The 144,179-nt window shown below is 36.0% G+C and overlaps 1 protein-coding gene across 1 annotated transcript; it reads left to right on the top strand.

Moving 5' to 3' along the window:
- Window positions 1-49,429: 49,429 nt before the first annotated feature.
- Window positions 49,430-95,538, top strand: Gsc (goosecoid homeobox). Its single transcript, XM_073971124.1, has 3 exons — window positions 49,430-50,394; window positions 59,662-60,032; window positions 94,857-95,538. The coding sequence occupies exons 1-3, from the start codon at window positions 49,620-49,622 to the stop codon at window positions 95,091-95,093; spliced, it is 1,383 nt and encodes a 460-aa protein (XP_073827225.1). The 5' UTR covers window positions 49,430-49,619; the 3' UTR covers window positions 95,094-95,538.
- The last annotated feature ends 48,641 nt before the right edge of the window (window positions 95,539-144,179 follow it).

A 144,179-nucleotide genomic window follows, 5' to 3' on the forward strand; every position in this document is an offset into this window, starting at 1 on the left:
AAATTATAAATGGTGGCAAAATTAAACTGCAAGCGTTTTATTTGAGAGATTCCATCATGAGAAAGAATATATTTATTGAGGCTAAGCGACAAATCATTTCCTAGTTTTAAGTGCATTTATAAATAAAACACTGAAACTTAATTTTTTTTAAATTATGTTTTATTTGAATAATACATTGTATAATAATTTCGGAATGAAGTAGTGCTTAGAAAATTATCTATGTTTACAAAACCTTTTTGACATTGTTGTAACAGATTGCTTATACATCTACCTTAATAGTTCTCTCAAAATAAATGAGAGAGAGTTTGGTAGGTTTTTTGTTTAGCCTCAATGAGAGAGTCTTTCCTTTGGTAAACATCGGCGGATGTATTGTATTAAATGTTGTTCACCTATAAAATATAAAAACGGCTATTAATATTATTTTTTTGCGGAAATGCTTACTTTTTTAAATTATTTTTAAAGACTGCAAACAGTAAATTTTGACTAATGAATTATAATTCTAATTTTATTACTATTTCTTAAACAAGTGCAAAGGACTTTTCTCATTTTTTTTAAATGCTCAGACCTTTTTGCTAATTTTATTTTTCTTCTACAAATCGACAACAAACAACAATTTTTATATTTTTACAAAAATACATTAAGAAGTCTTTCATTTTGTTGGTTTACTATAGGCAATTTAGCTACGAGTAATTTCTCGCAAATTTATGCTCAATAACTTGATAATTTTACTCGAATACGAATGTTGTCATCAACTTTGAGTACTCGGTACGAAACAACTCGATATCGAATCACATAATTAGGCCCCAGAATATCACTTACCGACATATATCGCTAACTATCGACATTTTTCGTTAATTCCATCGGTAGAAAGTTACAGAATCGCACTACTGATATCAGTTCCTATGCTATAAGTCCTATGTCAGTTCATCTTATGCTTCGCAGTAACTATGTAAGAACACCCGCTATAACATTTAAGACTATAAAAGAAACGTGAGTGGGGTTGGATATTCCTTTGTCTTTCAATGGTTTTCAATTAGCTTCAAAATTAGTTTCCGACAAAGGCAGCACACAGTTCCTACTTTAAATGCTTCTATTATAACTTCTCAGTTCAGAATTGTTTAAGGAACAAAATTGCTCATTTTCGGATTCACACATACAACATAAATTCCCAGCTTAAAGCAGACTATTTTTAATCTCTACTAGTGTCACTACTACAAAACAATTTCGAAGCTGGAAAAGGTTTAAAAGAAAATGCTTGTTCATGCCAACGCAAAGAAACTGCTACTGCAGTTTCTTCGCTGTGAGATTCTATTGTTTTCAACCCATTTCTTAACTAATTGAAAGTCTGTGAAAAGTAATTAGATCCTCCCGCTCTTCAAGAAAAAAGTAACACACCACAAAACAAAACCAAAAAAGGCTGTCATGAAACCCTTTATTATATCTTTGCATTCAGTACTCCTACTGTGGCTAAATATGGACTAAATTGTTGATCCGTACTCACATACATATCTACTTACAACGTACTTCGACTGACATTCTATTCATCGAGAGAAAAAACTACACAGGAATTGGTTGAACCTTTTGAAACCAAAATTCATAAATCTTAGTTGTGAAAGTGACCCAGACTTTAAAGATGGACTAATATTGAGCCACATTTTTATCCATGGCTTAACGCTGAACCGTGTCATAAAGTGGCTGCTTCCAATTTAGGATAATTGAAATCGATCTGAATGTAATTGCACCCACCCTTTAAGTAAATAGGAAGCAACCACTTTATGACCTGATTTATTTTTAGGACATGGATAAAAACTATGGATTAATGTTAGTCCAGTTTTAGTTTTAGTCTAGCTCTAGTTAGAAGTCTGCAAAAGAGTTCAATAGACTTGTGCAAGGGTTTCATTGCTCATTCGTAGCATTTATTTTGTAGATGTTTGTACTTGTACTAGTTAGCTGGTAGGGGTTTTATTACCTTTAGTACTTAATCCAGGATCATATTTAGTCCATATTTGGTTTTGGTTTATTTTGCTTTGTGGCGGATTTACATGATGAGCGGGAGGATCTCATTACTTTTCATAGGATTTCAATTAGTAAAGTAATGAACGAAAGATAAAAGTACAAATACGTCCTTGCTTGTCTGTCAAGCCTTTTTCATTTAAAATGTTTCAAAATGCTCTTGCATTTGTAAGTTGTACTGGGATCACTAGTACACCTCTTTAAATCTGGTTTTAATCTTGCTGGCTTAAAATGTGAACAAAAAAGAACAAACCCTCAGAATGAAGTAAAACATCAATGCTGTGTAGACTTGAAAGTGGCACACAGTGTGTTGGCTTTGTCACAGACTAATTTAGAAACTAATTGAAAGCCATTAAAAGGCAAAAGGACTATTCTCAAAAGTGGTAGACAGCTGTAAGGAAATTGTTTTAGAACTAAAAGAAAGCAAAAGGAACTAATTTTATAGTTATGGCCGCTTTCATTGCTTCCATCCCTAAAACCAGAGCTCCGAAATAGTCGCTCGAATTCTACTCGCAAGTGAAACTCGAGCGAGTTCCAGCGGGAGTAATTGCGCGAATATTTTTAATCGTCACTCGCGAAGCATAATTCAGACTTGCTCGATTTTACTCGCGAGTGAAAAGTGTTTGCGAGTAAGAGTACTTGAAGAGTACGAGTTTTGCAAGAAAAAACGAGTGGGAGTGAAAATGCTCTAAATAGAGTACGAGTTTATTTGAAGAGTAAAATCGAGTAGAACAAGTAAAAAAGTATCAGTCGTATTGGCCGACAGAGAAATACCCTCAGCCTCAGACCCAAAAAAAAAGTAACACACAATACTTTTGACGTCTATATAATACTATGTACTATGTACGATGTTTGGACCAAATCGGTTTCTCCCTTCGACGGTTATCTTACGTACTACCCTGTTCAGTTGTTGCCGCCTCGCTTTTTGAGCGTTTGGACCATTACCTCAAGAAGTAAAGACCTGCCCCCGAAGAAACATGTATCGTCGTAATGGGGAAAGCGAATACAAGTTGTTATACAAAAATCAAAGGAATTCGAAGCCCAAAGTTTAAACCGACTCAGCTAATCCGTTAGAGAGTTGTCGTGCGCTCCAGCCGCTACACATGACGCCATAGGGTTTCTTTACAGCTTTCGGACCATTTTTTCAGAAAGAATGAACTTTCCCCTGAAAAAATGTGTACTGTCGTAATGGGTGCAGCGAATACAAGTTGTTACAAAACGAAGAAAAACGATTCGAGGGCAGGTCCCAAACTGCACTTTTCTCAAATTTTGTATGGGAGGTACTCGAAGGAGGGAACCTATATAGTCCAAATTCAAACCTGATCTATGTCCTGTAGAGATATTACGATATGAAAAGTATGGATCAAATCGGTTACTGCCTTTCAGAATTATCGTGCTCACCATTTATGCGGAAAGTTTTGTATGGGATGTACCTGAAGGAGTGGACCGATATGGTCTATTTTCGAACTTATATTAAGATTGGACAACATTTTATGAACGCCAAATTTTGGATCGTATCGGCCGATCCGTTTGAGAGTTATCGAGTTTTACAGCTTTCGGCATCCTTTCTCAGGAAGTATGGACTTGCTCCTGATGAAACTTGTGTTGTCGTAATGGGGACAGCGAATACAAGTTGCTACAACAAAAATCAAATAGATCCGAGAGCAGGGCCCTATTCCTCGAAACAACTTATCGCTTTTCATTTTGCACTTATCAAAAAGTAGTTATTTTGAAAAGTGATAACCTTTTTTGTTCCACAAAATTACTTTTCAATTTCCCTTGCACTTAGCAAATTTGTCTTTCACTGTTCTTTTAGCACAGTTGTCGTGCTCTCTTGCTCAACTTTTCCGCCATATTGGTAAGTCTCTCAGTTCTCTTGCAAAGTGTGAATGATATTTGTTCCACAGAATGTTTTATCAATAAACAACAATAAATAAGACATGTAAAATTGAGACGAGCGAAAAAATGAAAAGAAACTGATATTATTAAAAGTAAATAAAATAAAATTAAATAAATTAAATTAAACTGAAATAAAATGAAATAAAATATAATAAAATAAAATAAAATAAAATAAAATAAAATAAAATAAAATAAAATAAAATAAAATAAAATAAAATAAAATAAAATAAAATAAAATAAAATAAAATAAAATAAAATAAAATAAAATAAAATAAAATAAAATAAAATAAAATAAAATAAAATAAAATAAAATAAAATAAAATAAAATAAAATAAAATAAAATAAAATAAAATAAAATAAAATAAAATAAAATGAAATGAAATGAAATGAAATGAAATGAAATGAAATGAAATAAAATAAAATAAAATAAAATAAAAAAAAAATAAAATAAAATAAAACAAAATAAATTAATATGAAATAAAAATAAAATAAAATAATTTTAATAAAGATTATATAGTAATTAAATGAAACAAATTGAAATTAGATCAAAATAAATCAAATAAATTAAAATAAAATAAAAATAAAATGATATAAAAAATAAATAAAAATAAAACAATATAAAATGAAGTGAAATAAAATAAAATTAAGTGAAATAAAGTAAAGTAAATTGAAATAACTTAAAGTTAAAAAATAAATAAAATAAAGTAAAATAAAACAAAATAAAATTAAGTGAAAAAAAAATAATCTAAAATAAAATGAAGGGAAATACAAATACAATAAAATTAAGCGAAATAAAACAAGTAAAAAGCGTTATGTTCGGCATATAGTAATTAGTTTTCTTTCTCCACAAAGTGGAGAAGTTACTTGCCAAATTATAACTAATTCGTTCTAGAAATGTATCTAAAAACCTTAAAATAGCTGAAATCAGACGGTACTGCTATATGGGGGCTATAAAAAACGTAGACCTATATCCATAATTTTTTGTGGAGACGTTTCTTGGTGATTGACTGAATTATACCTAATTCGGCCTGGAAATGTAGCTGATAACACCAAAGTAGCTGAAATTGGGCGGTATAATAAAAGATGGGCCTATGTCGGTAAGTTTTGGAAGCGTATTATAACTAATTCGTTCTGAAAATGTAGCTAAAAACCTTAAAATAGCTGAAATCGACGACACTGCTTATGGGGGCTATAACAAAGCTCAACTTCCAACTTGATTTAAGACACGTGTGAACAGCATTTCATCCCCCTATCTCAACTCGTTCGGAAGATATCGTGATTACAACAGACTGACGGACGGATGTGGTTAAATCAACTTAGAATTTTACGCTGATCAAAAATATATGTATATACCTTATAGGGTCGCAAATGATTATTTCGATGCGTTATAAATGAAATGACAAACCTAATATACCCTCCATATTATGGTGGAGGGTATAGTAATAAATAAAAATAGTCTCTCAAATAGAGTTTAGTCTAAATGTAAAATCGAGAAACATCGATTTGTGAGGTTGTTCGCAGGGTGGAAGTTCGGAATGGGGTTGTTCGTAGGGTGGAATTTCGGATAGTGAGAGTTCGAAGTAGGATGGTTGATTCAGAGGGTAGAAGTTCGGAAAAATCTTACAATTTCTTGTCATAACCGTGTTTTCACTATTTCCGAACAAAATCTCGCTTTAATAATGTACATTGGCAAAGACAACGTTTATTTATTTATTTATTTATTTATTTATTTATTCATTTATTGCGATTAAAGCTTTTAAGCCAATAAACATCGCAATGCGCAAAACTACTACAAAATCATATTCTGCATAACAAAAAATCTTAAAACTATTATTAAGTAATTAAAAAATTAAGTTATTAACAATTTTTAAGCAAAAACAAAATATAGTATAGGCTCCCCAGCCATAAATAAATAAATAAGTATAAAAATTACATCTATTGCTGATGGTTCAAAATCAAATCAAATCAATGCCAGAGAAAGCAGAATCTACTCAGCAACATCAGCCGACGCACAGTGGAAAAAACTACAGATTTAGCGCGTCAAAAGTAAAAGTCTATGTTTTATTGTATGTTTGTCCATAAATTCGATATGAACAGCTATAGATTGACAATTTTACTTCATTTATTAATATATTTGGTAAATTTGTATTTTTACCGTAGAATGGTACCTATCGATTTTCGATATTTTAAAGATTTCTACCACATTATTCAAACGAAACGTCTAGGATTTGGTATTTAGTCTCCGTAGGGGTTATGCATACACTCCTATAAATATTTTCGGTGCAGGACCACGTTTTCATATAGCCCCCATAGACCGGTACCACCGATTTCGGTAATTTTGGAGGTTTTAGCCTTATTATCCAACCGATATAACTGAAAGTTGACATTTAGTCTTCGTTGGTGGTATTAAATATACCGACGGAGAATTTTGGGCACAGGTACACGCATTGATATGGCCCCCATAGAAAGGTTCCGCTCTAATTTCAGCATTTTTACATAAAAAATGATATTAATAAAAATAGTAATAAAATAAAATGTTGCAGTTTGTTGCAGCTAAAATTTTACAAACTAGTTAAGAACTATATGTACTAAAAATAAAATAAAAAATCTACGCGCCATCCCGCGACACTCCTTAGTAATAGCTTTAACAAAGTGCTCAATTTGGAAAAAAATCGGATGTCACATGTTTTAAGTGTAAAATCTGAGTTGCAATTAATAACATCTTATATTCAACATTTTTTAAATCACCTGCTTCACGAAATGTTAAATTCTATAAAGCTTTAAAATTACTTTGTAGGAAGAGAGCATGCGACGATCACAAATTTACTACTAAACTATATTATGAAAACTAGTTAAAAAAATTTCAACCAAAAACGGACCGTTATTCCGCTTAGACTGACGCAAAACAAATTATTTTAAATGCCGTTGCAATCTGTGGACACCTTATATTAATACTGCAACAATAATTTTTAAATTGGCGTATGTGATTTTTTTGACTTTTGGCGCGCTAGATCGGTATTTTTTCCACTGTGCGACGCTGCTATAAAAAATCATTAACATACATATATGTATGGGTCATGTCGAACCTACTATGGTGCAGCTGGTCTGAGAGCAAAGCTTTCAAACTTGTTACGAAATACTCTTCGGGAAAAAGAAAATTGACGTAGCTCATTGGGAAGTCCGTTCCACAAATGCGCAGAGCGAACAATAAATGATCTTTCGTAAACGGATGAATAAAATCGTGGATAACGTAATTGTGTATTCCTAGTAGATCTGAAAAAACACAGTCTTTCTCGTAGAACAATAGGTAGGTCCAAAAGCACAGATTTGTAAAGAAATGATATAACACGTTCTTTAACATATATTTTAAAGGGAACTCCAAGAAAGTTACAGGCATGAGCAGAAACATGTTGAGATCTACGCAAATTGTAGACAAATCTAATTATCATATTGAAAAGTCTTTCAAATTTAAGGCAAACTTATCAAAATTTGATCTGCAAAATCAAAATGCAGAGAAAAACTCTGTGGAACGAAAGAGCAAATTTTTTTGTAAAATCTTAGCAAAATACGCTTTGCCGTTACAACTTTTTACTTAGCAGAAATAACGTTTGTGGAACAGAAATAAAAAAAAGAGCTAATTTTTTGAAAAGTAAGCAAACTCACTTTATAATTAGCAACTTATCACTTATCAAAAATAATGGTTCTGTGGAACACTTAACTTTGAGAATTGTCAAAAATATTGATAAGTGCAAAATGAAAAGTTGATAAGTTGTTTCGTGGAATAGGGTCCAGGTCCCAAACTGAACTTTTCAGAAATTTTGTGTGGAAGTTCCGAGCAAATCGGACTTTTAGCCAAAAATATTTCTATTCGAGTTAACGCCTCGAAATTTTAAACATAGTTTTATAACGAGCCCAAAAGGGAGAAAAAGAAATTTAATAGATGTAGGTCAACATTTGGGTGTAGGCCCCATATAAAGGTATCCCCAGATTTTTTTTTATATTTTGACGATTTTAGCCAACTTTTCCAGTCGATTTGGCTGTAATTTTGCATTTTGTGTTCTGAGATACCAACATACCACCTTGCAAGAAATATTCAATATAGGTCCACGTTTAGGTATAGCTCCCATATAAACGTATCTCCATATATTTGGTATTTTGACGATTTTAGTCAGATTTTCTAACCGAGTTGGCTGTAATTACACGCAGAAAAATTTATGTTAGAAATATGTTTGGATCCAAACAAATATATGTTTGGGACCGGTTGCAAACAAATATATGTTTGGATCCAAACATAATATGTTTGGGTCCAAACAAATATATGTTTGCAACATTTTGTAACATATCTCAATTTGATATGTTTGGGTAAAACATATTTTTTATGTTACAACATTTTTTTCATGGGCGGAGAGAGGATGTTTGTCAACGAGAGTAATAACAGTGCTCTCGCGGCTGTGGAATGCTGTTTTATAATAAAGAGTTGTGTGTATTGTATAATAGAAGACGTAGAAGCGACGAAGGGGGCTTTGGTGGCATGTATGCGTCAAACTCGTGTGTTTCTTGTTTTGTTGTTGTTAACCAACTTAGCAGCAGACGAAGAAGAAAAGAAGAAATAATATGAATTATATTTTTTTCTTTCTTCAGTGTTTTACATAATCATTTGATTCTAGATGCTGATTCCCCGCTGATGATTTCAACTATGAGGACAATTTGTTTTATTTCACAACTAAGGAGAAGCGTTCAACTACGTTTCTATATATTTTTCCTTTTTAAAAGTGTGACTATTTACAAATTATTTCAATCAGTATTTCTTTTATTAAAGTGTGTTATGTATTTCTTTGGAATTTTGTATGTACCTATGTGTTTGTTGTTCTTTTGCCTTTCAATAAAAAACCACAACATTTGTGAGTATACTATAGAGATAGCCAGTGAGTTCTTACTGAGAGCAAGTGAGCACACATTTTAAAGTGTTTTACATTGAATTTTACGCTCCCTTGCTCTCAGTAAGCGCCCACTGGTGCATGTGTTTGTTTTTTTGTGCCTTTTAGGTTTGTATTTTTTTGCACCCAAACATAAAATTGTTTCCACCCAAACATATCTTTGTTTGCACCCAAACATGTATATCTTTGCACCCAAACATAAATATCTTTGCACCCAAACATATATATGTTTCCACCCAAATATATATTTGTTTGCAGACCCAAACATATATTATGTTTGGGACTGTTGCAAACATATATATGTTTGCTGCAAAATATGTTTGGGACATATGTTAGAGAGGCCGTTTTTTTTGCGTGTATGTATTTTGACTTTGGATTGAAGATCATACGTCCGTGCAAAAAATGTTCAATATAGGTCCAAGTTTAGGTATAGCTGCCATATAAACGTACCTCCCGATATTCGGTATTTTGACGATTTTCGCCAAATTTTTCAACCGATTTGGCTGTAATTTTGCATTTTAAGTTCTGAGGGAACACCATCAGTGTTGCCGAATTTGCTGATTTATCGTCATTTTGACGATTTTTTGGCCCAAAATTGAAAAATGACGATTTGAAGATTTTATGGTCCAAAATGACGATTTTTCACCTAAGCCAGAAATGCATGAAACAAAAGACGATAACTACATTCTGACCAAAGTTTCACGAAAGATTTTAAGGAAAGCAATGTTCCAAACTCGATTTTTGAGCTTTTTAATGTTTTATAGCAATTTCCAGACGGATTGGCTATATTTAGGCACATATCTGGCATATCTAGGCACAGGTATTTCATATTTTTTGCCCAGCATTCAAATTACATGAGCTGAAAATTTTCGTTTAATGAAAATCTTTCTTAAAAAGTTTTCGAGATAAAATATTACTTATGTATATTTTGTTATAAAAAATATGAGTCCAGCTTTATTAACTTCCTACAAATGTCCTCTTTTAGCTGTCAGCCAGTTTTGAATGAACATTTTTATCAATTTTCGACTGCCCAACAACCAAAATGTACGTGTACGGACAAATATGGACAGTCACACTGTCAAGCAAGCGATATTTGAGCTAAGCTACCATTTAAAATGACAATGTGTACCCAGCTTTACCATACTGCATTGCTTCAAACTCGATAACCATAGGAACACTATCATTTTCTGAAAGCTGTTTTTATAGCAGTATTTAAGTGATATTGGGTTAGATTTATTGCTGTGGATTGTATATCTTATGTTGTCAGTCTCATTCACAAAAATAGCTGCGAAATATCGCATTAAACGGTAACCAAACCGAGTTTTGAACCATGTTGACGATTTTTCAAACATTGTTGACGATTTGACGATTTCTGATCAAAAACTGTCGGCAACGCTGAACACCATACCTCCTTGCAAAAAATGTTGAATATAGGTCCACGTTTCAGAATTTTGGCGATTTTACAGGCGTGGTATAAGGGGAATAACTTACAGGCAGATGGTGGTAGCTGGATTTCTTCTTATCGTAAACTAGAGACTTTCCCCTGTATTAAAAAAAATATGGACTTGTCCTTACGGGGCCAAACTCAACATAAATTTATAGCAATGATATTGAAAATAGCACAAAAAGTCATTTACAAAGAATTTATTTTTAAGGAACTTAGAAAACGAATTTTGAATTTGGTTTTTCGTAAGAATATTGTCAATGCCATCAACTATAAGTTTCATTTTGGAAATTGTACATTTACCTCTTAATTTTTTATAATTTCACTCATAAGCTTTGAATGTTTGGCGATCTTTTTTCGTTTTTAAGGTACAACATACAAATCTCAACTTCTTCGAATTAACTTCGCATATTACCGCTGTAAATTGGCAAAAATAATACTGGATAATAAAAAATTAATGTGTTTAGAGAATATTTATTTCAATCGTAATCAAAATTGTCGACATACATTTTTCGATTTTCGTTCACGGCCGGAACCACCGCCTGAGGGGAGGAACGCCACTTGCCTCGACAAATCAGAGTAGTTTTGGCTCAGATACGCTCTGGATGGTGCAAAACATCTGTCAAGCATGCGAAGCAGGCGCGCAAGACACACTGCACCTTTTCAACTGTTCTGCCAAACCTACTTAACCAACTTCCATGGAAGCAGCCATATTCCTAGAACTGGAGATAGAGCCAGAGACGTATTAGGCAGTAAAACGAACACACAAAAATATCTAATACTGTTACAACAACAACGAGAATGTGCAAACCAGGAACAAAGTCTTAAAAGCATTAGCTGGCAACTTCTTCAGTGAGTCTGAACTTTCTTCCTGCCGCCACTTCCTGAGCGGCCTTCAATGGTGAATCCTGCAAACATCCCAAAATAATGTATTCCTATCTGTTTCAGGTTACGTCCAGAAAGAATAGGCTGCTCATATTCCAATTATGTGATATGTGTTCCTCCAGCGGACAAATCCGGAGTTGAATACATTCAGATCCTGCGACTTATTATTCCTCAGTTGGCTTACTAAAGTCTTGACATCATTCCACATCATCTACTGTCATTGGACCTGTGTCGTCATCGCCATAACTTCTATGGGATACAAACAACTTGCAAAAGTGGCACTTGCGTAATACTAGCACGATATTTATATCTGTTGCCCGATATACATTATCATCTCCACAGGATGTACCTGCTCCAATTCCACCAAACAGATCTTTAACTTTCTGATGCAATTTTCAGACTTTATTCAGACTGCTACTCCTACAACCTACGGTCAAACCAAAGGAGAAGGAGACCAAGAAACTCAGCAGCATTTCAATCTTGACCCAATCATCAGGGATCGGGAGTCACTTCACTCGGAGACACAAAGAGGATGTTCACAAGAACATCACAAATCTCACATCAAATAAGAAACAACTCTCAAACAGAACCAATAGACGATTTTAAGGGATTTCAAGGACTTACAATCTGATATCAATTCACATCACTTGTACGATTTACCAGCACAAAATCTCTTTCGAAATAACTGAGTACACTCACGCTTAAACTATTTAAAACGTGAAGAGGTAGGATAGTCCTTTGCCTTTTAATGGCTTTCAATTAGCTTCAAAATTAGTCTCCGCCAAAGGTAGCACACTGTGCCTCACTATAAATGCTTCTATTATAACTTCTCAGTTCAGGATTCTTCAAAGGAAAACATTTGCTCATTTTCGGATTCACACATACGACATTAAATCCCAGCTTAGAATCAGACTATTTTTAATCTCTACAAGTGTCACTACCACAAAACCATTCAAAAAAAGTTCGTACCTAAAAAAAGGCTTAAGATAAGACGTTGAATTGTTCATGTTATCGGAAAGACACTGTAACTACTACAGTTTGTTTGCTCGCTGTAGGTTGCTATTGTTCGCTTCCCATTTCTTAACTAATTGAAAACCTTTGAAAAGTAATGAGATCCTCCCGCTCTTCAAGAAAAAAAGAAATACACAACAAAAGAAAGCAGGACGACTGCTCTATAATTTTTCATTTAGTATTGCTACTTTGACTAAATATGGAGTACATTTTTGATCTAGGCTTATACACATACATATGTAACTACATACAAGGTATTTATACTAACCCACTATTCATCAAGAAAAACTACCCAGAAATGTGAACAATCTTTTGAAAGTCTTCTTGTACTTCGTAGTTGTGAAAGGGACCCAAACATTGAAGCAGGACTAATATTGATGCATATTTTAAACCATGGCTTACAACTGAACCCTGTCATAAAGTGGTTGCTTCCAATTTAGAATAATTGAAATCGATCTGAATGTAATTGCACCCACCCTTTAAGTAAATTGAAAGCAACCACTTTATGACCTGGTCATGGATAAAATTATGGATTAATGTTAGTCCACTTTTAGTCTGGACCGATATTCTCAAAAAAAAACAAGTAAAAGAGTTTCAAAAGGCAAGGGCAAGGGTTTTATTGCACCCATGTACTAGCTAGCTGAAACTCTTTGTACATTCATACATATCTTAAGCTGTCTACATAAGCCAGGATCATATTTAGTCCAGATTCATAAAAACCGAATATAAACGTTTTAGTTTATTTTGTGGTGGATTTACATGATGAGCGGGAGGATCTCATTACTTTTCATTGGATTTTAATTAGTAAAATAATGAACAAAAGATAAAGAAAGCCTTTTAAAAAGGTCTGTAACATTTAAAAATGGAATCCTTGCTTGTCTTTCAAGCCTTTTTCTTTGAAAATGATACAAAATGTTCTTGCATTTATGGATTGTACCGGGATCACGAGGTTTATCTTCCTTGCTTAAAATGTGAACAAAACAAAAACAAACTCTCAGAATGAAGTAAAACATCAATGCTGTGTAGACTTGAAAGTGGCACACAGTGTGTTGGCTTTGTCACAGACTAATTTAGAAACTAATTGAAAGCCACTAAAAGGCAAAGAGGCAGCCTCTACACAGAAAAAAAAATTGTAGCCATTTGATAAAGAAATTCAAAGATTCAACCAAAAATTTATCGATTTTCCGGCAATAAAAAAAATTGTCATATTGACAAAATTCGATAAAAATTTTTGATCACAAAGTAAAAATACATGTTGATAAAATAAAATTGTAATATTGATTAAAATATTTATCGATTTTTTTTATTTTGAACTGATAAAACATTTCACATATTGACAAAAATATTTATCAAAATATTTCACATTTTGCTTGACAAAAACAAAATATTTTCTTGATTAAAAAAATTGTTGAATGCATTTTTTCCAATCAATAAAAAAATATTCATATTTACAATTATTTTGTCGTTTTTTGTTAAATACAAACCCAAACGCCACAGAAAAAGATACATACACACATTTATAAATGGTCGTGGTTATTTATTTATTTGAAATGCCAAGTACAAAAGCAACACCAGACGCATAGGTACATAAAAAATAACAGATGAAAGAAAGAAAAACGGAATGGAATAATTAATAACAGAAGTACATAATTATTTAGTGCCACACATTAATTTTAATATAAGAAAACAAATAAATCACTTTTAAATATAAAATACAGGGAACATTATTGAACGTTGTGAAATAAAACACATTCTTCTGCCACCTTGAAAATCATCAGCGGAAAATGGGTATCTGTAATGTGAGAAATAGTACATCCATATACATTTCAAATATATAAAATGTTTTGATGTTATTACCAATATCACATGCGGTTGCTTCTTTGTCCAATAAAATATTATTATTATCCTTTTTCATATTCGTGAATTCAATTATAAAATGTATTGGGCATTTAATTTACTAGAAAGGCACCTTTACTTTAAGAAAACACACAAACATTGATTTGTTTCTGCACTACCGATCCACACAGAACGACTGATTTAAAGAGACTGCCAAAAATACCAAACTGACGGTTAAAAAATGTTATCTGCCTTTCATAACCACAAACAGAACAAAACATGAGAACTCGTACCGTTTTTTTTCTTTCCCTCTTCGTTTGTTAGGTTCATAAAAATCAGCAACAAAAACAGTAACAAACTTACATACAAGCCTTCACCCGAGCACAAATAAATAAACAAGCCAAATGCCACACAAACGCTCCATCCCTTCATTCCATGACCATGCTTTGAAATATACATAGCAACGATACTCACATCTCAAGAAAAAAACACATCACATTGTTGTAGCGCTCTCTTTATGCCCTAATGTTGTTGTTTCTCTCGCTCTTGAGAGCGAAAACATGCGACAAACGTTGAAAACCATTTTAACTACAGAAATTTATTAATAACCATAAACAAATTTCAATAAATTATTTGTTTGAAATCGTTTATTGATCGCTTTCTAGTAACATTTTCATGTTTGATAAACATTTTGCCTATATATTCGTAATATTTTATCGCCATTCGACAAAAATATGGTGATAAAGCTTTTAATCAAAATTTTCAGGGTGGATTTTTTTTCTGTGTACCTCTTCATTTAGCCTTTTAGTGTTTCTACTATCCTCCTTCAGAAGAGATCAACAGCTGCAAAGGACTTGTTTAAGAAAAATGAAAGGAAATAAAAAGCATAGCGCGTGAAGAGAGAAGAGCTCAGTTGTCCGGAAGAGGGACTACATTTAAAGTGATGTTATGTTTGCATGGCTCTGGGTCTATCTCCAGTTCTAGGAAAGTGGCTACTTCGATGGGTTGTAAACACAAAGCTACTGAAGCTACAAAGCTAGTTACGTTAGTAGGTTTGTCAGGGCAGTACAAATATGCATCTGCGACTGCATATTTGCTATTTAAACCTGCCTGCTAGACTTGTTCATCAAGGGGTTCTCTCTTGTAATATTGGACCTCCCTTTATAGATGATGAAGATCCTTCCTTATATGCCTGGGTGGAAAGTTCAATCCGCCATGTGGTGATTAGGATGGATCTCACGGTAACAGCCGAGCAGGTACTACAACGAGAGCATGTTATTGCGCCGCTGTACTTAAAGATTATTTGTCGCCTCATTTAGTAGTCCTCTGAAGAGATGAAGAGGCACCCTGTTGCAGGGCGGACTACTGATTGGTTTGTACTTATACTCGCGGACCACACCAGCGCAGCTTAAATAATATTTGTCGCCTCATTTAGATGGTCCTCTAAAGAGATGAAGAGGCACCCTGTTGCAGGGCGGACTACTGATTGGTTTGTGCTTATATTCGCGGGCCACACCAGCGCTGCATAATTTACCACAGACCGACATATCACATTATATGTGGTCAACAAAGTTTCTTTATCTGCCCCCCCAAGTGCTGTCAGCTAAGAACTAGTTGACCTTGTTCCTACATCTCAGCCAATCGCAGATAGCAGTGGCATGCGCGGACTAAGGATAGTTCTGTTACCATTTACCATGAGTTTCAACTCAGTTCTCACCTCTGCAGTCCATGTGATGAACTGAGTGGCTTTAGATCAGCGTCAGGCACCATTCACTTCTATTGCATACTTTAGGGCAGCATCCGGCAAAAAGGGGGCACACGTGCCCTTGATGAGAATAACAGCAGAACAACCACCATTCAGTCTTCGTTCAGAAGTCAAAGAAGAAGGTTCTGCTGTCGCTTGTTTCAATGATTTTTAATTTTAGCAATGCATTAACGCACACGCTGTTTGTGGAGAGAGTCGTATGCGTGAGACCGCAAACAATGCGTTTGTGTTAGTGCCGATACCTGCTTTAGGAGGTGTCATTGTGTGAGTGCATGCTTTTTCAATTGGTTGAATTGTGTGTGTGGAGAGAGCAACGTTCAATGAGCGCACGTGGGCGCTCTCTCGCCTGACGCTGCTTTAGATTTAGTGGCAGATATTTGCATATTCCTCGCCTGGAAAAACACTTAAACAGGAGTTCAGCCTTTGAGCAAATGTCATCAGGAAGATACCTGACGCCAAGATCGTATAAGAATAGGCATACGTTACGATCTCAATTATTTCTAGAGGGGCGGAATACAGGAGAGGTAGAGGTTAAACAGTTCCGGAGATATCACCTACCCTTGTGGAACTTCCTGTTTCACTCCAGGGATCTTGGACGTCTTGTTCCTGAAATCCACGTATGACTGGCATCCACACATAAAATTGATTATCCAATGTTTTAAAATTGCCAATTGAGCAGACTACCGAATTTCCTCAAACAGCGTGGAGTGCTTGACAGTATCAAAGGTTTTTGAAAAGTCGAGCGCCACCATCACTTTTCTATAGCGTGGATTGCTCTGGTTGAGTCCTCGATTAATATGTGTGAAGATGGTGTGCAGCGCTGTTGTCGTGCTGTGCTGCCTACGGAACTCATGTTGGTAATCGGCACCTGGATAGCTATTTCTGACGCTTTTAAAGAGAAAAACCTCAACCGTGTTTCTACGGGCAACTAACACGAAATCGGTCTGTACGATTCGCCTTTGGTAGTATCCTTGTCTGGCTTCATTATCCACATTTCGGGAACTGGTGGCTAGCTACAGGTTGAGAAGTTTGGTGAGATACTTGACTTCCGGCTCATCCAGCTATTTCAGCATTACCATGGGAATTCCATCAGGTCCCAACGCTTTGGATCACTAAGCATTACTGATGGCATTCGCAACATCATCCATTGCAAATTTTTGTGGTTCCTCCTCGTCGGGAAAAGATCTAATGTGCTCTCCTCTTCGCCCTGTCACTCCCGGGATTCCCGGGGTGCTCGACAAACTATCGATTGAAATAACTTGCGCACCTCATCGGATCAGTCAGCGTAACGACGAAGCTGAGGTCCTATCGTCCTTCTTTCCAGGTTTCGAGAGTGACTTAACCGATGCCTACAATTCACTTATTCCGGCTCCAATCTCAAATCTTGCAACTCTTCAGATGATTTAACAACTTGTTCCGCTTATGCTCAACGACCAACCTGCTAACTTCTAATGTCAACTCTCTGACTCTGGCGTCACTGGTGTTGGTACGACGAAGCTCATCACACTCACTTGCCAATCCTGTCGCTTCTGCTCGAAAAGTTGGTCTTACCAGCAGGTATATGTCGACCGGCTGCAGCGTGATGAAGTCTCGGAACGTACTTTTTGCTACCCGAACATTAGAAGGGCTCTAAAACGGTGATTAATAAGCTCTTTGCCAATCAGCTTTCCCATGATTAATGAAAGTGCGGCGTTTAGAGGTGATGAAATCGGGTGCTCTGCTGATGGAGACAATTATGGGCAGATGGTCTGAACCAAGAGAAACGACAGGTTGCCAGATGACGTCGTCTGTCAGACAAGGTGACAAGGTTATACAAGTATCTGGCGAACTGTAACACTCTTCGCTACTTCTGGTAGGAGCGTCCTCATTGACCGTGCAATCTGCTCAGCCAGCACTGTACTTATCTGATCATTGCGAGGACCGAATGCCACAACATATGAGGAACATAAAAGTCCCAAACACCAGACGGTTATGACCCTCCGAAAGCTGACTAATGTTACAGACTGGTGCAACAGGAAAGCTAATCCCCCATCTACACTTATGGTGCGATCCTTCGTGTACGTACGTGTGACCACCACAACGCTGTAGGGCGCAGTTGTTGTAACCCCAACAGGTAAAGTTATATCGGCGGTAAAAGAAAAGAGAAAAGAAGAAAATTTGAAATTAGTAAGTATGCATCTATGATTGGATGTGTCCATAGTGACTCCGGTGTCTGGTTCGTCGAATTTGCAGGACATGCGAGGATGTGTCGAGATATGTGCGGAGATTGCCCATATTGTGGACATGTGTCTGTTCTCAGGATTCAGAATGGAGAAATAACTATTGAGGTAGCTAGAGATACGAGGCGGAAGTTGGGATAGTATCGTTCCGGTCTCCCAAGGTAGTGTCCTCTCATCTTCACTTATGGGTGGGCACAATACTGCTTGTGTAAGATGACATATGATCCTCTACCACCCTTGTGTGAGCCTGCCTCAGGTCTATTCGAATGTCATCGTTCGTTTGGTTTTGGAGGATTTGGGGAATGTTTGGTAGCTCCTAACGGAAGTCTTGTCTGATTGGTTCATGCCTTTCAGAGGGAGGTCTGGTGCAACTTGCGCTGTTTGGGTGGTCCCGTTTAGTGCATTTAATTGCATGTTGTCTTTTTTATAGAGTGTAGCGTGGTTGCACCGGGAGAAGCTTAGCTTCGTTGTGTAAATGGTTTTTGGGGCCTTGGAGTGCCATCCGTTAGCGATGCGGAGTTCAGTATTTTGGACCCTTTGAAGATTTCCCTATTATGAATCGCTTAGTCCTGGTGACCATATCGCGGCTGCGTAGTCCATGAGGGGACGCCCTATGGCTATGTAGGTGGTCAGGATGGTCTCTTATCTTTCCCCCAGGTACTACCAGCAAGCGCGTTGGGTATTTTGTTTCTTTTCCCACGTTCCCACCTACTATCTCTGCATGTTTACAAAAGTAGAGGAGGTTGTCGAAGGTTACGTCCAGTATTTTGGAGTTCTTGATCGTCTGGATGACCTGTCCACGGATAAGTATGTTTAACTGGGCGGATAGGACTTATGGGCGGATAACTGCAAATTTCTGTCTTCGAAGATGTCTTTAAGGGAAGGTAGGTAGCTATTTAGGTTAGACTCGATGTCCTGGATGTTTCTGAGCTAACTGTGCAGTCTTCAGTGTAGTAAAATAAATGTACATTATCAGGTGGGTTGGGGACCTTTGATACGGAGAAGTTGAAGAGCAGTGGGTATAGTACGCCCCCTTAAGGTACTCCCTGCTTGTTCTTCCTCGCTGGGAGGGGGGGATTTGTGTCCTCAGAATTCCACATAGGACTGTCTTCTGGCCATGTAGTTCACCAACCATCTCTTGAGGTAGTTAGGGAGAGAGGTTTCCATAACGTCCCTCAGGAGTATTGTGTGGTTTAGCGTATCAAAGGCCTTCTACAGTTCAAAAGCCACTGATATGGTTCTTTTATGTGGTCTCTTGCTATTTGGTTCTTTCGTGATCCTTGTCTTGGCTTCACTGAGGACTGTTGTCGTGCTTTTTCCGGCTCTGAAGCCATGTTGGTGACCAGGTCAGGCGGTAGGAGGATGGACTCGAGGACATCCACGGCAGGGGATAGGACAGTTGTGGGGTGGTAGGAGCTGCCTATGTCGACAGGTTTGCCAGGTTTTCGAACAGGAATTATATTTCCGACCTTCCAGATGTCGGGAAAGGTGTTAAAGCAACGGTTGAAGCATCATGTTGCCCAATGTGCTTCAGTACCTTCGCTGCCAGGCCATCCGGACCAATTACTGTGGAGCTCTTGGGGGCTTTTATGCTTGTAAGCACATTATCCGTTGTGATGGTCTGTATTTGGTCCAGGGCATGGGAAGCTCGGCGTTGTCTTCATCTATCGCGGTTTGGTGTTGGTGGCCATCGATGGGGTTTTGGGTGTGCTGTCGCCAACAGTTATTTTTTAGAGGTTTCGGATCGAAGCTGCAGTTGTTGTTGAGCGACCATGATGTTCTTCCGACTCATGAAGTTCAGTACATCCTCCATCTTACCTCCTAGTCCATTGCAATTAAATTGCAAAATTAATTTTCGGGGATTGGAGCAGGAACGGCTGGTGTTAAGCGGTGCGTGTGCGGATGCTGTAAGGAGGACTGCGGGGAAGTCGCGTTTTCAGATGACTACTACGTACTGCGGGTTATTAAGCGGTGCGTGTGCGGTGTTAAGCGGTGCGTGTGCGGATGCTGTAAGGAGGACTGCGTACTGCGGGTTATTAAGCGGTGCGTGTGCGGATGCTGTAAGGAGGACTGCGGGGAAGTCGCGTTTTCAGATGACTACTACGTACTGCGGGTTATTTTCACGTAGCATGCAGCAACATGGTCCCTGTCGTAGTCCCTCGCATGGACGAGACCAGGATAACCCCAGAGATGAACCCACTGCATCTCACCGAAGCTTGAGTGTGCTGGATGCGGGTATGACAAACTGCACGTACTGCGGGTTACTTTCACGTAGCATGCAGCAACATAGTCCCTGTCGTAGTCCATCGCATGGACGAGTCCAGGATAACCCCAGAGATGAACCCACGGCATCTCACCGATGTTTGAGTGTGCTGGATGCGGATGTGACAAACTGAGCACATACATGTTGGTCTTGGGTTTTCCTACGTCTCGGCACGGACCAAAATAATCAGCGGCCCCTATTACAACGGTACTATTTTTTCGGGTGGAAGTTCTCACTTCCTGAGAAACCCTGCCTGCACGAAGTAAAATGATTGAGGAACACGATTAATTACGAACTGGGTGTCGGACCCTAGGTGATACCAATGTCTCCTTTCAAAAATATTAGCTGCAGCAGTAACTCCAATGAGATCGATTATTGTAGAGGGTAAACAAAGTTAGGCCCCAATGATTGCCACGCAAATAATATCTTGGAAAGACAGAATCATGTTGTCAGCATTGGTTAAGCCTCTCAGGGATATATTGGCTAAATTCCCTGTCCAAATGATGTACTGGTCTCGATCAGACGATATGAAGACTACCCACAAGTTTTTTTCAACTTTAAATTCCATGCTCCATTCCCATTTTTGCCTAGCTTACATCTGCAATGGGTCTCTCGGAAATCCAATCTCTAAACGCCTAATAATTAAATAAAATTATACCAACATTTGTGGGCATATTCAAATATGACTACAAATCGTATTTATTTAATGGAAATGGGAATGACAACAAAGACCTCAACTACCACCACCACCGCCATGCCAACAACAACGACAACAACAACAAAGACACACAGAATACACTTTCCAGCAAATTAAACCTTGTTTGATTTATTTATTTACCATGAAATTTTGATTTGTTTGAGTTTAAGTAAACAACAAATACACAATCATATTACAAATCAAATCCAGCATTCAGAGTCACCCAGTCAGCAGCCATTGAGAGCCAGGCATTTGAACATCAACAGCTATGCAAACGCATAGAACAAGCCAGCCAGCCAGCAAGCAACCAACAAATCATCTATCCATCCCATCCATTTAGCCACCAACCATTATAATTTACTCGGCTTTAACATCCACCATTCAGTATGTTCACCCGATGAGGATGGTTATGATGTTAATGTTGTCTGTCGAACTTTTCCTTTTTCCTCTCTTTATTTGGGTACTATGATGACTTTGTGTGCTGGTGTGAGTGTGCCTTTGTTTATTCTCGAATATGGATTTTTCATAATTTTTTTCAAAAAGGATACTTAGCACCGGCTCTGCTCCGCTCAATAATAATCATAATTATATCACACCACGGAAGCTATGGCATAGAAATCAGTAGTAGTGACAGCCATGGAAGCTCTTTTCGAAAAAAGGAAATGGTATTACAGCTGGCGGCAATGGAAAAAATATGGTCACAAAAAGAACATCAACAGCAACAACAACAACATCCCTGTACATAATTGCAAAAAAACTCCAACAGAACAATAAAATAAATTAAATATTTATATTTGTGGGCAAACAGAGGCAGAGTAGATTCAGCAAGCGAACAAATGCAACGCAACGAAAGAAAAAAGTTAATTAATGGGTTAAATTGTTCGCAAAATGACTTAAATAATAATTTCACTTAATTAACTGGAGATTTTGTTTCGTTGTTCTTTTGCTAACCGATGCTGTTGTCGTTGTTGTTCGCCGGTTAATACGAAATGCTTGGTTGGTTGCCTTGGCAGTCCTTGGCAGTGTTTTTTTTTAACCACACACGCACACCTTCACATAAATAAATGGTTAATTTTACTAAAAGCTTAATAAAGGATTCTCAAGCACGAGGATAAGGAATATACCAAATGTGGGACGGAATGAAATGTTTTTTTAATTAAAATATTATTTGTTTGCAAATACATAAGAAATTGGAACCCTACTTTTCTTCTCTGATGTAATTAAATATGTTTAAATAGAACATTGTAGGAAACCCAATGGTAGTAAGGTAAGTCCCAATTTACATTGTGCGAGTTTACTTGCGGCAATTGTCATTTTGTAGGAGAGGGTGCTGAGAGGCATATGGTAACCCTTTGCCTCTCAGCACCCTCTCTCACCTACAAACTGACAATTGCCGCAAGTAAACTCGCCTAATGCAAATTGGGACTAATATACATAAATATATCTTCTTGTTATCCTGTCTGTTGTGACATTACAAATAAAATAAATAAAATCTGCTCATAAAATAACAAGAAGCAAAACAAATCATTTTTGTGCCTGCTACTAAATGTTTGCAATATGGTAAGGTATGCCCAACAGGGATGGTCTCTATGACGGGTTCTTTAGGTTTTCGAGTGCCAAAAACGTGTAAAGATACCAAGCAATGGCCCTGACCGGTTTTAACATGGCATAGCCCAGCAGTGCAATTTTTGCACTGAAAGAAAATTACGTTGTATCAATGAAATTTGTCATTGATTTTGAATAAGAATTCATTGTATTAATGAAGAAGTTTCATTGAGTTTCATAAAATAACTTTCCTTATTGTTTCATTGTATTAATGTGAAAGTTTCATAGCAACAACATTGTAACTTCTAAATACTTTATTGAATTAATAAAGAAGTATCATTGCATAATTGAGGAAATTTCATTGGAATAGTGAACTCATTATTGTCATATAATGAAACTTTTCATTCATTCAATCAAACTCTACGTTGGTTCAAAAATCAATGAAACCTTTATATTTCAGTGTGAGATATCGACAAAATCGGTAAAATGAGAATGCTTCTAATTTCGGTAATAAGCCATATTTTTCGGCAAGATAGCGGCAAAAAAAGTAGTTTTTATTCAAAATAGGCGTTTTAATTTTACCGATATTTGTCGGTAAATCAAAAAAAGTAGTTAGATACCTCTTAGTCCTTCTATCATCTCAAGTGAACACAGACCTACCCGAGGCGTAACCTGGCAGCTGACTTTAAAATCCGTCAAAGGTCATGAGCTAACATCTCGACATTCATAAGGGCCCCAGGGCTGTCTTCAGATCAAATGAAATCAAATTGATCACGTTGTGATAGATGGAAGGCATTCATCGAGCGTGTTGGATGTACCATCGTTCCGAAGAGCAAACATATGTAGACTCAAACCACCACCTTGTTGCAACAAAGGTTAGTACCCGCGATTAAACGTAGCAAATAAAGTACGAACAAACACAACACGGAAGTTGAACAAATACCTCAAACCCATGGTATGACCAAGAGTGTTGTGCTGCCAACTAAGAGAATAATGCGGCATATAGGGCTACTCTACAATCAGTACCCCATGTCAGGAGAAAAGGAAAGAGAAGAAACGTATTTTCCACAGGAATAAGAGAGAAATCGAAAAACAAGAGTGTGAAAAAAATCGAGATATGTAGGAGTCAGAATGAAGTCCAAAAATTCTACCAAAGCGTGAAATATCAAATGGATGGCTTTGTTACAATGAGGATGAGCCTGTAATCCTCATTGTAGCGACCAGAAAGATAATTTGGTAACTGATACAGGCTGCGTGCTCAGGATATGGAAAGAGCCTATTTCCCAACTCTATCCAATACTAAGAAACGACAGATCCAATCCGGACCAAGATAAGCTAAATATGGCAATAAAACGACTGAAGAATAATAAGTGAGCGTCTGTCTGTCTGTCTGGCTGGTTGGTGCACACGATAACTCTCGAACGGATGAACCGATTTGGTCCAAAATTTGGCCTCCGTAATATTTTGCCCAAACTTAGTTTAAGTTCGAAGATCGGTCCAATCCTACCGGTACCTTCCACACAAAATTTCGGAAAAGTTCAGGTTAGGTCCTGCTCTCGAATCGCTTTGATTTTTGTTGTAACAACTTGTATTTGCTGCACCCATTACGTCAGTACAAGTTTTATCAGGGGCAAGCGCATGCTTCCCGAGAAAACACCCCGAAAGGCTAAAAATTCCCTGTGTTACCATGTGTATTGTTTGGAGCGCACGATAACTTTGTAACGGATGTGCCGATTCGGTGACCATATGAGTCCATTTCTTCAGGTACCTCCCACAAAAGTTCGAAAATGTTCGGAATATTTGTGCGCACGATAACTCTTCGGGTACCTCCCACAAAAAATTTCGGAAGAGTTTTGATTTTTGTTGTAATAACTTGTATTTGCTGCCCTCATTACGACGCTACAAGTTTTATCAGGGACAAGTCCATACTTCCTGGGAAAATAGCCCGAAAGCTGTAAAACCCCTTATGGTACCATGTGTTAGTGACTGGAGCGCACGATAACTCTCGAACGGATCAGTCGATTCGGTCCAAAATTTGGCCTTCGTAATTTTTTTTTTTTTTTAACTTAGTTTGAAGATGACCTCTATCGGTGCGCACCTTCCGGTAACTCCCACCGTCCAAACTTTGGGTCTTCCGTCCAGAATTAGATTTTGTCCAAATGTAATTGTATTTCAGAAATGGTCCACATCGGTCCTTTTCTTAGGGTACCTTCCCCACAAAAGTTCAACATTTTCCTTTGGAAAATTATACCAATGCTACTCCTTGTTGTCCTGTTTAAGCGATATTACGTTTTTCGTAGGCAAGACCATGCTTAATGACATAGTGGTCCAAAACATCTAAATTATACGATGATCAACTGAAACGGTTGGTGGACACAATATCTATTGAAACTAATGACACCAAAATAAGATCCAATTCCAATGGATTATGGATTATGTCGGTTCATTCCTTCAAGTACATCCTCCACAACACTTTAGAGCTTCAAACCATATATCGTCTGCTCCGTCGGAAAAGGTCGTAAGTCCACTTTTTTTGGAAATCGCGTTTTTGTTACAGGATGATAGTACACGTCAAAATACGTCGTATGATACAAAGAAAATGGTAGTATGTCGCGTTTTTCTATATGTTTTGCCCTTGTCGGAAAAGGTCGTAAGTCCACAAAACGTACAAATTTGAGCACGAAAAGGTCGTAAGTCCACAGGAAAATGTATACTTTAAAAGAATACTACAGCTAATGTAGTTCAGATATAATGTTTAACGTCATCCATGGTTGGGGTACAATGTAAAGAACTACCATACACCTTTGGATGATAATCGGATGATATTTGGCGGAGCCTTTGGACCAAACTTTTGAACAAAAATGTGATAATTTCTATATTGCAACGAAACTTTACATTTGAAATCTATTTTCCCCTATAAGCGAACTGATTATGAAAGATGGACTTCTGGCCTTTTCATTGATACAAATTTGGATGCTGTATGTGTTCAAATACCTCATATATTGAAAAAATTGTAAAAAAAAAACAAGATTTTTACTGTTTTACTGTCGTATATCTTACTTAACTTTATTAACTGGCAATTTGTGGTTTCTCTAGGGACATTTATTCACATAACGAGATTAGTTTGTGTTCTGAATTGAATAAAGTAATACCTTCTAACGGACGGGTAAGTGCAATGTTTATATTATTAAATGATTCAAAAATAATAATTGATTGACATGTTATTAAACTAAGAAGACATAATGGTTTTTGCTAACAAAGAGCAGTATGAATTTGGAATGGAATTAGACGATGGTGTCATGGGTCTAGTTTCCTATGGTTTTCACGGTGATTCTGAAAGCTCTGACGATAAACTTCCTAAGCCCAGGAAGACATTACATGCCGAAGATTCTACATGGTTTGCAGACAAAAACAAAAAACCCCAAACGAAGAATAAATACCAAATTTCAGCCATTTCTGAGGAATATTGAGGCCACACCTTCAAAATACCGGAAATCAAAATACCAAATCACGAAGATCTATCTTTAAAATTGCGAGCTGTATCTAAATTTCAAAAGACGGACAAACGGTCATGGTTATACCGACTTAGAATTTTACTCTGATCAAGAATATATATAATTTATAGGGTATCCGCTGAATATATCGATATGTTACAAACTGAATGACAAATTTAATTATACCCTCCATCTTATCGCCATGCCGGCTGTGTCCACCTTCTTAAAATGTATCTTATATACCTGATGAAACTATAGCTATCGATATGTTGCCTTCTAATCTAAACACTTGCTTTCCAATAAGACCAAAGCTTCGTTACGCATAACATCTGGTATATTTAAGAAAGTGGGGGTGGTCGGGTCTTATTGCTAAAATATGTAGCCAGGATTGGGGAAACGGAATCGTTCGTAAGTTTTATGTATGTATATAGCGCATTTAAAAAATAGGGCACAGGTGTAACCCGCTCCTCCGAAATTCAACAAAATATACAGCCTACTTCCACCAAGAGACATCCTTGTGCATAATCTGAAAATTACATGGAATAAGTACTTAAGGTCGGAGATTCAACAACAGTTGCCTCGCAAATTAATATTCCGACCGATATTTTCATAACTTTAGCAAAAAAGCGTTTTTTTTAAATAGGGCCTGCCCCCACCCCCTTCCAAATTCAAAAAAATATAGAGTCTATTTTCACTCCGGTTGTTCCTTGTATTTTCTCTGAAATTTTCAAAAAAATCGGTTCAGCCGTTTTTGAGTCTATGCGGAACATACAAACATACACACATTGACTTTTATATATAAGATTTCACCCAAAAGTTTTGGTCCATTAAATCCGCTAATAATTATCTCATCACCATGTTAAATTGCAAGCTTATTCTTTGTCTTAAACTCAAATCATTTTTAAAATTTCGCTCCGATCGGAATATTACTGCGATCTGCAGGACAGCTACAAAGTCGGGTAAAAGTTGTGTGTTTGGTCCATTTCACACCTTTCGATCATAACCAAAATCTAATGGGGTCACTTCTGGTCGGAACCCGACCTCTCCACAAAATTTAGTGACGATCGGTCCAAAATTGAGACCTGGAGTTTTATTACAATTGTTAATGGATGGACGGACACACATAGCTAGATCGCTTTATCTCGTCAAGATATGAAAAAATGGCAAGGGGAGGGGGTCTACGACGAATACTTCGCGATGTTACACGAATATTGGACAAAACAAACTTATAACACCCTTTCCACATTGTTTTGTAAAGTATACATATTTTATTTTAAAAACGTCCGTAAATTGTAGGAAAAGGTCGTAAGTCCCTACAAAAATACAAAACTGTACAAGGAAAAAGTCGTAAGTCCAAAGGCATCCAATTATCTCCCAAACGCGACGGAACTTTATCAAACAAAGTACAGGTATTGAAGCGGAATAAATAAACGAAGATTACTGCCTTTACCACCATAATAAAATCTTTAATACAGAAAGCGCTGGAATGTTTTTTCTTCCTCCTGAAAAATTTATTGAGAGGGACTTACGACCTTTTCCGACGGAGCAGACGATATATTTTTTGTCGTCAAGTTCATTCTTCCAAAAAGGTCCACAAAATCTGCGTAGCCGGTATAAGATTCATATTGGATCTATCAATAGATGAAAGTTTCAATTCTAACAGGCTGAGGGTATATCTCTGTCGGCAAAGCCGCCTGGTACTTTTGTGGTGTGGTGTCGTAAGACACGCCGTTCTGACTCGATGATAAAAAGTAGGTCCCATACCATTTAACCAATATGATTCGGCGTTCACTTATTGATAAGAGAGAAGTCTTCCTTGTCCCTTCGGGAACGTTGTGGTTGTAGCCACGACTCCTCTTGGCTGTGAACACTTGTTTTCGGTGGTCCAAAAGCTCTAAAAAGCCTGCAGCCACCAACTAAAATAACTGATGACCAAGAGTACTTGCGAAGTGAGTATCCGATTTGGCTGAAACTTTACACAACGTAAAATTTCTTCCAAACGTACATTTATATCGGCCACCTTCGGGCACATCCCTTATAAATGTTTAACATTTGGTATAAAAATTGTTCGAGGATAGTTTTGAAATTTGACCAAAGCCATGCCTTGTTGTGCTGTTAAGAGCGTTATTATTATTTTCGTGAGCACACTTTGCTTTCATAATGACCCAAGAGCTCTAAAAAGCCTACGGTAGGCACAATAGCTATCGAAAAAATAGACCTACATTGGTTCAACCTTTGTACATCTTAATATTTCTCTCAAACTTAAATTAACTTCGAAGCTGGACAAATCCTTCCAGTAGCTCTTTCAAAACTGTCCAAAATTTTCTGTTAAGTACAAGGTCTTACTAAAGCATACATTGAAGACCATGACAACTTCCTGTAGAAGACCAAAGGGACTTTCTATAGAATTAATTCATATGGAAGGCCAGAAGGTTATTTTCTAGAAGATCACAATGATCTTATTCATATAGAAAATCATGAAGTCTAGAGGACCCGAAGTTCTTATTATAGAAAACCAGAATGTCTTCTCAAAGATGACAATAAAGTATTCCTATATAAAAAAACTTCCTACCTCTAGAAGATGTCTTCCTAAAAACCAGAAACTCGTTTTATAGAAGACGCCAAAATCCATTGTAGACAAGAAGGTATTCACATAGAAAACCAGAAGGTCTTCCTATAGACCCAGCAAAAATTCGGATCCGTTAGTCGTTATATAACCCTTACAAAGTAATGTAAACAAAAATAACTGTTTATATTACTCCTTACTAAGAATAACTAGTAATGCAGTGAAACATGCCCTTGTTAAAATAATGAATTCGTAGGGGTTTTTGTAAGTAGTTATGACTAACAAAAAATACTATAAAAACCCATTATTTAGGAAGGATTTTTTTCTGGGAAAACCACAATGTTTTATTATAAAAGACCAAAAGGTCTTTCAAAAGATCTTCCTGTAGAATTTTTTTTTGAAATTTTCATCAAAGGTAGTCTATGTGATTCTGATTACAACGATATGTTTTTTTGTGGGCAAGTCCATGCTTCTTGACATAATTATTACACCGAAAGCAATGACTCCCAAACATAGATTAGGTTTAAGATGTACCAGTACATTGGTCCATTCCTTGAGGTACATACTCTGCTGGTTGGCAAGATAACTATCTAAAGGAATGATACCCAAAATTAGATTTAGTTCCATGATGAACTATGTCGCTCTATTCTTCCAACCTCAAAAGTTCAACACTTTGCGCAGTAATCCACTTTAAAACCACTTCTCAGATTCTGTTCAAATTTAAATAGGGGGTAGTCCTGTGATTGTTGCAATGCAATAATTTTGTTCATAGTACATTTAGGTGCACCTCCTTTGTTATTTTTGTGCAGTCATAGCCTGAGGGCAAGCAGATTAATTCTTTTTTTCTTGTTTAAAATGTAATTGGAACCTATTAAAAGCCAGAATAAAAAGGACTCTAGCCATATCCATAAAATAACCAATTAGACTATGCAACACTGAAAATGCAAACAACTTCTAGTATGAGTGTTATGAAAGTACATATAGAGGCTACAATAAAACTAGTAGGGTGTTGTCCTGTCAGATCCAGTTCGGATTTTATGGTCTGTCTCATTTAAACCGGGCTACAACTACAGTTTTTTTGCATTTATCAGTCCTTTATCTCAGAAACGATTAGGAATTTTGGCTTACTGATTTGATCCATGTAACGTTTTATCTTCCATATAAAGTTTCCAGCAATTCTTCAGAACATTCTGAAACTCTAAAATACGAACTTATCCTTTGAACAGACAGCATAATAAAAACTCCATCTAGGGCATCAAAATAGATCAAATATAGAAAATTTTACATAATTTCAGAAATTCTGGTCAGTATCAGCTAAAGTATAGGGAGTTGATCCATGTAACGTTTTACAAAAATCTTTCAAATAAAGTTCCCAGCAATTCTTTAGAACATTCTGAAACTCTAAAATACTTACATCATGTTGTTTCAGCGGTATTTTGCATCATATCTTTTACATTACGTATTTCAAACACAGTTCACACCAACAGTTTATTCTCGCATTTCGGATATCATCACATTCAAGCTCAAAAATTTACGGGGGATATTGATAGATAGGGCTTTTGTACCATACTAGCCTACGAAAACCATAATATCGGGCCACTAGGAAAATCTTCGGTAAAAATGTCCAAAGGATCCTCGAACAGACCCTTAACTACACAAATATGTTGAACATTTGTATGGGTGGATTGCACCGATAGGGCCCAAATTTGAACATAAACTAAACTTGGACAAAATATTTCGAGATCGAAAATTTGGACCAAATCGTTTGCTACATTTGTGAGATATTGCGCTTATCATTTTAGCGAGTATATTCGAACTTTTGTGGGAGAGGTACCGGAAGCAGTGGACCTATAAGCACTACCTTAGAATTTTATCTAATATTCGAAGAATATTACGATATCCAATGAGTGGACGAACGTAGTATTCGGTTCGAGCTCTACAGTCACTTCATATGGTGTCATAGGGGTTTTTTACTCCTTTCGGGCCGTTTTCTCAAGAAGTATGGACTTGCCCCTGAAAAAAAAACTTGTACTGTCGTTCGAGCAGGTCTTAAAGTGAATTTATCCAACATTTTGGGTGGGAGGTACCCGAAGGAGTGAACAAAACAAATATAGTCCATATTCAAACCTGATCTATATCTGGTAAATATATTAGGATGTATAAAGTTAGTCCATACATCGGTCACTTCCATCCAGAGTTATCGTGTGCACAATTTTTCCGAACATTTTTGGACTTTTTTGGGGAGGTACCTGAAGGAAAGGACCGATATGGCTTATCTTTGGCAAACTTTTTCGAAGGCCACATTTTGGACCGAATCGTTAGATCCGTTCGAGAGTTATCTTGCGCTCCCACTACTACACACGGTGTCATAGGCGTTTTTTGCACCTTTAAGGCTATTTTCTCAGGAAGTATGGACTTGCCCCTCATGAAATTTGTACCGTCGTATGGAGGGCAGTAAATACAAGTTGCTGCAACAAAAATCAAAACGATTCGATTGCAGGTCCTAAACTGAAATTTTCCGATATTTTGTGTGGGAGGTACCCGAAGGAGTGGACCTATTGAGTCCATATTGGAACCTCATCTAAGTCTGGTAGGAATTTCACGATATGCATAGTATGGACCAACTCCGTTACTCCCTTATCGTGCGCACAAATTTTCCGAACATTTCCGAACTTAAACTGAGTTTGGACAAAATGTTACGAAAGCCAAATTCTGTACCGAATCGGTTGATCCGTTCGTGCGCTCCAGCCAGGCAGACAGACGGACATGGCTAAATCAATTTGAAATTATCTGAAACACATTTCGTCCAAACATACTTAGGGTCTAAAACCATTATTTCGAAGAGGCACATTTTGCCCGTATGAAAGTGTATATACCCTCGTTAGCATAAATGCTGAAGGTATAAAAATTGACTGTTTTGGAGATATAGTGGGAAATGGATACAAATTATGGAAATTTTCGATATTTTAAAAAATTTGAGGAAATAAATGTAGTTTTTCGAGTTAATTATTTCTTCAAATATTTTATTCTTGCCCTTATCCACAAATTTGCTTCAGAGGTCAGATGAAGATTCACATAGGTTTCAGAGATATATATATCTTGTGGTGAAGGGTATAACAAGTTCGGCCCGGCCGAACTTAACGCCGTTCTTACTTGTTTTATATATATTTTTTTTGACTTGTATGGAGATTACAAAAAATGAATGATATATATCATTGTTGAGAAGTAACAAAAGAATATATTAAAATATACAAAAAAAATTTGATCAGGTACCATAAATTATTTTCAACAAATTTTTTTTATCAAATTCATTTATCGATAGCTTTTTTCAAAAATTGTTATGAGTGACAAAAAATTTCAAACCAGATCAGTAAAATTTTGTTGAGCCTCGATTAAAAGGCTGTGATAAAGTATTTTATCGACATTTTCGGGGTGGCTTTTTTTCTGTGTAGCCCACAATTTCTTTAAAAAGTCAATATTTAACTTTGTTTTGATGGGGCCATAAAATCCAAGCTGGATCTGACACAACTAAACCCAACTAGGATTTCTGTCGTTTGGGTATGTACTTTCAAAAAATCTTCAGCTCAATTTGATTGCACAAGATTACCTTAAAAATGTTGCATTGTGCTTGTTATACATCCATGTTGCTGTTGGTATCGTGACCAACCTTTAAATTCTCTAGATCATAGATCCGTCTATGTTTTGAATACATTACTTACACTACAAATTTGAAGTTATAATCAATTCAAAATTATTTTGTCTTAATTTTGCTAGTTTATTAGAAGAAGATTCAGATTTACACACAATAGTTAACCAATTTCATACTTAGTTTTCTTTCAACTACGTTCTTAAAAAAAAATTAATCTATAAATTTTATATTTGTTTTATAGTATAAAACCAACATTCAACATTGGGATGTTGCATATGTAGATAAATTCAAGTCTAAGCCATCTAAAATTGTCTAGCATATTGGTATACACACATGCACATTCTCATACTAATGTGTTAGTGGGCATTTCTATTCATGCATATTTAATAATTAAACAATGCCATATTTGTAAGGATATTTTCTGCTTTAATATTTATGCCACTAATTCGTTGATGAAATGTCTACCAATTTCATATCCTGCCACTCGGGCAGCCAACCAACCAACAGCTGCAGCCTAAAACTGCAAATGATGTTGTTTATGTTTTGATTTAAATATTTTAAATCTCTGACAGAGGGCACATTCCATTCCATTCTTCCATTCTCTTCGATGTTGTATAAACACACATTTTTGTACAGAGCAGCAGCACATCTTGGCAAATGCAAATAAAAACTTCTTGAAATAAATGCGAATGATTTTTCGAACAAATTAGTTACGAGTGGATAACATTGTGAGTGCGTGTCCTAGATGTTATAAACGACAGATAGTAATAAAGACATATTGTTGGAAAAGTAGGCAATTATTTTGGGCTGATGCCTATTAGAATAACTAATACAAATTGCCTTATATCCTGTAGGATGTACTGTAGACTATGGGTATGTACAGCTTGCCTGTGTTCTAATCTAAAACCAGTCACAATTTGTCGTGGAGATTTCTCAGGAAGTATGGACTTGCCTCGAAAAAATTGTACCGTCGTAAGAAAGGCCACATGCACAACGTGTTGCAAAAAATTAGAAACAATCCCGGACGATAAACTGTGTTCTTTCCAAACTTTTTGTGGGAAGTACCCGAAAGTGTGGTCGAATGTAGTCAATATTCGGACATATTCCTGTTCTGTAAGAAGTAATATGATGTACAACGTTTGGACCAAATCGGTTTCTCCTTTCGCGGGTTATCTTACATATTACCATTTTAGTTGTTGCAGGCAGGCTTTTTTTAGCCTTTTGTCCATTATCTCTGGAAGTATGGATTTGCCCCCGAATAAATTGGGTCGTAGTAACAGGTACTGCAAAAAGAACTTGTTGCAATAAAATCAAAACATTCCGAGACGAGCTGTTGAACTGTCCTTTTAAAATTTTTGTTTGGTAGGTATACGAAGGAGTATACCGATTTATTCCAACATGATCTACGCCTAGATGTCATATTACTATATGCAAAGTTATGACCATTTTGCTTACTCCCTTCGAGAGTTATCGTACGCACCATTTTAGTGCAAATTTTTGGACTTTTGTGATGGAGGTACTGGGAGGAGTGGACCGATATGGCCTATCGTCGAACTTAAACTAAGTTTGGACAAAGTATTACGATGTTGTGGTGAGCACCGGGCAACCAGACATACGGACGGACATGGCTAAATCAACTCCAAATTTTCTGAAACGGTTTTCTAGGTAACAAAAGACTGACTGATCACAATTTGCTATAGTCGATGGCTGCTGATCGAAATCAGTCTTTCAGATATTGTTATTTAGGACGCTGAGGGGACTTCCAAACATACTCCGTCACAAGGGAGTCACGGTCATGTAAGGACCCTTTGCACTTCCTTAGGCTATATTGGCAACCTTTGTGAATTGAGTCGGCTGACTGTTGTGCATATGAAGGAGATCCCTCTGAACAAGTGTGTCGTCAGCATTTGCCATGCAAAACCCAAACCTCCAGACTAGCACCTTACACTGTCCGAATAATTGTGATTTTGTCATCAGACAACCAAAGACAAAAAACATCCAAGGACAGGATTATCTAAAGGCCTCGGCACATAAGAAGCATGGCATTCTTGCTTAAGTCGTATCTGGTAAATGACTAAAGACCAAGTTCGACGGAATTCAAATGTGATTCTAAACTCTTTTTATTAGGACGAACTTGGTATTTAGTCTTTTATTAGATATGACTTCAGCAAGAATGCCATGTCGATGTCCAACCTCCGCGTTGTGTCTGTTCGTGCTTTATTTGCAACGTTTAGACGGGTACGTACCTTTGCTGCAACAAGGTAGTGGTCCGAATCAATGTTTGCGCCTCGGAACGATCGTATATCCAACACGCTCGATGAATGTCTTCCATCTATCACAACATGATCAATTTGATTACTTGTTCTTTGATGTGGAGACAGCCAGATGCTCTTCTGAATGTCGAGATGATTAAATCTGGTACTGCTAACTACCATTTTTTCCAGCTGCAAAGTCTATCAGCCTCATACCATTGTCAGATGTTTTACTGTGTAGACTGAATTTCACGACTGTTGGGCCAAAGATATTCTCCTTTCACATTTTTGGCATTAAAATCGCCTAGAATTATTTTAATATCATGGGCAGGGCAACGGTCATATGTTTCTTCTGTTAGTCCTTTTCTTCAGTGGGAGCATGAGCGCAAATAAAGCTGATGTTGAAGAATTTAGCTTTTATTCGAATTGGATACCAGATATTTTAGCCTCCGACAACTACGAATCCGCAACCAAACTCATGCTTTACGTCATGGCAGCTATAATACAGTGCGTCACCTTTAGGTGTTGTTGTGACGCCTTTCCCAATCCATCGTATTTCCTGTATGGCAGTAATATCGGCCTTGTACTTTTCAAGTACGTCTGCCAATGCGAAGACTGCACCTTCTCTATAAAGAGTGCGAACATTCCAGGTGCAGATTCGCAGATCATGGTCCTTAAAACGTTTGCGGGGTTCGTCAACTTTAGAGGGGTTTGTTTTTCTTTTCTTTCGTTTTTTCATAGTAGTTTTTTTTCTAGGGGAGGGTTACTAACGCGACGCCCAAACCCAAGTTTTTAACGTTGAGTGAACGCGCGGCACATGTTAGCTCACTACCTTTAACGGGTGTTAACGGCAGTTCCCTAGGTGACACCACGGGGAGGTCAGTGTCTACTTGAGATGAAAGAGGGACCAAGATAAATCCTGGGCTTTGCCATGTTAAAACCGGTCAGGACCGTTCCTTGGTATCTTCCATCCCCTACGTCACCCAATTATTCGAATTACAAAAGGAATAATTGGAATTATAAATAGAATAACTCGAATTACAAATAGAATAATTCAAATTACAAATAGAATAATTCGAATTACAAATAGAACAATTCGAATTACAAATGAAATTATTGGAATTACAATATAAATGTTTCGAATTACAAATGGAATTATTCGAATTACAAATGAAATGTTACAAATTACAACTAAAATGTTTCGAATTACATCTGAAAAAGGTGTATTACCTGCCACACAAAATTCGAAAAAAAAAATCGCTTTGAAACTTTTTTCAGTAGGTGGAACCAGCGGCCCCTTTAATTTTTTAAAATTTAAAATTTTTTTCCGGAGTAAGTCCATGCTTACTACGCACATACTAAAATGGCTGGGGTACAAGATAACTCTCAAACTTTTCCAAAATTGTCTTTCAAACTTAGTTTAACGTAATTTAATATTTCGAATTCTCTATGTATCAAAAGATTGTTTTTTTTTTTTTGTCAGAGGTTGAAGGTACATATATCTCCGTCAGCACAGCTGACTGATACTTTCTTACTTGTATCGTTTAAATTTGTAGCATTTGAAAGGCAATGAGAAGATGCCATTCATTGCATATTTTGAGACTCTGCCTTCCTTATACATTGTGGTTGTGAATATGACCCGAACTATGAATCTGGACTAGTCTTAATCCATGACTTGACCATGAGCCGTGTCATAAAGTAGCTGCTTTCAATTTACCATCACTTAAATCTATCACCTTGTAATTACACCCGCCCATTTAAAGTAAATTGAAAGCAGCCACTTTATGGCCTGGTTTTGTATTTGAGCCATGGATTCAAATTATGGATTTACAATATTTCCTGTTTAGGTCTGTATCGGCATTGAAAAGTAAAACGCATGCGAAAGAGTTCGAAAAGGCATGTGCAAGGGTTTCAGTATATATCAGGAAAAATGTCCAAAATTGTCTTTTCCATTTCAAAAAAATTTAAAAAAATTGTTGATACTACATCAATGATTTTTGGTACACAGATTAAGAAAAAAATCTACATTCCAAATCTGTTTTCGTTACTAACATTGATCGTTGCGCGCAAAAGATATGACCGTTTTAATTATGATAATTAGAAAAAATTCTAAAAAAATCGCGACTTAATATAGTAAGCTGTTATATCCTATTATCGTTAACTGAATTCGTAACCTTTGCAGTGATGCAAAAAATAATCGCAAAGTCTCAATGGATTCGCGAAAAAGTAAATTTGTTAAATAATTTCACGTATTTACAAACATATTTTTGAAACAATAGCGCTCATACTTACGAAAAATATATTACAAAATTATAACAGCATCCAGACATTTTGAGGAATAAAATGAAACCAAAGTTGTGAAGGTTGGAGCTATAGTATTCATGTTATTTGCAAAAATACGAAGAAAATATTAGGAAAAAATTAAAATCATATTATTCTAATTTTATTTTTTTATGGTTTTATAGGAAAAGTTGGAGAAAAAATTTTTGAGTTCTTCGGCATTTTCGTGAAAATTTCACGCAATAATGATGATATTCCGTTGTAACAAATTTTTCGCTTATAGTTTTCCTATTGGATAATATTATTAGAACCTTATATTAAATCACAAGGAATTCCAATTGTGGCATAACGTTAAAATAATGTTATGTTGAATATTATAACATTTGAGACGCATATAAACCGCGTAATTATGAAAATAACATGATGCGCATCCGATTTTCCAACACAGCGAATCAATCCCTTTTATTTGATGTACAGTTTGTCAAATTCTATTTTGCGGCCACGATGTAGCATCTGCTGCATATTAGGGTGCAAAATACTGTAAAATGGTCATAATTTCCGCGAAGTTCATTTACATTTTATGCGCATCCGATTTCAATAATCACCATTAAAAAATACATCATTCTATGCCGTTTCAATCCGATCCATCAAGAACCGTGGATGTAGCATCGCACTAAATTTTTAGAAAAAATCTATTATATCTCTGGATTTACGAGAGTTTTTAAATATCTGTTTTCGCACAGTTTAAACACGCGTATCGATCTATTTATTTAAGTAGAACTGACACATCCAAAACCCGTTTTAATATGCGATATTTTCAAAATAATTTTTTGCAATTTTTCGAAATTTGAGGAGTATCATATCCGCCGATCTAGTGGGTGGATTTTTACGCGTCGTGGTTTGTTAGATTCAGAACGTAAAAAAACTAAATTTACGCGGGTTTCCACGGAAATCGAATGGCGTTTGTAAATTTTAAACCAAAAAAATAGGTTTTTGAGAAAAATTTACGCACAAAAATTTCGTGTTTGGGCGCAGATTACTGTGATCCAGTGAGGGCTACACCCTCATGTTATACATCAAAAAATGCGAAATCGCGAGTACTACAATCAAATAATAAGTTTTTAGGGAAATCCAGCTGCGCGTCCCGATTAGAGCAAAAATTCAAAAAACCCAATTTTTCAGGTTTCAAAATGTCAGCATCCGTTTGAGGTAGATACAGTGGATATATTAAAAAATCATACATCAGAAACTTCAACTCTGAAGTGTACTCTTTAACTTCTCCTTTGAGCATTAAGCTCTACATTGTGTTGTAAAACCACTAATTGGAAAATAACATAATGAAACTCGTTTAATTCAACGATTTTTTCCGATTTTTTTACATTAGTACGACCACAGCTTCCGCTCAAATTATTATTTTAAGAAACCCCTCGGTGAATCGGGCTAAAACAGTTTATTTTACCGAAATGCGGTCAAAAGTTATGGTATAGTAAAACTGATCGCGAGTTACAATACCCCATACCTCAGTTTCAACATAATTAATTTTCTACAAAAAGCTTGATATGTGTCAATGGATTTGAATGCTGGCTAGAACGGCATTATTACCAGAGATGGTCTGTATGACGATTTTTTAGGTTTCCGACTGTAAGAAAGTTGTAAACGTCGAAAACGTCATATACTCGTAGAAAACGTATAAAAAGTAGTAAATGTCATAAACGTCAAAATATTAAGGTTACCATCATATTTTTCACTTAATATTAATTCTGCAAGCCTGTCTTTGTTATTGAAGAGGGTCCGTACCCTTTTTGAAAATAACAGCATATTTTTATTAATATTTTAATTTTTAAAATAACTGAAATAATTGAACAATAAATTGGATTATGCCATCTACAATATATTCCGAACACTACCACTACTTTACGTAGATTCAAAGAATTTGCGGTTGAAGTAATAAACAAACATATGTATAGTGCCCATATAATATAAAAAAATATATATAAAATGTACATTTTAGAGTGAAATCTTTTTATGCCTGTTTTGTAATAAAATAGGATCTAAAAAAATAATAATAAAATTAGTTTTATTATTATGGAAAAACATCGATTTTTAGGATATAAAATTCGTTTGTTTATTCTGTCAAAAACCTTGTTAGTTTGGCTAGGTTTACGACGTTTCCGACGTATGTAATATACGTCAGAAATGTATGTCATTTACGTCATCATTGTAGACAGACCATCTCTGATTATTACTCTTCCAAACCTTTGTATATTGTCAATATTCATATTTAAGGCGAAGTGCTTAAGCCTGGATCAAATGTAGTTCACATGTAATCCATGTCTATTCGTTATTTTGCCAAATATGAACGTTGCATTTTAAGTGTAATGGTCTAGACATAGTTTATTTTGTTTTGTGGTGGATTTAAATGATGAGCGGGAGGATCTCATTACTTTTCTCTGGATTTCAATTAGTTAAGTAATTCACCGAAGATGAAAGTAACCCATAGATAAGTAGTTCTTCTTTCTTCACAAAATTCTTGTAAAACTTCAACATGAAAGAAGAATCCTTTTAACATGCCTTTACCTCCAGTAGTTGTGAATCTTGTCGATGTGAAGATAATCTTTTTCCTGACATTTGAAAGTGGCACACGGTGTGTTGGTTTTGTTACAGACTAATTTAGAAACTAATTGCAAGCCACTAAAAGGCAAGGGACTATTGTGACTTCATCTGTGGTCTTTTAGTTTTGTTGATTAGCCTTTTAATGTGAACGGATGTAAAATACGGGCTGGGGAACTAATTTTCATATTTTCATAAGTTTTTAAGTTCTTCTGGGACTTCTTCTTATAACTAAATTGTTTCTTAGTAATGGCCTATTTTTCTGTTTATAATGACAAATAAAGAAGAATAAGAACAAAAATAGCTTTTGTTGGAACAAAAATATCTATTTTTCTCCCAACTTTTATTTATTTTGTTCAAACATTGTATTTGTAAATCCAAAAATACCATCTTCCCTCCGAACATACAAAAGAAAAACAACCTGCGAAACTCCGGAATATTGTAAAAATCATTATCAATGCCCATGATCTAGAATACTCAGCAAAGTATTGTCATTTAAAAACTGGCTATGGTTGGAGTTTGAAATATTTATTGTTTTGGTTTTTTAATAAGCAACAATAAAATCTCTATTATACGTTCAAACATATAATTGTTATATATTTGACCAAAACTATTATGCATTGCAACAATAGATATTGTTACATCTGTCAACAACAATCGTTATTACTTATTTGGTCCAAACGTAATAGTGTCAAAGTGACAATACATATTCATACCAATAATGATTGTTGAACTGAACATAAATACACAATATATATTTTGCTCTTGCAATATTTTTGTATCAAACATATTTTTCTCTGCGTGCATAACTTGTACATAAACAGCTATAACCGGAACATCATCGCACTATTCTGGATTACTTTAGTCCATATATTACTTCCTGATTCTTAACTGTGGATCAATTATTCGATTGATATAATCTCTCGTCCGCATGATTTGTAAGTGATCAAAACTGAATATGGCAAAGGCGTGTGTATGTGGGTATTAAATCTTGCGTTTTTAAAAGGTGAGTAAGGCTTAGGGCGTGTATTTGTTAAGCCTCATGCTGAGCGGGAGGATAAAATCACCTTTTAAAGGATTTCAATTAAGTTTAATTATAAGCAACCACTTCAAACCCTTCTTTCAAACTTAAAACCCTTCTTGAAACCTTTCTTTACACCATAGATTACATTTACACTACATTTCGTACTGACCGTTGGTTGTATTCGTTTTTAAATAATAAAACATACAGCTCTGTGGGTTACATTTATCTTTCGTGCATTACTTTACTAATTGAAATCCTATGAAAAGTAATGAGATCCTCCCGCTCATCATGTAAATCCACCACAAAACAATATAAACTATGTATGTATGTCTAGACCGTTACATTTCGAAAAAAATATGTTCTGGACTAGATTTTATCCAGGCTTATGTACACAGCTTAAAATATGAATATTTTCAATATACAAAGGTTTGGAAGGTTAATAATGCCCTCCTATCCATTAACCACTGGTACAGTGAAAACCTTGCACATGCCTTTTGAAACTCTTTCGCATGCTGTATACTCGTGAATATGAACCCAGACTAAAAATAAATCCATAATTTGAACCCCTGGCTTAAATACAAAACCAGGTCATAAAGTGGCTGCTTTCAATTTACTTTAAAAGGGCGGGTGTAATTACAAGGTGATAGATTTAAATGATGGTAAATTGAAAGCAGCTACTTTATGACACGACTCATGGTCAAGCTATGGATTAGTATTAAGTATGTATATTCTGCATCATATTCACAACCAATAATTGGTCTGTTCCTTTACTTTTGAAAGTGGTAAAACCGGCAAAAGTAGCAAAAGTTGTAAACTGCTCCCATATGAATTGTATGGTGTCTGAAGTAAAGGAACGCTTTTCGAGTAAAAAGTGGTAAAACTTGAAGATTCATGCACGTAAAGGAACAGAGCTAATATACGAGGTGTAGTGCAGTGGTCGCACTTGTATTTAGTGCCAATATCACTACGAACATTTCAATAAAGATTAGTGTAGCAATACAAATATAAAAAATACAAAAAATCAAGATAGGACAAACTTTAGGCATAGCACCCAAATAGGTACCCCCTGTTTTCTAATATATTTAGGTCTTGGCTAAAATTTGGAAATTGGGTAATTGTAAAAAAGTATCAGTCGGCTTTGCCGACAGAGATATACCCTCAGCATACATATGTGAACTGAAACATTAATCTACGGACAGGTCGAACGTATTTAGGGTCTTTTCAGAATTCTGTGGTCATTTTGGACATTTTAACTTGCCGACAACAATGTGGATTAGGATTAAAGTGTTGCGGAGAGGGTGCTTAAAGGAATAGAGAGTCATATCTTTTTGATATATACTGGGCTCACTAGTCATTTTAGTGGGTCATCCTATAACTTTTGGACCAGTATGCCAGGAAGCATGGACTTCTCCACGGAAAACAGGACCACAACGAGCAGCATCGGTATTCATTTCAAAAGGATCTTCGAACATACCCTAAACTGCATATGGACACAAATGTTGAACTTTTGTGGGGAAGGTACCCTAAAGAGAACATCAATATCGGTCATTTTGGATCAAATCGGTTGGTCAGTTCAAGAGTTTTGGTGCTCTCCAGCGACTACATATGGTGCCATAGGAGTTTCTACACCTATCGGTGTTTCCTCAAGAAGTACGCGCCTGAATAAACATTTACCGTCGTAAATGAGGCAGCGAGTGCAAGTTGATTCAAAGGAAATCAGAGTGTTTCGGGAGCAGGTCTTGATGAGAACTTATCCGAAATTTTGTGTGGAAGGTACCCGAAGGAGTGAACAAATATAGTCCATATTTGAACCCGATCTATATCTGGTAGATATATTAGGACTTGTAAAGTCTGGACCAAATTGGTCACTACCTTCAAGAGTTATCGTGCGGACAATTTTTCCGAACATTTTTGAACATTTGTGGGGTAGGTATCTGAAGGAGTGGACCGATATGGATTACCTTCGAATTTAAACTATGTTTGGACAAAATGTTACGAATTCCAAATTTTGGACCGAATCGCCAGATCAGTTCGTGAGTTATCTTGCGCTCCATCCACTACACACGGTGTTATAGGGTCTTTTTGCATCTTTCAGGCAATTTTCCCAGGAAGTATGGACTTGCCCCTGATTAAACTTGTACCGTCGTATGGGGGGCAATGAATACAAGTTGTTGCAACATAAATCAAAGCGATTCGAGAACTGGTCCTAATCTGAACTTATCCGAAATTTTGTGTGGGAGGTACCCAAAGGGGTGGACGGATTGAGTCCATTTTGAAACCTCATCTAAGTTTAGTAGAAATTTCACGATGTGCAAAGTATCGATCAAATCGGTTACTTCCTTCAAGAGTTATCGTGCGCACAAATTTTCCGAACATTTTCGAGCATCTTCGAACTTAAACAAGTTTGGACAAAATATTACTAAAGCCAAATGTTGGACCTAATCGGTTAATCCGTTCGACAGTTGTCATGCGCTCCAGCCAGACAGACATATACCTCCCCCACAAAAGTTCAAAAATGTTCGAAAATTGTGCGCAGGATAACTCTTGGTGGGAGTGACCGATTTGGTACATACTTCGCACATCGTAATAGAGTATAGTCTCGATAATTCGGACACCACATGTTTCGGCGATGTCCGGATTATCGAATTGTCCGGATTACCGGATTACAAAAACACATAATTTGGAAGTTAAAATCATTAATATCGCATTTTAAGCAATTTTCTTGGTTACCGAACTTATTTCTTAATTTTACTCCTCCAGTTAAATATAGGTGACATTTCCTGTTTTTACAGTGTTTTATTTAACTTGCTTTAGTGTCCGTTTAGGTCAAATCTAGTAACTTATCTTTATCACAGTTGACGAATCGAACTGAAACTTTGCACACTTTTCAGATTTCGATGACGATACATGAAACCAAGAAAATAGTTTGTCGCTTAGCCTCAATATGTATATTCTCCCTCTTCATGGAATCTCTCAAATAAAACGCTTGCATTTAAATTAAAAATGGTTGCAAAATTAAACGGCAAGCGTTCTATTTGAGATTTCATCATGAGGGAGAATATACTTATCGAGGCTAAGCGACAAACTATTTTCTAGTTTTAAGTGCAATTATAAATAAAAAACTGAAATTTATTTTTTTAAATTATTTTTTATTTTGTTTGTTTCTTTTTTTAATTAAAAGCTTTTTTTCAGTACTTATTTTTGGCAACTAAAAAGTAGGCAAATAAGTAGTTACGACTTGAAGTAACCAGAGAGTAACTACTTATTTATCTACGTTTTAGTGCCCAAAAAATAAGTACTGATTCCCTATGACATGCCCTTGTTAAAATAATTAGAAAGTAGGTCAATTTGTAATGACTATTTTTCCTGGGAAGATACAAACTTCGGAACCCATGTACACATATTGATTTTCATCGTCCAAGGGATATGAGCCTCTTAGAATTCAAATGCACTCATATCATTATGGTGAATATATTTTAGCCATTTCTATAAACATCAGCAAGTGACTTTGCATTGTCGTCGAACCATAAAAAGCTATTGTTTTGTATAAATGTTATGGCTTTCGAATAAGACAATGGAATTTAAATCTATTGGTTGTATAATTACAAGAATACAATACAACAATCCGTAGTTACCGGTGATTTTGTATATCAAAAAATGAAAATAAAAGGTGTTCTGCCTGGTTTTAAATAATTTATTGCAATTTCTATACAAGAAGTGCGATTCTCCAACTCATTTGTTGCGTTACCGAAAAAATCGGTAAAATTAAATTGCTTATAATTTCGGTAATTAACGATATTTTTCAGTAATCATCATCATCAAAAAAGTAGTCGTTAAGATCTGCCTATAGCAAGAGTGCTGTCAATTTGTATATACAGTCAACCAAAAAAGTCTACATACACCCTATAAATCTCGAGTTTTAAGGGTAAGGAAGCATTTTTATGAAAATCCAAGTACATAGTTCTATTTCATATCCCTAATAAACAATATTACATAAAACAAAACCATATTCCATAATACGAATAACGGTAAATTCTATAAAAATTAAAAAATTAATAGGGAAAAAGTGTACATGCACCCAATGAAATATTAAGATTACCGTAAAATTTATGGAATAAGCAATACAAATTTTACATTTTATTGCTTTATAGAATTTCTCTGGTTGTCTATGACATATTTTAGACAAAATAGGAACATATTTGTGGATCAGTTGCCGTTATTTAATGTCAAACATGGCGTATAGCTCGTTAAGGCGGACCCTTGCAGATTTCTTTGAGTTTTTCAGTCTACTAGTTTATGAAACCCCAGAAAATACAGCGGGACTAATACTTTTGGGATCCAAGAACGCTATGAAGTTTTTATTGTGGATAATATACGCTCCTGAGCTTCGCTAAATATACGAATTCCGGAGTTTTCTCATAAATTTTATAGTTTTCACAACATTCCAAGGGGCAAATTACATGCAGAAGCCTTCGAATTAACTTGTAATAAGGTATGGTACAATCCTCGAGCATCCATTGAATCAGCAATGTAAAAGTATTCGACATTTATAGCGCTTCAAGTGACCCTCATATCATCTGCAAACATAATCAATTTTCCATGCAACTTCAAATTTGAAATATCATTTACATATAGTGTAAACAGTAATGGACCCAGCACACTGCCTTGAGGCACTCCATACTGAACATTTTCCATTTTACTGCAACATTTATCAATCTAAACAAATTACTTTCTGTTATGAAGATAGCTCTCTATGAGTTTATGAGCATATCCAGAAATTCCATAATACGGAAGCTTATTTAGTAATATTTTATGGTCTACCAAGTCGAACGCTTTCGACAAATCGTAAAAGACTCCTGCAACATCCCCATATCCTTTATCCAAATAACCACATATTGTGTTTACTACATTGACTACTGCTCCTTGCGCTCCTCTGCCTTTTTTAAAGTCAAATTGTAAATTATATAACAAATTATGTTCTTCCAGGAACTTACTTAACTGTTTGTGCAAAATCTTTTCTAAGATTTTGTCAAATGTCGATAGTAATGCTATGGGTCTAAAACTCTGCATATCACATGCCATCTTCAACTTCGGGATTGATATGATTTTTGAAATCTTTAACTTCTCTGGATAAATTGACGAATCAATAATGCGGTTAAATACTTTTTCCAGGTTTGGTACAAAAACATCCTCACACACCTTTAACATCTTCACACTAACATCATCATATCCGGGACTCTTAATAATTTGTAGTGTTGAGATTATCTCCCTAATGTCATCACAATTTATTCTAGTAAACGTAAATACATGTGGAACAGAAGCCAATGTATTGAACATGTTGAAGTTATCTAAGGGAAAATGCTATAGTTGTTCCTTTAAACATTTGGGTATATTTACAGAGAAATCATTTAAAGTATCACACATCTGGCTATCTGTTAAATATTCGCCATTGGCATTCTTTAATTGTATTTTTGAAGACGTCATTTTGCCCAAATGTTCATTTAGAAACTTCCAACATTTTTTCGGATTTTGTTGCAAATTTTCCAAATTAGTCCGATAAAAGAAATTCATACAGATTCTGGATGCATTTTTTATTACTTTACTTAAATTTTTTATTGTGGTGTCAAAACTGGGATTTGTACCTTTCTTTCTTCTCTTGATATTAACTTTTTCTTAAACTGTATAAGAGGCAACAAACGTTCATTTAACCAAGGTGTAATTGCATATCTTGTGCTCACTATTTCTTTCCTGTCTGTGGTAGATGTATTAACGCAGTCAGTAAATGTGTTTATCAGTAGCGTCATGTCTTCATTGGCATTGCCAAAAAACTTTAAATTTTCTATGACATTTTCTGCTAACAAGTCATAATTGCAATGACGTTGGGATCTCTGAATATATTCATGATTTACAAAGTCACAAATTAGTTTACATGATATTATATTGTGATCAGTTAATATACATTCGATGGAGTCTATTATGATCGTATTTTGTATATTACTGAAAATATTGTCGATCGACTTTCCATTAGCATTTCGAGTTACTAGGGAATGACGGCTTTCATAGCAAAACTGATGTAGTATATTGGAAAGGTCACATGATGAAGAATTATCCAAGATTTAAACTTTACAATATCGATGGCGAAGCTGTCACTTTTTACACATTTTGTAAATTCTCCAAAATAATATTTTAAAAACAAAATTTTAAATGTATTTTTAATTTATGTATCAAAACTTATAGTCAAGATATGCTAATATTTGTACCAAAAATAATATTTGAAAAAAACTTTAACGGTGTTGGTATGATAATATTTTGAACAAAAACGTGGCGAAGGCGCCCCATGTTACCATATACATAGTTGCTGGAAAGCTCGAACCGAATGTCGTAATATTTCTTCGAATATTAGATGAAATTCGAAGGTGGTGCTTATAGGTCCACTCCTTCCGGAAAATATTCGCAAAAATGATACGTGCAATATCTCATAAACGCAGCAACAGGTTTGGTCCAAACTTTGGATCTCTAAATATTTTGTCCAAACATAGTTTATGTTCAAATGTGGGCCTCCCTATCGGTCAAATGCTTGGGGTGCCACCCAAACAAATTTTTTAGCTTCAATCCAAGCCACATTTTTGTCAGTTCATAGCCCAAAATTTTGAAACCCCCCTAAATACATTTTTTTGGGAAGAACGTATTTTAATCCACACAACCTGAGGGTATATTTCTGTCGGCAAAGCCGACTGATACTTTTTTACTTGTTTATTTTATAGGTCGCTGTTTCATATCCGGGTCGAAGCACCATTTATATCACAGACCTAACAATAGAATCGGATTCCACTCCCTTCGGAGAAGATCTTAAAAAAAAATATTTTTTTGTTTTTTTTCAGTTATTCCTTAAAAATTTTGATTAAAATGTTTTTTTAAGATATTTTCTTAAAAAACAATATTAAAAACATTTTTCTTAAAAACACACACTTATGTATGTATATACAACTACACCCATTAAAACTTACATTTGAATAATAATTCCCTAGAAAAAATAATATTTTTATGCATAAAATTATTTCGAAATAAAAAAAAACGCATATTATGTGAAACAAAGAAATAAAGCAGAGGAGACAAGAAGTTAACAATGAAGGAAGGCAACCAACGAACGAACAACAACAAAAGATATAAAAGCATTAATTTAGTCATTATCTGCTTAAAGATAAAAATGATTTACCATACTTGCATCAAAAAATTATGTACACATACAGTTACCACCATACATATATGTACATAGTATATAAATAAGAGCTCAAGTACGCACACAAAGGCGGAGATACCACCACAGATATTATGTTAATGATTTTAAGCCATCTTGAATTTGTATAAATCTCCCCCTTCTTTAACATTATCATCATCTCTTTGCCTTTTGCAGCACATTTAATGTGCTAACTTTTTTCTCAGGGGGTCTTTGAAAGTCCATGAAATAAGCAGGGGGGGAGGGGATGGGGGGGTAACTACTTTGGAGTGGTATGTTTTCAAAGAAGTCTGACAGAGATACAAAATAATAACGTTGACTTTGTCTAAATAAGATAATCGCCGTTACTGATGAGAATGGATGGATGCCTTGTTACTGCTGCTGAGGATATGTATCGTCTATATGTATCTACAAGTCTCTGCCGGGAAGTGTGAAAAACTGTGGCAGCCAGCTGCATCGGCTTACTCTCTTAAAAGCAAAAACAGTAGCTTCTGCTATGTACTGGAGATGCATAACTTTACATGGAACTGAGATAATGAGAATGTCCAGTAGTTTTATTTTTTTGTTTGTCACCCAAGGGCAAGTTGTCAGATGTGTGGTAGAAATTTGGTAGATGTCTGTTTGGAGAGCATGAGACTCTTTTAAGCCATAAAACTATTAAAAATATAACGCCTACCCATTACAAATATTGTAATTCCACACTGCAAATCCCTACCACATAGCTTTACACAAACAAAGCAACAACAACAAAAACATACCAAGAAGCCATGAATGGCGATTATTCATGGAGAGTAACTGAGGCCCTGGGATGCGCAATTATCATGTCCACAATAAACACAAGACAACAACAACAAGGCTTTGCATTCCTTTAATGAGCAGCAACATACCACCCATGACAATTTTGTGACATCTTTTTTTTGCTACTTTTCCTAATAAAGCCCTCAATTCATGGTGAATGAATGGCAAAATAACAACAAAACAATTAGGGAGACAACAACCTCATCAACCAATCACAAAACACCCCACACACAACAGACACCAATACAACTCTCCGTTATTTACTTTCGGGCTCTCAGCACAACCTAATGAGAGTGCCTACTCTTGGTATTTCTTACGGTATTTTCAATGGCAACACGAGAGAGATGGAATATAAAGAGAGAATAAATGGAATTATGTCTTGGAAAAGGGTGTGAGAGAGAGGGAGTGAGAGCCATTCATTGAACCGATGTTTGAGGGAATTTCAACATGGCAAAGAAAAAAAATGAAGTGAAAACAACAATGTAAAGAGGAAAAGGCGTGGCCACGGTGTATGCGTGTGACCGACCGACCAACTGAGAGCAGCAGGGGATTAATGAATGCTTCCTTTGACTGCTTTGTTCAGCATTTTGGATGAGGGTAAGTTGGAAAATCGGGTTTTGCAAGTTGTTAAGTTGTTTATTAGCGTGTCAACTGACAGTACAGCATATCATTTTCGGATTTCTAACAAGCAACAAGAGACCGACCGTTGTCAAACGAACAAGAAGAAGCATTAGTAGATTTTTATCTCTCATCAAAGTGACAAATTAAAATATTTTAATAACTTAATAAAGTGTGGAGAAAATTAAGAGAAGCAAAAAAATAAATTATTAAGGCATTAAAGAGGATTAGAGATAATCAAAGAAAATAAATTAAAAAAGTAACAAAAACAACAAGTGCTAAAAATTAACAAATTTATAAAATTTAAATAAAAAAGGAACCCCCAAAAAAATCTTTAAAAATTATTTAAAAAATAAAATAGTAACAAAAAAATCTATTCAAAATTCTGTCCTCATTGTGGCCCGCTCCAGACCAACTTGTTGGTAAATTGGAGCCTAAATTAAACGATCCCAGCAACGGTGCTTCCACCAAATTCAAAATTACCTTGGTACGGAACCACACAAGTGGTGGTGATAGCCACGAACGGGCAACCCCCTCAACAACACCACCGCCTTCGCCGCACAGTAATCTTTACAATATGGTTGAAACCCAATCGTCACCCACAGGATTAACAATTAAAAGGTGTCCATCCTCCAGTCCCCTGGCCGAACAACAACAAATGGCTCCCCACATTATTGCGACGACACAACAACAGCAATTGCATTTACAGCAGCAACATCAACTGCAATTGCAACAATTACAACAGCAACAAAGCGCAAATCGTAACAGCAGATCACCCAACACCGGCGGTAATAACACCAACAACACCACCAACGCCACCACACCCAATGCTGCCTACTTGACCACTGCCATGTTACTGAATTCCCAACAATGTGGTTATTTGGGCCAGAGATTACAATCGGTCTTCCAGCAGCAGCAACATCACATTTCACAATCTCAAACCCCCTCCTCGGATGATGGTTCCCAGTCCGGCAACACTGTCATCCTGGATGATGATCATCCTCAACGCCTAACTCGTGATAATGCAACAGCGGCGGCGGTACAAACTGCTGCCGCAGCCAGCATATTTAGCATTGACAGCATATTGGGCTCAAGATCCATAAATCCACAATCCGCAACTAATCCAACAAATAACAATAATTTAAATCTTAATCACAACAACAACAATCATATCATTAAACGTTCCACCGAATCACCCACCTCACCCAGTTCGAATTCCAGCTCAGCAGCCAGTAGTCCTTTAAGGCCACAACGTGTACCCGCCATGCTACAACATCCTGGCCTACATTTGGGCCATTTGGCTGCAGCAGCGGCAACGGGTTTTGCTGCTGCCTCACCTTCGGATTTTTTGGGTAAGTTGCCGGTAATGTGATATTTTTTTTTATTTGGTTCGCCGGTCCTTTTTCTTGATGAAAGTTTTGCTAAGAAGATTAAACAATTAAAGAGGGAAATTTGTTTGGGGGTTTCATGGGGAAAGTGAAACAATTAAAGAGGGAATTTTGTTTGAGGGATTTCATGACACTTGAAGGTCATCCATCAATCACTCAAAGAGTAATTTTTGCAAAAAAATATTGACAGAGGTAAAGAATATTTCAATGACATGTAAAGGAAATTAAAATTGACATCTTTATTCAATTAAAGTTTCAAGGTTAGGTTATGTTTGAAGGAGCAAGGGATTCCAGCCTTACACCGGTTTTTAAACTTAACCTAACTTTGAAACCTTAAATGAAAAAGGCGTAAATTTCAACATTATCGATTTTAAAGAACTATGTTTCTATAAACAAAAGAAAAATGTTCATCCTTTGTGGCAAACTATATTATGAAAGAATGATAAGGTCTCCCTACACTACCAATGGCTAACTAGGACCAAATGAAGTCGAGGGATTTTACATGATTCTCGCCTTGACGGCTCTACCATGCGTCGGCCAGTGCCCCTTTGCCATTACCCAGAGTACTGTTAGTGGTAGCTCTCCTCCAAGTCTTTTCCGAAGATACCAATTCGAAGATCCACAAATATGGTTTCACTTCCCTCTTGGTGGGGGGTTGAGTACTACCTTACACATCCGCTGCCCTATGGGTCACAGCACACGGTTGAGAATGCAACTAAACACGGAGACGAAGCTCTCCAAACCACAACCACCGCGATGCTACCAATAGGTACCTCTCCATAGTCAGGCTAGATATATGGGCAGTAGGACAAAGTACAAGATTCTCTGATACGACAGAAAGCTTCCCATTGATATGGATTTCCATGTTGCTGGTAATCCTAAGGGTATTATTAACCACCACCAGATTATAAGATGTTCTGGTCCTTTCTTTCATTCATACACAAAATATTGTTGCGTACCGCCTATTTCGGCGCTAAGGTGGGGTTCCAACTACGCTTAATCGAGACAAACAAGTTCAGGGGGTTCTTATCTCTTTCATCGTTAACCCTAGGGGTCGAACAATTAAAAAGGAAATATGCACTCAAATAAACACAAAATAAAACGTTACAACACGACATACAACCATGACAAGGGAACTTGAGGTCCTGCTCCCACACTTTGCCCGCCCAAAAACGTAAATACTCAAAGGTCCCCAATTACCACTCACATTTACCTCGCCGATACCCCCAATTCACTCTCTCACTGCAATACTGAAAATTGTCTAATTGAAAAATTTGTGAAAATAGGGGGTTTTAAATACCGCCGATGCTTTGAAGAAACGATTGACATTTTAAATCTTTGACCATAACTTTTTCCCTGGTCTCCTCCATACCAATTCTATCAACCCCATCCATCACTGGATATTCGCAGTTTTGTGGTTTTTGGTGATTTGTGTTAAGCGCTAGGTTTTGGTTTAGGCGCAGAATGCAGATCTTATCCAGGGGCAGTATGAAAAAGAAGCGAAGATAAATATGGATAAATAATAAAAAATGGATCAGCCAAGCTTCCTGAAAGGAGAACTCTGCAATCACTTCTTTTAAAATTTTTTATAATCAATCGGGTTTTCTTAACTGGTATTGCGCTGGCTTCTGGCACTTCTAATATAAAATACTTCTTACGGCTTACAGCTTTTGTAAATTCGACAAAGGTAATGTGCAGTGTTGTATTGAACTCTACAGAATACGAATAGTGTTGATATGATCTATGGAGCTTCTATGTGGCATGAGAGTGCTGGAGAGATATGTTTGTGCAAAGGATGCATTTCGACCTAGGATAATTTTATTAAAAGGTTTCACCACCGTCGGTGTTCTTAGTACTCCGTGCCAGTTAGGCTTAGATTATAAGCAGCAGGATTTCTTGGTTCAAGTCAATATGAAAACACATCCAACGTTTGAATAAATTTTTGAATCAAAAGAATAATGAAAAATTCCAACTTGGCGGCATTTTGTCTTTTATTCTTCTACCAGAATCGACAGTTTCATTTCTGTTTAAAGAATAAAAGGCAAAGGGCAACCCTGTTCGAATTTGCTTAGGCAGTTCTTTATCCTTTGATTAGAAATGAGTTAAGAAAGCTAAGTATCTCTGTTTTTTGGTTCGTTTTCATCATTTGAAAGCACATTGCCACTTTCCGGAGTCCCCTCTATCTCAAAGAAAGAAAATAAGAAAATCAATGACTTGTATCTTTGTCACTTTCCATTGAAATTGTATGATGGAAGTTTATTCTAATGAAAGAAACGTAGCGTTTATTTCAGATCTCTAAATGGACTAGCTGATTCCTTTAATACATTTGTTTGCATTTCAACATGGTTCAGGCTATTTTTCAACCGATATTGCTTCTATAGGTCCTCGGAAAACTTTTAGAGCCTTGGTAAAACTGAAAGATGAGGACAAAGGTCTCGTTTTCAATTAAAACTCGTTACTGGTTACAGGTGAAGGTCTTTCCACGAATCTTCTGTACAAAAGAAGTTAGTTGAAATCATTTAGGGCCTTCGATAGAATGAAAGCTAAGGTTATATTTTTAATTAAAAATAGTTAGGGAACTTTTCTATATATTTAAAGGTCTTTACTGAAATATTCTGTTCAAAAGAAAGCTTCATCAAAGGAAAATTGGAAAAATCGAAAATTGAGTTTTTGTATGAAATTTTATTCCTTAATAGCGAGACGAAGTTCGCCGGGTCCGCTAGTATAATATATTTAATTTTTTAGAATACAATGAACGTGCAGAACAGAACTCAAATGATGCCTTCACTTAGTCCGTTCTTGAGCCTTCAATGAAGACAAAGGCCTCCGCTAATGTTTCCTAAAAAAACTTAATGTTTTTGCAGAGGTATAATGGGAAATATCAGATCTTCCATAGAATAAAATGCCTTTCCTGATGTCTTCTACATGGTCTTCCCTAAGACTGGCGCTAAACTCTTATTTCAATTTAAAGGCCTTTGTTGAGGTATTTTTGTGGGTTCTGCGCAACGTTTCTTTGACTTGGTTCAAGCTTTTTCAAGAGTATTTTTTATTCAATTCTAGTTACAGATGAGAAGTTTCTAATTAGGTTTTTATTTTGTGAAATATTTTACTTAAATATAACTTAAATATTTTACATTAGTTTTCAATAAATAAGCAATCAAAAATATAAATCACAGTTAAACTTGAGTTAAATCACAGAACCATTTCTAAATAATTGCAATGGAATACTGAAGTTTAGTATTATATATATCGTCGTTTGTATTAATTGATCTGCCGTTTTATCCTTCTAATCATGCATATTAATTAATTTATAAGAATTTGAATTTGTTTTTGAAAACAAAATTCTAGTGAAGTCCCACACCCAACCAATATACTACGATCGTTTCGCTGGTGGTTATTCAGCTCATCAGGCATATAAGATGGCGAGAAGACTTCTAACTAATGAACTTCGCCTATAAAAATAAATTGTAATTCAAGAGTATATTCGTTATTTTACTTCGTTAGCTAGCGGCTTCACAAAACATTTTTCTTTTGTTCCTTTCAGTGAATCATTCAATTGAACTAATGTATGTGAACTAGAGTTGTATAGTTCATGAACGAACTAGTTCTATTGAACGATTCATTGAAAAGAGCGTATGAACTAGATCAATCGATATAGTTCGTTATAGTCAATAGCTTACTGGCCGCCGACCGAAAGACCCACGAAGAACGATCAACGAACGATTCACAATCTAGTTCAGAATGTCATTCACATATGAATAAAATGGAGCCTTCTGTGCTAAGTGATGCCTTCGTAATGTAATGAGCAAGGCGAATTTAACAAGGTGATCCAATAGTTGAAGTTAGGTTGTAGTCTTCATTTGCTGTCAAATTTTTTTTGCGCGAAATATCCACAAAAGTTAGAAGAAAACGTTAAAATATTATTCGCGAAGCTTAAACAAAGATGTTGTACACAGATATTTTTTATAGAAGCGAAATATTTATTATTTATTTTTGATTAAAAATATGTTTTGACAGCAAATGAAGACATAGGTTGCTATTATTGTATCACCTTCTTTCTTACACCATGGTAATGAGGTTTGTTTATGTTTTGGATCAATGGGAAGTGTAATTTCTACATAAAGAACATTTTTGACATAACATATCCTAATACATCGAATCCATTACCTAATCAATGTGCCTTGTTTTGGGCTTTTTTCGCAGTAATTTCTACACACACACAACATAAGATTTTTTTGCCAGTCGCTTAAATTTTTTTCGAAGAACTTTTTTCTAAACTTAATGCAAACTCAATATTTCTTTATGAATGGAATAAGAATATCTAAATGTAATGTTTTCGTAGTTTAATTATACTATTCCAATTTTTTCCTATTGGTGAATGTATGTGTTTTCATCAAACGAACGATTAAGAGCTTCTGATCCGATTGATTGGACTGGATAGTGAACTATGAACTAGGTTGCTGAACTCTCAGTTAAAAGAGCTAAGCTATTGAACTAGATCTTTCAAATGAACTAGATTGTACGACTCTACTGTGAACTTCTTTTAATACCTTAGTTCTTCAGCTAGCCAAGTCAGGTAGTTTATTCGTATAATCTCTTAGTTCTTAATCATCTAATTCAATTTAGTTCATGTCTTACTTTAGCTCCATTGTTTAATGTTTCCAATTAGAGTAGCCGTTCATTTGATCTTTCTAGTTGCTATATTATGTCAACAATGTTTTTAGTGACTCTTGCAGGCAAAACAAACATAATTTCTCGTACATGCATTGGCTATTTAAATTGAATTTAAACTAAAACAAAAAATTTATATTAGCAGGATATGTATTCTTTTAGTTAATTTGCTAGCGGCTTAATAAAAATATGTATATTCCGTTCCGTTCAGAGAATCATCGTTCAATTAAACTAATTCAGGTTTGATCTTCCTAACTACTGAGGGCAAGTAGTTTATAGGTATACTCTCTTAGTTTATAGTTTATTTGGTAAAATCATAATGTATTTTAGCTCCATGTTTTAGAGTTTCTTCATAGAAACAGTTGATCGTCTGAACCCTATAAGTGTTAAGTTATGTCCACAATGAATTTTTCCAGCCAAACTTTCACCATATCTAGGCAATTACTGGTTAATTTTAATTAATTTTAAAATAATTTTTTTCGACCGGATATAGTTCTTTTAGTTCATTTGGTGGCGGTTTTACTAATTTGCCTACTTTTGTTCCTTTTAGTGAATCATTCAAATTTGCCACCGCATCTAGACATAAGCTGTGTCTGGTTACCCTAAAATTTGTAACAATTTGTACCAATTGTTGCTGGAAGTCGTCTGTTAACACAAAAAACCAGCAAAAGAGAGCGATTCGAGAGAGACATTTTGACAGTTCTTTCACTGAGAGCTTGCAAATTCTTGCTGGACAAATTTCTTCTAGCAAGCACTTGCAAGCTCTTCTTCTTCCTGAAAACAATCAATCAGCCGTTTTTAGTTCTTTGTTGATTTATGTTTGTGAACATTAAACACAATTTTATTGTGGAAATAACATGGTCTAATTGTATTGTTTTATGGAGAACAAATTTGTAAAGTGGAAAAATACTTTTTTGTTTCATTTTCTTTTTTATTTTTAATAAAATACAACGTGTTTGCTTCCTTTGTTGGCGGACAAATTGTTCTGTTTTGGCAAGTCAGCTGATTGCTTGCTGGTTTTTGCTGGGAAGGTCTGTTTACTTTTTACAATTTTCTAGCAAAAGAGAATAAAAACCCCTTACTCTCTGAGAAAGTTCTTGCTGGACAATTCTTGCTGGGAAAGTAACCAGACAGACTTATATTAGAAATGTTCTGACGTTTTTCTCCTTACCAATGATGAATCTTAAGAATTCCCCATTCTCCCTACATTTTTTTTTTAAATATTGAAATATAAAACGGCTTATATTATTTGATGGCATAACTTTAGAATAATTCTAAATACTGAAGCGATTAGCAAATGTTTTGTTACAAGACATCCAAAGCAATAAAGCGGAAAAGATGATTTTGCTTAGAGAGTGAAAAAAAGCACTTTACATAGTGGAAATGTTCCACTTCACCTCTTCCCGTTAACGTGAATTACCGCTAATAAAAAACACAAAACACCTGAGGTATTAAAATGTGCCCTGATGCGACTCTACTGCTGACTTGGCTACTGGAGCTTTTTTATTAGATGGAAGAAAAAAATAAAAAGCATTTTCTGCTTAAGCATATTTAGCTGTTTAGAAATATATTTTCCATATTACCCCCCTGAAGTCAATTTCGTTGTTTTTTTCTTTTGCTTTAGCCTGTGATTTTTCCACAGCATCAAATCCTTGACATTTCTGTCTGGGTGGTAATTTTAAACCATAATGTGTTGAAAATGTGAGTGAGGTTATGTTTTGTGAGGGGGTGATGAGTGGATTTTGCATTTCTTTGGTTATGCCCTCAGCAGGGTTGCTGATTAAATAGCATAAAAAGCTTCGGTTTTAAGCATAATGCTGGTTAATTCAACCATGAAAGATGAAAATATTGTTGTATGGAATTGAAATCAACAACGACTCGCCACAGGCTTGCATTTTTGTGTGTTTGTATTCTAATCTTCCCAAGGTATTTGTGGTGTTTTAAAGAGCGACTACTAACAATAAATATTAGGTCATGGCGGTTAGTTTAGGTATAAAGAGGTGTTATTGGGAGTAGCAAGGAAATGCTTAATGGAGAAAGAAGGTGAGAGTAAAATTTTTACAGCAGTTGTCACAAAGGAATCGAAATTAATGGAAATAGTATGTTAAATCTTCATGAAGTTAGCTGTAAAGAAAGAAAATAGAATTAGAAAAATGAAATAATAAAATGAATTCAGTTGTTGTAAACTTACCCGCCAACTATAAAGCCGTAAACACATCCAACGTTTTAGTAAAGTTGGGCGCCATTTCTGATAAAAAGAATAATGAAAAATTCGATCTATGTTGACCTTGCTCTTTTATTATTTTATCAGAAATGACGTCCAATTTTACAGAAACGTTGGATAGGTTTACGACTGACGTGCTGTCCCTTTCTTTGCGATCGGGAAAACCTTTGAGGACTGCAATTGTTAAAGCAGTTGTCACAGAGGCACTTAACGGAAATAGTATGTAAAATCATGGTGAAGTTAGCTGTAAAGAAAGAAAATAAAATTGGGAAAATGAAATAATATATAATAATAAAATGGAATCAGTTGTTGAAAACTTACCCGCCAACTATAAAGCCGTGAAGACAACCAAAGTTTCAGTAAAGTTGGGCGCCATTACTGATAAAAAGAATGAGGAACAATTCGATCTATGTTGACCTTGCTTTATTATTCTTTTATCAGAAATGACGTCCAATTTTACAGAAGCGTTGTATATGTTTACGACTTAAGTGTTGTTCCTTTCTTTGCGATCCGGAAAAACTTTGAGGACCGCAATCGTTAAAGCGGTTGTCACAGAGGCACTTAACGAAAATAGTATGTAAAATCATCATGAAGTTAGCTGTAAAGAAAGAAAATAGAATTAGGAAAATGAAATAATAAAATGGAACCACTTGTTGAAAACTTACCCGCCTAGTATACCGCCGTAAACACAATCAACATTTCAGTAAAGTTGGGCGCAATTTTTGATAAGAAGAATAAAGACAAATTCGATCTGTGTTGACCTTGTTTTTTATTCTTTTATCTGAAATGACGCCCAACTTTATGGAAAGGTTAGATGTGTTTACGACTTAAGTGTTGTTCCTCTCTTTAAGATCCGGAAAATCCTTGACGACTGAAATCTTTAAAACAGTTGTCACAGAGGCACTTAACGAAAATAGTATGTAAAATCATCATGAAGTTTGCTGTAAAGAAAGAAAAGAGAATTAGAAAAATGAAATAATAAAATGAATTCATTTGTTGAAAACTTACCCGCCAACTATAAAGCCGTGAACACAACCAAAGTTTCAGTAAAGTTGGCCGCCATTTCTGATAAAAACAATGAAGAAAAATTCGATCTATGTTGACCTTGCTCTTTTTTTATTTTATCAGAAATGAGCCTAACTTTAATGAAACGTTGTTGTTGTTGTTGTAACAGTGTTTGTTATTATGTTTGTATGTACGTTCTTCTGTCCAATCTGGCTCTGGTTCTATCTCCAGTTCCAGGAAAGTGGCTGCTTCGATGGGATGTAACCACAGATCCACTGGAGTTAGATGAGTAGGTTTGGCTGGGTAGTTGAAAAGGTGTTTTGTGTCATGCGGGCCCATGCCGCATACTGGGCAGATGTCTTGCACGGGACGATGGATTTCCGCCCAATAAGAATTTAGGCGACTGCAATATCCCGAGCGTAGTTGAGCCAAAACTACTCTGGTTGTCGTGGCAGCTGACGCTCCTCAGCTGCGATAGATGGGGGATGTACTCCGAGTACTTTATTCTCACTATAATTGTTTAGGGCCTTGGCAACTGCTTCCGTGTGAATGCTATTCAAACCTGCTTGATATGCTTGTTGATCTAGGGGTTCTCTCCTGTATCGTTGGACCTCTCCCTCTAGAGTATGGATATCCTTCCCGATCTGCCTGAATGTGTCGGGCCTACCCACAAGATGGTGATTAGGATTGCTCACACGGTAACATCCAAGCAGATACTGCAACGAAAGCATCTCATTGTGTTGCTTTACTGGAAGAATCTTTGCCTCCTCATGTAGATGGTCCACTGAAGATTTGAGGAGGCACCCTGTTGATGTTCTAAGGGCGGCATTCTGGCAAGTTTGAATCTTTTTCCAATTCGTATCACATAATCTCGAGGACCAGACTGGCGCCGCATAGCTTACCACAGACCGACCTATCGCGGTATATGTGGTCAACAAGGTTTCTTTATCTGCACCCCAAGTGCTGCAGGCTAGGGACTTGAGGACCTTGTTCCTACTTTTCAGTTTGTCGCAGATAGCTGTGGCGTGCGCGCACGACGTGAAAGTAGTGTCGAATGTGACCCCTAAGATTTTGGGCCAGTTTGTGGTCGGAATTCTGCTACTGTCGACCACGACATTCAATTACAACAGAGTAGCTGTTGATTTTGTTGCGGAAATTAATGAAACGTTGGATGTGTTTACGGCTTAAGTGTTTTTCTTCGATCCTTTCTCTGCCGTCGGGAAATTATTGATAACCTAAAAAAAATTCAGAATCATTTTTTACATTTAACTAAAGGTGAACAATTTTGTAATACAATTTTTTCTTTTCTCTTCCTCCTTCCCTCGTTACAGTTGCCTATCCTAACTTCTATCCTAATTATATGCATGCAGCTGCGGTGGCTCATGTGGCGGCAGCCCAAATGCAAGCCCATGTCACAGGACATGGTACAGCGGCAGGATTGGCAGCAGCGCACAATCATCATGCCGCTGCCCATCATCATCTGCATCATGCTGGACACCACCATGCCGGTCATCACCATCATCATATGGCTGCCCATTTGGGTCATGGACCACCACCAAAACGAAAGCGCCGTCATCGTACAATTTTCACTGAAGAACAATTGGAACAGTTGGAGGCGACTTTTGAAAAGACCCACTATCCTGATGTTGTGCTAAGGGAGCAATTGGCCTTAAAGGTGGATTTGAAAGAAGAAAGAGTTGAGGTAAGTTGAGAATTCAGATTTTTTTTTGGGATTTTAATTTTGATTACAAATTTTGAGGAGGGAAATTAAGTTGCTCGGGAAACCAAAAGAATGATTCCTCAAAAGAATGATTCCTCATGTGAGAACCAAAAAACGAACGAATTTCCGTTGTTTGTTTAGCCGGCGATTGTGAGGTTTCCTTAACAATCGAAAAAAAGTTTCCTAACTGCTGCTGAAACTAAAGATAATCATGTTGTGAATGTTAATTTGTTGTATTTAAGGATCTAAGGACCAAAGCAAATCTGGCAAACAAATACCATGATAGCTGAGATAATGGTTGTTGGTCTCTGGTCACAAGCTTCCACCAAAAGTGAGATATCATTTGTGGTTTCTTCTTTTTTTTATTGGCAATGTAAACAAATGACGACGTTCAACGTTGTTTTGTTTTAGGAAAAATAATACTTTATGCTTCAGTTGCCTGGGAATCCTGTGCCTTCTGGCTTACCACCCCTAATAGAGGCGAGCGTGATGATGATGCTTGATGCCACAAAAGCGTTACCCAAAAGTATTTAAATACACTTAGGACTCATTGAGGATAAAGAAAAAACGAAAACACAAGCGTATAAAATCCCTTAAAAGCATCAAGGGATGGGGAAAGAAGGCAGCACAGGATACCATGAATCCATTACGGAAATTCGTTTATTGTCAAGCAAAAAACAAACAACTTCGTTTGCCCACAATTGACAAATCAATTTGTTAACATTTATTGGTAATTAAATATCTCCCCAACCCTCCCTCAACACAACTCAAATCAACTCGATGCCGAGTTAAGTGTTGAATTTGTAAGGATTTATTGTCAAACAGATGTGTGGTGTTGATAACAACATTTCAACAAATTAATTGTCCTTTGGCATATGTTTCAGGACTACTATTTGCAAAGGGTTGTTGGTTGCGGCAACATTTCTAAGGTTTTAACAAACAAATGTACACACAATTAAATGTCTAATGTCACATTTATCGTAACTCATTTACACTTAGAAATCACCAGCCGCCACCTTCTCTTCATTACAGTTTGCCTTTGGCACACTTTGCCATGATTAATTCTGTGAGAGAAGGAAGGTGTGCTTGAGAGAGGGTGTTGATTATTTATTATTACACATTAGGTGGCACATACTTAAGATACTTTATATTTTTAGGCTTAAAGCAAAATACATTTACCAAGATTTGGCACAACAACAACTACCATGTTATGCCTCACTCTTCTAAGCCTAAGTAATTAGAGGCTTATTAGAGAGAAATATTTAAAAGGTAAATGTAGAGGAGGCTAAAATTTGTTTTGGTTTTGGACAAAAGGTGTTTAATTGTGTCCTTTTAATCTTGGCTCTGGGCTATTTTTGTGTGTCACGGTATGGGGGTGTTTGTAAAGCTTTAGTGTGGAGATTTTCTCTTTGATGTCTTGCTTGACACTTGTAAGATGTCAACATGTAAGGGAAAGGGAGACGGAAGTAAACTGTAACTAGAGGCCTTGAGGTAATCGTTGGTAATGGACTTCTTCTGGACGTTGTAATGGACTTCTTTCTTGTACTTCTTATAAGCAAATTGGGTTTCTTTCTCCATAACTATGGCTACCAGAACTACCAAGAAGCAACTAATTTTGTTGTAATTGTCTCCAAGTTTTTATAAATATAATTAAAAATTTATAAATTTTTAGCTTTCGGAAGAATTTGGACACTATTATGGCCGAAATGGTCGAGGAATCGATGTTGGTCGGATATTTTGGACGGTTATTGAATATTTTTAATATTGTTTGAAAAAAATTAAGTATTTACGTTTCGGACATTCATTCTTTTTTTATTGGCATTAAATCGCAATATTGGGTATTTTCGGCCAAAATTTTTTGGTCGAATTAAAATTTTGGTCGATTTTCAAAAACTTATTTTTACGAATATTTCCAAGAAAATATGTGGAGAGTTTTAATAACGTCAAACTTTTTGACGGATTTTTTTAATGAAAATGTTTTAAAAATTATTTTAATTATGCTTTACGGCAAATCAAATATTTTGTACGAGATATATTTTAAGTAGTTTCAAAAAAGTTGTTTCTTTGTGGAATTTAGCATTTGAAATTTAGTTAAATAATTTTTCGCATTTTTTAGCAACGTTTTTGGTCGAATTGAAAATTTGGTCGATTTTCAAAAACTTATTTTGCGAATGTTTTAAACGCATTTAGTGGAAATTTTTATTTGAAAGTTTTGTTTAGAGCGAAAAATGGGAGAGAACTATTGGAGGGCGTCATACCAAGTTTGTTAAAAGTATTTAAAATTAGTCTTTTTCTGATATTTTTCTATCTTCTTATTAAAATATATTTTGAGTACTTTCGACTAACTTTTTTGGACGAAGTGAAAATTTGGTCGAAATTAAAAAAAAAAAAACTTATTTTTAAGTTCATATCAACCAAACGTTATAGGGAGTTTTGTTGGTGTGTTTTAAAAAAATTCTATAATTTTTTTAAATTTAAATTATTATTATTATTTTTTTTTTTTTTGATAAATTTTAATATTACTTTTTTGGGAATTTCCAACCAATTTTTTTTAGAATTAAGCATTTGTTTTTTTTTTTTTTGGAAGTTTTGAATAAGTTTTTCTTTCTCTTTATCTTTTTTTGTCCAACTGAAAATTTAGCCACTTTTCAAAAAATATTTTAACGTATATTTTTAACAAATTAGTGGAGTTATTAATTATATTAAGCTTTTGTTTGAATTTTATGAATTTTTAAGATACGCTTTAGAATTTGGAAATTTTTTTGCAACAAATTGTAAAATTTGATGAATTTCGATATTTTCTAAAAAAATGTTTGATGATTCCAGTAATTTCAATTTTGGTCGGTTAGTTTTTGGATCACATTTATTAAATACATTTATATTAGGTAAACAATTGAAATAATACATTTATTTGTGAATTATAGTAGAAGGAGATTTTTTCTTAATTTTTTTTATTGAAACTTCAGTATAAAGTAATTTGGGTCACTTTCGACCAACATTTCTGATCGTTTTTCAAAAACGTATTTTTCAATCAAAAATACACTTTTAAATTATATAAATTATATTCTAATGACTTTGGACATTTTTGGCAAACAATTTTTGGCTATTCGCATAATTTATATTTTGAATATTTTTCAATATTTTTAAAATTTACAAAAAATTGTTTTAATTAATTTTCTGTTTGAATAACGCAGAATTTGGCTTCAAAGCGTTTTTCTAAAGATTTATTATTTTGATCAAAATTTTTGGTCGATTTTTAAAAATATCTTTAACTAAAATTTTTATTTTGGGCATTTATTTATACTTTTAAAATTGACGAAAATATCGAATAATTAATTTGCTGTTTGAATGAGGCAGAATTTGGCTTCACGGTTTTTTATTTATTATTACTAAAATTTTGGTCGATTTTAAACAATATTTCTACTACATTTTTAACAACATTTTGAGGTTATTTGAAATAGCTGAACGCCGTAGAATTAGGCTACAGTATTTTTTTTTTATTTCAATTTTAGTTAATTTCGACAAAAATATTTTGGTCGATTAAAAAAAAAAGAAATAAAAACATTTTTTAGCGTTCACGGTTTTTTATTTATTATTACTAATTTCGACCAAAATTGTTTGGCCGATTTTAAACAATATTTCTACAACAATATTTAACAACATTTTGAGGTTATTTGAAATAGCTGAACGTCTTAAAAATAGTTAATTTTAGTTAATTTCGATCAAAACTGTTGGTCGATTTAAAAAAACATTTTTAGCGTTTATCAAACAAAAGTTGCGCTGTATTTTTTAAAAATTAAATTTTCGTAAATTTTAATATTTAAAACAATTTTAAAATTAATTTTTGCTCTATTATGAATTTTGACATTTCCCAGCACAAACAAATTAAGGTTTGCAATAATTGAAATGTTTCTTCTAAAAGAGGACATTATACATTCTGATTTTCTATTTATTATTTGGCCTTTCTATAAGAGGACTTTTTGTTTTCTAGAAGAACTTTTGGCCTTCTATGCGAAGGATCTTCTTTCCTTACCTAAGCAAACTTCAAGACATTTAATAAATATACATTCTGATCTTCAATATGTACAGACATAAAGAAGTCATTTAGAACTACTTTGATTTGTTCAAAGAATTTCTCGAATTTGGTCGGAAATAGTGGTGTTTTTATAAAAAAATCTATTATTTTAAGTTTTCCCCATAATTGGTCGGAAATAGTTTTTTTTAATAAAAAACTGTTTATTTTAATTAAAAAAAATGTCCTTAAATTGTCACTTTGAATATTTTTGACCAAAAATTTTTGGTCGAATTAAAAAAAAATTTGGGCGAATTTCATAAAATTTAAATATTGAATCCATATTTATTAGTTTCTTTAATGTCAATAAAATATCTTAAATTTTCATTTTGCATATTTTCGAAAAAAAAAATTTGGTCGAATTGAAAAAAAATGTTGCTCTATTATCAATTTTTACATTTCCCAGCAAACAATTTTTAAGGTTTCCAATAATTGAAATGTTTGTTCTAAAAGAGGTCCTTAAAAAATCCATTCTGATTTTCTATTTAATATTTGGCATTTTTATAAGAAGACTTTTTGGTTTTCTAGAAGATTTCTGGCCTTCTATAAGAAGGATCTTCTTTCCTTAGCTAAGCAAACTTCCAGACATTCAATAAATGTACATTCTGATCTCCTATATGTACAGACATAAAGAAGTAATTTAGAATTATTTTGATTTGTTCAAAGAACACCACGAAATTGGTCGGAAATAGTGTTGTTTTTATAAAAAAATCTATAATTTTAAGTTTTCCCCATAATTGGTCGCAAATAGTTTTTTTTTAATAAAAACTATTTATTATAATTAGATTATTTAATGTCAATAAAAAGTCCATAAATTGTCACTTTGAGTATTTTTGACGAAAAATTGTTGGTCGACTTTGAAAAAAAATTGGGCGAATTTTTTTAAAACTTAATTTTTTAATCCTTATTTATTAGTTTTTTAATGTCAATAAAACGTCTTAAGTTTTCATTTTACATACAAAAAAAATTTGGTCGAATTGAAAAGAAAAATTGGTCGAATTGAAAAAAAAATTTGCTCAATTTGCATAAAACTATATTTTTGATCCAGTTTTGTATTTCTTCTTATTGAATAAGTAATTATTCATTTTGGCCAATTTCGACCAAAAATTGTTGGTCGAATTTCAAATTTGTTCAAGTTTTCTTTACTTCAAATTTTTATTTATTGTTTTTTTTATATCATGTGATTTACTATTATCAACACAACTGCAAAACTGTGTTAAGTACTTTCTTCGAGGCAAATCGAATTTCATAATGTAAGGCCACTTAAGTGCGTTTCGTTTTTTCAAGAGGTATGCATTTAAGAGTGTGAAAGTACAACTCAATCGGGCTAATTAAAATTTCAAATAATTGAAGATTTAAAGTGAAATTTCATATGGAACTTTAATCACTAATTAGGTTAAAAAAGGTACGCTCCATACAAATTCTAAATACAGATATGTTATCCTTCTAAAATCCTAAAAGTATGCAGCACACATGTAAGGGCATCAAATTCACAATAAATACATATTGAATTAAACAAGGAATTGAAATTAAATAAACCCCATGCTACAATTCCAGATTCAACACAAATTTTTTTCCTTGTGCACTCCCAAAAGTATGCAGCACACATGTAACGGAATGATAGGATCCCCTTTAACTTATTCGGAGTTTACACGCACAAATTACTCGGGAAAGAAAATTTAGTTTTTTGGGCAATAGGTGGTAGGAAAGAGTATTGAGGAGCTCTTTTCTTCCCGCTCTCTCCCAAAAACTCAATTTACTTTCCCGAGTAATTTGTGAGTGTAAACTCCGAGTTAAAGGAGAGAGTGAGAAAACTCATGGGAAGCTAACTTTCAGAATAAGGCTGAATATTTTGCAGTCTTTGAAGAGAAGAGTCACTCTAGTACATTCAATCGATGTTCCTAGGAAATGTATGTATGTATGTATGTAAAAATGACCACCAGAGCTATCCACGAGGAATTAGACTATTTATGGAGAGAGTAACGGGACTGTTATTTTAGATTTGAAATTTAATTTAATTATTTTATGATTTTACAATTATGATTTTATAATTATTTAATGACATTAAATACAACAGGGTTTTTTCTGAATCTGTAGATGTCGATTTATAGGCTGAATTATGGTGGGCTGCCCAACGTTGGGCGCCACATTAACTATGCGAACAAATTACCAAATTTTCATATTGTTTGTTCACATTTTTTACCAATTTAGTGTTCGAAACGGAATAGAACCGACTTGCCTTTATTTAGACTACAAAAACCTCCAATAGCATTCACAAAAATCATCAACATCAGTTTTCATAATTTCTCAATTTGTTTTTTTTTTTTTTATTTTTTGAATAACTAATTATCAAACTATTTTGTTAAAGAAGTTATGTATGCTTGTGTGTGGGAGTAAGAGAGAAAATATGTATATGTATATGATTTTAACTATTGAGCAGTTAATCTTCTTGGCCCCCGAAATCAAATAAAACTCCAAAACCAAAAAAATAAGTCATATGTAAAATAAATATTTTTATGCAAACTCATCCCGAAAGGTGACTGGCTGGGATTCCTAGGCGACACATAAATGAATTTAAATCTCAGTCATGAGTCGTCTATCACCCCATTATTATGATAATAAATTGAGTTCTTTTGCTTCTGCCTCAACGACAACAACGACAATTTGGAATATTAATCATAAATATTTATTATTATGGCCACTTAAATCTGATGATCAGTTTGAAGAGATCTTCTGCTGCTTCTTTTCCTTCAACTAGACGATGATGCTGCTGCTGGTGCTATGGCAACAAAACATAAGAGGCAATAATTACAGCAAATCTTTTAAAGGTTTCATTATGAGAAGACTGTCGTGTGAAACTAATGGTGGTGGTGGTTACAGCTCACTCCTTTTCTGTATTGAAATGAAGAAGTAGAAATGTAAATTTGGTTTTCAATCTTCAATCTAAATACACACAAGCAAAAGATCTTTTTTTGGTTTATTATTTTTATTTAAACTTCAAGTGGTCATTTTTTAAAGTCAAACGAAACAAATTCAGTAGCTGTCTTGTAGACAAATTAACATAAATTACAGCACTACGCTGCTTGTTATGGGTGTGTGTGATGAGAGAATAGAACCAACAAAGAAAACATAACATCCTGTAAATCTTATTGATTTTACAGGTTTTGAAATGAAAGAAGAAAAGGCAAGACAAGCACCACTTAGCCACTGGTATTGGTTTATAAGCTGGCTGGCTGGCGTTCACTGAACGGCATTAACCATATTTGTCTTTATGGTCATTGAGTAAATAATTTGATGTTTTGGTCCAACACACACACACCACCTTAACACAGTTGTTCAATATGAAAATTCAATTGATTTGCCTCTCGTCTATCCCTCCATCCATCCATCATTAATCAATATTTGTCCAAGTGATGAAGCTAAATATGCCACACAATTATTTTAAATATTTTCTTTCTTTTTTTGGTTTTGTTTTTGGCCACACAAAGTTGAGCCCTTTTTAATAAACAAACCCACAAAAAAAGAAGTCACTTTTTGTCCCACGTCACAGACAGAAAGAGAGACAAGTCAATGATTCGTGTGATTTAAATATTGGCGGTCATGCATAAATGTTCAAATACAACTAATCTTCGGGACAACAAATCAAGTGGGTAGTTTTTGTTGTTGTTGTTGGTTTTTGTTTTTTTTTTTCAAATGCTGATTTTTGAGAACTTTGGGAGATGGAATTTCAGTGGGTCTGCATCGTGTATATAAGGTTAAAAGAAGGAATACAGATTAAGAGTCCCACGTTGGGCGCCATATAGACTTTAAGGAATTTTTTTCCTTTTACATCAAATGAATATAAAAATTATTTATTTTCATTTTTCACAAATATGCTTTTATCCTTATGAAAAATCCATGTTTGCATTGAACCCCGCATAGGGCGCCACTTAACTTCAAATAAGTGATAAAAAAACCTGACATGAAATTTCAGGCCTAAAGCGATAGATTTGTACCACATATAAGATTAAAATAAGGAGTAATGTTTATAAGTCCCACATTGGGCGCCATTTAGAATGAATATTTTCGTTTTATTTCAGCTAAATTTTTGTAAATATTTTTTTTTTATCAAATGCAGAGGCAGTTTTAGGAACATTGAATTTCGGTGGAAATATATCATATATAAGATTAATTTAAGGCGTACTTATTAGGAGCCTCACTTTGGTCGCCAAATGGGACTTTTTGGAATGTTTTCCGTTTTACATTAGCTACAAAGAAAATTATTTATTTTTATTTTTTTGTAATATATATTTTGTACATTTATAAAAAATCAGATTGTGTTGTGCCCCACTTGGGACACCTAAAAACGTGGGAAGTCGGAAATAAAAAAATTGTATCTTGGAATTTCAGGCATAAAGGGGGTTTGGTCTGTACCAAATATATAAGATTAAACTAAGGAGTTCAGATTAGAAGCCCCACGTTGGGCGCCATATATGTTTTTTTGGAGTGCTTTGCTTTTTACATCAGCTGAATGAAAGATTATTTACTTTTTTATTTTTTAGAAATACATTTTTTATTTATCCAAAAATCAGTACTTGGGGTGTGCCCCGCATTGCGCGCCACTTTACTGAAATTAAGCGATAAAAATTAAATTCCAAATTAATTTTTTTTTCAAATTCTGAGACAGATATATGTGTATATGATTAATGTAAGCCGTAGAGATTAAGAGCCCCATGTTGGGCGCCATATAAACATTTAGGATGTTTTTCAGCTTACATCAGCTGAATGGAATATAATTTATTTTCTAATTATAAATATCTTTTTATTGTTATAAAACATCTGTGTTTGGGATGAGTCCTGCATTGGGCGCCACTTAAAAATAAGCCTTAGTTAATAAAAAAAAGTGTCACGGAATTTCAGTTATTTCATAATCTGTAGCATTTATATAAAAAAATAACTAAGGAATTTTGAGCCTATGGGACCCACGTTGGGCGCCAATAAGATGTTTTTCGTTGCACATCAGCTGAATGTGATATTATTGATTATTATTTTATACAAATATAGTTTTTTCATTTATGAAACATATGTTTCAGTATTATGCCCCGCATTGGGCGCCACTTAACGTAAAGTTAGTGATAAGCTCGGATATACAAAAACGTGTCATGGAAATTAATGTATGATGGTAGTGGATTTGTACCACACATAAATTTAAGGTACGAAGTACTGACTATCATCCCCGCGTTGGGCGCCAATTAGACTTTTAGGATTATTTTTCGTTGTACTTTAGCTAAATGGAAATTTATTTATTTTGATTTTTTATGAATATTGGGTGCCACCGTGGTGCAATGGTATGCACACCCGCCTTGCACACATAAGGTCGTGGGTTCAATTCCCCGGCCAGGCAACATCAAAACAATTTTCAACGGTGGCAAAATACCCCTCAGTAATGTTGGCGACATTTCCTGAGTATTTCAGCCATGTAAAACTTCTCTACAAAAGTGGTGTCTTAGACACGCCATTCGGACTCGGCGATAAACAGTAGGTCCCATATCATTGAGCTAATATGAATCGGGCTGTATTCATTGATATGAGAGAAGTCTCCCTTGTCCCTTATGGGATGTTTGTGGAACAATTATTATTATGAATATATTTTTCAATGTTTATGAAACATATGTTTGCAGTGTGTCCCGCATCGGGCGCCACTCATCATGAAATAAGTAATAAGCTGGGAAATAAAAAATACGTCTTCGAATTTCAGACATAAGGGGAGTGGATCTGTACCATATAATAATAAAATCTATGATGTACTGATTATGAGCCCCACGTTGGACGCCATGAAAACTTTGAGGAATGTTTTTCGGTTTACATCAGCTGAATGGAAACTTGTTTTTTTGTGATTTTTCATTTCATTTGTGCTCGGGCTTCCCGTAACTTAAAACAAGTTTATGTCGATGGTCAGACTAGCACGATTTCAACATGGCAACGTCAAATTTATAGCCGAGGGGTATGAAGTAGTGAACAAACGCGAATGGTAAAATAAAGAGGACACGCAAAAATCTTAAATTTCACTTTAACGTGTGTGGACGAAATTGGAAATGAAATTGGTTTCAAGAGACCTTGCTAGTCTGACCATCGACTATCGAGAGATAAGCTTGTCATCGAAACAAAATTAGATGGAATTTCAGGCATAACAGGGCGGATCTTTACACTGTATAAATAACAGTAAACTAAAGAGTACCGATTAGGAGCCATAATTATGGGCCCCACGTTGGGCGCCATTTCGACTTTTACGAATGTTTTTCGTTTTGTACTTCAGCGAAATGGAAATTTGCTTATTTTTAATTTTTATGGATATATTTTTTAAACCTCTTTGTATGGGTTGTGCCCCGCGTTGACCGCCACTTAACCTAAAATAAGTTTAAATTTCGGTAATTAAAAACATGTCATGGAAGGCACAATGGGGGTGAAACTGTACCATATATAAGATTTAACTAAAGATTACATATTATGAACCCCACGTTGGTCGCCAATTTGTGACTTTTAAGAATGTTTTTGCTTTTAATTCAGGTTATTGGACTATCTCTATTTTTAAAGCAGATTTTTATATTTTTGAAACTTCAGTTGTTGTGTTGTGCCCCGCATCGGTCGCCACTAATCATAAAGTTGTTGCCCAGGAATACAAAAATTTGATTATTATTTAATAATAAATTAAAATGGCGACTAGAACGTAGAGAGAACACATTAAGGAGCAAAAATTATCACTCACAAGGATCTGTATTATTAGCCCTACGTTGAGCGCCATAATGAGTTAATATTTTAATTATTATTACGCATGCGATATCAATGGGAATGCTTATTATTTTTACGCTCTTGAAGATTCTATTCCTTTTGAAATCTTTGCTGGTCTCCCGCTTTGTTTAAATTTGAGATACCGAACAAATTTCCAAGCCAAATTCTTTGCATTTTAGAGCAATTACATATCAATTTTTTCCCTATATAAAAATGTCGCATTTTGGATAATATGCAAAAGAAAATGCATTATGATTCATCCCAAAAGACACACACAGGCATCCCACCATTCATACACTTGATGTGCCACCATACCACCAGAATGAAGGAAAAAGGTTAATGCCATATTATAACCACAACAAAACTAAACGTAGGCTTTTGTCTAGGCTATTAACCTAACAATAACAATGAATTGCAACTTCTCTGGGGCAGAAGGCGAGGGAACACACACATGCTATCACATTTTTAGGGCTAGCTGTTCACCACTTATCCACAAAACTTAAGAGTGAGACAAAAAGGGCAATTGTTGTGAGTATTATAAGAAAACCCCTCAATGAATGAAACCCAAACAAAATCTAGCCCATATTTTTTCAGGAGATTGTGTGAGGAGCTAGCAGTAGCTATTGGTGAAGAAATGCACAATCATTTGATATTGTTGTTATCCTTTTAATAGCAGGATTTATTACGAAACTATTAGCACATGTTTAAGAGCACATACAAAAAACAGAAGACCGACAAAAGGCCAGAGACCACAACTGGCAACAATTAAGGAGAAAAACACTTAAAAAGACAGTAGAGATCAAATGAAAGCGCTTTTCAAAACACAGGGGTACTTTAGTGAGAATTCCTAATAACAAACTATTTGGGGTAGCGGCAATTTCTTCTGTGATTTAGATTTTCCTTTATTTCTTAAAAAATAAATAAAAAATAAAATTTTTATTTTCAAATTATGTTATTTCACATTTCATTGTTGTTGTTGTCTCAAATAACATCCAGCGATTTTGGATTAATACATTTTTGTTTATTTTGTGTAAATTAAATCAAAATTAAATGGCAATGATGTGGAATCAGCAGATTTTATATGTAATCAAAACACGTGCTTGTGTGTCTCTGTGTATGTGTGTGTTGGCTCAAGCCTCAATTGACCTCCATATATGTATGTGTGGATGTGTTCATTGCTACTGTGTGTTAAATGCCTTGCGGTATTTCTTTTAGATTTTGAAAAATTTATTAATCAAGCCACCACCGCTTTAAGCCACCACCCCAAACACTTGTATGCCTCACTTGTTTGTGGCAAAAAGCCCAGCAGGACTTTCGACAAGTGTTTCAAGAGATCATAAGGGAAAATATTGTTAAATAAATATTATTGCAAGAAATTGATGATAAGGTTTTAGGGGGTTAAATATTAATTTCATAATTGGAAACTTTAGGAATTTGCTTTTAGAAAAATATTATTGTTTTCACAACATGAGATTTATGTTGCACGTGAATAAATAGAAGAAAATACTTGATAAGCGAGATTAAAATATCCCATGACGGATATTTTTCTTCAAAATTTTCAAAATTTTGATAAACCCGGAAATGAATGTATTATTGTTTAGTAACTAAATTATTTAATTTTTTTGCCTAAAATTAAAAAGCTATCTTAAAAAGACCAAATATTAAATTTTATAGTTTTGTTGTTTTTTAGTTAAAAATAAAAAAAAAATAAATAAATAAATTGAAACGAACATTTGTGATTCTTCCTTAATAGTCCTTATTTATATTAGGCAATTTTCCTTGATGCAATTGTTAGTTTTGTGGAAAGAGATAACCCTTTACCTCTCCACACTCTCTCTCTCTCACCTACAATCTGGTAATTGCCGCAAGGAAAATTGCCTAATATAAATATGGACATATTGAATATTTGCAAAAAAATCAAAAATGCTCCCAAACACTCCAATAAATTTTCAGTTCATTTAAAATATCTGAACAATTATTTCTAAAATCTTTGGAGCTAATGCTAAATATTCACAATATGTATTTATATATACGTTTAGCTTTCCCTCAAAATAAATTTTCGTTAAAGGTCCAACATAATTTTTTTTCAATTTTTTTTTCAAAGGTTTTAACCAATAGGCCTAGTAATCCAAATCTTCATTTAAACGGATCACTAGAAGAAATGTTTTTTCTTTTATATTTTTGTAAAACTCAAACGATCAAATTTTAGACATTACACAACTTATAATGATTTCCGAATATAATATTATACCTTCTCTGGCTGGGACTCCTTTTGGCGTCTGATTATGTCGTAATTATATTCCAAGGAATTCAATTCTTAGATGATAAAGTAGTCACTAGAACCATTTTAGTTTCTTTTAATTTTTTTTGTAAAACTCAAACGATCAAATTTTATACCCAGTTTGCACTTAACCGGATTTAATAAACCCACAAAAGTCCTATAAATCCTCATAAAGAAGGTTAACCCGGCAAAAAGCTGTAGTGCAAACGGCGTTTTAGTTATTCCACAATTGATGAAGAATTTCAGAATGCATTCTCTGGCAGTGGATAACTCCTGGCGTCGGATTCTGATATGGAGATTTGTTGCATTGTCATATACATATTTCATCAGATACTGTTTTCATTTCTGTGATCTCTGTCGATATCTTTATTTCTCATGTAGCATATTTTAATTTTTTTTCAAATTTGTTTTCCTTTTATATTTTTTGTAAAACTCAAACGATCAAATTTTAGACATTACACAACTTATAACGATTTCTGAATATGATATTATACATTCTCTGGCTGCGACTTCTCTTGGCGTCAGATTATGTCGTCATTGTATACCAAGGAATCCAATTCATAGATTATAATGTAGTCACTAGAACCATTTTAGTTTCTTTTATTTTTTTTGAAAAATTTAAACGATCAAATTTTAGACATTACACAACTTATGAAAATTTCCGGATATGATATTATACATTCTCTGGCTGCGACTCCTCTTGGCGTCTGATTATTTCGTCATTGTATACCAATGAATCCAATTCTTAGATGATAAATAAGTCCCTAGAATCATTTAACTTTTTTTTATATTTTTTGTAAAACTCAAACGATCAAATTTTATACCCCGTTTGCCCCGGATTTAATAAATCCACTGGGTTTTAAATGTCAGTTCCATAGCGCAAAAGTCATATAAATCCTCATAAAGAAGTGCAAACGCCATTTTAGTTATTCCATAATTGATAAAGAATTTCAAAATGCATTCTGTGGCAATGGATAACTCCTGGCGTCTGATTCTAATATCGAGATTTGTTGCAATGCCATATATTTCATCAGATACTGTTTTCATTTCTGTGATCTCTGTAGATATCTTTATCTCTCATGTAGCTCGGCGAGTTGACTATATTGTTAAAAATGGACATATTTAATATTTGAAAAAAATCAAAAATGCTCCCAAACACTCCAACAAACTTTCAATTCTTTTAAAATATCTGAAAATTTATTTCTAAAATCTTTAGAGCTAAAGCTAAATGTTCACAATTTTTATATTCGTTTAGCTTTCTCTCAAAATAAATTTTCATTTTCAAATTTTTATTATACATAATGAAAGGTTTTAACCAATAGACCTGGGAATCCAAATCTTCGTTTAAAAGGATCACTAGAAAAATTTTATTTTCTTTTATATTTTTTGTAAAACTCAAACGTTTAAATTTCAGACATTACCCAACTTATGAAGATTTCCGAATATCATATAATACATTCTCTGGCTGCGACTCCTCTTGGCGTCTGCTTATGTCGTCATTGTATACCAAGGAATCCAGTTCTTAGATGATCAAACGATCAACTTTTAGACATTACAAAACTTATGAAAATTTGCGAATATGATATTATAAATTCTCTGGCTGAGACTCCTCATGGCGTCTGATTATGTCGTCATTGTATTCCAAGGAATCCATTTTACTTTCTTTTATATTTTTTGTAAAACTCAAACGATCAAATTTTATATCCGGTTTGCACTTAACCGGATTTAATAAAACCACTGGGTTTCAAATGTCAGTTCCATAGCGCAAACGTCAAATAAATTCTAATAAAGAAGGTTAACACGGAAAAAAAGCCCTAGTGCAAACGCCGTTTTAGTTATTCCATAATTAATGAAGAATTTCAGAATGCATTCTGTGGCAGTGGATAACTCCTGGCGTTTGCATTGCCATATATTTCATCAGATACTGTTTTCATTTCTGTGATCTCTGTAGCTATCTTTATCTCTCATCTAGCTCGGCAAGTTGACTATATTGTTAAGTGTTTTATTTTGATGTTTTCATTTAAGGCGAATCTATAGGTTTGTATTTCCTACCGCCGCATATGTTACAGCTGCTAATTGTTGATATTTCTTCCGATTTCTTCTTTTGATGTTTTCGCATCATTCCTCGATACTTTGCCTTTTCTGAAAAAGGAATTAAATATCGTCCTATGTACAGCGGAACATTTTGAATTTGTATAGCTTCCAAATCTTATATGAACTGATTTATTGGTCGTTTAATACCCCTGTCACTTGCCCACGTTTTTATATCATTAGGCTCGGAAAAATAAGCTATAAGCTATTTTCAAGAAAATTAATGTTCTGTTCCAGAACCTGCAAGAAGCTACTATTTTTTACTACGATAACATTTTTTCCTTTATGTTATCGAAAAAAAATAGTAAAAATTAGTAGATTCTTGCAGTACTGGAACAGACCATATAATTATATTATCTTATTTAATAAGGTTTGAAATACAAAAGTTATATTAAAAAATTGTCTCATTTTTTATCAAAATTTCTTTTAACATTTCCATGTTAATTTTTATTAAATGACATTGAGAATATCCAAATTTTCTCTAATTAAAAATTTCTGGATATTTTCTCAAGCTTCTGCCGCCATGTAATTTGACTAATTAATGAAGCTATCATCAACGTCATCATCCATGCCACACCATCACCAACCGCAGCAACCAATAAACTTTATGGTTTTAACAACTTTGATGCACTACTGCACAGACCCTCACACACCACTCTTCGTATAGATACATACATATATGTATGTGTGTAAATGAGTTTAACATATCAGTTTTGCATTGTTTATTCCATAACGAAATCCTCTTTAGGTAAGATTCAGCAGCAGCAGCATATCAGTTTCGAGGTCTTTTTTTGCTTCAGCTTCTTCCTTCTTTTCGACAACCATGCAAAATATGGTTTTCATAACTCCCCTGAATCCTGCTGCTGTTGTTGTTCGTGTTGTTGCGCCATTGCTGTTATATAGGCTTCAGCAAAACATACCGTTAATTAAAAATCAACCGCTTGCGGGTTGTTTGTTTTATGGATTTCATACTGCTGCTGTTTGGAACATGACGGACGGACGACTTTTGAGCATCATCATCATGAAAACGCATAACCAAAAACCAAAGCAAATATACATCAGCGTTTTATAAGCTTTATAACCCAATCTCACTCATCTGGGTTATCCTTGGTAACAACAACAACAGGAGCAGCAGTAGCAAAAAAAACTAGGCATAAAACCAAACAAATGCCCACACTCACAACGACCACCTTTATTGAGTAATTTTTGCCAAATTGTAAACAAAAAATTTTCGACCCATAAGGGCATAGGTCAAATGTTGTAAAACCAATCTTTAAATAACAAACAAAAAACCATATGACTCCAACGAATATTTATTCATATGTGTGCAAGGCAGCTTGGTTCAACTTGTCACAGCTTCATACATATGTGTAAACTAAAAGTTGTAAAGATTTTTTACTTAAAAAATTATTACAAAAGTAAACCGAGTCACTTGAAGAGAAGAGGAATGGTAAAACGCTTTGGAAACATAAGGATTTAATATGAATAATTATACCTCGGTTACACTTAACCGGATTAACCCAGTGGGTTTGGGTTTCAAATGCCAATTCCATAGCGCAAACGTCAAATAAATCCTCATGAAGTGGGTTAACCCAGCAAAAAACTCTAATGTACTATAATACTATGTTTACATTTACAAAATCTACTCGATTTCAACTCTCAATTCCGTTGCTCAAACGTCAAATGAAATCCAATCGATTTCAGATGAGTTTTCATTTGACGTATACACAAAGGAATTGACAGATCAAATCGAGTGGATTTCGTAAATGTAAACATAGTGTAATAGTCCATTGCACTTGTGATGCATTTCACGTAGGAACTAGTTCAATGGAATGATTCACTTAAAAGAGCCACTGAACTAGGCTATCTAAAGTTGCTCTTTTCAGTTCGTCAAGTTGAACAGAATAATAAAACGAATAGGCCTAAAGAAACAAGTGGGAACAAAAACGACAAAAGAACTTATGGGCCGATTCCATACAGCGAGGCGAGTCATGTCGCGTCGTCTATCGTCTCTGCGACAAAATTTAAAAAATGCACTACGTACAGCGATAGAAAATAATCGTCGATAACAAGTTATTTTTATTTTTTTTTATTTTATTTTTATTCGTTAGTAAAAATGAACGGCGACAGCTAATTTGTTGTCGCCGGAAAATGAACATTACGGCGACAAAATTTAACGTCGTCGTGCGACTTTTGCCATACGTAATGGAAAAATTGCAACTGGCAACGCGACACGACTCGCCTCGCTGTACGGAATCGGCCCATTATATGTACTCTATTCCCTTTACGTGCCTGAGGTTACCTTTTCTTACCATTTTGGACACATTCAAAATAGTGTTTTATTGTGCAGTTTATATGAACTGATTTCTGGTGTATTAACTTTATTCCACAGTCACCACTTGGCCATGTTTTGATATCATTAGACATGTTTTGTCTTCTTATAATTTTTGTAAAACTTAAACAATCAAATTTTATAATTTAACTATATGTTTAAAGACTTCATTAAGCTCGAAAAAGGAACCGCCGTGACTCTATTCTCAATACATTAGACATATTTTGACTTCTTATAATTTGTGTAAAACTCATACAATCAAATTTTATAATTTTCTGCAGTAGCTCAACAAAAAAAGCTGCAGCCCCTATTAGTAGGATATACTAACATTAATTTTATCATTTATTTATATAACTGCTTTCATGTACCCATATTCCTATCTTTTAATGCTTGGCCATTTAAATTACAATTTAACTGTCTCCTTGCCTACGACCTTTTCACAAAAAACTACCTATATCCCATGTAAAACCCCATTTGAATATCCATGTTTCTAGCTATTTTTTTTTCATATGTTTATTCTATTCATGAAACAATAATGAAAAGTTTACTCTATTCGTTGGTTGGCCTGAAGTTATTGAAAAAACTTTGCATGTAACATTTTAGCGGTTTTAAATCAACAAAGTCGTCCGTTAGCCATGACATGATGTCAATAATGGACTTTTACAAATTGCCTTTAAGCCAAAAATCAAAAAAAAAAGTGGAAAGGATATTTTAGATGTGTGTGTAAAATTTATGGGATTAGAAATTTTGAAATATGTGGTAGCTACTAACACCAGCGAAAAATTCGAAGGCAACAAATGCACTGAAATTTTATGTTAACAACATTTAGCGTTTTGTTAACTAAATTGTTGATTAAAATTTAATTTTTTATGACCACACATACAGAAACGTGTATGTATTTTTAAAGTATAGTGTATGCATGGCAATGCATTGGAATAATGTTGAAATTATGGTGTTGATTATCACACGTTTTTATTAGTTTGAGTTTGGCAACTATTTTTTGTAAACTCCATATTTGCTAGGGTTGCCATTTCAACCATCAATTTTGCAAAGAGGATATTATTGGTGATGGGAACAAAAAATTAAATAATATTACTATGGCCCAATTATAGCAATAGTTATTTTTAATACAAGATTAATATATATTCACACAAAAGATCATTTACAACTTTAGAAGAATAGCTTTTCTCACAGAAATGAACATCAATCTCGTAAAAGGCCACCAGGTCCTCACATTTAGGATCAATAGAACTTCTTTTAAAGATAAGTGGGACTTTTATAGTCCAATTGTTGTCTAAATTCTACAGTTTTGAAGTCAATTGGTCTAGATTTGATATTATCTTTTACAGAAACTATTTTCTGGTGGAAAACGCTCCCCTGGACATGGTTATATTTTCTTTTCATTTTTGTAAAACTCGAGCGATCAAATATTTAGAGCTTACATAATTTATGAAGAATCCAAAATGCGAAAGAATGTTCAATATTCGTCCCAGATTTTGAGGTTAACGGCTTCTGGTTTAATATGAGCTCTAAAGTATAACCATTTTCCATTCGTAGACATGTTTGAAGTCAATTGGAATAAATTCGATGTTAAATTCCAAGGAATCCATTTCTTCAATGTAAAATGCGCCCTAGATATTTTTCTGAATAATATTTTTGTAAAATTCAAACGATCCAATTTTGGACATTAAATAATTTATGGAGATTCCAGAAGGTTTTTTTTTAAAGCAATAGTTCTTTTTAATAGAAGATTAATATATCTTCACACAAAAGAATAGCATTTCTTACAAAAATTAACATCAATCGCAAAAGCCCACCGTTCTCACATTTATGATCAATTTAACTTCTTTTGAAGATCAGTGGGACTTTTATAGTCCAATCGTTGACTAAATTCTACAGTTTTGAAGTCAATTGGTCTAGATTTGATATTATGTTTTACGGAATCTAATTAGTTGGTGGAAAACGCGCTCCTGGACACGGTTACATGTTCTTTGACATTTTTTAAAAAAACTCAAACGATCAAATTTTTAGACCTGACATAATTTATGAAGAATCCAAAATGCGAAAGAATGTTCAATATTCGTCCCAGATTTTGAGGTTAACGGCTTCTGGTTTAATATGAGCTCTAAAGTATAACCATTTTCCATTCGTAGACATGTTTGAAGTCAATTGGAATAAGTTCGATGTTATATTCCAAGGAATCCAATTCTTCAATGTTAAATGCGCCCTTGATATTTTTCTGTATAATATTTTTGTAAAACTCAAACGATCAAATTTTGGACATTAAATAATCTATGAAGATTCCACAAAGTTTTTTCTTCTTTACACCATCCATCCACTTCAGCTTTGCATCTAGGGCAGCGATCGGCAGTGTGCGCTTACTGAGAGCATAAGGGCGTACATTTATTCATTGTAAAATGCTTGAAATTTATGCTCACTTGTCTCGATAAGCGCACAATGTCTATCGCTGATCTTTGCATTGTTTAAATAATTATTGGACAATGGACCTCCGAAACATTTGGAATATTATTGGTTGTGAAGTTTATTTAAACTGATTTCTTGTGGTTTAATTTCATGTTCCAGGTCCATGCTTTCACATCATTATAAACTTTTTTTTCTTGTAATTTTTGTAGAACTCAAACAATCAAATTTAATAACTTTATTCAGTGCTTCACTAAGATTCGACAAGTTTTGCTTCTTGTAATTTTTGTAAAACTCAAACGATCAAATTTTATAATGTGGCCAAGATCAGAGGCTAGATTCTTGTTCTATGAAAATTTAGAATGAAAAATATGTTCTTTATAACAATTTTCATTTGATAGTTTTTTTTTTCCTTTATAAAGTTTTTCATTTCAAATGTCATAAAACAAGAACTTAGTCCCAGAATGTCGTATGTGCCTGAAATGTTGGATGTTTTGAACTGTTTGATATTCCATTAAAATGTAAAATCGTAAATACCCAAATTGAAGGTTCCATTAAAATGATTAATATAATTAATGAAATTAATTTAATTTCGCTTTATTTACATGCCTCTATGTTATGATTTCCAACCAATGATGCCTTAAATGGACAAATGATGATCTCTGTCGTTGTGTTAAACAAACAAATTGCGATGAAGATGAAAAAAAAAAACGGCCAAGCGTTTTTATATTTGTTCATAATTATAAATGCAACCATAATATTTATACAATTAAGACCCAAAATCCGCGTTATATTGGTTATAAATTAGCAAAATGTACACATACATTAACTTAAAAACAACAAACATTTGTGTGTTGTACATTATATACAACAACACATTGAAAAACACTAATACAAAATGTAATATATTTTATAGCTGTTTATATAGTGTCGCCAATATAAAAATCTAGTTGTGTGTATGTGTTATTATAACCTTATTAAATATGTGACAATTTTATATAAAGTTATATGGACAGTAAAACATGTTAAAACTGAAGAGCATAGGTTTTCAAATTTGGTGGTATCTGGGTCACCTAAAAGAATTTTCTCTCGTTTGTGAATTATACCATCTATCATAGACATTTTTCGCATAAGTCATTCATCTTTCGTGAATTATATAACTCTATTATCGAATCTACAGGGCGTCAAATTAGATATAAGCCATTCTCTAAATTCCATCTCATAATAATTTATTATTCACACAATTTTTTCAAAAAAAAAATTTCACAAAGCCAACTTCGTCCACTTACTGAATAACCTTCATCACCTTAACTTAAAACTCTTACGAAATCAAATCAACAGAAGCCATAAGTTCGAATCTTCCCTTGGAGCTTCATTGTTAATTTTGGTAGAACTCAGTCTCTGTTGAATCTAAATTTTGCAGTTTTATTCGATATCATTTCGACTAAATTCGTTTTTACATTTCAAAGAATCCAATTCTTTAATGCGAAAGCACTCCATATGCACATCTTATCTTCTTGGATATAATTTTTTGTAAAACTCAAACAATCAAATTTTAGCCATTAAATCATTTTTGAAGATTTCAGAATGCGAGGTTTCAATGCGTGCCAATACATTATTTAAACTCTTACGAAATCAGAAAACATAAAAATGTTGTTCAATTATCTGGAAGTTCGAATCTTCCCTTGGAACTTCATTATTTTGGTATAACTCAGTCTCTGTAGAATCTGAATTTTGCAGTTTTATTCGATATCATTTCGACTAAATTCGTTATTACATTTCAAAGAACCCAATTCTTTAATGCGAAACCACTCCATATGTACATTTTATCTTATTGGATATAATTTTTTGTAAAACTTAAACAATCAAATTTTAGCCATTAAATCATTTTTGAAGATTCCAAAATGCGAGGTTTCACTGCGTGCCAATAAATTATTTATTTTTTTTTTAAAATACCGTTAATTATATTTTGAGCTTATTTTGTTAAGTTAAATCAACGTTGTGCATAGATTTATGGAGTTAAAATATTAAGTTGGTGCTTAAAAATATAAAGTTTTTGCTTGCAAGCTCTAAACGCCTGGGTACATAAGCAGCCTCGCCTGCTTGCGGTGCTTGTTTCTGATAAAATAATAAAATTGGCGCGGACTTCTTTATTCTTTAATCAAAAGCAAGGCAAGCAGAACTTCAACTCGTCCCTTGGAGATAAACAGCAGTATCGAATTTCTTAACACAAAACAATTAAACTGAGCAATATCTTTGAATGGAAGCCTGCCAAGTTGCATTTCTAATGCAGTTCTCACCAATTTTGAACATTGAAACTACTTTTTCACAACAATAGAAGTTTTTTTGATGATACGCTTGGTGTGAACGCTCAAGAATAGATGCAGCAATAGAATGTACAAATTCAATAAGCAATGATCTATTTTGGATTTAAGAAACGTGAAGAAAAAACTACTTTTTTAGGGAGCAAATCGAGATACAACCAATTTTACCAATTCCTTAAAAATACAAATTTCGACAGAAGGTATAATTTTGCTTCACTTATTTGCAACGTGAACGCTCAAGAACGGAAGCAGCAATAAAATGTTTTTTTTTTATTCCTTTATTTGAAATTATTTGATTTAATGTCTTATACTACGAACAATAGTTTAAAACAAGAAAAAAGAATATTTCAAAAGTTAATACTGAACATAGGGCGTCAACAAACTCTCTCCATCTTGGTCGGTCATTTGCTAGGACCTTTATTTGGTTCCATGTCATGTTACGAGATTGTCATTCGTTTCTAACCATACGAACCCATGTGTTTCTAGGCCTGCCAGGTTTTCTGTGAACCTGGGGATTATATTCAATGGCTAACCTGGCTATGTCGTTGGGTGGTCTTCTCAGTATATGGCCAATCCATTGCCATTTGCGCCTACAGATATCATTTTCGATGGACTTGCGGTTTGCTGGTGTAAGTAGCTGGGTATTTGTTACTCAATTTGGCCAGAATATGCGCAGGATTTGCTTTAAGCATCTATTATGAAATGTTTGCAGTCTCTTTCTGGAATTTTGGGTGGAGCTCCAGTTGGTGCAGCCATACAATATCACCGATTTTACACTGCAGTCGAAGATTTTGATTTTCGTTTTAGTTGAGATGTTTTTTGACCGCCAAATTCTGTGCAAGGAGTGAAACGTATTGCGGGCTTTATTAATACGGTCCGTTATATCGTCATAGGATCCACCTTCTTTGCAAATAGTACTTCCCAGATAAGAGAAGACTGCGACATCCTCGATAGTCTGTTCTCCATAGGTTAATGCTGTGGTTTTGTTAGTAGCAATTCGCATTAGCTTGGTTTTCTTTGCGTTAATTTTTAGTCCCAATTTAATGGCGTTATTTGAGAGGGCGTATAATTTTTTCTCTATATCTTCAAAACGGTGCGCAAACAGTCAGATATCGTCAGCGTAATCGATGTAATAAAGCAGCTCATTTATGTTCCAGCGAATACCATATGGCGCCTCCTTATTTGTTTCCTGCAGCACGCAATCCTGGAGAAGTAAAAATAATGTGGGGGATAAGACACAGCCCTGTTTAACGCCAGAAAAGGTCTCAAAGGGATCACTCTCTTGTCCTTTGTAGCGAACTCTGCATTTTGCACCATTGTATAGGTCACGTATCAGGCGTATAATTTTCTGAGGAATCCCTTTTATATTAAGCGCATCCCACAAAGCAGATCGGGACACAGTATCAAACGCGCTCGGTCCTCGGTCTAAATCCTGCTTGCTCTTTACGAAGGATGGTTTCGACTACAAAAGTTTATTTATCACGTTTTGTAGAGTTATGCCTTGCCAATTATTGCATATCCTAAGATCACCTTTTTCGGTATGGTAACTACGATGCCTTCCTTCCAGCATTCTGGTATGGTCTCTTGCTCCCAATGTTCTCTTATTATAGGAGTAAGGCCCAGGTTCACCACCGTATTTTAAAAGCTCAGCCGCCATATTGTCCGGGCCAGGGGATTTTGAACTTTTTGGTTTCGATACAAATTCAATAAGCAATGATCTATTTGGATTTAAGAAACTTGAAGAAAAAATTTCTTTTAAGGAGCAAATCGAGATTCAATCAGTTTTACCAATTCCTTAAAAATACAAATTACGACGGAAGGTATAATTTTTCTTCACCTTTTTGCTACGATCTCGAGTAATATCCTTGTTAAAAAAGATGGAATGAACTCAAAAATGAAATTTAATTTCACTTAGGGGTCTTATATACATTTGATGACAACAGTATTATAAAAGGCAATCATAATCGCCAGTTGTCTTCTCTAGAATGATAACCTCAATCGTGATGATTTTCTATAGAAACGAGTATGACTCCGGTATGATGTTTTTCTTTTTTTGTTATAATGAGTTCATAACCTCGCCTTAACCATGCTACCGCATTTAACAGCATTTCCTAAATAATTTTTCCCCTTACCACCACCCAACTACCTTCGCACCTTCGCAGTATCCCGAAACAAACATATTTACAAAATGTCCACTCATGGGGAAGGAAAAATTTATGCATCATCAAAAATTATAAATTCAATTTTTGTGGCCGTTAACGTATTTTCGCCCTCAATGTGTAGCCTTAGCAACTCAACTGGACACGCTAGTTTATACATAAGTAGAGGTGGATAGATGAATGGATGGATGGATTAAAAACTAACACAGCTTATGTATGAATCTAACATCATGCCTTCCCCTCCTAGACCAAATTCTCCCCAAATATCTGTATGTGGAGCATGTTGGAAAAGAAAAACAAACTTTAAAATACCAGGAATGTGGACACCGACGCTTTTAAGCAGCCCAAAGGCAAAGCTTATACCATGGATAGGTAACAATAGTAGCCAGTTACCAAAGATGAAAATTCCAAGCCAAAATGGTTGTTTTTATCAAAACCAAAACATCAAAAATGGAAACTTAAACATGTGGACTGTGGCATAATTTCGGTGCATAAATCTCTGGTTAAAAGTTTGAACAGGGAGGGATCCTAATTTTATACACATTGTTAAATAGGCTATTTGCATATTAGCATTTTCCTTTTTTCTCTGAGCTATGCAAGTATGCTGTAGCTTATTAACCATACATTTTGCGCTTCGTTAATCCCAGTTGTGGCGACAGCTGTCATTCGATTACTTTTGTGTGGATGTGTGGCAAATTTAAAGCTAGAGAGGGAAGGAGACAAAGGAAACTGCCTGTCAAAACATAACATTAAAGTTGCTCCAAACTGACAAACAATGCTAATTACTGTAACCATTGCCTGATAGGAAGGGAGGAGGTCAAAATATGACCCAAACGTGAGCAAAGTATATTTTAGTTGCAGTAGTTTTTAGGCTAGGCAAGCAATTCGCTATAATGATATCGTCGTCATAACGCAAAGTAGATACATATGAGGGAATGTTTTGTTTTCAGTGCCTGGTCATGGTCAAAGAATCATACACAAAGTGTTGATTAAAATCCATTGAAGTGTAACAACATTGTGACTTAAATTCGTTGCAAATTTTGCTTCAAAGATTAAAGTGAAGGACATTTAAGGGACTTTAATAAGATAGGCTTTAAGACTTGAGGAAGATTTCAATGTTTCCTCGAATCGATGTTACCATTGAAAGGACACAGTGAAGATCTGTTATAGAATAGATAACCGCGGTAGAGATCTTTTTGAATAAAATGCCAGCTAAGAGGTCTTCTATAGAATAAACTGGAATTAATATTCTTCTAAAAGTATAGTTATCTCTGGTACACCATATATCAAAATGTCTAAGGATATTTGCACATCCTTTGATAAACAATCAAAAATAATAGTCCATATTTACATTTGGCAATTTTCCTTGCGGCAATTGCCAGTTTGAAGGAGAAAGAGGTGAGGCATATGGTAACCCTTTGCCTCTCAATACCCTCTTTCACCGACAAACTGACAATTGCCGCAAGGAAAACTGCCTAATGTAAATATGGACATGTTTTTGGTAAATTTAATAATAGGAACGGTAATGGATTAGGGTTAGGCAAGTCGACTTTAGATTAATCGATTAGTCGACTTTTTGGTTTGAAAAGTCTAAAAATCGAAGTCGGCCTTTCATGGTCGACTTTCAATTTTCTTACCCAAAATTTTTTATATGACAAATATTGTAATAACACCCTCTATTGACAGCGATATGTATCAAAAAAGCTATAAAATCGATCAAAAATCGATTTTAGTCGACTTTGATGATAATCGAAAGATCGAAAAGTCAAAGTTTTTTTAAATGTGAAAATCGAATGATCGAAAAGTCGACTTTTCCGTTGAAGGTAAAAATCCCTATAATTGATATTTCCCAAAAAAACAAACTTTGACCAATCCTATGAATTTACAATTTCACTAAGATTATTCTATTCTAAAGAAGACATCTACGATGGTTCTCTATACTATAGAAGACCTCTTCGATGGCCTTTTCTCCTATGGAAGAACTCTATGACAAACGTCTATTCTACGAAAGACCTCTACGATTTTCTTTTATTCTATGGAAGACATTTACGATGGTTGTCTGTTCTACGGAAGATCTCTACGGTGGTCGTCTATTCTGTGGAAGACCTCCCGATGTGCTTCTATTTTAAAGAAGACCTCTACGATGGCCTTATATTCTATTGAAGAGCTCTACGATGACCTTCTATTCTATAGAAGACCGTTACAGCTGTTTCTATTCTATATAAGTCCTCTACCATGGTCTTTTGCTGTGCCGAAGGTTCCTACTATTCTATAGAAGTCTCTTACTATGGTTTTCCATTCACTGGAAGTTCCCTGTGGTAGCTTTCTATTCTATATAAGACTCCTATGGAGGTCTTTCATTCTACAAAGAACATCTCTCGCCTCTCTACACTTCCCTTCTACTTTATTGAAGACACCTACGTTGGTTTTCTATTCTATAGAAGTCTCTTACTATGGTCTTCCATTCACTACAAGTCTCCTGTGGTAGCTTTCCATTCTATAGAAGACCCCTATGGAGGTGTTTCATTCTACAAAGAACATCTCTCGCCTCTCTACAGACTTCCCTTTGAGCAAGCGAAATTTCTTCATTAATCTCAAATTTTCATTAAAAATGTCAGCCGCTCTTCATTTAATCCATGGCTCATTACACAAGTTTTGCCATCAATCCTTTCGCTTTGCTTCCTTGAATCTCTTTTGAAAAATTCTCCTTTGAAAGAATAACAAGAAGCAAGTAACCAGTCAGCCAACAAAAAACAACCATTCATCCATCCATTTAAATAATTAGCAAAAGCTAATGTTTTTTAGGATAATTAATGCACAAAGCCACTACAACTAAAGCCCTGCTGAACACACACAGTCAAGCACTCACACCCTCACATCAAAGTACTTACACATACTACCCGTATTATAACATCCAACTAAGTACCCTGACATAGTAGGTATTACACCGTTGCTTAATATGGCCTAAGGACCTATCAACGTTCGCTCAGACACCTGCTTAAAAGATACACAATGGCACAAGTGGCACATAAAGTTCTACTACACATCCAACCATCCTTGTCAGAATACATGACATGTTACCCCCAGAAGAGCAAAACATCCACCAACACCCACTAAAAGTTTGCAACCAATGGATTTTGTACATAAAAGAACACCAAACACACCAACTTTATACATAAAATTACACCTTGGAAGAGGAGTAGTGAGAAATATTTACCCACCATGATGCTGCTGAACTATGTATGAGTGTCAATGTTGAGCAAAGTAAAGCTTGACTGGTTTAAATCTCACAATCTCCCCTTCGAAATGCAATTCGTCTATATTTCAAACATTGGAATTCGTGACAGCAACTATGTGTCCTCTTCTTTTTTCCTCTTTCTTTTTTCTTAGTGGAGTAATGGTTGACTTGATGTTGTTGTGAGGACGAAATGTGTGCCTGGACGCTTGGCTGCATGTCGGCATGCATGAATTGTCACAATTATTACACTGTTAAAATGTCACAATGGAAATGTTTATTAAAAAATAAATCTTTGAGATGAAGAGATGGGAGAGGCAAATGAGATAACGCAAAAAGAGACAACAACCAACAGCAACTTTAACCTCTACTGTCTGTCCCTATCAAAGGTTGCCATTGGTTACCTTGGCAATGTGACTTGTCAATTTATTCGAATTTTTGTCTCGTGAATTAGAGTGTCATTAGAGTGAATTTGGAATTTCTTTGAAATTTAAATTGAATTTAAAATTTTTTATATGGATGAAAAGTTTTGGAATTTTTAATGAAGAAGGGATACAGTTCTCAGATGATATTGGGGATAAATGTCATGGGCAAAAAGGGGTTGACAAGTTCATTAAGGACTAGTATTCTTTATTTTGGGAATGAATCTAGTTCAATTGAACTGCTATTCGATCTTTTTATTTCAGTAAAAAATGAGCGGAAGAACGTTTGAAAAATTACCACCTAAGCTTTTTGAAGCTCCAGATAATACAAAGTAGTCAAAACAATATTCCAGAGAAAATTTTGCGACAGAAGACGTTCGGAGGATCACCGTTCTATAGAAGATACTTAAAATGGTCCCTACGTTAATATTTTATTCTAAAGAAGATTACATTATATAGAGAAGCTCCCTAAGGTGATCTTCTATAAAGGACCGTTTTCTATTTTATTGGCAGGTGATATTTTATTCTACAGAAAGATATTATGGTGGTCTTCGATTTAAAAAACAAAAACCCTACGGTATTCATTTATTCTAAAGGGGATCTCTATACTGGCCTTTTATTCTGGAGAAGACCACTATGTTGCTTTTCTATTCTACAAAAGTCCTCCACAATGGTCTGCTAATCTTATATAAGGTCTCTAAAATTGTGTTCTACTCTATAGAAGACCTCTACAATGGTGTTCTATTCTATAGAAGACCTCTGCGATGGTCTTATATTCTATAGAAGACCTCCACAATGGTCTTTTATTCTACAGAAGATCTTTACAATTGTATTCTTCTCTATAAAAGACCTCTACTATGGTCACATATTTTATAGAAGACCTCCACAATGGTCTTATATTTTATAGAAGACAACCACGATAGTCTTCTATTCTATAGAAGATCTCTACAATTGTTTTTGACTCTATTGTAGACCTTCACTATTATCTTATATTTTATGGAAGACCTCCACGATGCTTTTATTCTACAGAAGATCTCTAAAATTTTAATCTACTCTATAGAAGACCTCTACGATGGTGTTCTATTTCATAGAATACCCCCACGACGACCTTATATTTTATGGAAGACCTCCACGATGGTCTTCTATTCTACAGAAGATCTTTACAATTACATTCTACTCTATTGAAGACCTCTACGATGGTGTTCTATTCTATAGAAGACCTCTACGATGGTCGTATATTCTATAGAAGACCTCCACAATGGTCTTCTATTCTACAAAAGATCTCTACAATTGTATTCTACTCTATAAAAGACCTCTACTATGGACTTATGTTTTATAGAAGACCTCCACAATGGTCTTATATTTTATAGAAAACATCCACGATGGTCTTCTATTCTACAGAAGATCTTTACAATTATATTCTAAACTACTGAAGACCTCTACGATGGTGTTCTATTCTAAATATTTTATAGAAGACTACACGATGGTCTTCTATTCTACAGAAGATCTCTACAATTTTAATCTACTCTATAGAAGACCTCTGCGATGGTATTCTATTCTATAGAAGATCTCTAAAATTATCTTATATTCTATAGAACAGAAGACCGATGGCGTTTTCCATAAAAGACATCTACAATGGCCTTCTACTATTTAAAATACATCTACGATGGTGTTCTATTCTACAAAAGACCTCTACGGTGGTATTATATTCTATAAAAGACTTTTACGATTGTGTAGAAGACATCTACAATGGCCCCACGTTGTTCTTCTATTCTATAGAAGATCTCTAAGATTGTATTAAATTCTATAGAAGGCTTCTACTTCTTCTTTTTCTGTTATCCTTCACTCCCTGTGGAACATAGGACCTCCACCATTCTTTTGTATCGAACTCTGTTGTGCGATGCTTGATTGACGTCGTTCCATGAATAGTTTGCAGCTTGTAGTTCTGCGTCGATCGACCTTATCCAAGTTTTAGCCGGTGCATCAACACGCCGGCCTCTACCCTGGGGATTCCAACGAAGCGCTTGACGAGCAATGTTTTCGGCAGGTTTTCGTAGCGTGTGGCCTATCCAGCGCCATTTCCGTTGACAAACCTCAACAGGAGCTGCAATTTGATTGGTGCTGTTCAATAGTTCAGCATTTCGTATTCCGTTCGGCCACCAAATGTTTAAATTTTGCCGCTGACATTTGTTGTACAACTTTGTAGACGACCGTCTATTGAACTTGTACGTTTCCAGGTTTCGCATCAGTAAAAAAGGACAGATTTCACATTGGAATTACATATATATGCGAAGCTTGGTGTGTGTTGAGATTTGTCGAGATCTCCAAATAGGCTGCCGAAAGCAGCCTTTGCTTTATTTAATCGAGCCTTGATGTCTTCTTCAGCTCCACCCTTTATCGTTATTTGGCTACCAAGGTAATTGAATTTTTCCACCCATGCGATGTCATCATTGTCAATGCGGATGTGTGAATCCGAGTTCGGTCCATAGCCTCCCGGCATGGACTTAGTTTTTGAGATTTTGATTTCGAGCCCGACTGAACGCGTGGGATATTTAATTCTATAGAAGACATCCGCGATGGTCATAGTTCCTAGTTAAATTGAACTTGATCAATCCATGCCGATATTCAGCAAAAAAAAAATTACCGAAAGAACTTCTGAAAACAAGGAAGATAGAATGATGAAGGGATTTAAAAGGACATAAAGCGAAAAAGAAATAGATTATATATTTAGCAAGATTTTTTATTCGTCTGAGGACGCGACTTCATTGGAACACTTAAAGGTGGCTTTATGAAGAGAGGTCAGGGGATCCACAGTTGCTTTTTTGAAGGACTTAATGTGTGCTAAGTAGACATCGGATTTTATATATTTTTCAAAAATTAAAATGGGAAAATTCGTATATTCTAATGGCCTATTTCACTAAGACGATTTGAATTCAAATTCGTTCGAGCTACTACCAAACTTCTAGGGTTTTGAAAAATATGTCATTAATTTTTATTTTCAATCAAACAAAAATTCTACAATAACAGGAATTTGGTTGTAATACGAACGAATTTGTATTCGAATCGTCTTAGAGAAACCGTCCATTATTATTATTACGTTATTTTGAATGTATTTTCCACATTTTTAACTATTTTATTATATTCTATACAAATAGTACAAAATTATGTATAAAATCATCTAAAAATATTAAAATTTTTCTATTTGAAATTTTGAAAAATATGCAAAATCTGATGTCGAGCGATAAGACGGGCCATATGGAGTCTTGTTCAATGGGAAAAACAATCGTCGATTTTAAGAAGGTTTTCAAGGCGAACGAAAGTGAAAAAGAGAGCTACCTACAACCATTAGGTGGACCAAGGGGGACTTTTGGTTTTTTGGAAGATTATTTTAAAGAACTTTAAGCGGACAATGATTTTAATTAAGATGAAGATCTATTAAATCTAAGACTGGCAATGCTTCCATTATAGCTTAGAAAATGGTACATGTCCCTCTGCCCTAATCTCAAATTCATTTCTTCTCTTCTTTTCCCTCATAACAAAATTTGAAATTGTTGAATAGAATTGAAATAAAAAAAACAAACAACGAAAAAAGTAATACGTTTAAAAGAATTTTCATATTTCCAAAAGAAAAACAATTCAAAGATTCTTGCAAGATGAAAAGCAGATTCAAAGCCCAAAACCAAAGTAATGAATTGCTAAAAAAATAATAGTAATAAGACGAATAAGATATCAAAATAGATTCTTATGGAAATCTCAAGGGAAAAACGGACAACTGTGTTATTTTAACAAAATTTAGTCGATTTGCTAAATAAACATTTCCATTAAATCATGCTCTTCAACAAATGAATAAAAGGACGAATATTCAAGCATCCCTCATCTACGTACTGTCATATTTCCCCCAAACTATCAACATCAAATAGCTACTCTCTCTTTGGTGGAAGGTTCATTTGATTTCGAGTTTTGTATTTTCATTACAAATTTGTAATGGGAATTTATGCAATCTGCTGTTCTAGAGTAAAGTTCTCAATGCTTCTGCTATTGCTTATTCAATTGTAACATTTTATTGGCTGATTTTTCAATTTGTATGTGTATGTAGTCCATTATAAAGTTACAATGTTCTAGTCTTATTCGATTCAAATAATTGTATTTCGATTTTATTTTTGCCAATTTGCTTACACACTTCAAATGCTACAAAATGAACAACAAAGGTAAACTTTTGGGGGGAGAAAAGTTGTTGCCTTTAAAAAAAAATAATACAAATAATAAATAACAAGAACATCAATAGTAACAATGAAAATAATTGCTTTCAAAACAATTGGCTATAACAGCTAACAAACGTTGAGAGTTAATTTGGGGAAAACTATTGCCAAAATGTAAAATCAATTTGTGTGTAAATATTATTTATTGATGTAAATGGGAAAAACGGAGAAATGATATTGAAATCGGAAAGTCAAAGCAATTGAAAATTTGTAGTTTATTAGTGCAGCTAATATGAGCAGATTTGATGGGTTGGATATTTAAGGAATGTATTCTATGCCAGGGAACAAAATATGGAGCCGACGGTAATTCAATAATAGGTCACAAGGAGTTTAAAGAACTATTTCTAATCAGAATTCTGCAGTTGTACATTGCTCTCGTTTGTTAAATAATGATATTGGTGTTTAATCTGAACGAAAATTCCCCGTGAATTTGGTCTTTCCGCCGTTTCAACTTAAAGGAGAGAGTGACAAAAGTCCCGGGGAATTATCGTTCAGCATAATTCCTATTGTAATTTAATTTTGGGGATTTTTTTAAAAATTTAGCTATCAAATTTTAGGTACAAAAGAGTAGGATCATTTTTAAGATTTTTTTTGTAAAACTCTTGCGATCAAATTTTTAAATATGTGGTGTTGTATATTGTAAAGATTTTTGTAAAACTTTTACGATCAAATATCAGTAACAGGAACTCTTGATAGAAATGTCAAAATTAATTTTGGGGATTTTTGTAAAACTCTAGCGATCAAATTTGAAGTACAAACGAGTGGTACATATAATTTTTAAGATTTTTTGTAAAACTCTTGCGATCAAATTTTTACATATCTGAAGTTGTATTTTCTAAAGATTTTTGTAAAACTTTTACGATCAAATATCAGTAACAGGAACTCTTCATAGAAATGTCAATATCTTTGTAAAACTGGAACGATTAAATTTCAAACTCCAAAATATCACTAGCAGATTTGCACTCCTTCTGAAAAGAGAAAAAACCAAAACAAAACCCATTAATATATGTTCAAACCTTTTTTAACTTTTTCCAACAGTTGGTTGCAGGAATCCTTCTTAGGATTTTTCTTATTAAACTCTAGCGATCAAATTATAAATTTATAATAGGCGTTGTTGTGTTTTAAATAGATTTTTGTAAAACTTTTACGGTCAAAGTGCAGAAACAGGAACACAGGATTTTTTTGTAAAACTCAAACGATCAAATTTTAGTAACAGAACGTTTCCAAGAAATGCCAGAATTTTTTTAAAATGTATACAATGAAATTTCAACTTCCAAAACCCCACTAGCAGATTGGCATTCATTCTGAAAATATAAAAAATAAATAAAAAAACTATTAAGATATGTTCAAACCTTTTTTTGAAACCCTTTTCGAAAAATTGGTTACAGGAAACAGCAGCGTGTGATCAAGTTTTAAGTAAAATAGCTATAGTTGTGTTTAAAATAGATTTTTTTTAAGTTTTTAAGATCAAATTTTAGGATTTTACTATTTTTTATAAAACTGTAACGATCAAAATTTAGTAACAGGAACAGTTAAAAGAAATTTCAATCTTTTTGTAAAACTGAAACGATAAAATTTCAATCTCCAAAATCCCACAAGCAAATCGGTACTCCTACTGAAAATATAAGGAAATAAATTGGTCTGTTCCAGTACTGCAAGAATCTACTAATTTTTACTATTTTTTTCGATAACATAAAGGAAAAATTATTACCGTAGTAAAAAATTGTAGATTCTTGCAGGTTCTGGAACAGAGCAAATAAAAAACTATTAAGGTATGTTCAAACCTTTTTTTTAACTTTTTCCAAAATTTGGTGGATACTTTTAGGATTTTTTGTAAAACCAATTTTAAACAGGGGGTGAGCGCTTTAAATAGATTTTTGTAAAACTTTTACGATCAGATTTTAGTCACAGGAACGCTGGATTTTTTTGTAGAACTCAGACGATCAAATTTTAATAACAGGAACGCTTGGTAGAAATTTCAATATTTTTATAAAACGATCCAGAATCCCACTAACAAATTGGCAATCCTTCTGAAAATATTAAAAATATATACAAAAAATATTAAGATATGTTCAAGCTTTTTTTTTTTAATTTTTTCACCATATGGTTGCAGGAAAACTGGACACTTTTTAAGATATTTTGTAACACTCATGCGATCAAATTTAAAATAGGCGACGTGTGTAAAATAGATTTTTGTAAAAGTTTTACGATCAAATTTTAGCCATAGGACACTGGATTTTGATAAAACTCAAACGATCAAATTTTAGTAACAGGAAGGCTTGACAAAATCTCAATATTTTTGTAAAATTCATACGACGAAATTTCCACTTGCAGAAACCAAATAACAGCTTAATAATCCTTCTGAAAATATAAAACAAAATAAACACAAAATTAACAACAACAAAAAACTAATAAAAATCTTCTATTTTCTTATCTTTCCAGGTATGGTTTAAAAATCGTCGTGCCAAATGGCGTAAACAAAAGCGAGAAGAACAGGAACGTATGCGTAAACTACAAGAAGAACAATGTAATGGTGTCGTCCCTCCTGCCTCTGTCAATAGTAACCACAATGGCGTTGTCAATCTCAAATGTTCGCCGGAAGATTTTGTAACACAACTGCACATAAAACCCGATCCTAATTATAGTGATGGTGATGAATCAGATTTAGAAGTAGCTTAAATTTTTGGCAATTTCAAGGCAATTTATTTAGTGAAAGAATAACTATGTAAATATAGATAAAACATTTGAATTTGAATATCCTTTTTGTATAATTTTTCTTCTACGCAACCACTCACTCACTTTCCTAGATACTCATAATTGTAATGTAAAATGTATAAAGACCAACAAACGTTTCCTATTTATTTTTGTACATATTTTTTGTATGTTTGTTATTCATTTAAGAATTTTGTATAATTTTTGTTATTATTTTTTAATTTCTGTAGGCTAAGTTTTATGTTACATGAAAATCTTTTTTTAATAGACTCATAAACATATTGAAAATTTATCTCTAAAAAATAAGGTTGAGTCGATTAATAATAATTTATGTGTGAATTTTAAATGTAAGTTTAACAAGAAATATGAAAAAAATGAACTAATAAAAACATTACAAAAATTCAAAACTAAAGCTATGTTTTTCTTTAATATAACGGAAAATCAAGCTCAAAGGGCAAGTTATGTGGAGAAATAGGTAAATCGAAAAAAGGATGAAGGGATATCAAAACTTATATTTTGACTATTCTAATATTTTTACAAAAAATAATATTTGAACAATAACTTTGTTTTTCGATAACAACCAAACAAAAACATCCCTTAGAAAATAGATTAGAAATCGGAACGAAGATTCTTAAGATACTTCAGAAAATGTGCAGAGATTCTTAAGAAAGACTTATAGAAAATCGGTCCAATTTCTAGGAAAAAATTAGAGAAATCGCCAAATTTAAAAAAAAAATATTCAAAAAAATCGGAAATCGGAGCAATGGTAAAACATTGTTAGCTGGGGTCACATCTTGTTTCATATACATACATATATAATGCTAACAAAATACACGATATGTAATGAATGATCATAATGCATACTTAGTTTGAAACCTCACATGCAGAACAACTTCTGACAAATGTAGTTAAAATTTCTTCATGACCATATTGTGGTCATCGTTATCCACTCTCAAACTATGTCGATGTCGGCATATATGAGATTAAATCCCGTGGTTCGTTCTACGCGATATTCATCTTCGATGCCAATTTTTTCAAAGATATTTGGAAAGATTTTTTCTCTCCACAGTATTTCTACGTTCTTAGATCGAGTTCCTCACTACATCAATATAATAATAAGTCTATAGCAGAGTGAGGCAGAGAACATTTTTGGGTCTCTCTTGTGCTCTCAATGAGCGTAAATTTGTTGTTGTTCACAACGTGTTAGCATCTACACAGGCTGTGAGCGATAAGAAATTTACGCTCACTTAGAGTACATGGGCTCTCTTGTGAGTCACAATGCCTCCTCCTGGTCTATAGTATGGAACTCAATCTTAGAATTAGTCAAATGAAGATGTTTTCATCTTCGATCATGATTTACGTTTGAGAGAAATTTTACGATGTGCAAAGTTTGGACCAGACAGTCTCTCTCACCGATAGTTATAGTCCCCACCTGGCATTTTGGTTTGTCGCCATACGATTTTTTCGAACCATTATTTTTAGGAAACATGTAAACGGACCCTCAAGGAGTATTGGAGCAAGTTGAAGGTTGTGGCTGAATTTGAAACCTTTTCCACAGAAAGATGCTAAAGATGGCTAACGCGATCAAATTTTTTCCAAAATTATGTTTTGTCAAAAATCATATGGGTTTTCGGAACTTTCGGAAAATACGGACTTCCCCACATGATTATATATTGCCGTAATCAACTTTCCAAGACCTACCTGTGGACAAAATTCCAGTCCAGCCACTACATTCATCTTATGCCGGAGTATTGTATAACTATCCACAAACAGCATTTAAACTGCACTTAATCGAAAATTTTTAAGTTTTGCGGAGATTTACCCGAAGTTGTTATCCGATAATAGATGTGCGTTTGGAAGAAATGTTATCAAGTATACAGTTTTGGTTTAATCGGATACTCAATTCGTTAGTTATTGTGCTCATAAGTTTTTTTTAGGTTTCGGTTCAAACCCGTACAAAGTACAAAGTCGTGGGATTTTGTGCTCATCAATTGTTCACATTGTTCCGGCAGTGTTATTTTTTTGAAACTATGGACTTGCACCGAGGACAATCTACTGCAAATATTTCAAAACTATCCGAGACATGTACTTTAACTAAAGAGTTCATATTCGAACCTGATCCACGTCTGAAAGATATGCAAAGTTGGAATTAATTCGGTTACCTCCTTCAAGAGTTATTGTGGGTATCATTTAAGAGAAAAAGTTTGAACTTCAGTGGGGGGATGGAGGAGGTACCGTGCGTTCTAGCCAGCAAGAAAAACGGACTCTGTTAAATCGACTTTTTTGCAATGGATTTCATCCACACATACCTTGCTTCTATAGAGACGACTGGAACCGCAGTAACACCCCTCTGGACGGTCTGGCTTTTTACACAGATGGTTCCAAGATGGAGGAAGATACGGGGGCTGGCGTCTATTGTGAAAGGCTACGTCTTGAGTACGCTTACAGGTTAGATAGCAACTGTAGTGTTTTCCAGGCTGGAATCTTCCCGATTTGGAAGGCAGCGGAACTGACAAAAAGTCTGGATGCAGAAATCTTTGAACCGGTGACTATCTTTGTGGATACTCAAGCGGCTCTTAATACCATCAAATCCTGCAACATCAAGTACGATGTCGTCCTTAAGTGTAGAACAGCCTTGCGTACGCTAACTAACGGCTATCGACTATGCTGGTACTGTGTCCTGGTACTGCGACTATATGGGTAATTGAAGGAGCGGATGAATTATCTAGACGAGGATCGCAGTCTACAGATCTAGCAATCGATGACTCCCTCAAACCGCCCATTTGTCACTTTTTCCATGGAATTGAAAAGTTCTCTGACAAAAGAGCCAGTGAATTATGGCAAAATGAACCTAGGTGCATTGTGTCAAGATCCATTTGGCCGTGTCTGTCAGTCAAAAGAACTAATTCTCTGTTGAACCTGAGCAAAGCTGAAGTTAGAGTAACGCTGCTACATCAGGACATTTACCATAAAATGGGATGATGATGTTACTGACTATTGAAGACTCTGCGAGGATGAGGAGGAGATGGAGACGATCGAGCACCTAATGTGTCGATGCCCAGACCTGGCTCGTAGGCGGCATAGATTACTGGGTGTTCACTTTCCACCGTGTCTAACCTTCTATTCAACAGTGGAACCTGCTGTAATCTACAACATCATTAGAAATCTTAAGTGGCTGGGACAGCGCAACTCCATTTCTATGATTTTTGCTCGAATTCTCAGATAAGTCACCAGGTTCTACACACATCCAGATATTGTCCACTAAGGTTGTGATTTTTTGAGGTTGTAAACAAGTCATAATTCTAATGTTCACATTGAATTTGTTCATTTTAGCCGTGGTAGTGTTCAGATTGCAAGCTTCATAAGAAACTTCGGATATTCCATGTACAAATATTAAGTGTCTGTTTGGTTTTACCTTCGGATATTCTTAGCGACCTCGAATTACCAGAGATTGAGCATTGATTGTTCTGCATTCATTGTTATATGGTTTGCATTACCTTTCGATAATTTTTTTTCTAGTTTTTCGTCTTCTTTTCAGCCGCTCTTCTTAGCAAAGACGCTGTTTCTAGCCGCCCACTGTGGAAGCAGGACCAACATCCCCAACAAAAAAAAAAAAAAAATGGTAATGGAAACCTGCAATAGCATCCTACTGTACGTATGTGAAGTCTGAGCTCTGAGCCTTTCTACTAAACGCAGGGCACAAAAATTGTTAGCGCTGGCGATAATTAATGGGAGTTGCTTTTTCATATCGTACGCACTGTTTCGGGACCAGTAGTGCTATTCTCTATCTCATTTTTTGAGTTATCGACAAAATCGGTAAAATTAAAACAGAAAATTATGAATGAAAAGTTCAATTAAAAATTGGCAACACTGTTGCTATCGGTAGAACTTTACGACTGCTTTTTATTCGCCGCTAACTTACCGAAAAACATCGGTAATTACCAATCGTAAGAGTGAGGCGAATAATTATATTTATTCACATAATCCACTTAAAACGTCAACCTCACCCACTGTCCACTTGCGACTTGGTGTCCTCTGTTTACGCAAACGAGGCTCTGGCGACCGATCATAGGCGTTACTCGTTGCACGGAAGAAATATCGAAATATCAATACTAAAATATCTGTAAGAGCCAACTACTTGGGGAATAGGGTCTATAGATATCTGAGTTGTTGTGGCAGATAAGGCAGTAGGGATGGCAGCGGATGAGCCTATATAGGTCAACGGTGACGCTCACAGGCTTCCATAAAGTTTACGCTCGTGCTTAGACGTTGTTGAGCGCCAGGTTCTTTAAGCTCTTCTTTGTGCTCACAAGCAAAGAAGAAATCCTGACGAATTTTGTCACCAAAAACATGAAAGCAAGAACCGAAAGAAATTTAATTCTCCCATGAGGTCACATAAATATGCCAAAACCTCCCGCAATTGCGGCAAAGCTCCACGTGTCTGGGAGGGAGCACTTTATGTTCAGACAGTGTTTCAGAAACCTCTTCAAACAAGAAAATAAAAGGACCATTTGCTTTTAAGAAAAGAACCAAAATTGCTTGCTGGAACGTACGTATATGAATGCGGAAAACTACAACAACTATCTAAAGAACGTGGAAAACTCGGGATAGTTATAATGTTCACAACACAGTCAGGAGAGAAACTTTTATATTCCGGACGCGAACAAAATGATATCCACAGCGATGGAGTGACAATCTTAAGCTGTAAACAGATACAACGTTTGAGTAAAGTTTTGTGTCGTTTTGGCCGTTTTTACACTGTTGGGCATGATGCCGAAAAATTCAAATTAATTTGAAATATATGCCGGCAAACAGATAAACGCTGGACTTTGGTATCGTCGTCGCCCTGTTGTTGTTTTTTTCTCGACGTCCAACGCAAAATTTTAATCAAACGTTGTATCTGTTTTCAGCTTTACTTAGGCGTTCAGCAATTGCCACATTCATGCACTGGCGTCCCATCAACCACCGTATAATGACTGCTCGTTTTCATTCCAAGATTAGAAATATTACGATTGTCCAAGTATACGCACCAACAGAAACATCAACAACCGAAAGTAAGACGAAATTCTATAGCGAATTGGAGCTTACCCTATCGGAAACTCCCAAAGGGGGTATACTGATTTGCATGGGAGACCTAAATGCTAAAGTGGGAAAGGACAATACGGGCTTCGAGCATATTATAGCAAGCCACGGAGTCCGTCAGAGAAACGAAAATAACGAACTTTTGTTAATAACATGCAGTCACCACGGTCTAATTGTTGTTGCAACCCTACATAAACACAAACGATGTCACAAAGACAAATAGATCTCGCGCGATGGCAAAACAGAAAGCCAAATAGATCATTTCTGTATGAGTCGCAAATGGAAGCACAATCTCGGCGATGTTCGTGTTAAACGCATTGCAGATATTGGCTCCGATCATCACCTTGTACTAGCCGTACTACAAATGAAGGTAAAAAAAATCCACCAAACATGTCCATCTAAAATAAAAAAAATCGATGTTACAAAACTCTCAGAGTCTCACCATCAACAAACTGTAGCTAATAAAATAATTAAATTTGCGAATCATCAATACTCGGAGAAAGGAAAATTTTGAAGAAATTAAAAAATGATGAACCATGCCCAGCTGGGCGCACTGAACTCGAAAAACTATACCAACTAAAGAACTCTCCATCTGGAACTCTACAATAATATCGATGAATACAAAAAAAAAATACAGTATGCAAAACTTATATTCGAACACCCCCCAAAAAATCGAAAATACGATGAAATATAAAAACAATGATAGCATTCTAAAAATGTATGCAGATTTATTAATTTTAAAAGATAAAAATAACAAGCATTTTTCAATTAAAGCTAATTTTAGCCAGTAGATGGCGGGATTTCCTTACAATGGAAAACAAAAATTCATTTTCGAACAGTCAAGAAGTTAAAAAATGTTGACGCTTACGACTAATTTTAATATTTTGTGTGATATCCGTTTTACCTTACGATAGCATTTAGACGTCTTGGCATAGATTTCACTAGATTTGTTGTCAATTATGGTGATGATTTTAACCATAACCGCCTGTAAAGCGATCTTGATGTCTGCTACGTTCTTAATTTCGTAATTTTTCAATTTTCTTTTAAAAATGGACCATACGTTTTCTATAGGATTGATGTCAGGACTATGAGGGGGAGTTATATAAGATCCAAAGTCGGGAATGAAGAGCGGTGTGCTTTGGATCATTATCCTGTTGAAAGATAAAATCCTCTGAAATTCCCATTTTTATCGCACTTGATTTCAAATTTCTATTCAAAATGCTTATATGATCCTTTTAAGTCATTTTTCCATCAATACAATGCAGATTGCCAACCCCTGCGGCGGAAAAGCAACCCCATACCATAAGGAAACCCCCCACCATGCTTCTTCTTCTTTATTTGCTAATTCGTTTTCCGAATGTTAGCGACCAATACAATACAAATATTTTTTTTATAAATACATATGGATACAATATTTGTGATATTTTTGTTTACAGATTGCTTAGTATATCTGCAAACGCCTCTCTATCTCTAGCCTTAAACAATAGGGTTGTAATGTCTCGGATGCCAGTCCATTCTGTGATATTATCGATCCATGTTGTCTCCTTTCTACAATTTGCAGTAATTTATATTTTTGATTTCGCATAATATGTCCCAAATACTCTTTCGCAGTGCATCCTTCTTAGAACATCGGCATTTGTCACATGGGCTGTCCAAGGAATTTTCAGAACTCTCCTATAAATCCACATTTCAAAAGCTTCAAGTCTTCTTATATCAGCAGTTTGTATGGTCCATACTTCCATTGCGTACAATAGCACTGACCAAACATAGGTTTTGATAAAACGAATCTTTGTTTCAAGATTAATGTCATGACTCATAAACACTCGCCTGTATTTTGAAAATGCTTCTCTGGCCAGTTCAATTCTGCATCGTATTTCTTTTGAACAGTCCCACTGTTCGGTTATTGTAATTCCTAGATATTTGAAACTTTTAACCCTCTCCACATTGGTGTTGTGAATTTTCAATGTTGCATTATTGTGGTCATTCTTTTTGCTTACAACCATGAATTTTGTTTTACGGATGTTAATTTTCAAACCATATTTCTCGCTGTGTGTTGTGAGCTTATTCACAAAATTCTGGAGTCCAGATATGCTATGCGACAGTAAGGTTGTATCATCAGCATATCGTATGTTGTTCAGAAATGTTCCATTTAAAGGAATGCATTATTGTGGTCATTCTTTTTGCTTACAACCATGAATTTTGTTTTACGGATGTTAATTTTCAAACCATATTTCTCGCTGTGTGTTGTGAGCTTATTCACAAAATTCTGGAGTCCAGATATGCTATGCGACAGTAAGGTTGTATCATCAGCATATCGTATGTTGTTCAGAAATGTTCCATTTAAAGGAATGCCGATCGGAATTTTGTTTATCGATTCTTGAAAATTTTTTTCTGAATAGATATTGAATAGCAATGGTGATAATATGCACCCTTGTCTGACTCCCTTGGATATATCAATACTATTTGTCATTTCCCCGTTCACTTCTATTTGTGCATTTTGATTCCAATATAGACTTTTAATACATTGTACTTCTTTCTGATCTAGGCCAATGGAGATGAGGATGTCAATCAACTTATCGTGCAACACTGTGTCGAAAGCTTTTTCGTAATCAATGAAGCCTAGAAATAGGTCTTTTTGTGCGTTTTTACATTTCTGAACCAATGTTTGTATTGAAAAAAAGTGTTTCTCGGGTTCCCATACCTTCCTTGAATCCAAACTGGTATGTTCCCATGGCTTTTTCACATTTTGAGTATATTCTGGAGTGGTAATACACAGAAATATTTTTAGAGCATGGCTCATAAGGCTAATAAGTCTGTATTCGCTACAATATTTTGCATGGCATTTCTTCGGAATGGTAATAAATGTTGATTTTAGCCAATCTTGCGGAAATTGGCCTGTATCATAAACATGGTTAAATAATTTTGTTATAAGTTCTATATTTTCTTCATCTATTAGTTTTAGGATTTCCGAGGGAATCTCGTCCGGCCCACAAGCTTTCTTATCTCTCAGACTGTTTATAGCAGTTTCAACTTCTCTTCCACTTATTGGTGTTCCTGTAAGAGGATGTTGCGTCTGTTCTTCATAAGTTGTTCTATGTTCATCTGTAAAAATTTGTTTTATATAATCTCTCCAGATATTTTTCTTTTCTTCTATGTCAAAAACAGGATCATCATTATTGTTGTAAAGTACTTTTGAGGGAGTTTTGTGGTATACACCAGCAAGTTCTTTTAACTTTCTATGGAGATTAAAATCGTCGTGAAGGTTTTTTAATCTTTCAATCTCCTGACATTGTTTAGTTATGTGGTTGTTTTTTGCTATTCTTACAGCGGTTTGGATTTCCCTATTTAGTTCCCAATATCGTTCAAAATTTATGTTTTTATGTTTTCGTCTCTCTTCCATCAAGTCGAGAATATCCTGTGTCATCCACTCTTTCTGTTTCGATATTTTGTGGTATCCAAGGGTGTTATCCGCTAGGGGCTTGAGCGTAGTCCTTAAGCGTTCCACAAGTCGTCAACGTTTTCAGTATTTATGTTTCTCAGTTCTTGATTTAATTTATCTCGGAAATTTGCTTTGAATGTGGTATTTTCAAGCTTTGCCACATCGAGTTTACGGCGAATCTTCCGTTTTTTGCTCGTGGCAATTTTTATGCGCAACTTCATCATCAGAAGATTGTGGTCTGAAGGAATATCAGCACCTGGATACGTTGAACATTTCATAACCGAAGATCCGTATCTGGTATTAATTAATATAAAATCTATTTGATTTCTCACAATAGTGTCCCTTCTATCTTGCGGTGATTTCCACGTGTATAGTCTTCTTGGGGTAAGACAGAACATTGTATTTGTTACCATCATTTTATGTTCCTAGCAAAACTGAATTAGTCTATCACCCCTTTTATTTCTTTCGCCAAGACCGTGCTTGAAGGTTGGAATTATATTTTGGCGTGACAAGCTTATATTTTTTTCTCGCCGTCCGTTATATTAAATTTGGACTCATCTGTGAATATGACCTTTTTCCAGAAGTTAAAATCCATCTTATTCTTCGCACTTATAAATGGTTTTCTCACAGCATAACGGCTTGTAAATCCAATTTGTTTTATGTTATTCCGCACGGTTTGCGGTGTAACGTAAATTCCAAAGTCTTTTTCCAAACTTACAGCCAATTTTACGGCACTTACAGTGGGAACCTTGTGAATTTCCCGCAGTATCTTCTCGTATGTTTAGCCCGGCGCATTTTTCTCGACATTTTCATAAAGTGACCGTATTATATTGTGGAAGGACCGCGATTTAAAACTTTTCCGATTTCTCTCATAGATTTGCCATCATTATACAGACCTATTACAATTTTCCTTTCTGAGAGAGAAAGCTCTTTAGATTTTCTTCCCATGACTATTTTTTGTAATAATTGCTGTAAATTGTTTATATTTTAATACCACGGAGCTAAAAATAATTGTAAACCGCAAAAAAACTAAACAATTACATTAAAAATCCCGTTATTTACAACATAAATATAGACTTGCCACCTGTCCGAATATGAATCTTGATTGCCACATTTTATAAAAAAGCGCCATCTAGCTTTTGTTGTCGGAATAACTGAGAAAATGGGTTTGTTTCTTTCATTCATTTCCTAAAGACATTCAATCTAACCAAAATATTAGATATTTGTACATAATCCACCGGAATTTTAACATATTTTGAATTTGTTGGGTGGTGTTCGAATATGAGTTTTGCATACTGAATATTCAAATCGGACTTTTTATCCGTACTACTTTACGGGTGCGAAACTTTGCTGGCAACAGCAGCATTAAACTAAAATCTACAGTCATTTACAAATCGATGTCTTCAATACATAATGAGAATATGGTGGCCAAATGTTATAAGCAATTCCGAACTCTACCAAAGGTGCAATACCGATCCAGTAACAATAATAATAATAAAGAAAATATATGGGGCATACGTTGAGACAAATAACGATGAACTTTGTCGTCAAGCCCTAGATTGAAATCCTCAAGGTAGCAGGAAAAAAGGGAGACCTAAAAAACCTGGAAAAGAAGTCGTATGAAGGAGTTAGAATCAGCCGGAAAATTATGGAGCGAAATAAAAACAATAGCGAAGGACAGATCGTCCTGGAAGATGTTTTTAGAGACCCTATGCTCCTCAAGGAGTAAAGCGGAAAAGAAGAATTACCAAAATTATAAGCATTTTAATTTTAGCGACAATTGTCGGTAACTCAAAAAATGAGATAGAGAATCGCACTACAGGAACTGGGTTTTTTCATTCAAAATTTTTTCGTTTATAAAAGTTTCCATATCACATTTTCATAGAAACAGAATTGAGCCCCAGGATTGGAAAAATTATACGAAATTCAACTTTCGCAACATATAGCAGCTGATATTTCTCAAATAAAATATGAAACAATTAGAAAATGGCAGACAATTTGGAATAGAGAGACTTATGATAGATGGTTGGCGAAGCTTATTTCAGATATGAAGACACGAATGGATAGAAAACATGCAGATATCAACTATTACTTGACGCAGATGCTCTCCTGATATGGATATTTCCGGAAGTACCTTTTTAAACAAGGAAAACGCAACTCCGCCTTCTGTCTTTATGAAGAATAGAATATATTTGATGACGTGAATCGCGGAATGACAATCATGGGGAATCACATGGAATTTTCGTTCAGAATAACCTTCCATTATCAGTCGATAATGTAGGGGAAATTGACTCACCGTTGCAAGGTGAGCCGTGATGTATTGCTGAGGAACAGGAAGATAGGTCTAGATAACGCTAATAGTGGAAACTGAAATACGAAATGCAAGCAAGATTGAGAAAAAGGTCGATATGAACTGGAAGCCATCTCAAGGTAATTCGAAAATTATTATAATTGTTTCTGAATGGGATTTCGATGAGCGTACGTTCCACCAGACTTCTTTAAAGAAAAGAACGCGGACACCAAGTATATATATTTGATTGTTCTGCCGACATGCCTGAATATAATACATCTAGACCCTGTTCATTTGCGAGTTCTTTCGACGAAGGTCGTAGTGCTTCACAATTTGCATTTTTTTAAGCTCATTGCACACCTCTATCAGTTACTGAAGCAATTCTAAGTAATTTTAACAGTAGCTGCTGATAATTAAAAAAAATCACCATCTGTGTTTCGGACCTCTCCCAACTTCAAATGATTACCTACCTGCGATACAAATTCCACATAAATAATAGTTTACAATCAATACATAGTTTATTCTTGTTGTTCAAAATATTGATTTAAAATTTTACTCTAAAACTATTGCTGATGTTATTGTTTATCATTCAAAAATGTTGTTGTTGTTGTGGCAGCAAATAATCATTTTCGGCCAACTACTCAAATCCAAGTAGCCATAGAAGAAGAAGAGCCCTAGCCGTAGTATAGCCAAAAAATGAAGCTCCACCCTTCGGTACTCTCTCACTCTCTGTGTGTATCTCGCTCTTTTCCGGCAAATGAATGGCAACAAATACATAAACGAAGAGACCCTTAAATACATTTAAATAAATACAAATAAATGGAAACACACTTAAGCTGACAAAAGATTTTGTATTGTGGGTGGGTGTGAGGCAGAGGGTGAAGATGAATTAGAGCAACTGACAGACAGCTTTTGGAAAAGGGTGGAGCCAATGGCAACACTAAATTAATTACACGATTGAGTATGATGAAGAAAAAAAAACTAAAGGACAAACATCAATGTAGCTTTCAACAAATTAAAGTTATCAACAAACTGTTACACTTCTTAACCGCCCCCACCTACTGTATCTACCACTTCCTTCTTATCACAAGATGGTGGAAATGCGATTTTAATGAGGTTGTTTATAGTTACGTGTTTTCCTCCACAAGGAACTTTTTCTGTGAGTGTTTACAACAAAGGAAAACAAACAAAAAAACAGCAGCAACAAAAACAAGGCGTCTTTACACTTAATTAATTACAATTATAATCAAAAGCCTAATTAGCTTTCAAATTGAAAAAAATGAAATCAAAGTAAGAACTGTTGCGATTTTATTACGAAAATCCAAGCGAAAGAAGACTTCAACTTTGACCCCACACTTCCACACAGAAACATGCCCGGGTTTTTTATACACGAGAATCACTGGTGGGTGGCTGTGTATTTAAATATTAAATCACGATTCTAAGCAGCAAATCTGAAAAGATGGCAACAACTACAAACGATGAGAGTGGCAATGATGATGTTACAGCAGCAGTTTCACAGCGTAAAGAACAAAAAAACGAACCTCATCACCAAAGCAACCATCTTTTCTTTTTCAAAGTGGAAAAACGAAATAAAAATATTACTCCCTCTCCCCAACCATTTTACATTGCAGAAAAAGATAAAACATAATATTCAGAATGAAAGCAGCAGCCATATAAATGTCAAAAGAAATTATAAAGAAAATTCATACGAAATGCGAAAAAAACGTAACGAAATCTTATCAACGGAAAAAATAATATAAATAATGAATATTGCAGCAGTGTAGGGAGGAAAGAATGAGGGAGATTGTGTGCGGAGCATGGAAGGTGGAATTTAAGTTAAAACTTCCGTCACATAAAAACGTGTATGGCTTGCCGCGAAGAGAATTATATAGATCACGCGGATAGAAGAACATATAAACACAAAACAAGTGGGACAAATCCAATAAGAGTGTGAGCAAAGAATAATAATAGAGGTGGGCAAAATAGATTATTGGATTCGCTACAATACAAAAGAAGAATCTCTAAGTGTCTTCAATGGATACACGTCTTTTATAAGAATACATAGCCAAACAAATTTGCATGCTTTCTATGGAGGCCAAGGTTTTGTTATGCGTCAAACACAGCCTCTCCAAACCAAATGTCAACCCCAGGCTTCACGCGGCAGCTCCCGTTGCCACAGATGGGGAAATGGAATAACCTTCAAACAACCGGTGCTCAGCAGGAAATGGTCGACACCACAAAATTAAGAAGACGTTGGCAAGTTTGGAGGCCACACCTCTCAAATCAAATTACTTCTATACAAGGTAGCAGCCCTTCCACCAAACTAGGCAGCACTAGGCCAATCACCCATTGCAGCTGAATTCTACAGATTACAAACAATCAAACGAAACAAACCGATACCCTGATGACGACTCTCGCATGCCCACTGATAAGATTTGCTACATGGAACGTTAACTCGCTATATCAAACCGGAAAACTGGCCCAGCTATCAGCAGAATGCACCCGACCCAACATCGCTATAATAGGCATAAGCGAAATGAGATGGAATGGCAGCGGTGATTTCACAAACTCTAAAGGCGACCGCATTTTATACTCTGGTCGTAATGAAGGAAGTCCGCATACCCACGGAGTTGGAATATTTATAATCAAGAAATTGCGCAACTCCCTAATCTCCTGGTCAGCAATCTCCGAACGAATTATAAGAGCACAACTTAAAAGCAGCATAGGTAAAATCACAATAGTACAATGTTACGCGCCAACTGAGGTAACTGAGTTAGAAACTAAAGAAAAGTTCTACGACGAATTAAATCGCACCTTGACTAGTGTCGACAAAAACGACATCCTTATATTAATGGGCGACATGAACGCACGCATTGGATGCGTGTTCGAAAAAGTCATGGGAAAGCAAAGCCCTGGAGAGAAAAAACGTAAACGGAGAACTTTTCCTGGAAACGTGCTCAAATTACGATCTTGTAGTCGGAGGATCATACTTCCCCCATAAAATTACTTGGCAGTCACGTGATCCACGATTCTCCACCCAAAGCCAGATAGATCATTTCTGTATCAACAAGAAGCGATTTAAATTGGTGCAAGACGTGAGAGTGCTACGGACCGCAGACATCGCATCCGATCATTATCTTTTGATCGCCGAGCTCAAACTCACATTTAAAAAATATAGAAGAAACAATGATTTAGTTAAGCCTAAACGCCACTTCTATAACCGACTCAAATTAGAATTGGATGGAGTTAATGAGCGTTTCATAAATAGCATTAACACTAAATATAACACCCCACGAATTCAGACGTGGACGAAGAATGAAACAAAATTAAAAACTCGTTCAAAGAGACAGCAAAAGCCATCGTTGGCATTGCACAAAAGAAAAACAAGGAATGGTTATCTCCTGAATTTTGGACCTTGGTAGAAGAACGTCGCAAAGCAAGAGAAGATACGATGCAAGAACATAACCCTGTACGAAAAGCTGAACTCCAAGCAACGCTCTCTCAGCTAATCAAGGATGTAAAAAAAGAGCAAGACATGACAAACGAAGCTTCATCAACACAATGGCTAGCGACGCCGAAACAGCAGCCCAGCGTGGTGACCTCAAAACTGTCTTCGATGTAATAAGAAAACTTTCAGGAAAGAAGACAAATACGAGAATACCCATCAATGATAAACACGGAAATATTTTAACGAGCGACGAAGAGCAACTTAATAGGTGGAAAGACCATTTTGAAGAAGTTTTAAATCACACGTGTCAATCAGATCAGTCTTCTCATTCATACCAAAGCTCAAATTACACTACTCCAATCCCTGTGGGTACCGTAAACATGAATCCTCCTACACTGATAGAAGTTTCGACTTAAATTACTCAACTGAAAAATGGAAAAGCCAAAGACATAGACGATTTACCAGCTGAATTTTATAAAACTAATACTTTGACGGTAGCTAAAATAATTTTACCTCTGCTTACACATATATGGACTACAGAGAATACGCATACGACATTGTTTTACTAGCCACGACAAATGAAAACATGCAACTTAAAATCAATGAACTTTCTAAGCGGGCTGCAGAATGCGGACTCCGAATCAACGCAGACAAGACCAAATCTATGGTCATAAAAGGGAATGCCAATCAAACCGCATTCCATCTCAACAACCTCCCAATCCAATATATCAGTGAGTTTAGCTATCTTGGAAGCATCATAACTAGCGACGGAGGCGCAGAGTAGCTTATTTCAACCTAAAGAATATATGGAAATCCAGTGCTATATCACCAAAAACAAAGATACACATATACAATGCCTGCATCAAATCCGTATTACTTTATGGGTCAGAAACATGGACTGTAAACGAAGAAATAAAACGCAAACTACAAACCTTCACAAATAGATACCTGAATATGGTGGCCTAGAACCATATCGAATTAAAACCTATTAGAAATAGCGGAACAAGAAGACATCAATCTGCAGATCAAAAGAAGAAAATACTCATTTCACATTTTCATAGAAACAGAATTGAGAATTGAGAGAAGACTTTCTGGTCATCTATAAAAATACCGTCTGGACTTCTACAAGAAGAGGGTTTTGGCCTATTATGATCTTCTGTTAGAATACTTCTTGAATATCCATGTGAAGACCTTTTGGTCTTCTATAAAAAGATCTTCTGGTCTTCTATACAAAGACCGTCTGATCTCGTATAAGAGGACCTTCTGCTATTCTATAAAATACCTTCTGTCCTTATATAATAAGACCATGTAATATTCTATAAGATTACTTGGAGGTCTATAAAATACCTCTTAGACTTCTATTAGAAGACTTCTTGGATTTTTATAAGATCGCGTGGTCTTCTATAAGAACGTCTTCTGGACTTTTATGAGCAGACCTTCTGGACTTCGCTAAGAAGATCTTCTGGTCGTCCATAAAGTACAGTATAAATCCCTCTTCCCTTCTATACGATGATCTTCTGGTCTTCTATAAGAAGAACTTATGGTCTTCTATAAGAAGAACTTCTGGTCTTCTATAAGAAGATCTTCTGGTCTTCTATAGGAAAATCTTCTGCACCTCTATAGGAAGATCTGCTGGTCTTGTTTAAGTAGACCATATGGTCTTCTATAAGAAGACCTTCTGATCTTTTGGTATTATATAAGAAGACCTTCTGGTCTTCTATAAGAAGACTTTCCGATTTTCTCAAGGTCTTTTATAGCAGAATCTTCTCGTCTCCTAGACCAGATCTTCTGGTCTTCTATAGGAAAAACTTCTGGACTTTAATAGGAAGACCTTTTGGTATTCATAGGAAGATTTGTAATCTTCTATAGGACAACTTTCTGTACTTCTATAGGAAGACCTTCTGGTCTTCTTTAGGAAGGCCATCTGGTCTTCTACAAGAAGACTTTATGGTATTCTATAAGAAGACCCTCTGGGCTTCTATAAGAAGACATTCTTGTCTGCGTCTAGACCTTCTGGTCTTCTACAAGAAGACCATTTGGTATTCTATAAGAAGACCTTCTGGGCTTCTATAAGAAGACATTCTTCTCTGGTCCTCTATAAGAGATCTTCATTGGGAAGATCTTCTGGTCTTTTTAGGAAGGCTTTCTGGTCTCCTATAGGAAGACTTTCTGTAACTCTATAGGAAGACCTTCTGGTCTTCTTTAGGAAGACCATATGGTCTTCTATAAGAGGCAACCAGTTGCAGTTCTCAGGGCGGCGTTTTGACAGGTTGGAATAACTTTCTATAGCGTTACACATATATTCGCAGACAATATTGGCGCCGCATAGCTTTCCGCAGACCGACCTATAGCCATATATGTGGTTAACAAGGTTTCTTTGTCTAAACCCCAAGTGCTGCCGAATGGGGACTTGAGGACTTTGTTCCTATATCTCAGCTTGTCGCAGATAGCTGTGGCGAATGACGTGAACATGCTGTCGAGTGTGGCCCTTAGAATTTTGGGGTAGTTAGTGGTCGAAATTTTGCTGACAATGATCATGGCATAGACTGCAGTATGTGGTGAACAGAGTTGCCTTAGAATTCGTGGCAGATATTTGCATATTCCTCCCTTGAGAAAAGATGTCAAGATTAGTCAAATAGAAGTTAGACCAGGTAAGGTACCCGACGCCAAGATAGTACAATCATCCGTATGCGTAACAATTTCAATACCATCTGGAGGGGATGGAATACAGGAGATGTAGAGTTTAAACAGTTATGGAGATATCACTGCACCTTGGGGAACTCCCTGGTTCAAGCTACTGGGGTTTCAACTTTTTGTTCCTAAATTCCACGAACGACTCGCGTCCACACATATTGATTGATTATTCAACATTTCAAACTTCGCCGAAGAGTAGTCGGCTCGATGTCTTCAAACTGCGTGGAATGCTTGACAGATGTGGGAGGCTAGCGACAGGTGGAGAACTCCCGGCTCATCCTGTTTCAGCATTACAATGGATATTCCAACTCTGCACCACGCTTTGAATGATTTAGCGTTCCTGATGCCATTCGCAAAATCATCCATTATAAACTGTGGTGATTCCCCTCGGCAGGAAGAGATTTAATGCGACGCAGTACTCTTTTCATCGCCCTTTCATTCCCAGGCTACTCGACAAATTGTCGATTAAAATAGTGCGCACCTCTTCGTTTCAGTCAGCGTAACGTCGCCAAACGTGGCTAAATTACTATCTTCCTTCATTCCAGGGTTCGAGAGTGACTTAACCTTTGCCCACAATTCACTTATTCCCTCGCCAATGTTTCAACTATTCAGAGTCACTTTTTCCGCTTATTTTTACTGACCAATCTGTTAACATCTAGCGTCAGTTCCCTGACTCTGCGGTCACGTGGATTGGCTAGACGAAGCTCATAATGCTCTGCTGCTAGTCTCGCAGTTTCTGCTTAAAAAATTGGTCTTACTCCGGGTATTATATATGGGTATATACCCAGCAGGTATATAACGCGCGGCTGCATCAATGATGATATCTCAGAATGCCATTTCACGAATATCAGAAGAGTTAGGCAGATCTCTGAGGCGGAGATTAGTGAACTCTTTGAAACTGAGTCAATTATCTTTCTACATGTTTCATGAATGTTTGATGTTCAGAGGTGATGAGATCTTCTGATGCAGACAATTATGGGGAGATGGTCTGATTCAAGACAAGCGACGGGTTGCTTGGTGACGTCAGACCAGGTGACACGATGGTTATGTCTGGCGAACTGTGACACTCTCAGCAAATTCTCATTGACCGCATAAAACGTTGCTCAGCCAGCACTATACCCTTTTGTCGTTTCCGAGGATCGAATGTCACAACATTAAAGCATGACCATTAAATTCCCCCAAGATCAGACGGTCATGACTTTCCAAAAGCGGGGTAATGTTGGGAGTATAACCTGGAGTACAGCTATTTATCGGCGGGAAGTATAGGTTCAGTAAATCTACTTCGGCAGTTCCACGCCTGACTGCTACCCCCATATACTCCATGTACGGGTCATTCAAACAGAACGCGATTGATATCATACCCATATGTAATGTCTTCAGCGACCAGCGATGGAATGACTTCCTGGATTTCGTGCTGTATCGCCGGGTGTCCTTCCGGATGTGTCGAGGCGATGGATCCTGTACCACTAAATTGTGGTTGGGATGCGTTGGCTGATGGCATGCCAGTAGGAGCTGTCGAGTGAGTAACACGTTATGTTGCTGCACTGACAGTAAACTTGCCTCCTGATGCTGTTGATCCACACTCGTCATCTGGAAACATCCGGTTGCGGTGCGAATAGCATTGCGTATCACTGATAAAAGATGTCCAAACAGGAGCTGCATAGTTTAGGACAGTCGCCAGCAGCACCTCCTTGTCCTTGCCCCACGATGTGCCTGAGATGGCTTTCAGCACTCTATTCTTCTTCTTAACCTTCGCTTTGAGTGGAGCGGCATGCTTGGAGAACGTAAAGAGGTTATCGAAGGTCACACCCAGGATCTTCAGGCTTTGGAGAGTTGGAATCGTCATGTCTCCGATTTTGATGTTTAATGTCCTCCTTACTTCTTTGGTCCAAGATGTGAAGATTGTTGCTGTGGACTTTGGTGTTGAAAGTTTCAAGATTCGGCTTTGCATGAATAATAATAGCGTGGCTAGGTAATTACTTAGCTTCTCCTCCAATTCTGTTGACACCGGTCACCATTACTGTGCAGTCGTCTACATACGATACCAGCTTAACGCCATCTGGAAGTGCAGGTAGTTTAGATAGGTAGTGGTTAAATAGCTGTGGCAAGATGACACCGCATTGTGGTACATTTTAACCTGCCTACTCTTCGATTTATTGCCTCTAAACTCTACGTGTGCCAGCCTGCTGTTTATAGAATCACACAACCATATTTTAATTGTGCTGGGCAACGTGGACTCAAGCATGTCGCCAATCAATATAGCGTGATCGACTGTGTCTAATGCCCTGAATAAATCCAAGGCAACGACTATTGTTCTCTCGGCAGGTCTTGTCTGGCTTAAACCATTTGCTATATTGTTGACGACATCTGTGAGGGCAGCGGTGGTACTGTGTGCCATTCTGAAGCCTTGTTGGTGCTGAGCAATCGGTAGTTTTTCGGTCATGGTGGGCAGCAAGAGGGACTTTATCAGGTTTGGACAGAGGAATAATTCTGGACATTCTCCATACCTCTGGTATCACTGACATGTTCATTGAGAGCGTCGGGGTACTGGCTATATAGCTCTTTGCTGCTGGACCGAGATGTTTGAGCATGACCATGGATATGCCATCCGGTCCTAAAGCTTTAGATGGTTTTGCCTTGTTAATTGCCTCGTTGACCTCTTCGGTGGTAAAACGGAGGGGAGCCTCATTTTTGATCTTCTTGGCTCTTCTGAGGACCGATCTTTTGGTCCTGTTCTGCTCTGTCGGGTGCACAATAAATTGTTGACAGAATTTGTAGGCTATTTTTTGGCATCGTAAATGTCAGCACCACCGAAACTTATTGATATTTTGTTCTTTCTAGTATTGACTCCTGATAGACTTTTAATGGTAGCCCAAAGTTTGTGTGAACCAGCTTCACAACTCTCCAGATGATGTAACCAATTTTGTCTGCGCTGCTGGTTCACGAGGGTGTCTATCTCCTCCGTTAGAGTTGGTGTTCGAGGATCATCTGGTGATGTCAGACGTAATGTATGTCGCTGTTCTGCGAGCCGCACTGTAGGTGTTGGAAAATTGGTTCACCATTGCGGAATTCGCCCTGAAGGAATGTTACGCTTGGCCGCCCTGAGAATAATGCTTCTAAACTCTCTCTCCCTTTCTGGCACATGAGGGGGCGGCAATTGACTGATGACATTGTCAATATCGTTCACAAAGCTATGCCAGTTAGCCTTATTGTAATTTATGAACGTGCGATCTTCCGGCTCCACGATGTCGCTGGGCTTCTCCACCGCAATAATGAGAGGTATAGGATCCGTTGCCAATGAAACACGGGTTTGCCGGGTTGTTAGTGGCAAGATCGACGAGCAGACTATGCTAACGTCACGGGAGCTACTGCGACTAGTCGTGATTCTGGTGGGGAAGTCGTCATTAATTGGGAAGATTTCCGATGCGTCTATTTGCTCCGCTCCTGTGAGAACCAGAGTTCGTGGTGCGCATTGAGATCACCAAGCAACTTCCGGTTATCGCCCTCCAAAAGATGTGATATTGAAGGTTGGTAACCAGGCCCAAGGCTGTAAACAGGCGGAATGTAGGCACTGATTCTGAGCCTCCAGTCAGAACGGCAATTGCCATTGTTTCAATGATGTTGTCCGGGGGAGAAGGTGTGAGGAGGTCTATGATTCTATAGCTTACGTTTCGATCAAAAAATTACGTAAGCTATAGAATCACAGACCGCCGCACACCCTCTGCAGTCTGAAGCTGCAGTTATTGTTGAACATGATTTCCTGCGCCGCAGTGACCACGATATTCTTCCGAATCATGAAATCCACTATTTCCTTGATCCTAAAATTGTAAAAAATGATCCACTTTTTGAAACCAGCAACGGCTGATGTTAAGTGCTACATGTGCGGCTGCAGTTGGGGAGACTGCGGGGGAGTCGTGTACTCAGATGACGACGAAGATTTGTTCGCAGCATGCAGCTACATAGTCCCTGTCGTAGTCAATAGCATGGACGAGTCCAGTACAAACCAGAACCTTATTGCGGCGGATGAGGAAGTGACAAACCGATATTAACTGGTCCTGGGGTTTCTTCCATCCCGGCACGGACAAAAAGAATCCGGAGCAGGCACTCCGGGATATGTTGCTCCTAAAACAGAAAAAATACAAATAAAAACATGAGTGTGTGTGTGGTTCCGGGTCAATCCGGTACGAACGAACCCGCTGTCATGGGATTGAAGTTTCCGCTTTGACTTTTAAAGACATTAGTCTTTCGCTTATGAATTTTCACTTACAGATAAAAAATCCATGTCCTTGTGAGCTCAGGCAATTTCTGTCTTCGGAACCCTCGCCACTAAAAGTATGAAATCGTCTTTTAGAATTTCACAGCCGCACCCCCTTTTCTTGGATTCGGTTATGGCAAGGTATTTAACATTTCCAATATTTCATCAACCAGTTCGATTTCTTTCCCATTTAAGCTACTTATGTTCCAGGTTCTGTACTCGATAGTCATATTTCGTCGCCAGTTCGGTAGACTGTTTTTTTGGATTGATTTTCATATTTTTTCTTGGCGTATTTGATTCAATCAGTTAGTTTAATTTTTTAGTTGGAGCCCTAAGACAAGCCGTTCGGACTTGACGATAAAACATTGAGCCAATATGATTCGGTGTGCTCTCATTGATATTAGAGAAGTCTCTCTTGTCACATTTTGAGAATGTTATGGAAGCACACATATGTATGTATAGTGTGATAAGCCCAATAAAGGGGAAGTGTTACGAAATTTTGTCTCCAGGCAGTATGTTGCACGGGAGGTATACGATTTCCCTTGGAAGCATTTGCCATCCGACACCTGCGAAACGTTCTCTAAGGGTTTCAGCCGAAAATCATACTTATTTCAACTAATAGTCTCTTTTGGTTACATTATTAGACATTTTTTCGAAATTATATTTTCCACAACGAATAGTATTCCCGCACGTGGTGTAGGGCACCTATTTAATATATTATACAAGTAGCTTGTCAACCATCTCTAACCATCAACGCGTTGCGTTGCCGTCGCACTTAAGAAAATTTTTTAATTTGAAAAACGGATGAAAGTGTTTTTGAAGCCGTATTCAACATTTGTCGTTATCGTCGTTGTCGCCGTAACAGCGGCAGCAGTGGCAGTGACAAAGCTCAATATTTCCACTTGAATGGTGTGGTATAATAGCTACGGAATATACAGCAGCGACCAAGAAAGAAAACCACATAACAACGCCGCTTTTAAGAAAATTATGCAAAAAAAAAAGCGTGGAGGAAAAAGAAGAAAAAAAACAATAAAAAGAAAAACAAAATATGTACCACCATAACTTCCGCGGTATCGTTGGTAGGACAGTGGTTTCAGGGCATTTGGATAAATAACAACAGTAACATTGATTATTTCCTTATATAATTTCGCTGCCATTGTCACTTTAAGACACTGTAAATATTTTGAAAAAAGAAATGGATTTGTTTATTTGTTGTCATGATAATGTAGTGGGATACTGATGATCATTGGATACACTCCATCTTCCTTCCACCAAACCTCAATAACATAAATAAAAAATAATAGAAAATCCTGAAACCAAGCATAATATTCAACAATGTCCGACAACAACAAAATAAAAAAACAACAGCAACAGCAAAACCAATTCTAAAGCATTTAAAGTTATTATTGTATAAAAGTGCCAATCCTCGGCTAAATATAAAGCCCCTCGCCAAGAAAGAAAACAAACAGGTTTAATGGTTCCGTAGGGGGAATTACAATCGAAATGATAAACAATATAAACAGAATGTTTTTAAATGTAATTTTTAAGAAAAACTTCTTTGCTAAGGGAAAATATTTAAGATACAGTTTCGGAAAAGACTTGAAATTTTGGTCAGCTCTTAACCCGTGGTCATACCCTACAACACCAAATAATTCTACCAAACATTTACCAATCCCACGACGGCCGGTTCTATGCACCGAATTGACTCGGAGGAATCTTCGACCAGGGACCGTTACCTCAACAATTATGTTTGTGTTGGTATACTTTTATCACCATGGGAGTGGTAATATATCCCGGGGTGTCTGCTCTGAGCACTTTTTGTCAGTACCGGGGTATAGAAGAACCCCGGGCCATGGATTTGTTCCCTTTTACAGATCCGTTTCCACCATCTGTCAACTTCGGTGAGTTGTAATGGCCATAGGGAATGGGTGCACTGCAGAGGCTGCTCAGGTCTTAGTTGCATCCAGGACAACTGCGATAGGAGTTATGTTGACGATTGCTGCGCCAGAGTATCTCTCAGTGTGTCTCCAAATTCGTCGCCGTCGAAATACGTGACACCCCCGCAGTCTCCCAACAACAACAAACGCAGCACCTTACACCTCAAGTTGTTGTTCAGTGCCCCATTCCTGCAATTCAATTGCAACGGTCTCCGCAACAAAATCAGAGAAATATGAGTAGGAAAAACTTCTAAACGTTCCGATAGTTACATCGTTTTGCGGAAGGATCGAATAAAAAGCGGATGAGAAGGACTTACCTTCCTTATATACCAGTCTGTCCATCACAGACATATCTCGCCTAGGTCTATTGACCCGCATACGGAGGTGTGAAACTGCCGATAAACAGCTGTATAGGCCCAACATTAGCCCCCTTTTGAAATGTCATGGTCGTCTGGTCTGGTCTGGTCAACATGGATTTTTTTAAAGAATATTTTTAACGTGGATTTTTCATCATTAAAAATATTTTTCCAATAAACGTGGATTTTTAAAAAAAATTTTTTCAATAAACGTTGATTTTTTAATTTTTTTTTTCAATAAACGTGGATTTTTTAAGAATAATTTTTTTCATTAAACGTGGATTTTTCAAAAAATATTTTTTCGATAAACGTGGATTTTTTAAAAAAATATATTTTTTCATTAACCGTGGATTTTTTAAAAAATATATTTTTCATTAACCGTGGATTTTTTAAAAAATACGTTTTCAATCCACGTGGATTTTTTTAAAAAATATTTTTTCAATACACGTGGATTTTTTTAAAAAATATTTTTTCAATACACGTGGATTTTTAAAAATATATATTTTTTCATTAAACGTGGATTTTTTAAAAAAATATGTTTTCAATCCACGTGGATTTTTAAAAAAAAAAACTTTTTTCAATACACGTGGATTTTTTAAAAATATATATTTTTTAAACAGTATTTTTCAACGTGGATTTTTTAAACAGTATTTTTCAACGTGGATTTCTTAAACGATAATTTTCAACGTGGATTTTTTAAAAAATATTTTTGAAATTGGATTTTTTAAAGAATATTTTTACGTGGATTTTTAAACAAATATTTTTCTATTAAACTTTAATTTTTAAAAAATATTTTTTATTAAACTTGGATTTTTAAAAAATATTTTTTCAATACACGTGCACTTTTAAAGAATAATTTTTAACGTGGATTTTTTAAAGAATAATTACCAAAAAAATATTTTTAAACTTGATTTTTTAAAGAATATTTTTCAACGTGGATTTTTTGAAAAATTTTTTTAAACTTGGATTTTTTGAAGAATATTTTTCATCGTTGATTTTTTGAAGAATATTTTTCAACGATGATTTGTTAAAGAATGTGCATTTTTTCAAGAATATTTTTTAACGTGGATTTTTTAAAGAATATTTTTCAATGTGCATTTTTTAAAGAATATTTTTTAACCTGGATTTTTTTTTAAAGAATATTTTTCAACGTGGATTTTTCTTCATTCAAAAATATTTCTGCAATAAACGTGGAACGTTTCATTAAACGTGGATTTAAAAAAAATATTTTTTGCATTTTTTAAAGAATAATTTCCAACGTGGATTTTTAAAAAATATTTTTAAACTCGGATTTTTTTAAAGAATATTTTTCAACGTGGATTTTTTAAAGAATATTTTTCAAAGTGGGTTTTTTATAGAATATTTTTCAACGTGGATTTTTTTAAAGAATATTTTTCAACGTGGATTTTTTAAAGAAAAAATTTTAACGTGAATTTTTTAAAGAATATTTTTTTAACGTGGAATTTTTAAAGAATACTTTTTAAAGCTGGATTTTTATAGAATATTTTGTAACTTGGATTTTTTAAATAATATTTTTTAACGTGGAATTTTTAAAGAATATTTTTCAACGTAGATTCTTTAAAAAAATATTTTTAAACTTGAATTTTTAAAGAATATTTTTCAACGTGGATTTTTTATAAAATATTTTTTAACGTGGAATTTTTAAAGAATATTTTTTAATGTGGATTCTTTAAAGAATATTTTTCAACGTGGAATTTTTAAAGAATATTTTTTAATGTGGATATTTTAAAGAATATTTTTCAACGTGGAATTTTTAAAGAATATTTTTTAACATGGATTTTTTAAGAATATTTTTCAAAGTGGATTTTTTATAGAATATTTTTAACGTGGATTTTTTTAAAGAATATTTTTCAGCGTGGATTTTTTAAAGAAAATATTTTAACGTGAATTTTTTAAAGAACATTTTTTAACGAAGAATTTTTAAAGTATACTTTTTAAACCTGGATTTTTTATAGAATATTTTGTAACTTGGATTTTTTAAAGAATATTTTTTAACGTGGAATTTTTAAAGAACATTTTTCAACGTAGATTTTTTAAAAAAATAGTTTTAAACTTGAATTTTTTAAAGAATATTTTTCAACGTGGATTTTTTATAAAATATTTTTTAACGTGGAGTTTTTAAAGAATATTTTCTAATGTGGATTTTTTAAAGAATATTTTTTTTAACGTGGAATTTTTAAAGAATATTTTTTAACATGGATTTTTTAAGAATATTTTTCAAAGTGGATTTTTTATAGAATATTTTTCAACGTGGATTTTTTTAAAGAATATTTTTCAACGTGGATTTTTTAAAGAAAAATGTTTAACGTGAATTTTTTAAAGAATACTTTTTAAACCTGGATTTTTTATAAAATATTTTTTAAACCTGGTTTTTTTATAAAATATTTTTTAACGTGGAATTTTTAAAGAATATTTTTAATGTGGATTTTTTAAACAATATTTTTCAACGTGGATTTTTTATAAAATAATTTTTAACGTGGAATTTTTAAAGAATATTTTTTAATGTGGATTTTTTAAAGAATATTTTTTAACTTGGTTTTTTAAAGAATATTTTTTAACTTGGTTTTTTTAAAGAATATTTTTTAACACGGATTTTTTAAGAATATTTTTCAAAGTGGATTTTTTATAGAATATTTTTCAACGTGGATTATTTAAAGAAAATGTTTTAAAGAATATTTTTTTAACGTGGAATTTTTAAAGAATACTTTTTAAACCTGCATTTTTTATAGAATATTTTGTAACTTGGGTTTTTAAAAAAAAATATTTTTAAACTTGAATTTTTTAAAGAATATTTTTCAACGTGGATTTTTTAAAAAATATTTTTTTAACTTGGATTTTTTAAAGAATATTTTTAACGTGGATTTTTTATAGAATATTTTTCAACTTGGATTTATTATAGAATACTTTTCAACGTGGATTTTTTTATAGAATATTTTTCAACGTAGATTTTTTATAGAATATTTTTCAACGTGGATTTTTTATAGAATATTTTACAACGTGGATTTTCTAAAGAATATTTTTAACTTTTTGATGTTTTAAAGAATAATTTTTAACGTGGATTTTTTAAAGAATAATTTTTAACGTGGATTTTTTTAAAGCACCATCTCGATAGGACTTGTGGTTTCCAAGTAAAATCGTGAAAACCTACAAAACACCTAAAATGTGAATTTTGACCGCGAGTTATTTAAAAATCCCTACAGCGATTTTTACTTGTTTTTGGATTTTTCTCATCTATAAACATAGCTGTTTCAACATTCACAAAAACTTTCCCTGTGTAAGCGGTTTTCATTAAAATTTAGTTAAGGCGCACCCTTCATGACATTGTTTTATAAGGGGGCGATACAGTCAGTGCATTGTCCCAATTTGAACTTCTATATCTGAAAAAAGGTAAAACCTACGAAAATACCATAAAGGTCAATCTTGTAGAGAATTTTGATAGCTACAACATTTTTGTTAGTTCCATTCTTATAGGACTTGCGGTTTCCAAGCAAAATCGTGAAAACCTAAAAAAGCCCTAAAAATGCCAACTTGAATCGCGATTTATTTAAAAAGCGCTCCGGCGATTTTTTTAGTTTTTTGATTTTTCTCATCTATGAACATTGTAGTTTCAGAACCCGCAAAAACTTCCTAGGTGTAAGCACCTTTCATTTAAATTTGATTCAAGAGCACCGTGACAAGTGATTAAATCGTCTGTAGAGTTGCAAAATTGCAGGCGGAATAAGTGATTTGTGGGCAACGGTTAAGTCACTCTCGAATCCTGGAAAGAAGGAAGGTAGGACCTCAGTCACGTTTGGCGCCGTTTCGCTGACTGATCCGAAAAGATGCGCAAGTTATTTTAATCGAAAGTTTGTCGGGCACCTAGGAGTGACAGGACCACCACATTTACATTGGATGATGTTGAGAATGTCATCAGGAACGCTGAATCATCAAAAGCGTTGGGCCCTCATGGAATCTCCATGTTAATGCTGAAATTGTTCGATGAGTAGGAAGTCTAGTATCTCACTAAAGTTTTCAACCTGTCGCTAGCCACACACATCGTTCCTGAAGTCTGCAAAATGGACAGGGTGGTCCCGTTCCGCTAAATCATCCAAAGCGTTGGACTCTAATGTAATTTCCATGGCAATGCTGAAATATCTAGATGAGTAGGAAGTCTAGTATCTCACTAAAGTTTTAACCTGTCGCTACCCAGGAACGCTGAATCATCAAAAGCGTTGGGCCCTAATGGAATCTCCATGGTAATGCTGAAATAGCTCGATGAGTAGGAAGTCTAGTATCTCACTAAAGTTTTCAACCTGTCGCTAGCCACACACATCGTTCCTGAAGTCTGCAAAATGGGCAGGGTGGTCCCGTTCCGCTAAATCATCCAAAGCGTTGGACTCTAATGTAATTTCCATGGCAATGCTGAAATATCTAGATGAGTAGGAAATCTAGTATCTCACTTAAGTTCTCAACCTGTCGCTAGTCACCCACATAGTTCCTGAAGCCAAGTAATGATGCCAGCAAAGGTGAATCGTACAGACCGATTTTGCTTTTGTCGCCTGTACCACAGACCGACCCTCGAGGCTTCAATCCTCTCCAGCGTCAGAAATAGCTATACAGCTGCCGATCATCAGCATGGGCTCCGTAAGCAGCACAGCACGACAAAAGCGCTGCACGCCATTTCCACACATATTAGTCGATAGTGATGGTGGCGCTTGACTTATCAAAAACATTTCATGCTGTCAAGCACCCCACGCTGTTTGATGATATCGATCACACTACCCTCCGAACAAGTTTGAAACTTTGGATAATCAATTATATGTGTGGAATTTAGGAACAAGAAGTCCAAACCCGTAGAGTGGAACAGGGTGTTCCCCAAGGTGGGGTGATATCTCCGGAATTTTTTAAACTCAACCGCTCATGTATTCCACCCCCTCCAGGCGGCATTGAGATCATAACATATGCAGATGATTGTACGATCGTGGCTTTAGGTACCCCCTGATCTTTCACGCGAGGAATATGAAAATAACCGCCACTAAACCTACGGTCACTTTGTTCACCATATGGGCAGCAGAGGTGAGCACAGGGCTGAATGTCATGGTCGATGATATCAGAATTCCGAACACCAACTACCTCAAAATTTTAGGAGTCACATTCGACATCATGTTCACGTTGTCCGCGAATGCCACAGCTATCTGCGACAAGCTGAGATGTAGGAACAAGATCCTCAAGTTCCTAGCATGCAGCATGAAAAGAAACCTTATTGACCATATATATTGTAATAGGTCGGTCTGTGGTTAGACATGCGGTGCCAGTTTAATCCGCGAATATTAGTGCAAAGCGAAGAAAGCCCTGAGAACTGCAACAGGGTGCCACCTCCTGTCTTCAGTGAATCATCTACCTGAGGAGACAAAGATTTATCAAGTACAGCAACACAATGGCACGCTTTCGTTGCAGTACTTGCTCGGATATTACCATGAGATTCATACTAATCACCATATGGTAGATAGTACCCCCCACACCAGGCATGGTAAGGGGGATCTTCAGAATCTATAAATGGGAGGTAAAGCGTTACAAGAGAGAACCCCTAGATCAACAAGCCTTTCAAGCAGGTTTAAATAGCATTCACACAGAGGCAGTCCTCAGAGAGAACATCCCCCATATATCGCAGCTTAGGAGCATCAGCTGTAACGACAAACCTGAGTAGTTTTGGCTTAACTACGCTCGGGATGGTGCAGCCGTCTGAATTCTTATAGGGTAAGGATCGGTGACACCGTGCGATACATCTACCCAGCATGTGGCACAGGCCCGCATGGCACACTTAACCTGTTCCGCTGCCCTGCCAAACCTACTCTACTAACTCCAGTAACTTTGTGGCTACAACCCATCGAAGCAGCCACATTTCTAGAAGTGGAGATAGACCCAGATTCAGATTAAGCAGAAAAGCAAACATATCAACAACAAGAAGCATCTATGGTTCCACTAGCCACCAACATTTTCTCATATTCCCACATGGATATTTTTGTGTACCTTCCTTAACCCCCCAATTAATTTCTTCAAATTGTTTCTAATTATGATTTAAGGTTAAAGATTAAAGGCAATCTTATTGTGTGGCTGTGCAGAGTGCCGCAGCCATATCAACAACACCTTTTTGTTCCTCGAGTGGTGTTGTACAACAATTGAACCATTTACACCGAATGAACACAAACAACAACAACACCATTAAACTCTTCACAAAGAAGGAACAACTTTAATTGATACGTTTTGTACAGCAAATTTGTGAAATAAAAATGGCAATTACTCTTCGACATCTTTATGCCATCTATCGGACCGACCGAACGACAGACAGGCATACATACCATCTATCCACCATTCTCATCCAGGCAGCAGCCATTGATTGTTTGTTCCATTGTTGGTTGTTGTTGAATGTGCCATTGTTGCCATTGATGCGGTCACCTCACATCACAAAATCAATGGGAATGCAACAAAAGAGGACAATAGGAAATCAGCAGGATATGCAGTAACAATAATATCTACAACAACAACACCACCATTAGTATCTCCTACTGTGAGCTCAACCATTATTGTGGGTTTTACTATTATGGAATTGTTTGCAACTTAGAGCCAGGAAGGAAGAAACATCCCTAAGCAAAGATACATACACAGTACTCAGGAGTGTGTCTGCGTTTTGGATATGTAAGTCAGTTGTGTTAGAGGATAATTGCCTTTGTGTGTCGGGTTATGCAAATTTGAATGTCTGACAGTCAGAAAGTTTATCTAGATGCGGATGTAGGTATTGATTTTTCCATTTCACAGGAGAGATACCTACATATCTAAGGCATTTCAAAAGCATATTCGTGGTATCAGAATCAAATAAATAGTTCATAGAATGTTTCATAGGACCATAGATGGTTTCTAGAACCACAGATGGTTCATAGAACACCATGGAAACGTGGATTTTTTAAAGAATATTTTTTTCAACCAACATCACAACAAGAAACGTGGCGAGAGCGCACGATAACTCTCGCACGAATTAACCGATTCGGTCCAAAATTTGCGTTTCGTAATATTTTGTCCAAACTTAGATTAAGTTCGAAGATCGGCCTTCTCCTCCCGTCACCTCCCCCACAAAAGTTCGAAACTGTTCGGAAAATTCGTGCGCACGATAACTCTTGAAGGGAGTAACCGATTCGGTCCATACTTTGCACATCGTGAAATTTCTACAAGACCTAGATCAGGTTTCAATATGGACCCAATTGGTTGTTGTTGTTGTAACAGTGTTTGTTATTATGTTTGTATGTTCGTTTTTCTGTTCAATCTGGCTCTGGGTCTATCTCCAGTTCCAGGAAAGTGGCTGCTTCGATGGGATGTAACCACAGATCCACTGGAGTTAGATGTGTAGGTTTGGATGGGCAGTTGAAAAGGTGTTTTGTGTCGTGCGGGCCATGGCACATATTGGGCAGATGTTTTGCACGGCGCGGTAGATTTCCGCCCAATAAGAATTTAGGCGACTGCAATATCCCGAGCGTAGTTAAGCCAAAACTACTCTAGTTTGTCGCGGCCGCTGACGCTCCTCAGCTGCAATAGATGGGGATGTATTTCGAGGAATTTATTCACACTATAATTGCTTTAGGCCTTGGCAACTGCGTCCGTGTGAATGCTATTCAAACCTGCTTGATATGCTTGTTGATCTAGGGATTCTCTCCTGTATCGCTGGACCTCTCCCTCTAGAACATGGATATCCTTCCTGATCTGCCTGTATGTGTCGGGCCTACCCACAAGATGGTGACTGGGATAGCTCACACGGTAACATCCAAGCAGGTACTGCAACGAAAGCATGTCATTGTGTTGCTTTACTGGGAGAATCTTTGCCTCCTCATGTATATGGTCCACTGAAGATTTGAGGAGGCACCCTGTTGCTGTTCTCAGGGCGGCATTCTGGCAAGTTTGAATCTTTTTCCAATTCGTATCACATAATCTCGGGGACCAGACTGGCGCCGCATAGCTTACCACAGACCGACCTATTGCGTTATATGTGGTCAACAAGGTTTCTTTATCTGCACCCCAAGTGCTGCCGGCTAGGGACTTGAGGACCTTGTTTCTACTTTTCAGTTTGTCGCAGATAGCTGTGGCGTGCGCGCACGACGTGAAAGTAGTGTCGAATGCGACCCCTAAATTTTTGGGGCAGTTTGTGGTCGGAATTCTGCTACCGTCGACCACGACATTCAATTCTCTTCCAAACTGCGCTGTCCATGTGGTGAACAGAATGGCTGTTGATTTTGTGGCGGAAATCTGAATATTCCTCGAATGGAAAAAGGTGGTAAGATCGGTTAAATAGTTGTTCAGTCTCTCACAGATGTCATCAGGATAGGTACCCGACACCAGGATCGTGCAATCATCCACATACGTTACGATCTCGATGCCGTCTGGAGGGGGGCGGAATACAGGAGAGGTAGAGGTTAAACAGTTCCGGAGATATCACCCCACCTTGGGGAACTCCCTTTTTCACTCTACGGGGTTTGGACTTCTTGTTCCTGAATTCCACGTACGACTGGCGTCCACACATATAATTGAATATCCAACGTTTCAAGCTTGGCCGGAGTGTTGTCTGCTCAATGTCCTCAAACAGCGTGGAGTGCCTGACTGTATCAAAGGCTTTTGATAAATCAAGCGCCACCATCACTGTTCTATCGCACGGCCGTATCTGGTGAAGTCCTTGACAAATATGTGTTGTAATGGAGTGCAGCGCAGTTGTCGTGCTGAGCTGCTTACGGAATCCATGCTGATGATCGGCAACTTGATAGCTATCTCTGATCCTGGGGAGGACTAAGGCCTCAAGGGTCTTTGCTACGGGCAACAAAAGCGAAATCGGCCTGTACGATTCACTTTTTTTCCTCGAATGGAAAAAGGTGGTAAGATCGGTTAAATAGTTGTTCAGTCTCTCACAGATGTCATCAGGATAGGTACCCAACGCCAGGATCGTGCAATCATACGCATACGTTACGATCTCGATGCCGTCTGGAGGGGGCGGAATACAGGAGAGGTAGAGGTTAAACAGTTCCGGAGATATCACCCCACGTTGGGGAACTCCCTGTTTCACTCTACGGGGTTTAGACTTCTTGTTCCGGAATTCCACGTACAACTGGCGTCCACACATATAATTGACTATCCAACGTTTCAAGCTTGGCCGGAGGGTTGTCTGCTCAATGTCCTCAAACAGAGTGGGGTGCCTGACTGTATCAAAGGCTTTTGATAAGTCAAGCGCCACCATCACTGTTCTATCGCACGGCCGTCTCTGGTTAAGTCCTTGACAAATATGTGTGGTAATGGAGTGCAGCGCAGTTGTCGTGCTGTGCTGCTTACGGAATCCATGCTGATGATCGGCAACTTGATAGCTATTTCTGATACTGGGGAGAATTAAGGCCTCAAGGGTCTTTGCTACGGGCAACAAAAGCGATTCACTTTTGCTGGCATTCTTGCCGGGCTTCCGTAGTGGGACCACCCTGCCCATCTTCCAGACTTCGAGAACAATGAGGGTGGATGCGACAAGTTGAGAACTTTAGTGAGATACTCCACTCCCGGCTCATCCGGCTGTTTCAGCATTACCATGGAGATTCCATCAGGGCCCAACGCTTTGGATGATTTAGCGTTCCTGATGGCAGATTCAATGCCAACGCTATTGTAAACTGTGGTGGTTCCTAATCGGCAGGAAGAGATCTGATGCAACGTCTCTGAAACCCGGCCAATCAGCTTTCTTATGATTGACGAATGTGCGGCGTTCAGAGGTAATGAAATCGGGTGGTCTGCTAATGCAGACAATTATGGGGAGATGGTCTGATCCAAGGGAAATGAGGGGTTGCCAGGTAACGTCATTTGTCAGACCAGGTGACACGATGGTAATGTCTGGCGAGCTGTGACACTCTCCTCTAATTCTGGTAGGGGCGTCCTCATTGACCGTGCAAAACGTAGAGCTGTCAATCTGCTCAGCCAGCGCTGTACCTCTCTGGTCGTTTCCGAGGGCCGAATGCCACATCTCATGATGCGCATTAAAGTCCCCCCAGACCAGACGATTATGACCTTCCAAAAGCTGGCTAATGCTAGGCACGTAATCTTAGATACAGCTATTTCTCGGCGGTATGTATACGTTCAGCAACTCTATCTCGGCAGTTCCACACCTGATTTAGCGTTCCTGATGGCATTGGCAACATTATCCATTGTAAACCTTGGTGGTTCCTAATCGACAGGAAGAGATCTGATGCGACGTCTCTGAAACCCGGCCAGTCAGCTTTCTTATGATTGACGAATGTGCGGCGTTCAGAGGTAATGAAATCGGGTTGTCTGCTAATGGAGACAATTATGGGGAGATGGTCTGATCCAAGGGAAATGAGGGGTTGCCAGGTAACGTCATTTGTCAGATCAGGTGACACGATGGTTATGTCTGGCGAGCTGTGACACTCTCCTCTAATTCTGGTAGGGGCGTCCTCATTGACCGTGCAAAACGTAGAGCTGTCAATCTGCTCAGCCAGCGCTGTACCTCTCTGGTCGTTTCCGAGGACCGAATGATGCGCATTAAAGTCCTCCAGGACCAGACGATTATGACCTTCCAAAAGCTGGCTAATGCTAGGCACGTAATCTGAGATACAGCTATTTCTCGGTGGGATGTATATGTTCAGCAACTCTATCTCGGCAGTTCCACACCTGACTGCTACCCCCATACATTCCATGTACGGGTCATTAGAGACAGGCTCAAGCGAGATAGGTCTGTATTGGACAGACTGGTGCAATAGGAAAGCTACTCCCCACCTCCACTTCTGGTGCGATCTTTCCTTAGCACATTGTAACCATCACAACGTTGTAAGCTACAGTTGTTGTTGAGCTTGGTTTCTTGCACCGCAGTGACCTTGCTGTTCTTCCGACTCATGAAACCAACTATTTCCTTGATCTTACCTCGGAGTCCATTGCAATTAAATTGCAAAAAGGATGCATTCTCTGGGATTGGGACAACAACGGCTTGTACTGAATGTGCGGTTGTTGTCGAGGGGACTGCGGGGGAGTCTCATAATCAAACGACGAGGGAGTTTTGTAATCCGACGACGACTAACTGGGGACTGCGTTCACGCAGCATGCAGCAACATAGTCCCTGTCGCAGTCCCTCACGTGGACAAATCCAGAGCAACCCCTGAGATGCACCCACTCCTGATATCTATTGCATCTCACCGAAGGCTGGATGTGGGTGAAGATGCGGATGTGACAAACTGAGCACAGATATATTGGCCCTGGGTTTTCCTCCGTCCCGGCACGGACTAAAAGAATTCGGAGCAGGCACTCCGGGATATGCTGCTCCCAACACAGAAAAATCAAATTGTATTCACTGCCCTCCATACGACGGTACAAGTTTCATCAGGGGCAAGTCCATACTTCCTGAGAAAATAGCCTGAAAATTGCAAAAAAAAAAAACCCTATGACACCGTGTGTAGTGGTTAAAGCTCTCAAACGGATCTGCCGATTCGGTCCAAAATGTGACATTCGTAATATTTTGTACAAGCTTAGCTTAAGTTCGAAGATAAGTCATATCGGTCCACTCCCTCAAGTACCTCCCCCACAAATGTTCCAAAATGTTCGGAAAAATTGTGCGAACAATAACTCTTGAAGGGAATGACCGATTTAGTCCATACTTTACATACTTCGAATATTGACTATATTTGTCCACTCCTTCGGGTACCTGGACGTGGATTTTTTAAAGAATATTTTTTCACCCACCATCAGGCCAAGAAACGTGGATTTTTTAAAGAATATTTTTTCACCCACCATCAGGCCAAGAAACGTGGATTTTTTAAAGAATATTTTTTCACCCACCATCAGGCCAAGAAACGTGGATTTTTTAAAGAATATTTTTTCACCCACCATCAGGCCAAGAAACGTGGATTTTTTAAAGAATATTTTTTCACCCACCATCAGGCCAAGAAACGTGGATTTTTTAAATAATATTTTTTCACCCACCATCAGGCCAAGAAACGTGGATTTTTTAAAGAATATTTTTTCACCCACCATCAGGCCAAGAAACGTGGATTTTTTAAAGAATATTTTTTCACCCACCATCAGGCCAAGAAACGTGGATTTTTTAAAGAATATTTTTTCACCCACCATCAGGCCAAGAAACGTGGATTTTTTAAAGAATATTTTTTCACCCACCATCAGGCCAAGAAACGTGGATTTTTTAAAGAATATTTTTTCACCCACCATCAGGCCAAGAAACGTGGATTTTTTAAAGAATATTTTTTCACCCACCATCAGGCCAAGAAACGTGGATTTTTTAAAGAATATTTTTTCACCCACCATCAAAGCAATAAACGTGGATTTTTTTAAGAATATTTTTTCACCCACCATCAGGCCAAGAAACGTGGATTTTTTAAAGAATATTTTTTCACCCACCATCAAAGCAATAAACGTGGATTTTTTTAAGAATATTTTTTCACCCACCATCAGGCCAAGAAACGTGGATTTTTTAAAGAATATTTTTTCACCCACCATCAGGCCAAGAAACGTGGATTTTTTAAAGAATATTTTTTCACCCACCATCAGGCCAAGAAACGTGGATTTTTTAAAGAATATTTTTTCACCCACCATCAGGCCAAGAAACGTGGATTTTTTAAAGAATATTTTTTCACCCACCATCAAAGCAATAAACTTGGATTTTTTAAAGAATATTTGTTCACCCACCATCAGGCCAAGAAGCGTGGATTTTTTAAAGAATATTTGCTTCCAAAACTTTTCTTTTACGCATGGCTGATCTAAAATTCCAAAATTTGTTTGTCAAATTATCAAATAAAACACACCCCGCAAACAAATTCGGTGGCCAGTAATTGGTGGCATTTCAACCATGTATCAAATTACGGCAAACAAATTCCTCCAAATTGTTGGCAAACACTGGCATATGAAAATTGCTTTGTTGACTTATTTACATGTGTTGTTCCTCTGCAAACAAATAATGGTCCCTTACGAGTAGAGGCCTAACCAATAAAATAGGCTTGAATTGATATTAAATTGCAGGACAACAATGATGATGATGACGATTTTAAAGATGACAAATATTTGTAATTTTTTTAACACAAATTGTCAAACACAACCCCAATAGAATTTCCAAGAAATATGTATAGGGTTGGTTGGTCGAAAGGATCTGGGAGGTAGGGTAGAACGTACGACAAAGAAAACGCCTATGAAAACAGAAGCGAAGAAAGGAAAAACACACACACGAGCACAATGATTGCCAACTGATGTTTTCCTATCTACATATTTTCAATGTCTTTTCATTTCTATGTTTGTTTCCATGTCCGTCTGTCTGCTGCCGCTCCAATAGGCCTCTGAATGAACGAAGAATGAATGTCTTTTAACATTCCATTAAGTAAGCAGACTTTTCACAAAGTAAACAAAAACAAGAATCAGAGCCACACACCAACAAAACAGAAAAATCACTGTATTATTGCAAACAAAAACCAAAAATAAAGAAGAAGTGGTTTTATATTCTCCACTCATGGCCATATTACCACCAATGGAAGGAAGGTGGTATTTTTCTATTAGGATGATACACAAGCATTTGTGTGTATGCCCGTTTAAAAGGACATATGCAGATTATATACGAGTATGAGTCAATTAAAATTCAAATCTGAATTTAATAATAGGTCTGTACGATAACCCAAAGGTTTGTAAAAATTTGCACAAACTTTTACAAAATGCTGTTCGATAACAAACTTGTAAAGTAAAAGAGAGCGAATTTGGAGACAATAGTGAGAGAATTTTGGAGAGCTGTGGAGAGTTTTGTTTACAAGTTTTAGCAAGGAAAATTTTTCTTGTAAGAACTTGCAAGTTTGATCAGCTGATTTAAATTCGAATGTTTTGTGGCGGACTTCTTGGCAAAAACATAAACAAACATTTGGTTATTAAAATAAATAGAAATAAAAAAGGGAAAAATTATTAAATAAGCTATGGAATACGATAATGTAAATAAAATAACTTATTTTGTAGTTTATGGTGACTACTTTTTTTATTATTTATTTATTTAATCTTTTCCGTCAACTTCTTCTTCTTCAAATCACCTGACTTCTTGCAAGTTTTTGCAAATTGCTGTTCGATAACAATCTCCAAATTTTTAGCTTCGAGAGAGTAAAATTGGTGGAGAGACGTTACTGAGAACTTCCAAGTACTTTTCACTTGCGAAGTTATCGTACAGACCTAATATAAATCATTCGTTCGGGAGACTATTTCGAATCATTAGTCTTTTGTCAGAGACGTCCTGATTTGAATTTTATATTTTTTCAAATAACGGGTCCTGTGAATTTTTTTACAGCCCAGCCACAGCATAGCGTTTCGCAATGGTGAAGCTGCTGTTGTGCAAAAAATATTACATTATTATCATCTCACCTTCGAAAACAAATAAAAATGCAAAGAAAATAGGGCGATGATATAGCCCTATGAAGCAAAAAACTTTAACCTAATTATATTTCCCTGCAGTGATTACTTACTTAGCTGGCCCATTACAGAACATTTGTTCCATAGACCGAACTAAGAAAAGATCTCCAATTCTCTCTATTTGTTGCTTCGCACTCTGGAATACCGCGCCTTGTCATCTCATCATCCACTTGTTTGCGCCATCTATTCTTTGGCCTGCCAACTCTGCGTGCACCGCCATGTGGCTCGAATTTATACGCCTTTTTAGCGGGTTCATCATTGCTCATTCTTATTATATGGCCTAGCCAACGCAATCGTTGCATCTCGATACGTTTAACTATATTCATGTCTTTGTATAGCTGATATAGCTCGTGGTTCATACGACTTCGATATTTACCGTCAACGCAAATCGGCCCGTAGATCTTTCGAAGAATTTTTCTCTCAAACACACCAAGCTCTGCCTTATCTGCTTGCGCAAGTACCCATGCTTCGGAGCCATACATTAGCATGGGTAGTATCAGCGTTTTGTATAGTGTTATTTTTGTTTGACGAGATGTGGCTTTGTTCTTAAATTGCTTACTTAGACCATAGTAGCATCTGTTGGCCAATACAATTATTCTTCTTATTTCACAACTGATGTTGTTTGTTATGTTTATGGCAGTGCCGAGGTAGACGAAGTCTTTAACTACCTCAAAATTATAGGTACCAACTTTCACAGTTGGTCCGAGCTCTATGGACGCTTTGCGCGTCGACACCATCAATTTGGTCTTTTTGCCGTTTACCGCCAGACCCACTTTCGCAGATTCTGCTTCGAACTTCCTAAAAGTATCAGTTACTTCCTTTACTGATCGTCCCATGATGTCTATGTCATCAGCATAAGCAAGTAACTTGTGGCTATTGGTGTAAATTGTGCCACTTCTTTTGACATTTGCATCTCGTATTACCTTTTCCAGCAAAATGTTTAATAGGTCACACGAAAGGCTGTCTCCTTGTCTGAAACCTCTTTTGGTACTGAACTGTTCGGAGAGGTTCTTTCCAATTTTAACTGTGGACCTAGTATCAATTAAAGGCATCTTACGAAGCCGGATGAGCTTTGCGGAGATACCAAATTCAAACATTGCATGGAATACCTTTGATCGGAGGAGACTGTCGAATGCTGCTTCATAATCGACAAAAAGGTGCTAGGTGTCGATCTGCATCTCTTGGGTCTTCTCCAGGATTTGCCGCAGGGTAAATATCTGGTCAATGGTGGACTTGCCAGGTCTAAAGCCGCATTGGTATGGTCCAATTATTTTGTTGACCATGGGCTTTAGTCGTTCGCACAATATCCCTGACACTATCTTGTATGCGATAGGGAGAAGACTTATGCCCCTGTAGTTGGAGCATAAAGTCTTATCTCCTTTCTTATGGACGGGACACAGAATGCTCAGGTTCCAATCGTCGGGTACGCGCTCTTCCTGCCAGATGCAACTAACTAGCTGATGCATACACCTTATCAGCGTGTTGCCTCCAGTTTTAAACAGCTCGGCTGGTAGGCCATCAGCTCCTGCTGCCTTATTATTCTTCAGCCGGTTTATTGCTGTCTTTACCTCATCTTGGCCGGGCGGTATACATTCTATACCATCTTCTTGGATTGGATCTGTGGTATCATCGTCTTCGCTACTATTGGATACCAGCAGATTGGAGAAATGTTCCTTCCATATCCTGAGCATGCTATCTGTATCTGTTACCAGATTACGTTGCTGGTCTCTACAGGAGAATGTACCTGTACCAAAGCCATCTGTTTGATGTTTCACTCTTTGGCAGAATTTTTAGACTTCATTCTGGCTCCTGAACATCTCGATTTTTTCACACTCCCGCTTTTCCATTTCTCTCTTTTTCTTGTGAAAAAGACGTTTCTCTTCTCTCCTTTTCTCCAGATATCTCTCCCGTGCGCTACACGTTGCTACTGATTGTAAAGTAGCCCTATATGCCGCATTTTTCTCTTCGGTAGCAGCACGACACTCCTGGTCATACCATGAATTCTTTTGTGGAGGTCTCTGGAATCCAAGTATGGATTTTGCGGCTGTTAGCATGGAGTGGGCAATATGTTGCCATTGTGTTGTTATGTTATCGGGACAAGGAGTGCTCGCATTAAGCAATTGGACTAGTTGAGTGGAATATGCTGTGGCTATCTGTTGTGTTTGCAGCCTATCGATGTCCAACTTCCGTGTTGTGTCTGTTCGCATTTTGTTTGCTACGTTTAATCTGATACGCACCTTTGCTGCAACAAGGTAGTGGTCCGAATCCATGTTTGCGCCTCGGAACGATCGTACATCCAACACGCTCGATGAATGTCTTCCATCTATCACAACATGATCAATTTGATTACTTGTTCTCTGATCTGGAGACAGCCAGGTGCCTTTATGAATATCGAGATGATTAAATCTGTTATTGCTAACTACCATGTTTTTTTGCAGCTGCGAAGTCTATCAGCCTCATACCATTGTCAGATGTTTCACTGTGGAGACTGAATTTCCCCACTGTTGGTCCAAAGATATTCTCCTTTCCAATTTTGGCATTAAAATCGCCTAGAATGATTTTAATGTCATGGGCAGGGCAACGGTCATATGTTTCTTCTAAGCGCTCGTAAAATGTATATTTGGTCTGTTCGTCCTTTTCTTCAGTGGGAGCATGAGCGCAAATTAAGCTGATGTTGAAGAATTTAGCTTTTATTCGAATTGCAGCAAGTCTTTCATTCACTGGGGTGAAGTTGGATACCAGATGTTTTAGTCTCCGACTAACTACAAATCCGCAACGAAACTCATGCTTTACGTCATGGCAGCTATAATACAGTGCGTCAACTTTAGGTCTTCTTGTCACGCCTTTCCCAAACCATCGTATTTCCTGTATGGCAGTAATATCGGCCTTGTACTTTTCAAGTACATCTGTCAATGCGAAGACTGCACCTTCTCTATAGAGAGTGCGAACATTCCAGGTGCAGATTCGCAGATCATGGTCTTTAAAACGTTTGCGGGGTTCGTCAACTTTAGAGGGGTTTGTTTTTCTTTTCTTTCGTTTTTTCATAGTAGGCTTTTTTTCTAGGGGAGGGTTACTAACCCGACGCCCAAACCCAAGTTTTTAACGTTCTTATGGGTGAACGCGCGGCACATGTTAGCTCACTACCTTTAACGGATGTTAAAGGCAGTTCCCCAGGTGACACCACGGGGAGGTCAGTGTCCACTTGAGATGAAAGAGGGACCAAGAAAAATACTGGGCTTTGCCTGTTAAAACCGGTCAGGACCGTTCCTTGGTATCTTCCATCCCCTACGTCACCCTGCAGTGATTAAGAGGGGAGTTTTTATGGGACGCGTCATCCATTTGTTCCTTAACCCAATTATTGTTTTCTATTGTGTGATACAAATTTCACAAGCCTCCCAAGTTCACCATAAACAGTAGCCAATGGAATAGTTCCACATATACGGATACATATGCAAACTTACCTGGATTGTCGAAGAATTTTCGTAAGAGCTGTATCTGCAAACAATAGATACTTATTATGTACATAAAATTCTAGTACATATCACGTACATTCATCCTTGGTCTGTGAAAGATGTACAAGAATATGTACTTTATCCTTACATGCACATTCATACATATTTACATAACTTATACATATTACAATATGTATGGACTCTATACATAAGCTTTTACTCATTCAAATGAAAATAACCCAAGGCTCGAGATTAAAAAATTAAATTAAATGAAGAATAATCGATAGAAACAATGTGTGTCAGCAAAGGTTATTGGGAAATAGATGTTCGCACATAATAATACTGAGGAAAATTAAATGCCACCTTCTTATAAATATATGTATGTATTTAGTAAATCAAGGGATCAAAGAGAATTCATTTTTACAGTGTTTTATTTAACTTGTTTTGGTTCCTGTCTGTCACAGTTGCAATTGACCAATCGTACTGAAACTTTGCACACTTTTCAGATATGGATGACAATACATGAATATGAAACCAAAACCAATATGGGTCCATTTCTACCCCATATAGCGGTACCACCCGATTTCAGGTGTTTTGAGGATTTTGTCTTCATTTTTAGTCCGAATTGGCTGTAACTTGGCATTTGGAGTTCCCAATTTTATACCACCCGATTTCAGTAAATTTAAAGTTTTTATCTACATTTTCGACCTAAATTGACTGGTATTTGTTTGTGGACTTCTCAGTGGTCAAAAAATGTATTTACTTAAAAGTTAAAAATAAAAAATAATTAAAAAAATTAAAAAAAAATTAAATTAGCGACAAATTATTTTCTAGTTTTAAGTGCATTTATGAAGCACTTAAAACTAGAAAATAATTTGTCGCTTAGCTTAAAGTCCTACAGTAGTAGAACTTATGCGTCAAACAGAAGATGTATGAAAAACTGCATTTAGCGTGAAAAATACGATAGTTTACCTAGTTTCTGGAATTATGGTCAGTAGCAGCTAAACTATTGGGAGTTGAACAAAGTAACCTTTCACAAAAATTTTCCAAATAATGTGCTCAGTAATTCTTCAGAAGATTCCGAAACCCCAAAAATACTTATTTCATATTGTTTAGGCGGTATTTCATATCATACTTTCTATAAAACATATTTCAAATAATGTTCACACGGGCTGTTTATTTTCATATTTGGGATTTCAATGCATTGTTGATATATTTATCAAATTGTCTTTGAAAACTGTGCAAAAAGCAGCGTGATAGAGGCAATTTACAAGAATGGAATGTTCTAAAGTGTTGTGAATTACATCCAAATAAAAATTTTTTTTTTCAAAGAAAAGTTGACAAAAAATCTAAAAGTTTTGGAGTTGTGGTGTGAAACATACAAAATAATGGAATTTTTACATATATTATGCATCTTGTGGCAATAAATGCAGTTTTTCGAGTTTATTGATTCGCCAAATAGTTTCTTCATGCTCTTATCTACAAGTTTGCTTTAGAGGTTAAGCAAGATTCGAATTGATTTCAGAGATATAGAAAAGATTTGCACTAAAAAGTAAATGTTTAGCCATATTTGGTTGGTTGTTTTACGTGGTGGCTACACTTTATAGCCTCAATTAGTATGTAAGGAATACCGTTTTGAAACCCACACCACTCGTTCAAGGATTGGTTTTCGTAGAAGGTCTCCCGGACCTACTTCGGCTATCTCGGCGATATTATGAAGGAACGCTGTCCTATAGCTTTAAGTCGTCGTTGCATTAGTGCAGGGCAGGAACAGAGGAGGTGCTCAACAGTTTCCTCCTCTTCTTCATCTCCGCAGCTGCGACAGTGGTCGTTGTGTGGTATATTTAAGCGCTTTGCGTGGTTACCGATTGCCCAGTGACCGGTTAACACTGCAATAAGTCTTGCCAGGTTCCGTCGATTTTGGCTGATTAGGAACTTTGTACGTTTGGCGTTGTATTGAGGCCATGTAAATTTTGATATTCGGCATGTTTCCGTTTTGTCCCATCTACTCTCGGCCAATGATAGATAGTATTTGAAGATATCCCCTATAACTACCTCCATTGGTGTTGCGACTGACGCATTTGGGAGTTCGTTAGAGGCGGATCCTGCTCTGGCTAGTTCGTCCGCGTTTTCGTTCCCATCCAGTCCCTTATGGCCTGGAATCCAGGTGAGAGCTACTCTTGACAGACGCCCTAGTTTAGTTCTTCTTTACAATCTTTCACTAGCTTCGATGTGGCAGAGTTTGATTTTAGTGCAAGGAGTGCCGCTTGACTGTCGACAAAAATGCCTATCGAGTTTGGTGTGTGGAGTTGTAAGAGAATAAAAAAAGCTTCCTTTATGGCCAGTATCTCAGCCTGAAAAACACTGCAGTCGTCAGGTAGCTTTATGGATGTAGATATATTTGCATCATATGAGAAGACACCAGAACCGACTCCACATTTCATCTTGGAACCATCTGTGTATACATTGATGTCATGACCTGTCATTGGTGAGCCATTATTCCATTCTTTCCTGCTTGAAAACTTGACTTCAAAAAGGCTGATCAAAAGTCATTGTAGGAGCGCAGTAATCAGCAGTAGTTGCTATTTCTTTTGGTTGTTTGTGAAGCACATGCATGTCCGTAGGCTCTATCGCTCCATATTCCTAGAGCCCGCAGCCTTGCCGCATTACATGTTGCGATTGCTTTGATGTATATGTCTATTGGCAGAATGTGCATCATAACATTGAGGGCTTCAGCCGGACAAGTCCAAATTGCCCCTGTCATCCTGATGCATGCTGATCTTTGTATACTATATAGTTTTTTTCTGCGTAGTTTTCTTTTCCACTGCTGGCCACCATACTAGTGCTCCATATGTGAGAATTGGTCTTATTATACTGGTGTACATCCATAACACCATTTTAGGTTTAAGGCTCCAACGGCTCCCAAACATTTTGCGACACGTGTAGTATGCAACGGTTGCTTTGTGAGCACGATGTTCCATGTTACGTTTCCATGATAGCTTTGAATCTAGGATGACGCCTAGGTACCTGGCGTGATCTGATAGGGATATTTCTTGACCTCTTAGTCGTGGTAGATTGGGTATTGAATATTTAGGATTCACACCCAGGCCACAGCTTGTGGCCCAAGTATTTAGTGATTTCAGGGTCCCGTTCATGATGTCACTTATCACGGATGGGAACAAACCAGAGACGAGTATTACCACATCGTCCGCATAAGCAACCACCGTAATCCCCATATGGTCATGTTTGATAAGGATTTCGTTAATGACAAGGAGCCAAATCAGTGGGGATATAACTCTTCCCTGTGGAGTTCCTCTGTTTACGTGCTTTGACAGCGTACTGTTTCCTAGTGAGGCAGTAATAACTCTACTTTGCAGCATGGTGGTTATCCAGCTACTGATGAATGATTCCACGCCAAAGTTATCTAGAGCTTGTTTTATTGCTGTTGCACTGACATTATTGAAGGCACCTTCTATATCCTGAAAAGCAACCAAGGTGTATTGTTTATGTTCTAAGGATTTCTCGATAGTCCTAACGACTTCGTCTAGAGCTGTATCTGTCGAGCGTCCCTTTATGTAGGCGTGTTGACTGGAAGATATGTTGTTTGAGTTATCCATCTTTTCTCGAATATGCACGTCGATGAGTCTTTCGAGCGTCTTAAGTAGAAATGATGAAATGCTTATGGATCTGAAGTCTTTAGCATTTTCATGACTACGTTTTCCTGCTTTGGGTATGAAGACAACTTTGACCTGTCTCCAACTCGCAGCAACGTAGTTAAGGGATATACATCTACTATAAATGTACACTAGGCAAGGTTTTATTATGGTCTCCGTACTTTGCAGCATTTGTGGTATGATACCATCTGGCCCCGGAGATTTGTAGGGAGAGAAGCAGTTAATAGTCCATGTAACTTTACTCGGACTTAGCATCGTTTATATCTGTATTAGTATTGGATTGCACTTCGCTGGTTCTATCAGAGCAGCCAGGGAAATGCGTCGTAAGCAGAATTTCAAGAGATTCAGCTGAGTTATCAGACCATGTGCCGTTGTTTCTCTTTATATATGTGGGATTCGAGTGTCCTTTTGCCATAACCTTGCTTAGTCTGGCTGTATCTTTGGTGCTGTCTAGTGCTCCGCAAAATTCAATCCGAGCTTGGAAATACAAAAGTTGGGTTAGTACCTCTATTACATATGGTAAGATTGTTAGTATTAATGAAGTCTAGAACTGACTCACCTCTGTCGTTCGTTTCTGTGCTGCCCCATAGGGAATGCCTTGCGTTTGCATCGCAGCCAATGATGATGGTGTTGAGTGGGTGTATGGCCTCCATAGCGCTCCAGACCTTGCTTGGTGGGGCTTCCCTTGAGTGGGCCATGTAGCAAGAGGCAATAAAGAACTGCTTACCATTGTCCAGTTCCACTTTTACAACGGTGAAGTCCGCTGTACTATACTCTGGACATAAAAATGCGTTTATTTCATTTTTAACAATTAGACATGATCTAGGCTTACCGTTATCCTTCATGTATAATGTTTTATATCCTCTGCTATTAAGACCCTTTACTTCGTTTTCGCAAACTCCTCTACTAGAAGGATCCGCAGGTTATCTGAGGCGACTCTAGAGTGCTTTAGATTGGTAGCATCATCTTATTGTGGGGATGATGTTGATGACCCCTCTAGCTTCATATTATCTAGCAGCTTTCCGACATCGTCGATGTCATCTGCATCGTCTTCTCCGTTCGAGCCATGTGATCTTAGTATCTTTACTTTGGCTTCTCTCACACCAAAGAACAGTTTGTTCTAGTGCCTCCACTCCGGCCTCTGTTATAAACAGAACCAAACTTATACTGTTATTGTTCGGGGGTTCAGTGGTGATTACGGAGCAATCGTCTATTGCAACATCCTTGTTCATCCTCGCCAGACCTTGTAGTAGTTTCGGGCCGTCACAATCTATCTTGGGCAGCAAACTCTGGCACGAGGTCTTATTGGGATTTCTTGGGCTGGGATCAACTGCAGCCTGATGTCTTCCCATGCACCGCTGATCTTAGCCATACATTTTTCAAGAATCCCTTTAAGAACTCGTCCATGCATTTGATTACCCTGTAGCCACGATGAACCTCGCTTGAGTCGAAATGGGGCACGGGAGAATCTTCGTTTGTGAAAACATGTTCCAAAACTTCCAATTTAGTTTCTACCATGCCCCATTCCGCAGTGGTGATAGGGGACAGCTTTCCCTTCTTGTCGTTAGCCACGGCAACCATCAGGTCGTCCTTAACAACTTCATTGAAGGGACGTTTTATTGTTGAAGAGGCAGTAGTGTTGTGTTTTTTCCTCTTGGCGGGCTTATTGTCCTCAGTCCGGGAGCGCTCACGTTTGAAGAAAGTTGGGCGATCGTCGTTTCTAGAGGTTTTGGCTTCCTCGTTTTCCTCGACAATTTTAGTGTATTTATGTTAAGATGAGACCATCTGCCGGGAATGGTTTAACCTCCGACTTAGCTGACTAGCAGTTTTCACCTATGGGATTAGTTTGGACGCCATTTGTGCAGAAAATGATAGTTCATTGCCTGTAACAGGTGCAAAAAGTTGCTCGCCAGGTGACATCAAGATAAATTCTGTATTATTCCAGGTTATAGCCAATCAATACCGTTTCTTGTTATTCCCACACTTTACCCCATGTTATGTCATGCATAACAATACGGACACTTCGAACTTATATTATGTACATACATACATATGTATATATGTATGCATGTAAGTATGAATGAATTGATGTCCTTTTGTTTTGAAATTACATTTTATCCGAATGTGTATTTTTAATAAAAATGAAATATCCTCCAGCTGTGATTTGTATTTTGCAATAGAAATCCATAAACTAATTGAAGGATTAAAAGTAGTTTTTCATAATCTGTTGTGATTGTGTGAGTGTGAGACAATATGTGTGTGTGTGTGTGTGTGAATATATTTTATTTATGCTGTGGGGAATAAATCATGCCATAGGTGTGATGTTATGGGTAGCTGAGATATTGATGTAAGTAAATATGTATGTTGGCATAATTCTAATAACAAATTCAAATTAATATTTGATCAAAATTGTTTACTTTAAAAATAAATTAGAAACATAAAGTTGGTATAAGAAATAGTAATTTGTTATAACAAGCCAAAGGAAAATTGCAAAGGTTTTTGTTACGTTGAAAAATTCCAATGGCAAAAAGAGCATTTAATCCCTTAAAAAGGAAAAGGATTTGTGTCTTCATCATGGGATCCCTTACAATTCGCCATGAATGAAGTTGTTTTTAATAAAGGCAGGTGTTATCATGGCACCCTGTCGTTAATGTTGGGATGTCAAGAATGTCAATGTATAATCCAAAAAATCATTTGAAGAGTAATAGAATGAAATGATTAAAAGCAATTTGCGGCATCTCTTATAGAGGCAGCTCTTCTTTTAGACTTAAAAAGTGCAATACAAGACACTGAACGTTAGGAAAAAAGGATGGATTACGGCTAATTTAATCTTCTTTGGAATGTTTCATTAAATTTCAATCCCCTATTTTAAAATTGTTGGAAAATATTTTCAAGATTTTAGAAATCTTTTCACGTATTATTTTTAATATAAAAAAACAATTCTACGCCTATGACTCTATGGATGGGCGAAAAATATTGTTTAAAATATCCACGCCTATGGCTCTATGGATGGGCGAAAAATATTGTTTAAAATATCCACGCCTATGGCTCTATGGATGGGCGAAAAATATTGTTTAAAATATCCACGCCTATGGCTCTATGGATGGGCGAAAAATATTGTTTAAAATATCCACGCCTATGGCTCTATGGATGGGCGAAAAATATTGTTTAAAATATCCACGCCTATGGCTCTATGGATGGGCGAAAAATATTGTTTAAAATATCCACGCCTATGGCTCTATGGATGGGCGAAAAATATTGTTTAAAATATCCACGCCTATGGCTCTATGGATGGGCGAAAAATATTGTTTAAAATATCCACGCCTATGGCTCTATGGATGGGCGAAAAATATTGTTTAAAATATCCACGCCTATGGCTCTATGGATGGGCGAAAAATATTGTTTAAAATATCCACGCCTATGGCTCTATGGATGGGCGAAAAATATTGTTTAAAATATCCACGCCTATGGCTCTATGGATGGGCGAAAAATATTGTTTAAAATATCCACGCCTATGGCTCTATGGATGGGCGAAAAATATTGTTTAAAATATCCACGCCTATGGCTCTATGGATGGGCGAAAAATATTGTTTAAAATATCCACGCCTATGGCTCTATGGATGGGCGAAAAATATTGTTTAAAATATCCACGCCTATGGCTCTATGGATGGGCGAAAAATATTGTTTAAAATATCCACGCCTATGGCTCTATGGATGGGCGAAAAATATTGTTTAAAATATCCACGCCTATGGCTCTATGGATGGGCGAAAAATATTGTTTAAAATATCCACGCCTATGGCTCTATGGATGGGCGAAAAATATTGTTTAAAATATCCACGCCTATGGCTCTATGGATGGGCGAAAAATATTGTTTAAAATATCCACGCCTATGGCTCTATGGATGGGCGAAAAATATTGTTTAAAATATCCACGCCTATGGCTCTATGGATGGGCGAAAA

The sequence above is a fragment of the Musca autumnalis genome, unplaced genomic scaffold (genome assembly GCF_047663935.1).
Source record: "Musca autumnalis isolate F117 unplaced genomic scaffold, ASM4766393v1 scaffold_2, whole genome shotgun sequence".
NCBI classification, from domain to species: Eukaryota; Metazoa; Arthropoda; class Insecta; order Diptera; family Muscidae; genus Musca; species Musca autumnalis.

Coding starts and splice junctions, on each gene's coding strand:
- Gsc (XM_073971124.1), top strand. CDS start 49,620: ATGGTTGAAACCCAATCGTCACCCACAGGATTAACAATTAAAAGGTGT. Junction 50,395..59,661: donor CTCACCTTCGGATTTTTTGG/GTAAGTTGCCGG, acceptor CCCTCGTTACAG/TTGCCTATCCTAACTTCTAT. Junction 60,033..94,856: donor TGAAAGAAGAAAGAGTTGAG/GTAAGTTGAGAA, acceptor TTATCTTTCCAG/GTATGGTTTAAAAATCGTCG.